At 31.9% G+C, this 121,476-nt stretch overlaps 6 protein-coding genes and 3 long non-coding RNA genes across 10 annotated transcripts; 5 read left to right on the top strand and 4 right to left on the bottom strand.

Annotated features, from left to right (window-relative positions):
- Positions 1 to 12,184: 12,184 nt before the first annotated feature.
- On the top strand, positions 12,185 to 18,859 carry LOC110993548 (UBX domain-containing protein 6). The gene is made up of 9 exons (XM_022259849.2): positions 12,185 to 12,326; positions 12,532 to 12,858; positions 13,028 to 13,158; positions 13,516 to 13,657; positions 14,065 to 14,159; positions 14,771 to 14,921; positions 16,160 to 16,317; positions 16,764 to 16,893; positions 17,197 to 18,859. Exons 2-9 carry the CDS (start codon positions 12,613 to 12,615, stop codon positions 17,470 to 17,472), a joined length of 1,329 nt encoding a protein of 442 aa, XP_022115541.2. The 5' UTR covers positions 12,185 to 12,326; positions 12,532 to 12,612; the 3' UTR covers positions 17,473 to 18,859.
- Positions 18,860 to 20,056: 1,197 nt separating this feature from the next.
- LOC110993527 (structural maintenance of chromosomes protein 4) lies at positions 20,057 to 52,122 on the bottom strand. The gene is made up of 24 exons (XM_045628814.1): positions 51,709 to 52,122; positions 51,364 to 51,555; positions 42,847 to 43,023; positions 36,582 to 36,686; positions 36,071 to 36,258; positions 35,364 to 35,504; positions 34,032 to 34,200; positions 32,901 to 33,013; positions 32,146 to 32,358; positions 31,518 to 31,640; positions 30,740 to 30,857; positions 29,680 to 29,882; positions 28,617 to 28,801; positions 28,112 to 28,241; positions 26,818 to 26,959; positions 26,288 to 26,416; positions 24,615 to 24,772; positions 23,699 to 23,837; positions 23,274 to 23,453; positions 22,527 to 22,706; positions 21,695 to 21,824; positions 21,251 to 21,368; positions 20,669 to 20,852; positions 20,057 to 20,311 (listed from the first exon to the last, which is right to left on the bottom strand). The coding sequence occupies exons 1-24, from the start codon at positions 51,982 to 51,984 to the stop codon at positions 20,144 to 20,146; spliced, it is 3,861 nt and encodes a 1,286-aa protein (XP_045484770.1). The 5' UTR covers positions 51,985 to 52,122; the 3' UTR covers positions 20,057 to 20,143.
- LOC123689327 lies at positions 39,272 to 41,188 on the top strand. Its single transcript, XR_006750327.1, has 2 exons — positions 39,272 to 39,335; positions 41,001 to 41,188. It is a non-coding gene; the product is annotated as an uncharacterized LOC123689327 (long non-coding RNA).
- LOC110993570 lies at positions 44,080 to 45,296 on the top strand. The gene is made up of 2 exons (XR_006750326.1): positions 44,080 to 44,176; positions 44,917 to 45,296. It is a non-coding gene; the product is annotated as an uncharacterized LOC110993570 (long non-coding RNA).
- LOC123689328 lies at positions 49,065 to 49,930 on the top strand. Its single transcript, XR_006750328.1, has 2 exons — positions 49,065 to 49,273; positions 49,555 to 49,930. It is a non-coding gene; the product is annotated as an uncharacterized LOC123689328 (long non-coding RNA).
- Positions 52,123 to 53,034: 912 nt separating the features above from the next.
- LOC110993557 (pre-mRNA-splicing factor 38) lies at positions 53,035 to 54,539 on the top strand. Its single transcript, XM_022259861.2, has 2 exons — positions 53,035 to 53,722; positions 54,292 to 54,539. The coding sequence occupies exons 1-2, from the start codon at positions 53,061 to 53,063 to the stop codon at positions 54,494 to 54,496; spliced, it is 867 nt and encodes a 288-aa protein (XP_022115553.1). The 5' UTR covers positions 53,035 to 53,060; the 3' UTR covers positions 54,497 to 54,539.
- A 261-nt stretch (positions 54,540 to 54,800) lies between these two features.
- On the bottom strand, positions 54,801 to 58,929 carry LOC110993601 (protein SAND). Its single transcript, XM_022259932.2, has 6 exons — positions 58,533 to 58,929; positions 58,138 to 58,295; positions 57,587 to 57,787; positions 56,730 to 57,149; positions 56,034 to 56,508; positions 54,801 to 55,776 (listed from the first exon to the last, which is right to left on the bottom strand). Exons 1-6 carry the CDS (start codon positions 58,800 to 58,802, stop codon positions 55,636 to 55,638), a joined length of 1,665 nt encoding a protein of 554 aa, XP_022115624.2. The 5' UTR covers positions 58,803 to 58,929; the 3' UTR covers positions 54,801 to 55,635.
- A 6,020-nt stretch (positions 58,930 to 64,949) lies between these two features.
- Positions 64,950 to 73,619, bottom strand: LOC110995104 (probable chitinase 2). The gene is made up of 8 exons (XM_045628986.1): positions 73,560 to 73,619; positions 72,959 to 73,141; positions 72,455 to 72,555; positions 71,566 to 71,831; positions 70,717 to 70,877; positions 69,739 to 69,893; positions 67,020 to 67,347; positions 64,950 to 65,276 (listed from the first exon to the last, which is right to left on the bottom strand). The coding sequence occupies exons 1-8, from the start codon at positions 73,609 to 73,611 to the stop codon at positions 65,062 to 65,064; spliced, it is 1,461 nt and encodes a 486-aa protein (XP_045484942.1). The 5' UTR covers positions 73,612 to 73,619; the 3' UTR covers positions 64,950 to 65,061.
- Positions 73,620 to 76,506: 2,887 nt separating this feature from the next.
- LOC110995158 (neuronal acetylcholine receptor subunit eat-2) lies at positions 76,507 to 87,819 on the bottom strand. 2 transcript variants are annotated; one of them, XM_022262180.2, is made up of 12 exons: positions 87,654 to 87,819; positions 85,437 to 85,640; positions 84,991 to 85,122; positions 84,589 to 84,747; positions 84,233 to 84,423; positions 83,824 to 83,930; positions 82,946 to 83,077; positions 81,581 to 81,686; positions 80,531 to 80,726; positions 79,781 to 79,927; positions 77,833 to 77,993; positions 76,507 to 76,775 (listed from the first exon to the last, which is right to left on the bottom strand). In XM_022262180.2, exons 1-12 carry the CDS (start codon positions 87,730 to 87,732, stop codon positions 76,581 to 76,583), a joined length of 1,809 nt encoding a protein of 602 aa, XP_022117872.2. In that variant the 5' UTR covers positions 87,733 to 87,819; the 3' UTR covers positions 76,507 to 76,580. The 2 variants fall into 2 exon arrangements, with proteins under 2 accessions (XP_022117872.2, XP_022117873.2); XM_022262181.2 differs by lacking the exon at positions 87,654 to 87,819 and adding an exon at positions 85,709 to 85,757.
- Between the last annotated feature and the right edge of the window lie 33,657 nt (positions 87,820 to 121,476).

Here is a 121,476-nt window from a genome sequence, read left to right as displayed (position 1 = left end):
AAACAACCGTTTTCATAGTTTTCCAACAATGCATAATAACTACTAATTTATTTTAAAGAAACTGAAAAAAATTATAACAAAGGATGTAGGCGGAAATTAGTATTTGAACAAAACGTTCGTTCTTTAAAAATTTCCATAAAGTAATGAACACCAACCAAATTTTAACAAAAAAATACATAAAATTTAAATCCGTTTAGTACTAATAACAATTAATAACATGTAACAATTAAGACATTTTGTAATTAAACTTGTTGCTCAAACTTCTTCCCCTATTGCGTACGGATTCTTTTCTAAATTGTGACTGGAATGTGATTCCTGGGATTTCAAGTTTCAGATAGAAATCAACCTGCATTATGGCTAAACTCCACGCGTGGTTTAAAATAGGAATTATAAGGAAATTGTGTTTATAATCGTCTTATGTGAAATTATAATTTTTCCGAACACTGAATAAGGCTATTTACTATTTCAATAATGTTTCTTTCCTTATTGATCAAACATCTGCGGGCATTCGTACCCCTGCAAGACTCTTTTTATTTGAAAGAATCTCGCCATAGCTTAGACCCACCTAGATTTCAGCTATAGGGCTAGGCACTACTGCATTATTAAAAAGGACACCAATGCGCTTGTACGTGGGTGGTTTAGCCGGTTGTAATGTGGGTAATTCACATAGGACCTACATCAAAGATCAAATGAAAAAACAGTCATTAATAATACCTGTTTTAAAGGTAGTTTATGAACGAGGAAACATCACAATGCGTATAATAAATTCCGTAAAGAAATTATTTTAGCAATTATCCTCTTGGTTTTCCTACAGATAATGATCACATGTAATAATATTATTTTAACAGAATGGTGCATTAAACAGTTAAAAGAGTAGCCAAACCCTTGTCGGCTTTTTAATCTGTACACCTAGGTTTGAGTTCGATTCCTAGATCATTTGAAGGCGCGTAAGAAAATATCTTGTTTTTTCCGTCCCATTTCTATATGAAGATGGAATATGAATAGAGAACAATCATTTTTAATTATCATACATACTAAATACTAGACAATATAACGTAAAACAATTTAAAATAAAACTTAACGATTCTACTTGTCACTTTGCACATTCAGTAAGCTATATGATAAACATTTTAAGTATATACGCAAACATTCAAATGGATGTTCTAACGACAATGACGCAGAGGTGAGTAAAGCCTTAAAATGAGGTAAAGCCAGTATGTCTTATGGGGAATAACCTGGTAGAAATTCATATAAACGGAAATTCCATTGGCCTAGATCATGGTAATATTTTGATATTGTTATATTACTATTATTGCTTTATGGCGACGAATCTTGGATGTCAACAGATACTAATGTCCAAGAACGGTAAGCGTACGTCTGTGAAATATTACACTTAAACTAACAGTTAGCTTAAAAATTCTGGGACAGACCGCATACGAAATATTGTCGTATTTTGTATGTGTTATTTTTTTTATATTTAAATTGAGCATATTTATATTTACAAATACTTGTTTTTGCTCTTGACGGTTCAGAAAAGGATACTTAAATATTTCGGACACGTGTTACGTGTGGACACGTAATATTAAAATATACGAGCTCCTTCAACTCATCATAAATGTAGGCAGACAGAAAGAGACCTGGAGCACACTGGTAGTCTCGGTTAAAGAATATTCAACAATGGTTTGGACAAAGCAACAAATTAAAGATGTAGCCAACCTTCGAAACAAGAGTCACGATAAGTTGGGTTTTTTGTCAAGATCCTTACGGAGAATTGTTATGTTTCAAGTAAGTTCCGGCGATACAGAGCGGTTGTGAGTAGCTAATCCTGCTCGTCCGTTCTCCCTTGATTTAATAACTGGCAGTAAAACTAATAACTATTTTACTATTTTTTAACGTTCTAATGGTCAAATACGTGAGCTAAATTAACCAAAGATATTCTGTAATAGTATTTAAAAGTATACTAACAATTTTTGCATTAAGGTATTTGGTAGGTATTTAAATATTGTAGATAATAGAATTACTGTGACTATTTTACTTATATTATATTCAGTATTGAACAAGATCACGTATACAGGCACAGAGTATACCCGAGGGGCACATATAAACTTAAACAATTATTGTTTTTTCTTAAATAATTTTAAAAAATTATGAATGTATAAAAGTGCAGTCCTTTTTGAGTTATGAACATAAAAAAGTCCTACCCTTTTCTTATACATAATAATTAATAACTATTCGAATATAATTAATTGAGAAATTAATTTATTCTTGTCCGAATTTTATATTAAACTAACCGCCCCCCCCAAAATTTAATTTCGCCTAAATGATTTTTTTACTTAGTGTACCTTTTTAGTTTAACTGCATACCAACATATGGAAGCAACCTCAGAGATGCTGTGCCCAATTACAGAAAACTGGGTTATAGGTTTTTCCACGTTTCACCATAAAAATCCTGACAGATTATAATCCTGAGAGAATAAAAACAAATTACTCGAATTGTTCTAGCCGTCTTCGAGTTTTGCGCATAACAACATATTTGCGATACGTTTTATTTAGTAATGAGGAGGTTTTACCGATCTTTTATTACAGCAAACAAATAAGTAACTACTAAGTGGAAAATCACAAATTATGATTAATTGTTTTATTTTTTAATACAATTTGTATATTCATTCTCTTTGAGTCATACTTCGCTTGACATTTAGTCTGCGCTTGTCTATAGTGTCATGTTTTGCTCTATACTTCGTCTATGGCTAACAATACGGTTCTATATATTTCGGTAATAATATATAATAATACTTAATATTACAAAATCTAAAATGTTTTTTTGTTAACTGCGCAACTAAGGAACTACTACAACTCCAATTTAATTTAGTATTTTTCGTGTTTTTGATGCTGACGTTATGCCTGTTTTTGTGTCTTTTTTTTTATAGAACAGGGGGCAAACGGGCAGGAGGCTCACCTGATGTTAAGTGATACCGCCGCCCATGGACACTCTCGATGCTAGAGGGCTCGCGAATGCGTTGCCTTCCTTTTAAGTGTCTGTTCTGAACTGTCTCCCGTTTATAACACGGTCTCTTTGAATCTGTTACAGTATTACAAATACAACTCCATGCTACTATAAATGAATGAATGAATGACTATAGAAACATTTTAACCTCCATTTGCGAGCATAACTTGCAATTTTATAATCTTATCTTACCAATAGATTTTACCTGTAAAACTACCATATCTTTGAGATATGCTGAGAAGGGATCTTCTTGTCAGGCTGTATCTTTAGCATGTGAAAAAGCTTATGATTTATTACTTTATTCAAACGGTTTCCGTCTTTTGACTGTCAATTAAATCATTGACAAAAAATTACGTAATTCCTCTAATATGGTGAAAGCGATATATTATATTGCTTTCACTGAAGAAAGATAATGAATGTGATTATAGTTATTGAACTATATATAATAATTGATTATAAATAATAATTACAAAGTTAAAATAAATAACTTTAAGTAAGTCCAGTGCCTGACACACGTCGTCGACTGTTTGGGTCTAAGACATGTCGGCTTCCTCACGATGTTTTCTTTCACCGTTTGAGCAAATGTTAAATGCGCACAAAGAAAGAAACTCCATTGGTGCACAGCCGGGGATCGAACCTACGACCTCAAGTATGAAAGTCGCACGCTGAAGCCACTAGGCCAACACTGCTCACACAAATAATAATTATGATATATTTTAATAACTAACTAATTTGAAACTTTATAATATACCATAGCCTAACCTAATTTGGAGTTTGATGAATGTATAAAGTACACACAAATTATAAAGTATGTGTTATACCCGGACGCAAAATGGATTTTCCGAGAGCCCTCATACATTAATCATTCGAGTTTTAGCACAATCGGTGACGTGATATGACATAAGGTTAAATGTTAGATCCTTTAGCTCTATAGATGTGAAATAGATTTTCTTTCGGTTTTGTTACTCGACTCACGGGGTGTGATAAATATTTTAAATTTATGCATCATCCGTAACACGTATTTATAATCGAATTCTGAATTGAATGACTCTTAAGATTAGATAAAAAAGTATTTTTTTATATTTTTAAATGTTTTTAATTGTGTATTAATATTTGTAATTTTATTTTTATTAATAATTGTGCAATTTACCCCTTAGTATTTCTTTGTCCTTGTCTCCTTAAAAATATTTTATCTGATTGAATATGCAACACATGTATACACTACATGTATTGTAAATGTAACAAAGTGTTAATAAATAAAATAAAAAAAAAAAATATATATATATATATATATATATATATATATATAGACAAATAGAGGAAATTGTAGGCGACACAACCCGCCAATATTTGTAAAAAACTTATTGCTTGTTAAATAACTAATACCTGTATCATTAAAATCTTCGTATTGCAAGTTGATTTTATAAGATACAATATGTCCATGTATACAATTTCTGTGTAGCTCTAATTTAAGTCAATTATTTGAATTGAAGCTGAGATTATAATCGTAATTGTACTGGCGTTGGCGGACTTTAGAAAACTAAGACTTGCGTCAAAAATATTTGTTTTTATATTTCACTTGCTTCGTCAAAGCAACAGATTAAACAAAGACACACCGGCGGCCCAATTGGTTCCGGTGAGCCTGTGTGCGTTGAAGTGTATATCTCACTTATAAAACTTATTTTATAAGTGCGATAGACACTTTTAATTACCTACCTTTATTTACCTACACAATTATTTACCTACCTTATTTAATGTTTTTATAATGTTAAAAGATATTCCACCTTCTTATTATAACATTTTTTATCCTTGTAACACCGTAACACAAATGCATAAATTACGTTCACTGTTTTAAGGCGATCTCATATCAATACAATACTCGGGAGTAGTTCCCGAATTGACTTGATTTTTTTTCCTAGGAACGCACAATAACTACAGTAGTATGAAATATAACTGACGTTTGACCATTAACCTGTATAAAGGTGGTCTCAATGGGCCACTTAGGTCCTGATTGGTGGACAATGCTCTGACGCATGATCTTGTACGGAAATATATGAGACGTTCACCAGAATTGGTTGGAATCTGGTGATTTTCATTAATTTTAAATTGTATTGAGTCTAACAAAGGTTGGCGACAGAAGAAACTTTGCCCTCACATAAAGTTTCCTACTGTGTAGGAGTAGTAAGATTTATTCTTTAATATAATTTAAGTAAAGTTTTTAAAAGAAAAAGTTATAAATAGTAGTATAAATTACGAAGGTACTCGTATTATTTTAATTCATTACATTAAAAGAAAAAAATCATGAATGATTTTTTTTTCTTTTAATACTTTGCGTTAGATTTCTGTATGTGTTTCGTGATCAGTAGCAAGTAAGTGTTTAGCTTGTGCTTGACACACGGCCTAGTTGGCGATTTTTTCCTTAACCTTATATATTATGAGCGATTATTAAAAGCGCACATAGACCATTGGTTGACAGCCGGGGATCAAACCTACGATTTGAGACAGGGAGACACCTTTTACCTTATCGAATAAAAGATATGATAATAATTTATACACCAAATAGACTCATAGTCATTTTTATTATTTGATTCACGACTTATTCCCGCAGGTGTAGTTAGAGATCACGGATCTTCACTCGCTGCGGTCATACCTCTCTTCATCCACTCTCACGACATATACCATTCACGCTCGTCGGTTATGAGCACCATTGACTTTTCATTTTCTAATACCTCCTGAATTTGGTCCAGCTATGTAGCAAATGATATGTAGTGCCTAGTATATCCGACTTAGAAGCTGCTACATGGCTAAGCTGACTTATTTTTAGTAATATGATGTATTTTTTTTAAACAAATATATTAAGTATAAAATAAGGTATAGTTTTGTACGCCTATATGTCTATTGGTTAATAAAATCCATTCGGTTCGAAGGTCAATCTAATTTTATTACCGTATGTTCACTCAATGATATTTTGGGACCATACTGCTTATTGAATTAGGGTCCAATGACATTCGGTATCTCTTTGTAAAGGTTGATTGAATTGTGCTGAAAGCCTTAATTTTGTTAAGAACTTGATCATATATGTATGATCATAATATACTTATCTATATTTTAAACCATGAATGAGGATTTTGCTGATTGGCGCTAGTGTCTATTTATTTTTAATTCTACTCAACCATAGAATTCCATTTTTAAAATATATATATTTGTCAACGTCATAAATACTAGAAACTGAACTGTGAGTGTGAGATAACTAGGTCCTCTTATGACCTCAATCACTAATATAGCATGCTAAAAACTTACATTTTAATAAGGAAATCCTTCGAATTTCACTGTTGATATGTGAGATATTTTGAAAATGCTTCGTTATATGCACGCAGCAAAATTCAAACGTGGCTGAACGCTATCGAAAAGCGAAGCTTCTTTTTGAAAATTTTCATTTTTCTTTTCACGAACGGATCCACTGTGGCCAATCTAGAAATTAAAAATCGAACAACAACCTCTTTGGATGTTGACGTGGCAAGATTGGCTTTTAAAAAGATACCTTTGTATTTCGAACACGGGCTGAGCCGAGGATACAAGGATGCTATTTTCACCGTTCCTTGCAACAGATTTATTTCTATTGAATGATTATAGTTTAATGGGCGGATTTGTGCGTAACACGAGTAGCCCACGCGATCTCGGGACATACGACTGAACGCACGTATCATCAAATATTCTCCTTAATAATTTAAAAGGCATGTGTACATAGGGCTCTGCGATGTCTCGAGTTGTATGCGACGAGATTTGTATGGAGCGGTTACGATGCAAATATTTGATTTTGTCACGTCTCTTTTGAATGTATTTCAATTAGTTTGCTATATGCAGTGCGAACTATATGGCCGAAATATGTTTAAAAAATAGGTTGTCTATAAAGTCGGTTTACTGACGATACTTGAACGTGACAACGTCATAAGAAAATACTGATGGAATGGTTGCATTTTTTAAAAGATAATTTTAATTTTATTTGTTTGATAGATATTTTGTATGGATATAGAGAAGAAGGTAAATGGAAATCACAATAATTGTGAGTTCGATTGAATTATTGAATTGATTAAGTTACATTTATTTCTACGCATAGATACAATTAGTCATTTTTTTAACTAACGAACGCTGGCGAATGCAGAGCGTTGTGTCTGTTTGTCGCTCGTTCCGCGCTCTCACTTGCACTTCAAGCCTTAAATGGATCGCCTCAGAGAGAGGTAACGCCGCATGCATTTTTCGTGCGTGCAGCCGGCTCCATCGAATCATAAGACGTTGTTACGTCATAAAATACATAAAATTACTTTATGTAATTGAATTAAATCAAAGAAAAGTAGATTTATAACAATTTATTTTTAAAATACTGACACTAAGCGATCTTTAGAATTTTTATCCTTATTCTTATAAAAGGATCCATAGTGCAGTACAGATTTTCCTTTAATTTAACTCTCAAAATTTTGATTGAGCATGACATATATTTTTCTGTTGCTTTCATTGATAATGAAAATAACTTTTTGTTGATAAATTAAATATGTATAGTATAAGGTAACATCAACCCTATATTACTTCCTACAGCGTTATATGTAATTAATTAATTAGTCCCTTTTAGTATGAATGGCTGAGTAGATTTTATCCCTTACCTTAAATTTCACTCACATCAATTAAGTATGTATTGCTTTGTCGGGGTGAAAATATTAGACACTATTCAAAGTAAATTCCAATATAGATAGATATAGTTTCACTAATTAAATATTAAAAAATCAATGCGTAGATAGCTTAACTTAAAATATTACCTTCACTGTTATAGTTAAGCAGTGTTCCCCTAGGGCTTCAACGAGGGAACTTATACCTGAGGGCGTTAGTTCGATCCCGACTTGAACAGACTTTTTAAATGCGCATTTAACACTCGTACGGTGAAGGAAAGTGTCGTGAGGATAGCGGCATCTAAGTCTGCTGCTAAGGCAGCCTTCAGTCTCTAAGACCCAACGGTGGGTGTTAGAGACTGAAGGCTGATCATGACTCAGACTTGGCTATAGAAATAACAGATGACGATGACGACGATCACGTAACATATACAGAAATCTGAGACTTAGACCTTGAAGGGTCCGTAGAGAGAATGGAAATTTTAGGACTGTGGACTTTTCCATACATGTTTACGTATTCCTTATAAATTTCGTGTAGATTAGAGTTTAAAGTATCAGTTAATAATAATAAAAATTACTTTCTTAGCATTTTAATGAGTCACTTAACAAAAAACTATAAATAAGATAAGGTTTATAGTTTAGATGTTATTTATATATGTAACTTACATTGAAATATACCAGAATTTAAAGTTATCCAGTCTAATACAATTTCGATACAAATTTGGTCACTCAACTTGACTGCAGAAAGATTTTTAAGTCCTACAAATTCTAATTAGAACTTTTGTTTAACTTTAACTGTTTCCAGTGTTAATTTATATTAACACCTTCCGCGGGTTGCAAAACCTTTACACATTTTGTATTTATCACTATAGAATATATAAAAAAATTAACACAAGTGATTTAAAAGTTTATTAGACTGGACTACAAGTTTGATTTCTGATAAGTTACTTAAATTGCGTTGTAAAATTATTGTATTATACATATGTGTAATTGTTTTGTTTTACATCATAATTATTTTTATACTTTATCTATCAGCGTGTGGGTACCAATGTTTTATTATCAGTACACTTAAGATCATCATATCTTATCTGAACCACTTGAGATATTGTTGTAATTCTATCTCATTATCAATGTTTTTAAAGTTAAATAAAAATAATGCTGTTCGCTGCTGCTATGGAGATAGATTAAAAGAACAACATTGGTACTTAACTGGTGTTAAAAAATGACGTCCGTCTATCCCAAAAAATGGGACAGTCTTAAAAATTGAAAGGAGTTTTTTACAGTTCAGTTATTTATTTCTTAATCATACTGCTAACAAAAATTATATATAATAACAATTACAACGATACTAAATTCTTAAAAAGCCGGCAACGCACTCGCGAGCCCTCTAGCATCGAGAGTGGCCATGGGCGGCGGTATCACTTAACATCAGGTGAGCCTCCTGCCCGTTTGCCCCCTGCCCCCTGTTCTATAAAAAAAACTAAAATATAAAAAATATGTGTCACAAGTCAAAAGACAAATCATTTATTCCAATTAAACCACCTAAAATGGCAATTTTGAACGTTAAATAAAATATAAAGATGATTCTAGTTGCCCTTTCCAAAAAGTAGTTTCCTGGGGAGAAGAATATTCAAGAAACTCAACACTTACTCTTTTAAAATGGGATTTGCAATATTTGTTTACATTTCTTAAACAGGCTCATGTAACGCAGCTTTAAAGGAACTACTCGAGGTTGTTTTAGTGGGTATTGCTCACCCAGTCTCTCAATAGCAGAGATTCTGGTGTGTGTCGAGTCCAACATACCCCTGCAACTATCGGGGGCGCGCACGGCGCAACTGCATTTTCACCTTAGATATAAAAACGGTGGAAGCTAGCAAATATATTTACATATGCCAAAATTTAAGTACATACCCACAGATTTAAACTAAAAGACTAAAATTGAAGAATGCAACTTTTAAACTCTTTGTTTGAAAATTCTTTAACGTATATTTTTTGAAATAAATAAACTTAAATTAAATTTAATAGGTTAAAATTAAGAAATCAATGCTCATGAGAATTAGTAAGTTCTAAAAAAATAAACATAATATAAATTAAATTATGATTACAACAGAGATCTGAACAAGTAACTTAAAATTGAATATCTTTTTCTTTATCCATTTAACAACATTAATGATGAAAATAATGCTAAAAGCTTTCTATATTCAAGAAATTTGTTCACACGTTATTAATTTACAAAATCTTGACCAACAACAAAATTAAACGCTGCGTATAGTCTGTTTATCATATATCTATCTTTTAGAAGAATAAACATGTCTTCATATTGATCTCTAAACTATTGAACGTCTAATATCATATCACGAAAGTACTTAGAGGACTCATTGTCAGAAATAACCGTAAAAACTTCACAAGTGGCCTCTCAATGCTTCTTATCTCGGGGATTATTGGTTATTCATAGTATTTGTACGAATACTTCTTGCTAATGTTAACATATTATATACAACGAGATAAATTGTGTTCTCATAAAATTATTATTAAATTAAGTACTTGAAGGCATACGGGCAGGATCGCCTGATGTTAGGTGATGCCGCCGCCTGTAGACTCTCTCAATGCCAGAGTGCTCGCGAGTGCGTTGCTGGCCTTAAAATAATTATTAATAGTAGGCTATTTTCTTGAAGAATGTCTATTATTTATGCTTCAACTAACTTAAAATTAACTTTTCACGGTATGAACAATCAAGCCGTATTTTCGATTCACTAATTCGTATTTTGAGATAATGATTTTTTATATTTAATTTGTTTTTATGTACCCATTATAATATATATAAAACTCCAAGACAGTAATAGTGGAAGTCTAAAATGTAATTTTTAAAGTGTTGGTTATATATTGTAACATGTATATAATATTTTCTACACTAAGGTTAAGTTTCACAGGAATTTTAAAACTAAAGTAGACTAAATAGTCGAAAATTCTCGAAATGTGAAACGCTACAAAACGTGACATATTTTTGTTATGTTGGGTCTAAATAATTATAGTTATAATAAATAATTACAGGTATTTATGTATAGGTACGATTGAATTCAATAAAACTTTTTCCGTAAACTTACCGAAATCAACAAAATAACAGTTTCACAGTATACGTTTTGAGTTTATTTGGTAGCAGTGGTTAGTTTAATTTCACAAAATAGACTACTGTCTTTTAATCTTAGTAATCTAATCATCATGTTATATCGACGTCTATTATAATTATTGTACTTACATAATGATAGTGTAAAAAGCTTTACTATACATTATTCACATACTTATAACCTATACAAATTTTCATGTTACCTACGTATCGTTTATATATTGTTAGATGATAAGTGCTATTGTAGAAAATCTACAACTCTTTGTTATGATAACATACCTAATATTTAAGAATCCTTAGTTAAGCAATAATGAATAATAACTTAATTTCTTTGCACACGCAATGATTTATATGAAATAAAACTGCTACAAAGCTTCTATTATACCAAAAAATTTATTAATTACAAACGCGTTCATCATAATACTTTTAATTTTAATGGCTACATTGCGTGCCCAAGCTCATTTAGTTCTAAGCCGTAATGCTCGATTCGAAAAATTTTAAATACTAGACTGGCAGTTCCTTGAATTCCTAATGGTTTTTCTTTTTATACACTTTTCACCAAGGTCATATCTATTACATTCCAACAATAGGTATGTGTACTCGGCTTTAAGACTCGGCTAAAAAGGCAGAATATCGTTAGTTCATTACTCCTACTGGACTTGTATTTTCATGGTATACCTACCTATAATAAGTACCTAGACTATTAAATACTTGAACGGAACGGTAACGATTAGCCCTTTCGTTTTATTAACATTTAAATCTGTAGCCATAGGTCAAAATATGATAAAATATGCAATTTCATTCCTTTACAGGACAAGAAAAATAAATTATTAACAACAACAGCGCTACGGATACTGTGAGAACTACATCGAAATCGCATAAAACGTTTGGATCCGTATCGCTATTGGAAGCTATATAGTACGGGCACTCGTTAACAGCCAGTATAAATGTCGTATTTTTTCATCTTAATTTTAGCTTAAGTAAATTAAATGGAATACATTTATTCTGCCTATATAGGGAATTTGGAAATTTTCGAATGACAAATATAACATTGACAAAAATAATATAATGATTAATATGTCAGTACTGAATTGTCAATTGTCAATATTTAGTATTCGTCATTCAACAGTATTTCTTTAATGTTATAGATATTTCCTTACTGTATTTTTGTTTCATTTTTATTCGAAATTAAAATGTTTTTGTAGTTTCCACGTGTGTAATGTCGTTATTCGAAAACACAGCTTTTAATTCCACGCTTTACGAGGCTCTGTATCTTCAAATAGAGGATACTTTAAGCTTTGCAAAAGATTTTTTTCAGTCCTGCGTATCATCGCTGCCGATTGATAATTTACCAAAAAGTTTCGTCAATCTTGATGATTTCACATTCTACGATAATCTAGCAAAGGTTTTTTTCTTTAACGAGTTTCAGTTACTGCTATTGAAAACATTTTTCCTTATTCTGCTGTTTACTTTGTTATTGATTTTCGTGTCCTGGCGAGTATATGGTAACCGGATATCAGAACGGTTTATGAAACCCGGTAAGTGTTATAATTTCTATTTTATTTAACTAATTAGTGCTAATTGTTTTAGCGTGTGCAGTTATTGTCATGTGCAATAACAATAAAATGGTAATATCACCAGTTTGTTACTTGAAAATGTAAACTTATTATAAAGTATCAAATTTTGATAACACAATATATATATATATATAAACTATGTTTTGTTTTTTTGTAATATTTTCAGCAACTTCAGCCACAATAGCACAATTAAAAGAGAGTGTCTCAAAACTGAAACTACCAAAAGAGCACACACCAAGAATCTAAAATGGCAGACAAGATCAAAAAATTTTTTCAAAAGAAAAAGGCTGATGCTAAATTTAAGTTAGCTGGTCCAGGCCACAGGTTAAGTGAATCTTCTATAAGTAATCAATCAGTTGTTAAGAAGGAAGCTTTTGTGGTGAAAAGAAGTGGTTTGTCTGAAGAAAGTAAAATAGCTGCTGATGCTGCCTTAGCTAGATTGCAACAAAAACGAGATAATCCAGCATTTAACACTTCATTAGCAGCTATTAAGGTTTGAAGCAAACTTGCAATTATTTACTTTTTTTAAAGCATCCATTAGAAATCATTTATCTATAATTCTATTTTGTTGGACTATGCATTTTTTTCCATTTTATGTCCTTGACAATGATTGTGACTCCTGTAAAAGGTTCTTAATAGTGATTTAATGGTTTTTCAACTAGGCTCAGGTAAAACGGGAATTAGAAAATGAAGAAAGCCATTCAAAATCTGTGCAACCAGCAGTCCCAAAAGAGAGACAAGAAATTGAGACTGAATTACCAGGAAACTTTGCTGCATCTGGAGTTTTCTTTAAGTGAGAAAGATAGTATATAGCATATTAGAAAGATGAGGTTGTAACACTTCAGAATAAACACGTTTTGCTTTTTATGAGTAATCATATCTAGGAAGGTTTTGGATAATTTAAATATTACCAATACATAAGTTTTTCAATTGCCCATATATAATTACTATTAAAGAGACAAATATTATAAAAATTTAAGCAAAATTCCCGTCAACATACTATTGTTCATTTGCTTATTTTAATCGTTATTTACAATCAGAGCAGCACTGGGAACCTGTATACACTTTACTTTATAACAAACTAAACAACAACCAATAACAACTTACAAAATTATGAATTACAATTAAGTTATACTTTATTTAATTTCAGGTGTCCCATAATAAGTAATGACATTCTACCAAGAGATGAATGGAAACAAAATATTAAAAAATTCCTCTATGAGCAATTGGAGGAAGAAAGAGGCCTCACAGCCTGTCTTATTATTCAATCTTGTAATAACAATAGAGAAAAGGTTAGTTTTTTAATAAGATTAATAAATTAAACCTTAAAACAACAAACTATATTCCAAAAGGCATCTTTTATTCACAATCTCCCCTTGAACATTCTCAACTATTTCAAAGTTCATAAGGATATGACAGCTCTTGAAAGCAGATTTAAGTTTAAGTGATATTGTACAATATGGGCCTTAGAATATAATATAACTTTGATTCAAACTAATATGTTTATCATTTGAACAACTGAACAATTTTTACCCAGTGCATATATGCATGGTAACTATTTATTATATAAATACCAATGAAAAAACTATTTATTATGTTTATTATTATTTATCTTTAATAACCACCAAAACACTGTCTGGTGTTTTATCTGCTGATTGCAACTGTGTGGAGTGAAATCATTATCGCAACACAATTTCAGATAGATACCTGTGTGGAGACATTATGCAAATATTTGGAAAACATTATCACATACCCTGAAGAGGAGAAGTATCAGAAAATTAGAATGTCTAACCGGTACTTATATCTTGTTTTTCTAGAACTGGTATTGTAAATTTATACCAAAAATTTATATTTGTATTATTGCATTTTATATTTGAGCAATATTCTCTATAGATACCATAAATTTGCATATGTGTAGCAGTATTTGTAAGGAATTATTTTAAACCTGCAGACGTAAGATAACTAAATTATGCACTAAAGTACCGTTTAAAAATATTACATATTTCTTATTACATTTTTTTAAATCTATGTGAATTATATTAAATACATAACATAGTTATGAGCTAGGGGATCGGATAGAAAATGCTGTAGTACAGTCAAGGGTTTATAATAATCTTGAACAGTGTTCGGTTTCTAAGTAGGATTGCTACTGAGTAGCCATTGCACAATTTTAAAACGACGTACTATCTATCTCTTTCTCGCACATTGCTCCGTCCTTGTCGTATGGCGTTCTAGTGTAGTAAACCTGTCTTCGTAACAATATAATATTCAGAAACAAGACTTGCTGTTAGTTTAACTGCTATACATAACAAAATTCAATAGAATTTATAATAGTTTCTGAATCACTAATCAGTAGTAATAAGTAGAATACAAGCCAGATTTTTAATGCTTAATATAAATTTCAGGGCTTTTTGTGATCGAGTCCAACCAATAGAGGGCGCCTTAGATTTATTGTTAGCCGCTGGCTTCGTTGAGCAGAAAATGGATAATAATGGTGTACAGGAAGATTATCTTGTATTCCAAAAAGATAATGTGCCTTCTATTGAGAGTTTGACGGTAAGTAATATTATCTAAGTCCTATAAGCTGACAGAATTTAACATTGTTATTTTTGTTTTCAAAGCCTAAGTCTTGCTATGATATATGCCCTATGGTCTATGGTCTTTACAAAAAACTTTCTAATCATAACCAACTTAAATATTAATTTTTTAACTGACTTGGAACATATTGCTACATAATTTTATGCAAATAATTTAATCTACACTTTTTTTGATAGCATATCTTAACTTCTATTATAAAACTGTAGGTTTTGTTTAAATTTTAGTAGGCTTACCTCAGGAATGGATGGTTATGTTTAAAAATATCTAATTTTTTATTTATTTATTTATATATACATTCTAAAACAATGAGTATGCCTAAAAAATACAATAAAATATGACATCACAAATTTAACACACACATACACATCAATCACATTAGAACTTAAGCAATATATCAAAGGAACTAAAGAAACCACCAAAACAAAAACAAAATATTAATAATAACTAAATCTAATAGATAAAAATTACAGTAATAAACAAACAAAATTAAAACTTAAACCACATTAAGATTTAAGAGCCTGCAAAACAAAGTTACGGAATGTTGGTAGACTGTTGTAAAACACATCAATATTTTCATCTATGTTTGTAATAAAGTTGTAAGAGCGAGATAGCCTATTCACTGGACAATTAAAAATAGTAGATAAGCGAGCCGAAGGTACGTATCGTAGACTTTTAGTTCGAGTTACTCTAGGATTATCAATAAAGGAAAACTTTGTTAGAAGATTAATGTGGATATTAAAGTTAAATCTTATATATAAAATTCTTGTGTCACAGTAACCGAACTCCTCCGAAACGGCTCGACCGATTCTCATGAAATTTTGTGTGCGTATTGGGTAGGTCTGAGAATCGAACAACATCTATTTTTCATCCCCCTAAATGTTAAGGGTGGTCCACCCCTAAATTTTTTTATTTATTTTTTAGACAAAACTTTTCGTTTTTATTTTTTTACGATACACCATACAAAAATACATGCAACCCTAAATTTTCACCCCTCTACAATTATCCCTTATGTTTTTTTGTTAATTATAAACTTTAACTTTTTGACACAAAAACATGGCAAAACAACGTTTGCCGGGTCAGCTAGGATTTTATATAAATAAACTGTATTGGACAGTGAATTAATTCAGGAATGCTAGAAACGCTGATAAAACTTCGGAGAATGCACAGTTTATTAATATAATTAATGTATATTTCAGACATTAATAGACGCACTCCGTTCAGCTGAGCCGATTCAGTTAGAATTGGATCGAAATTTGCAAGTGCTTCTACCCTCACAAGCGGCCAATAAAGTGCAACTACCCCCATCGTTCTATGCACTCTCTATGGAGGAAATTAAGAGGGAGCAAAAGTTGAGGTATCATATCATATAATTCTATTACTTTATATAACTAATTTTATTAAATTCTTCTTATAAGATATTTGTTTATATTACGTATTTGCGTGTTGTTCTCACGAGTATGTAAGTGCGTGCTCCTATTTCACCATGCCTCCTGCTGATAGAGGACAAATCTTTGTTTTTTATTTATTTTATTATTCTTTATTAATCAAGATGTCATATGGAACATGGTGTAGTGGTTGCAGGTCCTTAAAAAACATTGTGTAAAAAAACTTGGCGATTAAGAAGATGGCGGACAGTTTATTGCCAGTTCTTCTCTTCCGTTCTACGCCCTTGATTTGAGAACTGGCAGTAAATGTAAATTTAGAATCATTTAATGTATATGTATTTCTTTTTTTGACGTTCATAAGTGTACATTATGTTACCTATATGAATGATTTTTGATTAGAATGAATAAATTTCAGAGCTGAAGCGATCGAAAAATCGCAAATGCTTCGCACTAAAGCTATGCGGGAAAAGGACGAACTTAGGGAAATGAGGAAATACAAGTTTGCCATAATTCGGATACGGTTCCCTGATGGCATATTGTTACAGGTATTTATTAATTATCAATCTTTAAACTATTATGGGTTCAATTCCAGCGAAATAAAGTTTTGTTTCGTTTTGGACATTAGAGGTTATTCATTTTTGCTAAAAACCAATATAACAACTTAACATATTTCATTGCTTCTACGAGACAATTTTATCGACAACGACTATTGTAGTAATATTTTCAGGGATAACATGTCATTCTATATACCTTAAATTTATATATTAATTATTTTTTATAATGAATAATTAAATAGTTAAACATTTTGGTAATAAATGTAAGGCTTTTAAAATGTATGTTTTTTTCAGGGAACATTTTCAGTGTATGAAAGATATATGGAGATTCACGAATTCGTTCAAGAAAATCTCGAACATAGTGGTTTACCGTTTATCCTAAATACACCAACCGGTCAAAAGTTACTCATTGAAGAAGATGCGAATAAGACCCTTATTGACTTGAAGCTAGTGCCGGCGACCGTTCTTAATTTCGCCTGGCACTCTAATGTCATCAAAGAGATTAATAATAGCCCAAATAAAGATGTTTATTTGAAGCCAGAGGTTATGGTTTTGGTGCGTGAAATGTAACTATCAGGTTACTTGACTTGAAACTGTAATGCAAATTAAAAAAAAATACGCTTAAATTTGACGGCGCTTAACGTATACATAGTGACGTCACTTCTCTGTTATCTGTGGTACTCACGATTACACAAACAGTTATCGTGATGTAACATATATTTTTGTTTTAAGCGCTCGTTTGGTAACTAAATATGAGCATCGTATCATTCGTATATATTAGTGCTGTCAAAAACTGTAATTTTTTTGGTCCATCTGGTTGGTGAGCGGCCATGAGATCTTTTGCATTCTGTTTTATAAACCATGATCAGTTCCTTTAGTTGTCGTATTTACGTATACGAACACGTGAAGTTCGTAAAGTACCTTCTATATACCTCTAATATTCATCGTAAAGTGAAATAATAAATGAAAACTTAAATTAACATTGTATAATAATTTGTGTCAGACAGACAGTCTATTTTGAATGTTGATGCATTTACTTTTATTGCATTCCTACACTTGAATTTTTTTCACTTTAAATTTGCCATTAGATCAACGCGATCGTTTAACGCGTCTAACGCCATTTCATAAGAGTGCTGCGCGTGAGTTTATTTCCATACATTTCGATTTACATTGCTTTTTTTGTCTAGTCTAGAAATGATTTCCACTTTATGAGAGTAGTTTTTTACTGACTTTCATTTGAAATGAGTTCCTGAAAAAATTCACTTTGTTGTTGGAGTATTTACTTTTACTGAGTAACGCTTTTTTTGTTTTTAGCTTCAAATAAAATTGTTATTTCAAACCAGAATTGGTGACATGAAATCGAATTTTCATGAGGGTACTTCGAAAAATTTATATATATACTTAATTTTAGTTTGGCGATGAGGATAAAATTCGTTTAACAGTCTTGTGTTTGTATCATAATGGACATGTTTGTCTTATTATGATTTACAGCTGTATATATTTTTTAATCAGGATTGTTAAGCACTATTTATGGTTGTGTTATTTTATTCTTCTTCAGATTTTCAAATAAGTTTTTCTTGTTAATTTTCATTGTTTTTTTTAATAAACATAACTAGACATGTGACAGTTATTTTGGTACCACGATTTATAAGAAACCATTTTCAAATGTAATGTATACTGTAAAACCAATAACTATCGTAATTAAAATTTTGTTAGCAGTGCTGCTTTCGATAACATTTACTAGATGGCGTCTAATTGGGTTTGGATGATATTCAGTTGAATAAATTGTCATAATAAATATAATGATCGATTTGATCCCCTAAAATAATACTATATCCACTAAAGTAACAATGAATTAATGCACCATAATATTTCACGTGCTTATTATTGTTAACTTTTAAATTGTTGATCAAGATGTTCATACTTGTGGTAAATAAAATAAATATAATCAACGTTTTACATTTGTTTCATTTATTCCGATTTACAAAAAAGTTAAGGCAACATCTTCAGCTATATTGTACTGATCTAGTTTTGAAATTATCGGTTATTTAAGGAAAATATTAGATACGGTGACGATCCCTTTCCAAGATTATATGTGTGCTTTGACCTTTAGATTGCAAAAAAACGAGTGCACCAAAAACCATATTGCTGACCTGTGTGCAAAAAAAATTAATAAAAGCAATATTCCATTTTATTCATATAACATAATCAACAAGAATATATTATTTATAAATATTACTGAAGTATTTCCGAAACAATTCGACTTAGGGTCCTTCAAGAAAAGAGCGTACCAATTCTTAAAAGGCCGGCAACGCACTCGCGAGCCCTCTGGCCATGGGCGGCGGTATCACTTAACATCAGGTGAGCCTCCTGCCCGTTTGCCTCCTGTTCTATAAAAAGAAATTTTGTAACAGGTTTACTTAACATCCAAAATTTGCCATTACGTGAAAACCGATTTTAAAGGACATTTCTTCTTGTCGGAGATTATATTTTCTTAATAACAGGCACCACTATGCTGTTCATCAGAGCCGCACGTAGATAAAAGTGATTGATACACAATTAATAGAATATAAAGATAACTCTAGATTAATGAATATAACCTATTTGAAATGCTTTATGCTGAGGCAATCGTAACTACTTACCCCTACTAATATTCATATAAACCCTTTATTTAATAAGCGGATACTTGGAACATTGCTTCATCAGCGTGTCAGACCGACCCAGCATCGAAATGTAAAAGATGGCCTTAAAGACTGTACTTTAATATTACTAACTAACAAATAATATTTTGTACGGGGTAACGGGGTAGCTCGACTTAATAACAAGTTGACTAGTAGACCTTCAAAATTGTACAAAATTATTATTTCTTATATAAGAAGTATATTTGTAGATACATAGCAAACTAAAGTGTCTATTTTTATTTGTTTCTGATTATTTTGACACGCTTTTAGATATTCACATGTCGGCCGCATAGGTTCAAATATGGCAAATTTCCAAAACAAATATATGTGATATGACTGAATTGGTTTATTTTAGGATGTCATTTTCACTAAGGGCATTTTTTTTTAAAATAAATACTGGTAACATGCATGTATAATTTATAGACAGAATTCTATAATTAAGGTCCTACGAGACGGATTATTAAAAGAAAAAATATTTCAGTATGTATATTTATTATAGCAATTCAAAGTATTTAGTCTTATGCATAGAAAAAAGTAAAAAAAAATTTAACACGTAAGCCTTAACTATTTATTAGATTATCGAAATTATCGTCTCCGGGTACTCTATTCTCGATTGTGACAGATTTAGTGCAATCTTGAGTTTTGTAGATCCCAACAAGACGATTGCAGGCTTCAAACATATTGTAACGGAGGGAGATTATGATGAACTGGGCGTTCTTCGTTCGTTCCTAAAAAGATTTCATATTAAACTAAGCGGGAATAAATATTTTCAAGTAAATTTTTTATAAGTGTAAGACATTGTTTTGAAATAAATATATTTGTGGCAAAATTGCATTTTATATAAAAATCTAAATATTTAACTTTAGGTATTTATTTTTACCATCTTATATTATAATAATCTTCGCTGTTTATTACTAAAATATGACTTCATTAGTGAAGAATAAAAAAAATACCATATCACTATTAAACAATTTTTTAGAAGAGATGTTACGAATACTGTGAAAAATAAACAATTAAATACATTCTCAACCAATCTCTCTTCTCTACCTATCGGTTAGGGCTTTTCAAGACAGGAACACTTATACCTTAATATAATTAGCCACGATTGAGATATTCTTAAAGTCCAAGGCGGCGTCTATTTCGTCCATCACATAAAGCGGTGTTGGCTTGTAGTAATGAAGGGCGAAGACCAAAGCCAATGATGATAACGTCTTCTCACCTCCGGAGAGATTTGAAATATTCTTCCACGATTTGTTTGGCGGTCGCACACTGAAGAAAAAATCTAAATATTTGTAACATGTATCTTTGATTATTCAATAGATTTAGAATGTCTATTTGTGATTCCACGGAATTAATGGTATACATATAATTATGTGCTAACAGATTTTTATTTTATTTTTTGATGTGAAATGAATGTGTTGTGGTTTATGACATTTTCCTTTGAATTATTGTTATGTAGAGGGAGGGTAAAACTTGCTGAGTTTCTTGTCCGTTCTTCTCAGAACAAGGCCTCCTGTTAGTTTTGCGAACGGATGGCGTAGTTTTGCTCTTTCGCGAATTTTGTAAACGTTTTTGACAGTCATAAGCATGCCCTAAGACGCATCGAAATTGAATAAATGAAATTTGATTTGATTTGAATCACGGAGGCACTTTTGGGAATGTATTACCTGAAAATAATTCCTTCAGTAAAAGGATCGAGTGAGTCGACGAGTTCGAGCTCCGCATCTCCTCCCAAAGTTATCATTTGATACATTTCCTTTAACTTCGTTGTTATTGTGTTGAAACCTGAAAAAATATAAGTAACTCTAAAAGAGGAACATTCACTTTTTCTTAATATGATCAAAATATTTTTACTGAAATTTAAGGCGTGGTTTCTTTTGACAGTGCCTCGGTTTTCGAAAACGAAAAATAGCAAGTCATTGCTTAATTTAAAGGATAATCAACCTGTATCATAATCTTCAATACATCTATTTTTGTAAGGTGTTAACTGTGTTATATTATGTGTGTCTTTGTATTTTATTTAAGCTATTTGAAATACATTAACCCATCACTATTCAGAAATCATCTCTCTCTACTTTTTATTGTATAGTAAAAATATTTTTCCAGCTTACCACTCAAGAAGTCAGTAGTCCTCTTTTTACGCAATTGGTCATACAAATTCCTCATCTCATTCCTTTTAGTTGTGATCTCATCTAACTCTGCTGCTCTCTTTAAATATAATTCTTCTTTCGCTCTGAAATCCTAAAATAGAAATATTTTTTTTTTATTCACATTTCGTTGCAAAGAAACACAAATGACACAATACATAAATATTACAAGGGATGCAACGGGCGGCCTTATCGCTGACAAGCGATCTCTTCCAGGAAACCCTAGTAAGAAAAGAAAAAAATAAAATAGAAATGATGAGTGCAAGAAGTGCATAATAACTTGTTCACTTTCAAAGATAAACAGACGTGATCCCTAATTTTTTTTATGAACGAACCAAATAACCAAAAACAATATTTTAAAATCTATTCGTAAGAGGTCATGTTATCTATGGAAAACTGTTTATAACTAACATGGAATTTCGATCTACACCTAATAATGTCAGCCAAATTTAGATTCGAGCTTTAAGATGAGATCAGCTTATTAGTAACTTATTTATGTCAAAAAACGTCTGGGTTTTGACACTTTTTAAGTTGTACTTAGCAGTATATTTGGATTCTGAATCTCACTCTTAGGCCCAATATCATGCCAGTATTAAATCTAATAACATTCTTATTTTTCATTTATATAAGGGGGCTCTTCTGATGTTGAGTGATATCGGTATCGGTGATAGAGAAGCCGACGTTGAATTGGTTCGGAAATACTTCAGAAATGAAAGGAACCTCTATTCTTGTAGGCGACCAAAACCGATTTTCCTACAACGAACTAAAATAAAATCTGAAGAGAATAAATATTCACCTGAATCGCTTGTAAATTGGGTTTATTATCTCCAACTCTAGCTTTTTGTGCTGTCAGCCGGTTTCTCAATTCATCCACTGAACATTCCTCTAGCTCTTCACTCGCGTGCGTCACCAATGGAGTGGGGCGTGTTATACCCGGAATCTCTATACCTGGATCTTCTAGTTTCAGAGATTTTAACTGAAAATTATCAAATCATTAAATACACATATTGAAAACCATATTTATATAAAGAATACATACTGTTTTGACAAGAAGAACCAACTCTGTACCATAAACCCACCAAATATCTTTTGCCAACCTTTTTTTAATAATACTTTAAATTGCACAAACTTAACGTATAAGACAGACAAACATACAATACTATTGCTATTCCTTTTTCTTTGATCTTCTGATCTGATCTTTAGATTTTAAGTCACTGGACACTCGCATGCTAGAGGGCTCGCCAGTACTTTTCTTACGACGCGGGGCGGAATTAATTATTGTTAATATTATTTTTAGGTTTAATGGATGGTAATGAATGGTTTTACTATTAGGTACAAAAAAACGTTACGGCCCGTTACATAGGGGGGGGGGGGGTTTCAAGAATCTCAAAAATTTACGTGACGTAATATTTGAACGCCTTACTTAACGTACGTTTAACGTAATATTTGAGTCTTAAGATGGAAAAAGTTAGAGGGACGCTCCCTTAGTGGGCAAACAAGTCTTAAGATGGAAAAAGTTAGAGGGAACCAGTGGATATCTCACCTCTCTGTCCCACTGTGGAGTCTTACAGTTACAGTCCTGTATAGACTTCTCCATTTTACTAACTGCGTTGTTCGCTTCGAGCCTTTCGCTTTTCAGTTTATTCTCCTTTTCCTGCAACTTCACTATGTCCTTGCGTAGTCCGGCAAATTCACTTGTACCCTCCGTTATTCGCTCACCTAACTGTAAACCACGTTTGAACCATTATCACCATGGAAATATTTTAATAATCCCGTCAGTTCTATAATTTCAAGAATGATTTTTAATTCCATAGAAATTTGTATGTACAGTCTCAAATGTTCAGACTCGTATTGTAATTGATAAATGTGCCAGGCCAAAAAGGTTCGCCATCTCTCGCATGTAAAAAATGATAGCTGTCAAAATTCTGGAATTAAAAATCAGAATTTAACTATTTTTTACTCAATTACCTCTTCAAACTCCTTTTGCAGTTCTGACACGTCCAAGGTGAGTTGTTTCTTCTGATTTTTAAGACTCTCCAAATTTTCTTCTGTGTCCTTCAAATCTGTCTCCATTTGTGTTATCTTATCTTTGGATTTCTTTGCATTACTGAAAAAAAATATGTCTATGTCAGTTACGAATGAATAATGAATACTATTCAATTTAAAAATACATATTTACATGAAGCCATAATCAAAAATCTCAACAAGATTACAGAGTTTTGGTAACTAAGCGATAAGCATTGTATTTTCCTTCGATGACTACTATAATATGTGTTCTTTGATGACTAATGATTTTCCTTAACTATTTAAGAACTCATAAAGTTGCAAGATATAAAAAAAAAATACGTTTTTGTTAGCCCGTTCCAAAGCCAATTCTAAAAACATGTATTAAACGGAAATGCGTAGTGTGTTATGCGGGAAACCGTTAGGTTATTTTAGTACCTCTGTATTCGCTAGTTTCATTGAACCTAAACACAATGTATATTTCGAAATTGTGTAGAAACACACACTTTAAATAGTAATTTAAAGTTAAAAATTCATAAATTTTTAACACAAATTTAAAGTCAGGTATAAATCTTACCTCGCACTACTCGTTCTTTTTTTTTACTTTTTCTCTGACAAACAAAAATCATATAATAATCCTTTATCTATGGTCATCGATTCTATTCTATACAAGAATAAATTAATAGAATATTTAATTTAATTAATCGCTAATTGCAAGTTATATTGAAAGAACTATCCCTCAAAAAAGAACGACAATTATTTACATACATAAATACATTGTTGTAACGTATTATGTACGAAATTTTATGAAGTTTTTGTGAGAAAATAAATAAAGATTATTATTATATTATTAACTGTCAAGTTATTTGAAGAAACTGACCGTACACTAGTGTTGATTCCCACCCGTAGCTTAGCGATCTCAGCGTTAACTTTATCGATCTTCTTTCCAAGATCTTCAACTACTTTCTGCAACTCCTTCACTTTGTTCCCAGCCACCGTCGCTATCTGAGCATCTATCCCGTGTACTTCTTTTTCCACCTTTCAGAAGAAATAAATTATAATAATCAAATTTCAAGGTCCAAAATGCGATATTTTTTTAAAGTAATAATGTACATTTTATGTGTGTAACAGTGGCGAAGAGTCCATACAAGCCGATTCCCACCGGGTTACCTTTCAAAAATCAGTTCCATATTCATACAAAAGTATTTACATTCTATTTCATTAACAAAGTATTATTAATTAAATGCCTGCGCGATTTACAATAGCAATAGTAATTCTTAGCAATACCCTAAGTATCACATTTCATTTTATAGTCGTAAATTAATCAGCGCGTCAATTTTTCGTACCTAAATTACATTAAAGGTAACTCGACGAATTACAGCTTATCTCGGCCAACGTTTTACTATGAGGCGAAAAGAGACAGAGCGTGTCAAACCATCTCTTTCTAATGCTCGCTAACTGTACGTAAAATTTAAAGAAAGATAAGGCTGATCGCGACCGGCTTGCAGTTCTCTCCTCTCCTCTATTAGAAAGAGACAAAGAAATTATTGTTATTGAACCACGGCACGGGAGAAAGAAAACACGACAAAATTAAAAAGAATTAGCGTTATAATGAAATCCTTCGCAAGTCATATTCTTTTTATTTTGGCATATTTTCGCGTTCCATTTCGTTTGGTTGAAAATAGATTATTTTTAGTATGTGACATGTGTTCCTATACCACTGGTGCGTGATAATTTAGTTTGTTATATTATTTTAATATTTGTGTTATTTAAACTGTGACTGATTCTGTAAGGTAATTTAATCGCAGATTTGGTTAAATACTGTGGATTTTGTTTGTTATTATGGCTTTAATTCATATAGAGTGCTGTTCAACAGACTACCTGCTTACAAAAGAAACTTCATTTTCAAAACTAAGTTATGCATACAAGAAGCATGTTATTCAGTTAGGTCGAGCAATCCCACACATGATTATTGATTGCAAAAGGCGAGATGGATTTTTTAAACATTTTCACGCGTCGTTATATGATAAATATACATGGATGACAGGCAGTTGCAAACTGAACAAAATGTTCTGTCATCCGTGTTTGTTATTTTCTGATTCGAAATCTGTTTGGAGCAGTACGGGTTTTACGGATATTAATAATTTGTCCGACCGGCTTCCCTTTGCCAAAATTTCACCCTTCGCCACTGGTGTGTAATATGTGTGTTGTGGTTGTTAGTGGCCCTGGCTCAGCATTATGCTGTGAAGAGGAAGTGTGCAAAAAGTAAATAGGGCCATTCAAGGATATAACTAATATAACGGAACCACTATTGCAATTGATTTTCTTATGTGGTGATTACGTCAATAGTAATTGTTTACTTTTTATGTGTACATACATTGTCTATGCTTGCAAACACATGCAAAGATTCCTACAAATATAAATACGTTTAGGTACTATTGGGAGCTTAGCTTACTTTTGATTACAAGAGGGAATAAATGGCAACATTGAAATCTGCTTACGACCCCTATATACTACATGAAAAACTATATAAAATTACATAAAGCTTTTTACCTCTCCAGCATCGTTCTTAGCCTTGTTAAGTTGATCTTCAGCTTTTTGAACTTTACCTTCCAGCCTTGACTTTTGTGCTTCATCTACTTTACAAGAGTCCACCTTTCTCTCTTGTTGTTGAACTTGTTTCTAAAATAATATTCAATACTGTATCTACTGCGGGCACATTAAATATACTATTTACTATTTCATTGATTTTTTGTATATAATAATTTTCATTATTTATGACTATATTAACTATACTAACAATAGTTGAGTATTAAAATTAGGCTTAATATATTCAAATTACTTTTATAACTTTAAGCAATCACCTTGTACATTCCATGCTTGTAACTATATCATACCCAGAGTCTATACAACGGTGATAGTATTTACTAATAATTTATTTATTTAAATACAATCCTTTTGATTAATTTTAATATTTATCGTTAATCACTACTGCATTTTAGTCTTTTTTTCCATACGCCAAAGAAGTATAACATTTAACGCGAGTACGTAATTACACGTACTCTTTTTTTAAAGACAAATACCTGTAAGTTGGGCACTTGCTCCTTCAAACTATTCAACTCAATTTCAAGTTTATGCAACAACCTCTTCCCCTCTTGAACACCTCCCTGAAGTGACGAAAATTTCTCTTCCAAGGTAGCTTGTTCACTCCGGATTTCTGATAACCTAAATCATTTTTGTTAGTATAACAAGGAAACTTTCACAGAATTTTACATTTCAGAATATTTATATTTTATCTATATTAACTTATCTAATATATAAAATCCTCGTGTCACAATGTTCGTTCCCATACTCCTGCGAAACGGCTTGACCGATTCTTAATTTTTTTATGCATATTAAGTAAGTCTGAGAATCGGATACTATTTATCTTTCAAGCCCCTACATGATAAGGGGTGGCCACCCGAAATTTTTACTTTTTAGACAAAATCTTTTGTTTTGATTTTCAAAAAGACATACAACCCTTTTTATCATCTACCCTCTACGATAAACCTGTATTTGTTAGTGAAGAATTTATAACATGAACTCTGAGTTCGGTTTTTCGGAACGAAAACTTTTTCGTTCCGAACAGAACAGTCGAACAGTCTCTGAGGTAGCATAGCAAAATATTCCATGTTTAATAAGAATGCTTCAGGAATAACGAAGATGGAATACATGGGATATTAGATAATTATTTTATTTAACCCAGTGTTGACCTCGTGTCTTCGTCTTGTGACTCACATCCCTGAGGACGCAGGTTCGAACTCTGGCACTTCTGTGCACAGATGGACTTTCTGTTTATGTACGCATTTAGTAGTAATAGTATGATGAACTACTTGTTGAGAAATCAAATGATCACGAAACATAGATATCTAAAAGGTAGAAGTGCCACTCAATATTTTTATAGATTATGGAATAAATTAATCATTTTTTTTTTATTTTTACGAAGTAACTTCTGATGTTAACACGTTGAAACCGGATATATATAAACGATAATAAATTTAAACAAGAAATATAGAAAATGGGACCCAATATCAATTGTTAACTTAGCAATAATAATCTATTGGTTATATATGTGTAATTTAGTCTGTGGTCCGATATGTGTTAAAGGGGAGTAAATTGTGTCATCAATAATTCTTAGAGATTTCTTGCAAACCGAGATTTTCCTTTCAAATTCTAATACTTAAATAGTCAATGTCATTTAACTCCTAATTATTTCAATGGTCACGTGACAAAGAGTGAGCTAATGTACAAACATGTTTACATACAAATTTGTTTGTCTGAAGTATGTTTAACAAACACATTTAATTCAGTCCTTTTTATTAGTAGCTAATTTGATACCTCTGCTCAGTCCGAGATAACTTCTCCTCTGTCTGCTGAATAACTCGAGGGTCCTGTTCGCTGGTGTCTTGCTGCACTGAGCTGGACATCCTTCCCCGGGAGACGGATTTACCACCACCGGACATTGTACCTGAAAATCAATTTATCTTACAATTTGAGATACAATTCTCATAACGTCGGCAACGCACTTCTGTCAATGACGGAATCACTTAATAACACATACTTTCATCAATATTTGGATTAAGATATCTATCTCAGATGGTCAAAAATGGATTGGTTATTGGGTTTGGGCGTTAATTAATCATTTAACACTTCTTTTGTCCAGATCGGTCCATGAAGCTTTTCTTTTATAGAACAGGTGACAAACAGGTAGGAGGCTCACCTGATGTTAAGTGATACCGCCGCCCATGGACACTCAATGGCAGAGGGCTCGCGAGTGCGTTGCTGACATATAAAAAAATTACACATAAAATGACCGAGTTTTTCGAACTCAGATAAAAATTACCAGCAATCTCAATGACATCTCCATTAAGTGTTACCACTCGATATCTCGTTGCTCCATACGCGATTCGTGACGCTTGCTCTAATTCTTTTGCGACCAGCGTATCCCGTAACGCATAATAAAAGGCCGGCAACACACGCTCGTCCTTCACTTGGACTAGATCGAACAGGCGAGGAACGTTTTCTGGGCTAGAAATTAAACATGTATTTGTCCTAAAATCGATTCTCCTACATTCTACTCTCTCCTTTCTTCTCTTCCCTTTGCCATTCAAGAAGCTGTCTTGAATTGGTGGAACAAATTTATTCGGATCTATTCGATACCTTATCGCGGTTAAAGGATCTCAGGGGCCATCGATTTAAAGAAGAAGATGGAGTTACCGCGGTATACGATTTTTAAGGGAAGGTTTTATCAAAAGGAATATTTGGCTTTGAAAGAAAATTACTACACGAGGTAACAATACATAGTACGAGTAACAGTACATTTTATAATAGATATTTGCGACATTCTTATTTTCAGTTTTAATTTTTTACCTCTAGTAGGTATAAATAGAAGATATTCATAAAAATATTTTTCTCCATATTTTTTTTTTCAATGGATTGCATTATGTCTTTTTTTCGCATGGAGATATGATGATACGAAACAAAGTGTCATTCAGAGTATCTGTATAAAACATTTAACATGTTAGCGTTATTGAGTAAAATTACTTTAGTAAATAATCATTATTTACTAAAAAACAATCTTCAAACAAAGAGTTTATTTTTGTCGGAACCTGTTTGATATGGGCTTGATAGAAAAATAATATATGTGTAATTCAAGAATGATAATAAACCCATAACTTGACTTTTAATAGGTGTGGTGTCACAGGGACTGGTGCGACGCCATCTTGTCTTACGCGTTTTCGCGGGTTCTTGAAATTATAAATGTATACAGCCAATATACCACCAGAATTAAAAATAACCATCTGTGTAATTTAAATATAATCTGAAAGTGTTTCAAAAATATTGTCAAATAGTCCATAGTGTATAGATTTTTGGGAATTGGCCAAACATAGTGAGAAAATACTTACAAAGTACACCTCTTCTCGTAGTATCGTTTCAAATGTTGCTGTTTATCAAGAGCGATAAAAGTTGCTCGTCCAATATCATTTCTTTTTAAAAACTCAACACACTCCTGCGCAGTATCAACGACATCTACTACAATATTGTCCAACGCCCCGCAACACGTTGATATAGCAACATCGTATTTACTGTCTATGCCGCCGAGGTCACCCTGTTAACATAGATAATATTAAACGCGGCCATAACTTTTATTAATTATAAAAAAGATCTTTAGACCATCTTGCCCATCTTGCCATTCAGAAATGCATCTGTAGCTATAAATGTTCACAAAATATTTCAGTCTTCTGTCAGTTTTAGATAAAGTTCAAAAGTATTTCTAACTCTTTTCATCACGGTGTGAACGTAAGTTGATAGACAGAGCCGAAACTATACGTAAGTTAAAAGAGTACGAAAACTATGAAGCACAGCTGTGATTGAACGAATGAACGAATGAACGATATCAGCGCTGAGACACGCTCATGCCGTTATTAGGCATTATTGAATTCAGAACATGGATGAAATTAGTATGTATCAATAAAATTATAGGCAGAATGTGAATTAACACGTAAAAAACTTATGATTAAAAGTGTTTAAAAGTATGGTACGTCACAGATGCGACACCACCTTGACTAAAGAAGTGTTTTGGCGGATTCTTACACTTCAAGCATCACGACATAGTTATTTCTATATAAAATGAATGGTAACCATGGTAACCAATACTTGTGCCATTCAGAAGCCTAATATAAACATTTGTGTATTTGCATATATAAAATAGTTCCATTTTGCAGCTGTTTCTTTCTTTGCGTTCATACACTGTGTTGCCTAAATTAATAAATGATTGTAATTTCATTTGATTTGATTTGCAGATATATGTGAATTAACTTAAATTCTTGTTAAAACTCTAGTACCCAATGTTTTAATCACAATTTTTTGTGCAAATTCTCTCTGTTTTTTTAAGTTTCAAGGATACAAATATATCAACAAATAGGCTAACATACATAAGAAATAATTAAAAAAGAAAATATTTACCAATCTACCAAATATCCCTGGTAATCGTCCAGCGCGTTTTTCACTCATCAAAGCATCAAGCACTCGACCACGAGATCTATTGGCGCTCATCGCTTGCTTCGACTCTTCTAATTGACCCCTGTATATATAAACGAATATTTTCACTATTGATTCAAAACTTCATACATTCACTAACAAACATCAGCTTATCAACCAGTTCTATGCTGAAAATAATAACTAGTATCCTTGTGCAACAGTAAAATATATTAGTATATAGAATTTATTACGACTAACACTTAAAGTGATTAATCTGCCAAATGGAAGAGCAAGATGCACGACAAAGGAAATCCTTGTATGCACTTTCCTTTAAAAATACATTCTTTTTATTTTATGTAATAAAGGATTTTCTCATACTCACCGAAAAAACCACTGGTTTGAACAGAACAATATTTTCTATTTCCTTTTAACGATAAACACTTTTCTACTTTTAAACATTTTAAAGATGTTTTTTTTTTCTCGTATTACAAACAAAATAAATAAATATAATAAAACATAATTTACATTACATTATTATAAAACATTTGTCTGTATGTCAGAAAAAATATTTAATTCCATTAATTAGCCAAGAAGAGCCAACGTAGAGGAAACTCATCTAACGGTTGTTATGTGACAACGTCGCTTATTGGCAAGACGCCAGTGCGGGGGCGGCCTTTTAAAAATCGGTACACAGAAGAACTCCTAAGTCGTATTAAAATACCTTGAAGGATTTTATGATCCTAAGCAGCAAACAAAAAAATACCTTAAAGCTCTGGCTTCCGTAACAGTGCTTGTCTCCTCGGTCCTCAATGTAGCCAGTCGGTTCTTGATCTGGGTGAACTCCTTTTCTTGAGTTGGCACCGATTTTGATAGATTACCGCGCATACTAGAAGAAAAATATATTACATTTCCAATTCGCTAGCTTAGTACTGTATACACGAAAATGTTTACGAAATTCACATAAAAAAAACCTATCACCACTTAGTCTTGATATTATATTATACTAGCAGACTCGGCCAAGCGTTGCTTAACACCGCTCTGTTAGAATTGTATCAAATATTTTCAAAAAAAAATTTTTGCGGGTATAAATTGGGCGTAAGCTATCCTATCTTTTAATTTAGATCAAACTGAACACGGTGTGCAAATTTCATTGATATCGGTTCGGTAGTTTAGAAGTCCATAGCGGACAAACAACGTGACACGTAGTTTATATATGTATTAAGATATTTATAAATCAGTACGGATGTTATGAACTATCTATAAAAAATCCACGTCTTGGATATGAAAACGGCCCTAGTTGATATGTTTACAGACTTTTATACGTTCAGTACAGACTATTTGCACGTTCTTCCAACGTACTGCACGTATAGCACCCGTTAAGAAAATCTTACGTCTTTTTCTCTTCCAAATCAGTGACAGCTTTCTCGTAAGCTTCCCTCATTCTTTCCAATTTCTCCGTCTCTTTCAGCTCAGTGCTTAAATAAATTTTAAGCTCTGACTCTGCTAATTTAAAGTTTTTATTCGCTTCATCTACTATTTTCTTCAATTCGATTAACTTCGATTGCAATACGTCTTTCTGCTCTTGTAGGCCTTTGGTTTTTTCTCTGAAATATAAAATGCGAGTTATATTTAATTTGAAATACAATAATAATATGTTTATTTAATTACTAGAGTTCACATTCACAATGCAAAATACAACAAAACAATAAAAAATACAACAAACGGATGAAATTCGTCCAGATATCCCAGATAACCAGACGTAGAGAATCTAAACATTAAAAAAGAGTTTAAATAAATATCATTTATGTTAGCAGTATAATTAATAGATTAAAGTTGCATATACAATATTAATTGAATTATTTTCAAAAATATGAACTTAATTAATAATGTAGTGTGTACGTAAATATATTAGTTTTAACCCTAGCTAAATATTAACTTTAAAATGTGTGTTTGTCATGTATATAAGAATAATAAAAGGTCATATAAACTAAAACACATAAAAGCAGTTAAAAAAAGAAAGACTCTTTTTGTCTTTCTTTTTTATACAATTGCTATCACACATTATATAATGATAATGATCTTTGGTTAAATTTTTTGCATAAATAATTTTCTATATATATACGATGAAATTAAATAATATCTTTACCTAACACCAGCCATAGCCGTTTGGAGTTCATCTTCGGCCTGCTTCTTGCTGTTCACATGTTTGCCTAACAATTCTTCACAATCTGTTATTTCACGTTTATTTTTTTCGGGGACCTGAAATAAAGTAATGTAATTTTTATTACTTTCTTCGCTCTCTGATATTTAAGGCACAATAACTATGGTTTCTCTATTGCTAAACAAATGGAAGATTACGTGGTTAATAGCCTAATAAAAAAAAAGATTGGCCCTACAATCTCCTTAGGTCTTGGCCTCAGATTTCTGAATCTGTATCATGATCATTTTTCAAACTGAAAGGCAAGTAGGTGATCAGACTCCAGTGCCTGACACACGTCGTCGACTTTTTGGGTCTAAGACATGTCGGTTTCCTCACGATGTTTTCCTTCACCGTTCGAGCAAATGTTAAATGCGCACATAGAAAGAAAGTCCATTGGTGCACAGCTGGGGATCGAACCTACGACCTAAGGGATGAGAGTCGCACTGTCGCAGGCCAACACTGCCTAATAGACGTATAATAATAATTTTTACTCGATAAAGAACTATAAACTATAACATTGGTCGAAATGTGTGAACACAATCGAGTAACGATGCTTCATAAGGCTCCAGTTACTTTTCTAGTTTTTTAATTGAACATTCGGCTTAAGGCTCGCTTATATACGTATAATAAATTAGTTATGTAAAACATTAAATTACTGTAATTTTATATTTTTTTTTTCAAAAAATGGATTACTTGGCTTGCGATAAAATATATCGTGTTAATTTCAAAATCATGTTCTACACAAATTTTGGTCATAAAATGAATTCAAATCGTCAAAAATTGGCAATGTTTGGATTTTTTTCTATCGAGCGATCTTATTTAAATCGTGTATCGATCCTTCCAAATATACATAAATTTGTCAACTCAACCATATATTTTTCTCATTTGCCCTACTTGAAGAAACAATGACCAAAATTAGAAATAAACAATGTACTTTATTGGAGTTTGACGACCGGATAGGTCCTTAAAGTGTTAAAAGAACTGATCAAAAACAGTATTGGCCTTCACTTAGGCAATTGTTGAAACCTTGGGATTACCATTGTCGAGAACAAAAAAAATAACCAATAAATAACTCACCAGTTCCAATTCGATCAATTTCCCCTTTTCAGTCTTCAACATTTCCTCCAAATTGTTTTTCTTCTTATTCCCTTGAGTTATGTCAGCTTGGACTGTCACTTGCTTGCGTTTGGACATTTGTAATGTATCCCCAATTTCATCTTTTTTCTTTTGCATCTCATCATACTGTCTGAATGAATATATTTTATATTAGAGACAAATTTACGATATATTTTTTATTTATAGTAACTTTGTCATTATTATTAACATATATTCAAATACCCAACTACACGCAATACTCGTCGAGCCAGTTTGCTTATTTTCCCGAAGCCGCGTACAAATTATTTGAAGAAGTCTATTAGGTATGAGGATGTGCAATTATTTAATCAATCTTAATATATATATTTCTTGTGTGCGTGTGTATGTGACTGAACTCCTCCTAAACGACTGGACCGATTTAGACGAAATTTTTTGTGTGTGTTCAAGGGGATATGGGAATGGTTTAGATTCACAATTTTGTCCGCTGGACAATGTTTTTTTAATTAATTTTCAATTTATTAGTTGTTGTTGATTTTGGAATGTTTTACATTGGATCCGACAGACGGCGCTACCATCGCAGTGTCAAATTTTAAATAATATTCGAATTTTAATTTTAGTCTGTCCCGAAATTTAAAAAAAGTTTTGTTATCATTGTGTTATATCGTGTGTGACCATGTGCTGGATCGTTAGATATTGTCATAACATTTGAATAATAATTTTCATCAAAATGGCTTATTAAAAATTGAAATTTTGAAATTAAAGACGTGTAGACAGGACAACGTCTGTCGGATCCGCTAGTTACCATCTAAAATTCGCAATATTGGTGTGTTTGACAAATTCAAAAATGCATTAAATATACATGTTAGTGTGAACATAGCAGACTAAAAATGAGACGGCTAATGGCCACGTGTATCTCGCTCGTATATATACAAATTAATATTAAGTTTCTCATGAAAATAAAATATAAATTTTGTGATGAGAAATAAAGTTCTTTAAACATTATTTAACATATACTAAATAGATTATATATGTCTCTATAAACTTCGTAAAGAATCATGATTGTAAACAAAATACTCTACTATATGATACAGACATTACTCAATTAACAACAATAGAACATAAATCGTGAGAGCTTTGCTTATTTCTGTTTTTCTATTAACTTTTTATTTCTTGTATAAATTGTATTGTTATAGAAAACAATGTCTTGAAACAACTCTCCAGAAGTACCGCTCTCTCTGGTAATCTTTTAAAAATCAAATTTTATTTCAGTAACAGTGTATAGGCTAAAATAATAAGGATTAAAAATATACTCACTGTGTGCCATTCTTCAATTCGATAGTTTTATCCCTCAATTCTTGTTTCACTTCAGCCAACTGCTCATCTATTTTGCTCAAACTCTCTTTCAGTTCATCTAACTCTTTGTTCTTGCTCTCTATTATTTTGTTGGTTTCGTGTCTGAATAGAATTATAATTGGTTTGAATTTTATTTTTATAGAATGCGTTGAATAATTTTGTTCAATTATTGCAGACGCACTTCTATTTTAGCCTCATTATATTATAATTTATTTATGAATAGCCAAACTAACAAGGCCAAAACAAAAAAAGGAGTTTCACAAACTAGAATCAATATATGGCTTTGATAATAGATGCGGACGGTCTGCACAAACATAATACTTAATAAAATACGTCAACACAGAGGCGAAAACAAAACTAAAACATCTACATCTACTTATAAATTTCATTTACATTGTGTGGCCTTGAAAATATTATTATAATTTATTTATGAATAGCCAAACTAACAAGGCTACACAAAAGAAAAGATTTTCACAAACTAGAATCAATATATGGCTTTGATAATAGAAGTGGACGGTCTGCACAAACATAATACTTAATAAATTTACATAAAATACGTCAACGCGGAGGCTAAAACTTAACTACAACAACTATATCGACTTATAAACTTCATTTGTAGAATGAATGAATGTGGCCTTGAAAATACCTAATTCGGATTAAATACTTACATATACTTCTGCAACAACATATTCCTGGTCCTCAGTGCTATGTTAGTAAGCTCCATTAAATCTACGGCTTCCCTCATTGGCTGTTCCAATCTTTGTTTCTCTTGTTCCACCAATCGGACCCTGTTTAATTTGTCTTTTCGCATCTCCGTGTATTCTTCCACCCTTACGTTGAGCTTTTCTATTGGTTCCTGGAGAAATTAACAAAAACTTTAAGCTGAGAGTTCTTTTTAAAATACTACATCTTATAAGACAATTTTCAATTATTGCAGTCATCTTCTGAGAATTCATTTAAACATGCATTTCTCGAGTTCAAAATTGCATTAAGTTTAGCGTTGAACAAGATCCATAGTGTCTATTTACATAATTTCATTTTAAACAGCTACATGACCAATCGCAGAATATATTTGTTATAATTCATGTTTTTTTTTTAAATTTGATGTGTCCGAAATGAATAGAAGCCCGTACCACGCTCGACGCCATTATAATGACACCTTATGGAAGAAAACTTTACCTTATATCTCGATGTACCAATTATATCTTCTAAATACTCCAACATTCCTGATTCATGTTCGGTCTGACCTTTGGGTTTCATCATAGCAATTTGTTCCACTTCGCCCTGTAATATATTAATTACACATGAAAAATATTATAGGTTCTATGTCTTCCTTAAAAATATCCATTTTGAATTTTTTTAATAAATAATTTTAAAAAGTTTAAATTCAGCGCAAACTATAAAGACGAGGACGTATTAATCAAATCAAAATCATTTATTCCTATAGGTAATGCAATATACACTGCTTCTAATTTTATATTTACTGCCAATTCTCAAATCAAGGGCGTAGGACGGAAGAGAAGAACTGGCCATAAACTTTCCGCCACTCATTATAATCGGCAAGTTTTTTGTTTTATATCGCATTTACATTTACTTATGACGACGTATCGCGTTTACATACTCGTCCTGCCAACTTTCTTGCTCACTACTAGTGTTGCCCAAATGCAAGACCAAGACGAGACTTAGACCAGTCTTGGTATTGGTCTTGCGTCATTACACCTGGTCTTGATCTTGGTATTGGTATTGCGCTCTCAGTCTTGGTCTTGGTCTTGATCTTGCAGCAAGAGTCTCGCAAGTCTCGCAAGACTTGCAAATACCTATTAGCCTATTGCTATTTATTCGTCACTCATGTCAAATTGTAAACATTCACTCCGAAAGCAATAAGAATTTAGAGTACCTAGCTAGGTAAATGGGCGAGAATAATAAATAAGATAGACTCGAAGCGAAACTCAATTAGAAATGACTGAAATTGAAATAAAAACTCATATTTATAAGCACACAAGCCGAAGGCCGACAAAGAAAAATGCGGCATTCTTTGATAGATAGAATAAATCTTTGAAAGATTAAAAAACAGCAGTATCAGAATCAAAATCAAATAGGTTTTGTGCCTACGCAAAAATAAAGTGTAGATAATTATGCAAATAATATTGTTTATTATGTTCCTTTTTTATTGGAACTATACGTTGCCTGCTGTTTTTATGGAGGTTACTAGCTACTAGAGTAGATACGATAGAAGTTGATAAACCGACACTGCAAATCTCGATTTTTGGAAATATGTGATTTTAAAACCAAATGCGTAAAGCAATATGACGTCGCTCATATTTGGAGTTTTTCCACGTTTCAAATTTGTTTAAATCACCCACTATCGAGACAGCATGTCAAATGCTGTGATACACTTGTTGCAAACCGCGGCGTCTTTGTCGGTAAATTATCAAATATGTAGGTATATAATACACCGACCGACCAACAGTTTATTCGCAGAACGTCACATTTTCCCAATCAACCTTGAACCTTATTTCTCTAGTGATAAAGTTGAAAATTTGATAACGCCCAAATCTCAGTTTGTCCTAACTGCAAGACGCAAGAGTATTGCAGGCTTAAGTATTGTCTTGCTCAAGTCTTGCAGGCTTCAGTCTTGGTATTGGTCTTGCTACGATAAGGCGGTCTTGGTATTGGTATTGGTCTTGCAAAAATGCAAGAACAAGACCAAGACTGCAAGACCAAGACCGATTTTGGGCAACACTACTCACTATGGCTGAATGTAAATGCGGCAATACACAATGTTTATAAGGAGATGCCATTAAACTATGTTCCACGTGACATCTTAAGTGATTCATAGTTAATTTACAATAAGAAAATAAATTAAAATAAAAGATTTGTCCACTATCAGCAGAAGCCATAGTGAAATAGGAGCACGCACATACATTGTGTTGTGTGTTAGCTATTTCGCTATATATTTATTTATTTAAATCACGTTTATTTCTAAATAATATTTATATTCAATTTACAAGCTACTTTATTTTGATGATTGTACTTGATTCACGATGTAACGAAGTTATGATGATATGTTATTACTTTACTATTTAATTATGTTTATAATTAATATTTATAATTTACAGTATAGATTATTTGATGATTGTATTTGTTTAATATGTTTTCCTCGATGTAAGTTAGTTGATTGATTCGATACCGACAGTTACGAACATAATGACGGGTAGTCTTGATACTAAAATAAGTGAGGGTATTCGGACCGATCCGCTTGACCAAGACGGACGTTAAATTGTAAGCTGTGTGGTTGTTTAAGAATAAGAAGTGTTGGAAATATACTTAATTATTGTTGTAACAAAGCAGGCGTTTATTATTATACACCGAGAATCGAATAGGGAGAATTCATCTCACACGCAAGAACATAGTCGAAATAACTAACACGAATTCAAGTCTGACCAGTCACCAGTCAGTGTTTTATCTGAAATAATAGATTTTACAACAAGAATTGTAGTTAAAAAACTAGTGGAAAAAATTGGCAGGAAAAAACTCTTTAAGAGGTCCTTAAAATAATAGTTCTATCTATAATTAATTATGTAGTCGGTAATACAACAAAATTTAGAAGAATCAGTGCTACGTATTTAAAAAAAATCACTTTTTAAATAGTTTCATAGCCAAATTTCTTCACTATCCCCGTGCGTGCACGCTCTACGCCCGCATACTCCACGCCCGCATAACAACGATTTTGATCTATGAAATTTATTGTTTCGAGAATTAATGATCGATTTCAGTAATGACAGCCATGACTTTGGCATAAGCTTTAATTTCACGCTGATATAATAAATTATAATTCATATAATATACAATTCAAGATACTATATAAGCCACCATTCAATTGGTAAAATATTAATTCCCAATCCAACAACATGAAGCTGGTTATACTGTGTGGTAAGTTTTTCTCTATTTTCAAAATTGTGGCGAATCTAATTTTTTTATATATATTTATAAACTCAGTGGTATGTGGGTTCGGTGACGTGCGCTCTATAATTGTAGTCTTTCAAACATAAATGAAAGTAATGATAAAAACAAAAGTACTACATCAACTTTTGTTTTTGGACAGGATTTCTTGCTACCCGCGCCTTGTTAGCTTTTATTTATTACTGCTGGTATTCTTGCGGAACGTGGTCGGCCAGTTCTTTTTTTTCCTTAACACTGGAGACTTCATTGTACCTATCAATAGTACGGTAACCAAACCTAAGCGTTATATTCAAATTTTTGACTGAAACTTGAAAATGGTTGCCGGCGAGTGCCCACAGCGGTGCAACGCAATAACAGCTATTCGGTTTTCTTTCAATGTCCCCTGCATCGTGAAAAATGACGGGTAATTATTGTTTTGTTTTAAAACAATAGCCAAAAATTTAAAAATAGAATGCAATTCTTTTTTAAATCATGTTCGATATTTAAAATAATGTGCCAGTGACAGAACTTTGGGACCAACTTCGTACACCTAGTCCAGCCATAAGTTGTGTCACAAATGAAAATGCATTTTTTTAGTGCAGTAATTTATTGTTATAAAATTTTTTACCCGTCTAAGCAAAAAAATAATATTCGAAATGGCTTTTATACATCCCTTTAAACCCTTTAAAAATTGACCACGATTCTATGGATTTACCCACTTTTCCAAGGGAAATTTTGCCGCCATTGCTTGCTCCAAAGATTTTAAAGAGACTCATGTCGCCGTGTCGTTTTTTTTATTTGGCCTCACCATGTCCTCTTAAAACTGACCATAATTTGAAATCTAAAAGGGTTGAGGTCTAGGCCAAATGGCAGACTAGTTAATTAAGCTGTATAATAAATTATTGAAACCCTGTATTCTTATTAAACTTAGAATTATATAAAAAAATCCGCGGCATTTGTCGATAACTTAATCTCTGAACAGAATAAAACGCCGCTCTAGGGGCGCAGCCTAGTACCAATTACCCACCGATTTTTTTATTTTATTTTACATGTGTGTGTTCCTGTAGCGATATGAATCCCAACTTGTGGGCGTGCAGCAAGAAATATATATCTTTAACATATATATATATATTTCTTTAACATATATACATATATGCTCAAAATACGCTCGCTTATTACCAGTACCATTTTATCGTATTTTTTATCAATAAATTAAATAATAGTTCTTCTCGGTTATTGTTTGATTTGTTTCATTGAACGTAAAAACGAACATAACATGTTCTTCATGTAATTTAAATTGAATTTGGTTAAGCCAATTACGGCCGGTGTTAATAATAGTATTATACTTCAACAAACATACGATGCGTTTCTTTGGACGGAAACGAATGGATCTAGATAAACTATGCCCATCAATGTCCATGAAATCAAATCAAATAAAATCTACTGACTACCTACCGTAAAGTTTTGCATGTACCCAAACTTGTTTAACTAGTGTTCTTTTTATATTCATGCCTCCAGTTTTTTTTAAACGTTTGCAACATACATTTACGACCCTCATTGACTGTCTCTTTAAATACACTGAGCCACTAACAGAGTTTTCCCGAGGTTAGACCTCCAAAATATCGTAATAAAATTAAAATCTGCGTTTTTTTTCAGCTTTTCTCCTGATCGTTGGTGTCGCAGCGAGGCAGCTAGACTGCATGTGTGAACCAGACCACGACTTATGCGCAAGCAACTATGTAACATATGCGGGAGTATGTGAAATGAATTGCGACGCGCGTAGATTAGGAACCGATCTCTATGTCATATACCATTGGGCATGCAAATAAAACAGTTCAAAATAATTATCTATTTACTTATTATACTAAATTCGGAATAATGTTTTTTATTACCATCATACTTTAACAAAACGCTTTGCAATAATAACTGTACATTATTGAACAATTTTTTTATCTCTAACTTGATATTAGATAGATATATAGATAGATAATTTGATATCTCTAACTTCACTGAATCTATTAACTGAGTGATTTATAAATGGTATTAATAAATATATACGGTATCGCACTACAGAAAATATAAGAACCTGATAGAAAATAAGACAAATGTGTATAATTATTCCTATTTTTTATTGTTTTTCGTCTCTACCCGCCTTTGTCTCTATTATAATACATTAAAATCCAAGCAAGTAGCCACCACGAAACATCTTTAGAAAAACCTCCGAGTCAAAAAAATTGCAAATCATAGAACGAATTTAAATGCAAATATAAGTTTAAAAATTCAAAACACCACACCTCCGATCTAGCTTGGCGTCGTGGGGTTCGATAAGCCCTTGTCTACATTGCCTTTTAAAATACCCTCACACTTAGGTCAGATAGTCTTTTAGAATTCATGGATTATTTGTCTATAATAGGACTTGTACGAAGACAAAGATAAAAGACGGAATAACGATAATTTCATTTTTATTATATCGACATTATACCTTGAACGTATGAAATAAGTTTAATTATTAAAAAAGACATGAACTACATATAAGAAATTGTCGGTATATCAGACTGATCAGAGTCGATCGCGATCACACAACACACATATTCCGCGCCGCGCATTGGCTAGCTAGTTCGGTAGGATTCAAAGAACATAATATTATGACCATACGAACGGGACGTAAATATTATCGATAAGTTCACCTGTGTCGAAATAATCAGCATAATGGGATATGAATGATTATTCTTTAGATGTTTAGAAGTGTCCTCTGAATATCGTCTATTTCATTGTAAAATTCCTGAATGTAATTAATAGTACCCAAAACATGTCTTCAGCGAGAAAGATAAATGAATCTTGGTAACAAATACAATAGGTTCACGTTTGATTAAACTAGGCTAACTCTTTTTTGTTAACGTTATTAAACTTAATGTAAAAACCGAACGCTACGTATTAGCATGACTTGATTGTGATTCGATCGGCACCTACCGATATGAATCTGATAATAGAAATTACACAATCAATTTCAGTCACAACGATTAAGAGGTCAAATGGTAAGTAGAGCAGGACAGAAAAACGTACAACAATATGTCTCTTCTTTTCGCACAAAAACGTAACACAACACGGCAACTTTTTTTGTATAAATGGGAACTTTAAAAAAAAACAGTTACAGCTAAACTACAGCTGAGACACTCGCACTGCCAGCCTTTTAAGAATTGTTAATGCTCTTTTCTTGAAGGACCCTAAGTCGAATTGGTTCGGAAATACTTCAGCTGATAAAAATAATGATGGTACGCATCAGAAATTGCATGAATAAACGATCAGTTGTAGAACATCAGACATCAAGGTGATACAAATGTACTTTGTATACAGCCTTGACGTCCGATGATGTCAGCTGCATGTATTAGTCCGAACAACTCTGAACACTCACTCTCTATGGTAAATACGGTAAAAGATGCAGAGAGATCCCACATCTCTACGCAACGGTTAAATATTACGTTCATTAGGTATATAAAGTTACCTGTAAGATGAGAAATCTGTTGTGGTCCAAATCAATTCCATGAGACCTCAGCATTCTGGCTACTTCCTTGAATTGAACTCGTCTTCCATTTAACGTGTAAAAAGATGAATTATCCCTAAACGCTGTTCTTGACACTACGATCTCGGTGTTAGGGACTATTGTGAACTCATCGCCTTCCTGAAATGATAAATAAATGTATTCGGTCAGTTTCTCCTGCGTCCAATATTTTTTCCAGCTGATTCTTATCTGTTTTTTTAGTACCTCTTTATTTTCTAAAGAAAATACATTTTCACGTTTTATTAACGTTTATTTATTAATTAAGGCTAAATATATCTTATATCTTTAAACGAGCAATTCTTGTATATATATATCTATAATTGGAATCTCGGAATCGGCTCCAACGATTTTCATGAAATTTAGTATACAGAGGGTTTCGGGGGCGATAAATCGATTTAGGAATAATTTCTAGAAAATGTCATTTTATTTGTGTTTTATCAACTTAAACATAGAATTGCTCGTTTAAAGATGTCAGTCAAATAAAAACTTAAATATGAATATAATTTATCTTTATTCGATAATTATATTCATATTTCATAATTTTATTAGTATGTAATTCGTACCTAATTAAATAAAATTTCCAAAAATACGATTTATAAAAAAAATACCGAGCTAAGCTCGGTCATCCAGGTCCTTTTATTTATATCAATAACTTTAATGAAATTTTAAAATACTGTAACGATTTCAGAGACTGACGGAAGGTTTATTATGAGCACTTTTATGGCAATAATTTTAACTTAATGTTAAGAGAACTATGTTATAAGGCAATGATTTTAAGCAGCAAACATAAACATAGAAGGCTTCTAAATTTAAATGTATATTGACGTTCATAAGTGTACATTGTGTTACCTATATTTGAATGTATTTTGATTGAATAATACGAGTTTAGTCTATGATTAATTTATGTTACCATTCATATTAAGAAGATATATCAATTGGGATTCATTCAGTAGGTTCAAGCTTGGTAAACAAGCTACAAACTGTTTGTCAGTGTTGGAATCGGTTCAAACCGTAGGATTTATATTTGTAATAAATGTGTTCTACGCAAAATAAGGAGTTAAAGAAAAGCGATAATATTTATTAAAATGTATATTTAATGTGTATGAAAAATCAATTTAATCTATATAGGCCATAAACCTAATATAGAAATTTATGGACATTTAATTCAGCATTAAAATTACGCAAATCTTTCAACTCCTATAAAAAGCAAATCTTTTTTAAACTTGAGCCAGTAGACATATTTACTCCAAAATGAGGTTGTTTATTGCTTGTGGTGAGTGTAATAAGTGAATTTGAATTCCTATAGTTTAAATTATATCGCTTGAATTAAAATATAGGTACTAAAAAATACAACTCTGAAATGGACAAATGAAACAAAAGTTTTTCCAACAATTATCAAACATTTCAGAATTAGAAAATTTTGTTCGGAATTGGATTCAATATAAAAAAAGCTTGATTATGTGCTAAGGAAACATTCCGGTATTTTAATCTTCAGTTAAAACGATCTGTTAGTAAAAAACGTTAAAAGGCCGGCAAAGCACTCGCAAGCCCTCTGGCATTGAGAGTGTCCATGGGCGGCGGTGTCACTTAGCATCAGGTGAGCCTCCTGCCCGTTTGCCCCCTGTTCTAAGAAAAAAAAATTAAATAGTATAATAAAAGAAGTTTTATACATATACTTCAGGACATTTACAATATATTATTACCTACACTATTATGTTTAATAGTTACGGTTCTCTCTAAATTGAATTATGTTACACTTGAAAAGGAAAATCGGTAATTCATTTGTCAACGGCAGTTTTTCATTCAAATATGATTTATGTGATATAATAATCTGGCTTGAACGTAATAGAATGACCGGCATTCCCTAGACCCAAAAGGTTGACAGTGTGCGTCAGGCACAGAAGACCATCGACCAATTAGAAAAAACAAATGACTACGAAACATACAGAAAACTGCAGGAGGCGCCACTGGTTCATTGTTTTATTTTCATATGTATTTCTTAAACAATTTCAGTAACCATTCTCGGAGTGGCTAAAGCTGCCTTGGCGATAGTGCCGCTTTGCGGGTGCAAACCAACGTCGCCAGTCTGTGGGAGCGACTTGAAGACGTACAGCAGTGAATGCAGCTTGGCTTGCGATAACCATTACAGCTTGAACCCTCCAGTGCTTATATACAATGGCCCGTGTGAAGATCTATTGCCAGTTAAGCCGGACCCCATTAACCCATACCCCATTAATCCATACCCCATTAACCCATACCCCATTAACCCATACCCCATTAACCCATTTGACCCATACAATCCCAATCAACCCTGCAATCCGTTCGACATTTATAACCCATGCTTATACTTAGGTGCTCATAAAAAACCCTAAATCAAAATAAAGCATTAACATGGAATGTGTTTATTATTAAAATTTACTTTAATATTTATTTTGACCATAGTTTCAAAGTCAAAAGAGATTATATGGTCTTAAAGGTACATATTATGACCTAGCCACTCGCCATTTGGAGTTTTTTTTAATACGTCTGTAATCACTAGATAGTATAAAACAAAGTCGCTTTCTCTGTCCCTATGTCCCTTTGTATGCTTAAATCTTTGAAACTACGCAACGGATTTTAATAGATAGAGTGATGCAAGAGGAAGGTTTATATGTATAATAACATCCATTAAATAGTGGAGAAGTACTGTTATTTTTGAGGTTTCTAATGTGATGTCGTAAACAATTACATTTTTTCCGCTTACATTGCAAACGCAGGCTGAACCCTATGAGTTTTATCAAAATAATGTACATATTGAAAAGGTCTACAGAAAAGTCCATGATGGTATATGTCTATATGGTATATGTCGTGTATATTATCGGAGCTTTCCAGCGACGAAAATACCAATACATAATAAAACCTGCTTTTCATCAGCAGTGCACCCGTGCGAAGCTGGGGCGGGTCACTAGTAAAAGATAATTAAGAAAACGACATGTAAAGCGTCGTATGGGCTGGACATACTATAAGAGGAGTAGATAAATGAAGCAAAATTGTAACACTATGGCAACCAAGAGGCCATAAAACCGAGGTAGGCAATTTAAAAGGTGGGCCGACAAAAATGTGGAAATGGCTGAAAAGACCTGGACAAGATTGATATACAATAAGGAAAAATTCGAGAAAAATGGTGGAGGCCTTTGCCCGTGGGCACACAGAATCAGTTATCGTTGATTAACAAAAACAATAACTGTAATGCATATACTTAGTCTGGCCATAAATACTGATACAATTAAAAATAAACAAAATATTACATTTTAATTTGGAATCTGTTATTTTTATATGATTGTCCATTAAGTTTTCTCATTTTGGCGCCAATACTTTGTATAATATTTTGCTATATTAAAATGCAGTGGGGTGATGAAGAGAACCGAATCGCTGTGATTTCATTACCAAAGTAGGTATAAAGCTAAATGCACATTTTAAAACTCTCCATACGCTTGGTATTTGTAAAATATTTGAGTATTGAGCTATTAATAGGTACAATGAGACCTCCTCTATTTGTGACAGAAAAATATCTGGCCTTCCACGTAGTCTTCTTAAGAAAAAGGTGGTCAAAGCAGTAAGGGAAAGAATTCGAAGAAATCCTGTCCAAAAGCAAAAGATTTTATCTCGGGAGACAAAGATAGCACCTAGAACCATGTTGCGTTTTTTAAAAGATGACTTAGGACTTGTAGCCTATAAGAGACGTTCTGGTCATTTCTTAAATGATAATTTAAAAAAGAATAGGGTGATAAATCGAAAAAATTACTGAAGCGGTACGCAAAGAGTGGTCACAGAAAAATTTTGTTTACGGATGAGAATTATTTTACAATCGAGCAACATTTTAACAAACAAAATGACTGTATTTGTGCTCAAAGCTCTAAGGAAGCTTCCCAATAAGTCGCCAGTGTGCAACGTGGGAACTATCCGACTTCAGTGATGGTTTAGTGGGGTATTAGCTATGAAGGAGTGACTGAGTCATACTTTTGTGAGAAAGGTATCAAAACTTCGACACAAGTGTATCAAGATACCATCCTTGAGAAGGTAGTGAAGCCATTTAATAACACCATTTTCAATAACAAAGAATGGTCCTTCCAACAAGACTCGGCAACGGGTCATAAAGCTCGGTCTACGCAGTCTTGGTTGAAAATGAACGTTTCGGACTTCATCAGCGCTGAAGACTTGCCGTCGTCTAGTCCCGATCTTAATCCGCTAGATTATGATTTATGGTCAGTTTTAGAGAGTATGGCTTGCTCTAAACGGCATAATAATTTAGAGGCCCTAAGACAATCCGTACGATTGGCAGTGAAGATTTTTCCCATGGAAAGAGTGCGTGCTTCTATCGATAACTGGCCTCAACGTTTTAAAGACTGTATCGCACCCAATGGAGACCACTTCGAATAAGCTTTTTATATTATAAATTGTTGTTTATTTATGTATTAAACTAACACACTGTAAAAGTAATAAATGTTATTTGCAACAGAAAAAGAAATATTTTTCTTTGTTTCAGTATTTATGGCAAGACTAGGTATATTGTATTCTGATATAAGGCAATAAATAAATAAATAAAAAAGAGAGCGACATCGTCCGCCGTTACTTCATGTGCCCACAGCTAGGACTAACCTTCTGAAAAGGGCACATATGATTCGGTGTATTAATTTACTTAACGAAATACACAGGTTTTTTTATAGAATAGGGGACAAACGGGCTGGCTCACCTGATGGTAAGTTAACGGACCTTTTTGATCGTCCGTTGAATGAACTGAGAGAAGCTCCATGTGTTAGTGCCTATAGTAGTTAGTTAATTTCTTGTACATATTTTTAATTATGTAATTTCATATGTTCGTTTTTATATATGACTTATTTTAACTCTTATCAATTTAGGGTCACCTGTTAAGGCAGGAGTATTTTTATAAATAATTTATTCCACCATCGCATCGCCATGACAACACGGGACAATTAGGCTCGAAACTCAAGATTTAACTTCTGTATATTAAATCCAATACGCTTTTGCATGAGTAAGACCCTGAATCCGGAGTTTAAAAACAAATAAGGATGCCCTAAACATTTGGTTAAAAACTCGTGCTTGTGTGGTATATCGTTTGGTTTTTAAGTCACACAGGAGTTTTTCAGGTCGTACGGATATCTGTTGACAGATTCCTTAGAATATTTTGTACGAACAAACAAGTCCACACATAAAACTATAAATCTGATGTAGCCGGCTTTCAATGCCCAAGTTCAGGGTTCAGTGACTAACACGAATCAAATCTCCTTTGATTTTCTGTACGATTAATTAATTTTATTTCTCATAATTCTTTACAATTTCTTCAGCGTCATTTGGAGTATATTAATAAAAGCAACAATCTTTGCCACAAACAATACAAAAATATACAATTATTATAAAGTTGACACTCAAGGCACATACGGCGTTTTGATTGAGTTGTAAGAACGTATTAAAAACTATTATTTTTTATATTATATTGAAAGAATTATTAAAAACTTTTTAATTTTTATATTTACTTAATTAAGAATTATTTACATTTACTTACGAAAAATCAACACAGCTCCCGCTTTTATATAATATTACAACGATTTGTGTGTGTCAAACGCAATTCGTCGTTGATCCATAAAACACAAACTTACTGTACTAGCGCCCAAACCCAATAATTAATGCACAATCTCAGATGGTTTTCAGACCGTGACAGTCGATCGCTCTCCTATCTCCATCTCAATAACCAAACCCTACGTAGACAATGCATTTTTGGCGACGGACAGATTGCAAATTAATTATTTTAAAAACTGGTGTAAGATAAAATCTTAAGTTACGATATTGGCACGGTTGAACTGTCATTTTCATGCAAAGGTACTTGCTTGTGTACATTAAATTGTTTCTTATATTGCATTAAATCAAATAATCGACACGTAAAATGTAAATATAAAGGACGTGGTCGTATATAGATACTAGCATATAAGACTAATATCAAATGTTTATAGCTATGATCCTTATTCTACAAGCTAGGGTACACAAACACATATTACTATCGCGCTTTTAAAAATTATGACAATGGGTATACAAACTGGAATATTTAAAAAATAAGGTTAAACCTTAATGTTTTTAACATCCATTTTTAAATTTAAATAGCACCAATGTCGTATTAAGTATATAATTACCTGTTATTACTACTTCAATAGGGTCTCATGACAAATCGATTCTATCAATTCGCACATGTTTCAATCACACGCTTAGTAATTTAACATTAACGTATATTGTGTCGATTATATAAAAACCCAGTTAATAAACGTAAAAATATTATATGCATATAGAACAGGAAATATGAAAGTCATAATTTTGTGTGGTAAGTTACTTTTGTTTTATAATAATTTTCAATTAATATAGGATAAGTTTTTAGGAATTGTTATGATCAAGAATACAAATACTACAACTATTTTTGTTTTCTAAGTTAGATCACAAAGTAGCCAGCAGTTTACTTTGTGGTATTAACAGAACTCACGACCTTGGACACCCTATACCCTGTTAGAAGGCACAAGTGCATTGCTTTAATCGGACGATATTTCATAAAGCCAATATCAGTTCAAAAATACTTCGATCATTATTTTTTAACACAATTGATTTCAGTGGCAATTTCATCTCTGGTTTTATCAAGCGCAAATAGAAATAACTATGGATTTTTATGTTCCTGCGCACCGGGGCCACTGCTATGCGCAAGTGACTTTCAAACCTACGCCGGCGCTTGTAACATGAGATGCGCGTCCATTAATAAGGGAATAGAACTGTACATTTTACACTACGGCAGTTGTGAAGTCTACTACAATAATTTAATTTCGAAAAAATATCCTCAAGTACAACCTTTCTCTACGCCAGGCGTAAAACCATGATTGTAAAATAAAGTATCACCAAATTATTAAAGACAATAAAATGACTACGTTTGTGTTATATTCGGTCGTATTTTATTCAAAAACTTTATTGTAAAAATATATAATTATAAAATCTGTTGATGTATTTTCTTAAAAAACCCAAGCAAGCATATTCAGAGGGTGATTACTTCATTAAAAGACTGTTTATACCTAAACTTAAAAATACTATAGAATTCCATACATTTCTGTAATATTGTAACATAATCCCGGCTAAGGATTAATGTTATTTAAGAAATATTTTAATGTACGAAAGGCATATATACTCGTCACAAGACAGTTTGCCGTGATGCTTATCTGAGTTTTCTTGAAAAATCTTCCCAACTGCATCATACAAATATTGATTTGAGCCACATGTTGCATTGGTGTGATAATTTTGGATTGCTTTTGAATCATTCGAAATAAATCTCGACTTAACGGTGATACTTTCGTGCTTCCCATTTAAAATTGCATGTATAATAAAATATATTTTGTTTAATCCCAAATTGTATTTCTTCATTGAAAATAATACCTTTATAGTACACATGCAATTCAAGTGTAATATAAATATTTCATTATAAATTCATCATGGTTAATGGCGTCACACAATTTTATTAATATATTTAATATGGTTCATTGGAAATGGATGTAAAATAAAGTATAAAGTAAAATCTAATCTTCATTGTATAACAGTTGTGAAGTCACATCCACACACATTTGTATAAAATGAAGACTATTTTAGTATTTGGTAAGTTTACAATGTTAACAACAATTATCTCACTAAAAGGCAGACTCATGTTTGATGCATTGCAATTTTAATGTATTAATTATACATTTTAAATTTACAAAAAATTGTACTGAAAATAAATGACAAAGAAATTGTTATGATTGATTGACTGTTGAGGGAGAAATATTATTTATTTTCAAGTTGAAATTTAACGAAGTGTTGAATATTTAAGACATCAATACAAAATTGAGTCAGCCCAACCTCATCAGGTCCATACAAAAATATATGTAATTTTTAGGTAAATTATTATTTTTTAGTTACTTAATTATCTTAATTATTTGTTTCAGTAAGTGTATTTTTAATAGGAGTGGCAACAAAGCCATATGAATTGGATCCTAGACAATGTCCGTGCCATACAGAACCAGATATATGTGGGAGTGACTTTAAAACTTATGCAGGATTATGCAACATGTATTGTAGAGCTGCTATTGAAAATAAACAAATAAACATCTTATATAATGGACCATGTGAAGAGTTGTTTGAACATCTCTATAATCCATTCAAAATTTATCCATTTTTTTATGATCTGATTAAAAATATATATAGTCAGTAGCAACTAAAACTTTAGAACTTCTATTTCGCATAAGAAATAGTGTAATTGAAGCTGTGTATATACATATCTTTAGTTTATGTTACTATATTTTAACTAGTAAAGTAATAAATAGAATACTGATAATTATGTATGTTATGTTTAAATAATATAATAATTATTATGTAAATTAAGATAATTTAAATTTTTTTACTTACCCTATCAATGATCTGGCAAAAATGGACAGATACTGTAGCACTATTAACATTCGGAAATTTGCTTGATGAATGTAGCAGTACTGATATCTTCTTAGATCTTATCTTGCTGGCTCGATAACCAAACACAAAAAGCATTGAATCTATAACGTTGCTTTTTCCACTTCCATTTGGTCCTATGATAGCTGTGAAACTCTGTAAATTATACATTAGTAATTTTAAGAAGGAACTAAAAACTTTCATTAAACATGATGCTTGAAATCTAGGACTAGGTCTTAGTAAGACAATGAGAAGTATAATTCATTAAAATTCTTTAGGTCTTTTAAAGCTTTCTGATAATCGTATTACCTTGTGAAAAGGGCCAAGTTTTTGCACACCCGCATAACTTTTAAAGTTTTCGTTTAAAATGTGCGTTATGATAAGCCTTGGGCCGGTAGTATCAAAAGTAAGAGCAGGTCTGGGAGCCGGGGGTATGTAGATATCACCTATACGCACACCCCCTTCCTCATCATCAGATATATGATCTATTTCGTCATCGTTGTTACGGTTTTCTCTGTTTTCACGAGACGGAGCCTCATCTACATCCATAGGTTCGTCAACAGCTTTTTTCTTTGATATTTGCATTTCAGAATACTAACATACGATGCTGAAAAAAATACAGAATCATTTAATCTTTTCAGAATTCAGATTGCCGAATATATATTTAATCAAACTTAAGCCAATGCAACGGCTGAATCTGAAGTTTAAAATTTTTTACTATATTAACAATGGTGACAATCAATAATCTGCGCCTAAATTGACAATGTCATACATGTTATCCATCAAAGAGTCTATAATGATTTCGATTATCCATCGACCATCATACGTCAGTTCGATTACTCAAAATAAATTGTCTTTGCTTGTGGCGGCGTCCATGCGTAGGGTTGTCTCTCTCCCTAAAATATGGTGAGGGGGACGATGGCTGGCCAGTGGCCACGCGTCCTACTCCTGAACTGGTGCTACTCGTGGTGACTGGTCGTACTTGAATTCGTGTATGCGGTGATTGCAGTTCCTTGCTTTTAAACGTTGTGTAAAAGAAAAAAACTTGGCGATTAAAGAGTGGCGTTCTACGCCTTTGATTTGAGAACTGGCAGCAAGTGTAAAATTAGGAGCATTCAATGTATATTTCTTTTTTGACGTTCATAAGTATACATTATGTTATTTTCGAATTTGAATTAAATAATTAATAGGCTTAGAATGTCTTGTAGAAATTACTATATAACAAATGAGAATATTTAATATTCTTTGTATGAAGAAAAAATTTAATTTTTTAACTTTCAAAAAGTTATTGCATAAAGTTTAATTGATAATTGTTTGTTACTTTTCATTAAATCCTAGTATGATTGATTGGTTACTTAGAGGGTAGAAATCCCATACTTTATGAAACATTAATATAGAAACAATTATTATACAGTAATTTCAAACAAAAGTGAGTAGGTAAAAAATAAAAATTGTTGTCCAGTTCCCATACATTTCATTTCACTCAGGATATTTCTACCGGATTTTTGGGAGTTTGTGCTTTGCTAATATACTGGTAAATTAATAATTATTGTAAATGAAACATAGTGCCAATGGACTTTGTATCCGGCTAATACATAAATTAAAAAAAAAACAAGAAATGAAATATAATTGATAGATTAAGTAATTGTCAGTTGTCAAAAATGGCGAATCGAACAGTGAAAGACGCTAAATCAATTCGAGGGACAAATCCTCAATATTTAATTGAAAAGATTATTAGATCTCGAATTTACGATTCTAAATATTGGAAAGAAGAATGTTTTGCATTAACAGCCGAATTACTAGTGGACAAAGCCATGGAGTTACGATATGTCGGCGGGGTTCACGGGGGTTTTATTTATCCCACTCCTTTTTTGTGTTTAGTACTAAAAATGTTACAAATTCAGCCAGAGAAAGATATTGTCGTTGAATTTATAAAAAACGAAGAATTTAAGTACGTCCGTGCATTGGGTGCTTTTTACATGAGACTCACAGGTTCCTCGGTAGACTGCTACAAGTATCTTGAACCTTTGTATAATGATAATAGGAAATTACGGCGGCAAAATCGCCAAGGACAGTATGAAATAGTCCACATGGATGAATTTATTGACGAGTTATTACGTGAAGAACGCTTGTGTGATGTTATTTTACCTAGAATACAAAAAAGACATGTCTTAGAAGAAAATAATGAGTTAGATCCCAAGGTTTCAGCATTAGATGACGATTTAGATGAGGAAATGCCTTCAGATGAAGATATTGTAGAACCAGAAACCAAAGAGAACAGAAGAGAGAGTGAACGGAAGGACAGAGAGAGAAGAAGAGATAGGTAAGTTACATAGCCTAATACATCTTCTTAACTTAAGCAAAACCAAAGTTTGTGACAGTAACAGGGTCCGAGTGAAATTCAGTTTTATTATGCGGCCTTATTTTACAAATCTAGAGACTTGATCAGCATATATTTAATTAAATGTAAATTACATTAAATTTAGCATTAACCAACTCTACAATTACACACATACAGCTTATTGTTTTCTTGTGTGAAAGCTTGAGAATACTTTGTAGAAATTGTAATATATATAAGAAAAAAATATTTATCTTCTATTGCAAATTACTTATTTCATGATGAAACAAAGTCAAAATATTGCTGTAAGGCAACTTTAAAAAGACAGGAACCTGTTTAGCACTTTTAAAGATACAATAGATAGATAGAAAAAATATATCAAAACTAAGTTGAATATATACCAACCTGCAATTTCTTTTAATATATAAGTAAGTAATATGTATTGATTTCAAAATAGGTCCTGTTTGTTTAGTGCACAGAATAACTTCACCTGTTTGCAAGCTCTGAATGAAAGTATCTAGCAACCTTTATTTATTTGTATTTTTTTTTATTAGATCGCGCGACCGACCTAAAATAATAAATGACCGGCGCGAAAAAGATCGTAAAAGAGATCGTTCAAGAAGCAGAGATCGCGACCGAAGGCGTGAAAGAGAACGTGAACGTGAAAGGGAGAGAGAACGACCCAGAGAAAGAGAACGTGATAAAGATAGAAGAGATCGCCATGAACCTGAAAGGAGGAGAGACAGAGGCAGATATTAAAATTATCTTAGTTATTTAATGTGTAATAAAGTCTTACAAGTACCATTATTATTTTCATTATTTCTAAAGTAGGTGTCATCATTATAGTTTTGATTAAACCAAAAATGAATCAAAATAAATAAATTAAGCATATGCTATATTTAAGACCTGCATATTATATGTTTGAAATCGCATAAGTCAAAGCTTCAGTGCATAATAATATGACATCAGCCAGCTTTAAAAAAATACTAAAGGCTATAAATATACTAAAGATATTTTTCATGTAAGGACTATACAGTGCTACATAGGGGAATAAAACCAAGCATTAAAAAATACAATTTAATATCTATTTACATAATATTTTTTGATTTATTTTGCATTACAATATATACAGAAATCACAAAATTTCAAAAAAGATATCATTACAATACATAACCTTGATTGAGATGTATTTAAAGTAAAAATAAATAATTATAACTCAAAATATAAAGGCTGCCTTGTAAACAGTATTAATTGATTAAAAGCTTTCAATTGCTTGCAACCCCCACATGAGTTAACATCCTAGATAACCAAAGTCTAAATGAAATTCAAACAATAATTAAAATATGTAACATTTACAACAACTTTTGTACATATTTCCCTAAATACAAATTTCCTACTATATTCTATATGTAATATCACAAAATATAATTTTGCTTTTAGCTATAATGCTATGATCTCATTTCACATTTTTAAACAAGCCATGAATTAAATACTGGAGATCTGCAAAGCTGATGCAGCACACATCAGTTGTGATAAAAGTTTTGATTATTGTTTTTTTAATTTGTTTTATTTAGTGACTAACATCTCGTAAAATTAATAATGATATTTTTATCGGAGTATAAGAAGCTATTTTACATTATTATTTGTAAGTTCTTGTGCTCATGTTTTCAAAGAATTTTATCTGAATTAAAATCCTATTTATTAGGTATGTAATGGGAAGTAAGGGTTCAATATTTAATTTTACTAGAATACACCAATATTGATTTTGAACAATATGAAGCTCTTCAAGAGACTAACTAATCAAAATGACTAACAAACATTTTTAAGTTATAGCTTACTATAACTCTGGCAAGTCAGATTAACAGAGATACTGAGATTTCATAAAATTCTGGAAATGTCTAAAACGTAGGCGCGTTCATAATAAATATTCTTTTTTCTTCATTTTTGATCCATCTCAATAGCCTGTCCACAGCTCGAATAGCTAGATCTTTTTCCATAAGTGGATCAAATGTTACATACAGCTCGAAACCATTTGTTATCTGAAAATAATATTTTGTAATTTAATGTATTTCTTTTATTAACCAACCTTAACAAATTCTAATTTATATTTTATTTAAATAAACTGTCATAATCTTGTAAATTTTAATAAAAAATAATTTTTCAAAGTACTAATTATCTCCATATAAATATTTATCTTAGCTGGTTAAAATTTTAAATATAGACAAGGTTGAAAATAATAAAGATTGAGTTGATCTATAACTTTCTACACTTTGTTGAAGAACCACTAAGGACTCACCCAAGCCAAGATGGTGTCTTCAGAATTAGACCTGAAAATCAACTTTGCTGGTGATCGTGCACAATGTATCTTACTACAAAATTCCCTATAATTCCTCACATAATCCATGTCTGATAATTTCTCCACCTTTTTCTGAACAACATCACCCCCTTCTTTGTGTCTTTGTCTATAATCTTGTAGCCGATCCAAACTTATGGGGTCAGAGGTGAATAACTGAGCTGTAGATTTGCATTTATACATAAAGTGTCTTATTTCTGGAATCCCTATATGTTTAAGAGGGTTGGTGGTTGTGAGATCTTTATTCCTGTTCAGAGCATCATTGATCGCTGTAAGGCAGTTTGATCGTCTCAGTTTGTCTGATATAGTGTGCTTGGCTTGTGACAGTGGGTAAAAGGCATCACGTTGTACTGTAAGTAGTAATAGACAGGCTTGACAGTCTTCAGATATGTACGATACATGGCCATGAAGAAAGCCCCTGAAAAGTAGATTTATCTATGTTAGTCACCCTCCTTAATTTCAATATTGAAAAAAAATTGTTGCTCTATATTAGTGAAAAGGCTGTATGAAGTTGAACACTGTGTGATTTTAGCAGATTGAAATGATATAGAAGTCTTATTAAAAAAGAACTGTTGTTACTAATAAAAAATATTTTTGCTTGCTTCAGCCAAAAAGTTGTAATAAAAGTAAAAATCTTACGTTGCATCAAACTTTGGCAAACAAATTGGCGTCCAACTTTCAGCAGTTTTGAAGGACTCAGAACTCCGTACCAAATTGAACAGTAAATGTATATCTGATGGATGTAATGTATACTTTTTCATTCTAACTAATGTTATTAATTGATTTCCAGCTATAAGTATAGCAAATACTAAATCTCTTATTTTGTGGCATGTGGAAATTATAGCATTAGTGATATTTTCTCTAACTTTCTCTGGCAATGGTAAGCACCGGACAGCTCCAAGTAAAAATGCTGGGTCTTTCTCCATGAAAATGAGTAAATTGTCTATAAGACGCTCAGCACCGGACAGTAATCGCCGTAAATCGTAATTTCTACGCTGCTCGAATATTCGGTTTAATTGTGTTAGTGTCAATACTGAGACAATTTGGTTGAAGGCATACCTGAAATTAATAAATCATGAAGAAATTAAGATTTATGATAATACATTTCTGAGAAGATATTTTGGTAGACTGATTGCATGGTGTCTGTGATGTAAAATGCCGAACCTAAAACATAAATTAAAACTATCTTCATGCTGTTCCATGTATAAAGCAATTCATGGAACACCATTTAAATGTTTTTTGACACCCAGAAGCAATGAATGGCATATATAGTGACTCCCAAAAGCCACTCAGTTTTTGGATTACTTTATATACATTTTTCTAATGAGTATGGGACATTGCATTCTAATTGTGGTAGAAATTTGAAATACATGAACACCAACAAACATGTCATACTGTAATTTTCCAATAATTTGCAGAACATGTTAAAAATAGACAATTTTTCTGTAGATTAATTAATGTACTGATTATTTTATAGACAATTTATGTTCACTTACGTTAACTGTAAAACTAATTGAGTTTCACTCTCATTAGATTTTGACATGCCTACTAATATAAGTGGTCCTTTAACTAAAAACACCGCCTTGCAATCTTTCGTGATGATAGACCTTAAAATATCTCGATTTTGTTCTTCAACAACACTAACTAACGCTTGGATAACTCCACATAAGCCGGCTAGTTTATCTTCATTGCCATATCTGAAATTAACAGATACATAGTTGCTTTAACTATAAACTTAAATGTAACTTTATCACATGATTCTAACTATTAACAAATACCCCTAAATAGTAAAATTATTAATATTGGTTAAATCAGATAAGTAGGTTCACACTTATTTTGTGTGATATCTCTTAAAAATGACTATCTCAGAATTACAAATGGAGACTTAGCAATTAATTGATTTCTATCAGTTTATTCATGTAACAATCTGGAAAAATATTAATTATTTAATTGAGACTATATAATATTATAATTGAACATGTGAGGTTGATAACTTAATCATGCAGTGGCCGCTACTCTTATGTGCAAATTAAAGTTTATTGAAGACCTTGTATAAATGGGCTTTCCAGCAGAGCTAAGTATAAAAACATGTTTTTCTTTATTAACTAGCTCTGGTGATTTTAAATAGTCATCCACTTCACTTTCTGTCTCATCACCATTCTGTTCTTGTAAGTTTGAATTGCTCACTGAAGAGGATATGGCTTCCTGGAATTATCAAATTAACAAATAAATAAAAATAACTTAGAATCTTCTGTATTTATAATTATTTTTGTCTATTAATTGTTGTCTAAAGTGTGCAAACATTTTTAAAACCGCCCACTTAATAACATTGTAGTATATATTTTTCTATCTTTTTGTGATAGTTGTTTCAGGACTATTAAGTAAATTATAATATTTTAAACGCAAAATAAACGATATTGTTGCAGTATTCTTAAAACTTACATCTTTATTTTGCAAATTTTCACTAGAAGTAGTTTCTTTTAGTTCCTTTGAGCATTCACCGATTTCACTTTGAATCTCACTGATTGTACTGGATTTTTTTGTAACATCTGTAGATCTGCCCTCAAGACTTGTGTTCATCTCAGTAGCAAACTCCTCAAAAGAATCCGTAGGGTTCAAAATGCTGTCGTGAGATGCACCTGGTTCTAGGTCTTTTTCAGGATTATTATGACTACAGGAGTTTTGCACCTTATCTTTAGATGTGGACGCCATTACCACAAAATATTTTCAGTGAAATTACCAATCAATTTAATAAGGCTAAAATAAATCTTTGATTCCATTAATATGTTTCTATTTCCATTTACCAAATAAAAAGCATAAACATCAAAATCAAGTGAGAGACAACTTGTTCATGTGTAATAGCAGCCGTCATGATCAATAACAATGACACTGACAGTGACACCCTATTTGCTACTACTATCTACGTGAAAGGGATGATATTAATTAAATACATTTGAATTTTTCGCGCTTATTTCAAAACTCAGCCCATTTTGATAGTTAAGCTATTAAGTTAGGTTTTTATTTTCAGGTATATTTGCATAAAAAACAAAACGGCTTCTTGACTTCATCTGTAGTTTTTTTTATAAACTATAATAATTAATATAGTCTAAATACTTTAAAAAAATAATAAATTTATCAAATATGTAAAATCTAAAACTTTACAATAGTCTATTAATTAATAAAAATAGCAAGTGAGATGAACTAGAAACACTCTGTCGAGAGAATGGGTCACTATTGGATTTAGGATCATCGGCAATACGTCACAGAACCGACAGGATGGAAACTGAAGATAATTCCTTGTGCAACTTCTAGCCAATCGATATCTTCTCAACTAACAAGGAAACTGTCTTGGCTTAAAGGGGAGCAAAGACGCCGTTTTATTTGTTTGAACGATTAATAACAGTTAATAGAATATAATATATATTCTATTATTATAGTAGCTTAGTTATTATTATGCTAAGTCTGTAAATATGATATTTCTTGTTAATATAATCAGCGGCCGACCCTGTACAACGTAAATAATAATAATAAATATAATAAAGGGGTTTAATCACTAACAATATTAACGACGATAATAATATGTACCAACACTAAATCTCCACATGGTATAAATACTTTTAAAATAATCTTCTTCCTACTTGGATCACTTGGATTGCAAATTGGTGAAACTCGCAATAAGCTCTGTTGCGTAGTCTAAGATCGGGAACTTTTTAGCGACGAGACTTAGCATGAACTTTGACTTCCGAATAACAAAATTAAATACGTTTACTATGAAACTTACATTTAGCGCTAATAGTATAAGATCCCACTGCTCGATTTTGCAGTAATCTAGTTTTTTTTGATGAAATTCATTTTAAATACATGTTGAATATTAAAAAAGGTAACGACGTTTACACTTGCCAACCGTAATCGTTACGGTAAACAAAAAAATAATAATTACAGGTATTTGCGGCTTATTGTTTATAACCTACCGATAATGCATTATATAAATCCTCAACAGCGCTGCTGGAGTAAAGTACAGATTAAAACCTCGATGCAAAAGCAATCGAAAGAGGTATTCCGACAGATTCTGATCCCAGGACCCATCTGAGGAGTTTGACTTCACCAGGATTTCAAATTTTTCCGGTGGCTTCGCACCACGATGCCGGGGTCCACTAAACTGTGAACCTGTGTAGTGAGTGAGTGGTATTATAGCTTTATATATTTAGGAGAGACCTTAGTAAATTATTAATAAATTTTACATAATGCGGTAGATTATTGTAATCCTAATTCCCAAGTCGCCGACAAATAATTTCCTTCATTTTGATACTCTGATTATCCTTATCAACCTTAAGGCAGAGACGTACTTTGACGCTTGTAAATAAAATATAATAATTAGAAACATGACGGGACTTACAGTTGACCTACTATGACCGATGAAATTCAGACTTCAGTATAGATATAGTAGAATAATAGTTTAGTAAAAGTTTTCGAAGAAACTTTGATTCTAAATTTTCATTTACTACTGTTTTATTTTACTTCAAAGTTTGCGGTGTTTAGATACCTGGTACTTCCTTAACTCTTTACTTACAATTAAAACTTATATTAACTAATACAACGACAAGCTAATAAGTGAGAATCTAGAATTTGATACTCCAACTTTATTTCCGGAAATACAAAACAGTGATGAAAACTGATACGAGTTATGTAAAAAAAATTAAATAACTCCGTCCCTGTCGAGTTTCACGTCTAGCTCTACGTAGTATGCGTAAACGTCTCAAGTCCACCCCGATCTTATCCTTATCAAATATTATTTTACATTCAAGCTATCCGATCCTTTACCCTTCAGATCCTTTATAAAGATTTATTCATATATGAAATCAGCTTTTGTCTTTATATTTTAGACTATATTCCGAAAAGAAACAATGACACTATATATGATCGCCATATTTGAATTCTTCTTCGCCGTTAGCAAATGTAACTGCCGGATAATTTGCGATAATTTGTAAACAATGATCTGGTGGGAATAATTTTCCTCCACCAATTTCGGCCATGCCCTTCTTTTAAAACAGTGTATATTTTGAGGACTTGATCAGTCCATCTCGTTGGCGAACGATTACGTGGTCTTTTGCCTTTGGTGTAGCCAATCACTATGAGCATCTACTGGCGCTTACGCAAATGTGACAAAAGTACGAAAAAGTTTCCAGAAAAATCGAGTAACCGATATTACTTTTAACATCTCATTTATAATCGAAATCGGCGTTTTGGTACACTTTTGTACAATACACTTTACACTAACTTGTACAATATGAACCTTCAGTTTAATTACGAGTAAAATAACAGTGTGGTCCCTTGAACTAATAATTGACCGCCAGTTTTATTTTATTACTAGTGTGAACCAAAGACTAAATTATAATACTCCCTTGTATATTTATACAGGTTGTACCAAAATTAAACGTCAAGGTAATACCGGCTGATAGGGTAGGCAGTGGTTTACCATACAAAATTTATTTATTCAGAAGATTCATAGCACAATACAGAAATAGATGTACATATTTATATATAACACTGTGGGCCAATTACAAATCTTCACAAATAGTTTTTTTTTTATAACAAGAACGTAAACATTCCAAACATTTTTAGCATTTCATTCATCATGAAATCATTTTGTAAAAAAATCCACAATTTTATTTATATATTAATCCAATATTCTATAGCACGTATTTTAAAAGATATTGCCATTCTAAAAGTAAATATATTTTATACACTGTGTGATGTTATATTATTACATCCGACTGGAATTTCAAATGTACTATGCAATGTTACCAGTGACATAAAAAGGTTGCGGATTTAGTCCGAATTCCGAAGTGTAAATAAAATAGTAAAAAAGTTTTTATTCAATAAATATTCAGGGCTAGCAACTACCGGCCCTAACATCCGACTTTTGCTTTACGTTGATTTATGGGACAACCTGTTTTAGGATAATAATAATATAAATTATTCGTTAATTGAAGTTTAAGTAGGCAACAGTTTCTTTATGGGGCGTATAAAATCTCTATAGCATAAAGAGAGTCAATCAAAAACATCACTATCAAAGAGAAAAAGGATTTATGAATGCATATCACAAGAGGGCAGAGATCGTGCCCTCATCATGGCGAGTCTAAGAGTTGACTAGGAATATTTATCAATTATTATATCAACCGAAAATGGACTTAATTTTGAGATAAGACATAGATATTGTAGGTGATCAGCCTTCCCTGAAAATTCCTGGTTATCAATAACGATTGTCATAATGCAGTGTAAAAACGTATAAGTACATAAAACGTGTACTTTGTTAAGTTGTTCGGGTACTCTAGTATAGCTACAACTCTTAATTAAAAACAATTTGTGTTCACGGATACAAGTCAAGTTACTTATTTCCACACGAGTAGCATCCTATACCAAAGTGCGACCCATCTTCCAAGGAAACAACAACATCCTTCCGGCTGCTTGTCGTTGTCGTTTGTAGGTTAAGAAAATTGTATATACTGTATATTTGATTGTTACATATTTAATGTAACAAGTAAGCTAATTTTAGTTAGAGTATAATATATTTTTTTTTATTTCATTTGGATACCACATATCTATTTTAGTTGTTATTGTCAGTAAAACAGATGCAATAATAGTGTCTCACATTTACGTCTCTTAGACTACAAAGTTCTTACATAATGCAAAAGCATCACGTAAAACAAATTTGTCTCTCTGCGCGTTTTTAGGCGTTCCAGTGAAGAAGTGATGGCAATAAAACAGTTATTTGCAAAGTGTTCGCGACATCTGTGCCACCTTATAGATTTTTTAAGCAAAATTGCTTTTAAGATTTCTCAATAATGGCTCGGTTCAAGCGATTACATAAAGCGCTGCTATATTTTATGGGTTCACAGAGGGTCCATTTCGGTTTTTTTATATATGGGCGCAAATTAATATTCTTCTTATGCGGTACACTCTTGACAGAGCGATCGTGATAGCTATGTAGTAGAGGTAATAGAAGGGGCAGATGTGATGCCCTTCACGACCTTCCGCCATCGTTGCCTATTAGACGTCATCATGCTGCACTGATTCAGTGATTCTACGGCAGACTTAATCTGATCAGTCCAACGCGTAGGTGACATGCCACCGCTTTAATATATAATGATTATATTGTTATAAAAATATTAATAATATTTAAGATAGATATTTAAATAACTATCACAAAACTGAGAACTTCAATAGTCAAAAACTATTAGACACTGTATTAACTGCTTAACTGTTTAAAAACATTGGATATTTAATTTTGGTGAGGCGAGCATCATATAATAAAAGTTTCTAGGCTAGGCAGTAGAAAGGAAAAATAAACTTCTTAAAGTCTTAAATATTACTTATATTAAAATAAGCACAGAATAGCAAAGTTATAAACGAAACCAGATGAAATCAAATAAGAAAAGAGAAAGCGTAAATATGTATAAGTAAAGATTAACAATAAATTAATTATAAGAAGTAAGGGGTAAATCGCACACATAAGTATCACGTTCGATAGTCTCCATAATAATACTCCATATCGCAATGTCCGCTGGTCGCGTTGCCAGACTTGCTACTAGCTGCAAGGTCTACTGAGAAGACATGAATGGTATTATTGTTCGCCACAATATAACTTCAGAAACTTTCAAAGTAAAATAAATTAGAATTAAACAACATTATTCTGACACAAATTTTTATGTGAGTAATAAATACATTGTAAAGTGGCGTTTCGTTATTAAATTTGTAATTTGTTTAAAATAAATCATTTTGAGTTATGTAAAATTCAAATAAATTATCGTATTAATATATGAATTATATTTCATAATTAATGGTGCAATTCAAACGCAATATGTTAAACGATAACTTGAATGACGGTTGGTTTATATAATATAGATTGAACTTTTAGTTATGTTCTAGAAATCGTATTATAAATAACCAAGCGATATTCTGTGTGTGTTTTTATTATAATGTAGTCTTTACACGATAATTATGGCGTATCGCCGACACATATGTAGGATTGCTGTGCCATATGCTTTCGATTTGGGACATAACATTTTACAAGCGATATTGATCAAATGGTAGTTCATTATCTCGGGATCCTAAGGATCTATTAAGGTGGATAAATGTTTAATGTTTTTTGTCGAATTTTTATATATCAAAATGGAATTGCCAGATAACCTACAAGTAAGAAATACGCGTCTAAATGATCATACTTTGATAACAATTCCCAACTTCAAAGTCAAGTGACAAGATTAACTATGTTAGCATCTGTGACAGACATCATTTATTATAATAATACGTGAATATAGCTGTGAAGTAGGTACAACAAGAATTTACTATATAAAGTTTTCACAGTCTTGATTTAAGTTTTGCACTTTCAGAGTTTATATTACTACATTTCAAACCAACAGTAATGGTACTACTGATAATTTTAATAGATGTTTCTCGCAATATTTTTATTTCTATGAAAATCAAAAAAGGATTTCTCTAATTCTATTAGAGAAAAATTTATAGATTCTTCGTCTATTAATAACTACTGGGTAACACATAAAACCCGAAAAACATATCATATTCACGACAAAGTTTAATTAATGTTAAATTACTAAAATTCGGATGAAGGATGATACCTGAGATGTTCCTGCCCAGATATCATCCTTCACGTTTCTGCCCAATCGTAACTTTTGTAATTCATTTATTTTCTTATTCTTTTGTATTGCATTGTATGTAATTTCAAGATTACCGTTTGGTTTCATTAATTGTTTATTTTTATTTTATTTAATATTTACTTTTTTTCTTTCTTCTTTCTTTTAAAGTGTACTAACTTTGATAAATAAAATCATGTTATACTTTCATAATTTATTGATGCATAATGATAAAAATTACTGGTTGTTTACATACATAAATAGGTCTAAACTTTCAGAATATGTTTGATACACAGATATGAAAGTAAAATGTATTTTTAGGAAACAGGGCCACTACATTTTACATTGCTTGCATAATTACATGCCAATAATGACTGGTCCCAATATAGATTACTGGGGCACAGAAAGTAGTGGGGCTTATATGAGCCATCCCCTATTGAGGTACACACATAGTACGATCTGCAACTCTTTGGGTCAGCAAACCAACCGAACCCTTTGCAGGTGAACTCAGGATCGGTCGTTGTTAGGGGAACTGAAAAATGAAATATGTAACGATTTTAACACATAATAAGGTAACTCTATCATATCATCGGTAGCTCATATTTGAGTCATGGTCAGAAAGGAGCGGACAATCGGTTTCTGTCCAGCACGCAGTGGCGTAGCTAGGGGGACAAGGGCCCTGGTTCATAGGGAAAGAATCGGGCCCTCCTCCTCCCCTCTTTCCGTGCAGTTTGAACTAATATTGGCCTTCAAAATTATTGATAAGAATAAGAATAGAAAACAGTAAGTGAACTTATCCCTAGTAGGCTAAATCCATACGTCGTCTCTATTAGAATATCCATGTGTTTAATAGAAGAAAAAGGGAATAAATAAACAACGACGCACATGACAATATAGAATATTTATTATACAAATGAGATTAATTAATGGAAAAAACGATTTTTAACAGAATTCCCCGCCCAATTCACAATCTCTTGCTTGTTTATTTGCGAAGCAAACAACCAACACGGTTGGCAGTAGGCAGCATCCAGAATTTTCGAATAGCATATCCAAAAACGATCCACTGGACCGTATTGTGACGTAGAAACGTAATACGTTTCTGTAAAGCTCCTGTTATCTTGGTGGGGGTCTTTCGGAAAAGGTCCCGGAGGTTTCCAAGGTCCTAGCAAATCAGTAGTTTTTCGTTATCGTTCAATTTCTTGTTCGTGTACTTTCCCAAGTCATTTGAAATTTCAAGAGCTTTTGAAGATGAAGAAATGGATGATTCTTCTAATGTAGGTTGCACGGAAGCGTCGCGGTAGTCATTTACAGCAGTGGTATTGTCGGTTGTTATTGAATCCTGATTTTCCTGATCTACTCGAGACACTTTATTACTTAACACAGCTGTGTCCACGTTATCAATAAATAATTGAACACTCGTCACTTTTGACCGATATTCCAGCTGTTGAAGGAACTGTAGCAGAAAGCGGTTTCGTAAAAAAGCTGTCTAGCTTGGTCAAACTGTAAACAATCCAGTGTAACTGTTAAAATCTCAGTTTGGACAGGACAATTCTCTGTTCCACTGTAAAATGAAGTGGGTACCCCGTTGTTTAAGCAGTTTACACTGCGATATTTACTGTTTCTTTTTTTCCGTGTAGTAGCTCAGTGTTTTCAAAGCTGAGGTTTGAGGGCCCCCTGAGCTCCGGGGCCCTGGTGCACTGCACCACCTGGCCATATGATAGCTACGCCACTGCCAGCACGTCTTTTATTACAATGTACAGTTTTGAGGACGATGAGTCTTTCATTATATCAGTTCATCTGGTTGGTGAACGGCCATGTGATCATCGCATCTGCGCACTGTATGGCCGAAATATGATATGATTCGTTGTCTGCAATCGGCATAGTACATATACTCTGTATGCGGAGTTGTGTGTCGTTACACACCCACACGGCACACCCTACAATCTCTATGTAATATTAGTGTTTATTCTGTTAATCTTTTGACTGTCGTTTAGATTTAAAAAAAATTAATATTTTAAGTACCTAAGCTGTAAAGTTTTTTAAACACCTAAATAAATACACGAAATTAATTAGAAAGAAAGAAATTCTAAAACAGATAATATTGGTTAAAGAGAATCTTCCTATCGATATAACATCGCCAAATTTAAAAGGAGCACTGATTTAAAAAGTTCCAGGTAAAAAGGTTTGTGACAAATATGATTCAATATAATTCCCTAATCAACTTTACGACGTATGGTAACGACAGCCAATTTATTGAAACAGGAATATATAATACCTGTCGTTGTAGTTGCATTTGGAGTGGGTCGTAAAGTGGTTGGGGTGATTGTAGTAGTAGTTCCAGGGTTCGACGAATTAGATAGAGCTCGATTTATCGCTCTAAGTAGCGGAAAGTCCTCTCCATGACATGAACCATGAAAGTCATCAGTCTCGATACTCCATACCATAACCCCAGCAAGGTTTTGCTTCAAGGCATATAAAGTTTTGGATGCTAATGATGCACCATCATCGTAAGATACCCAATTTCTGTTTTGTACCGCGTATGGCACTTTGGCTAAATTGTCGAATTTTGTGGTCCATGATTGTGTGCGGAGTAGATCACAAAACTGTAAAGATGGGATTAGAAGTTGATTATTATTTAAGTGAATACCTTAAGTAATGGGAAATGAAAAGTAATGAAAAATTAATAAGTTATTATTAAAATATATTATCTATTCAAATTCGGTTTTGTAGAGTTTTTAAGTTGAGAACCGCTGGACCGATTCGGTTTTTGATTTGATGTTGATTTTTGATTTGTCTTTATTTCAAATAGAATAACTAGAACGTTGAATTGATAATGAAAGTAAATAAAAATCCAATACAAAATGTTCAAGGGTTACATAACTGTGAAAAATTTAATGTTAATCCCGTCGATACGGAACCCTCAAATAAAAGGATGTATTTAATAATGGTCGAATGGAAAAGACATATCCATAAAACTAGGATAACAGCGTATTTTAGATTTAAAAAAATGTAGAATAATATCAGGAATTAAAAAGGTGTGACATATGTATTGATTGTCTAATACGTGCGACGCTTATTTGTTGCTCTTGGGTTAATTGTAATAACATTATCTCTTCTTGTGGTAATTGGTTAAAAAGTAGTGAACTTAGTTTAAGTACAATTTTAGCTGAACTAATTTTAACGTTCATTGAATGAAAAAGAAAGAATTGAATGATAAGTAGCACTACGTTTTTAGGCCTGGGCCTCAGATTTCTGCATCTGTTATGATTTGCCAATCTAATAGGTAACTAGGTGATTAGTGCTCGATACACGCTGCCACCTTTTTGGGTCTGAGGCAAGCCCATTTCCTCACAATGATTGCCGTTACTCTACGACTGAATGTTAAATGCACACATAGAAAGAAATTCTATTGGTGCGCTGCCAGGGATCGAACCTGCAACCTGCAAGAATCGCACGTTACAGCCACTTCACTCATATTTGTATAATCTGTAATACGATATTCCTCGACTCAGCCAGTCTATCCAGCTATATTGATAATATTATACAGTGTAGCGATACGCTAACATCTTAATATTAATAATCTTTAGGCGAGTTTTCCAATTTTAAAAATTAATGGCGTCGTGTGACGAATGGTGAGTGGCGAAGAGAGGGATTTTAAGGACGCAGCATATTTTCATAAACATCACTAAAGCGACATTTCTCGTTAAACTGAATTTAAGACGCATTTAATTAAAGTGAAGTTCTTATCAAAGGTCTTAATTTGTAAATGAATTAACTCAAAAACTTCATTACAAGACTGCCGTTGATAGTTAACTAGCGAAACTTTCATCTTAGAAATAACGAATTAACTCAACAGTTAAGTGAAATAAAACTTTCAGGCGCGTGGCAGCTTACCAGAGCAATGCCCTAACCGAGACACGTTCTTTGTTTAATTAGTTCAAGTGCTTGTAATATACTAGTACGTATGTTGATAATTTAAAATGATGTTATATGTAAATAAAGAGGTCGCGGATAAACCGCCAGTTGCAGGAGTGTTTTAGCACCGATTCTTTTGCAACGAAGTGTTATAACACTTCGTTCTTGGGCTATAGCCCAAGAACCCATGACGGCTCGACCTTCGTTATTTTATAAAAGCTGGAAGTTTCTCTGTGTATGTATATCTCCAACTCGGGTAAGAGCGACCAGCGACAATAGTTTGGATTGTGCTTACTTCGAAATGTAACAGGTAATAAAGATGCGTAAAACAGTATTATTAATTCCTTTAAGTATAAATTTTCTTCAGGATAACTTTAGAAATCACGTTATCATATTTATAACATATATAAAATTCCGATTTTTTACTATTACGAAAGTATTATAATAATTTATTAAAGTTTAGGTTAGGTGCTTGGCAGGTTGCAACTGTAAAAAGTAAAAATTTCTTAAGTTATCCTATAGACAATATAAAAAAAAATATCTGCCCAAGTAACTAAGCCAAACTCTATAGTCTTTGATCGTTCTTAGCTGTGTTGGAGACAAACATAATTAATCTTTAAGCTTTTATAAAATAATGAAAGTTTAGCCGTCGTGAGATCTTTCTCTATTATATTTTTTCGTGTTACAAAATCTTATAAAAGTTTTTTTGTAAAAAGACAAAACAATAGTATCATCTTATCATACTGTTGATTCTATATAATATTTTATAGCAGTTTATAATTAAAAGTATAATTTATGCAATTATATTAAATACTGGCCCTACGAACTTCATTTCGCCTTAGTGTAATTTTTTACCTACCTACCTTTTTAATATCTACAACTCGATGCCTCATAGAGACTATCCAAATTTAGAATATAAAGGAGTATTTTAGTTTTTTCCAATTTTTTATAAAAAAAAACCTTACTCAGATTTGGAGGAAAAAAATATTTGAAATGGTCTAGCCTCTCGAGTTTTGCGGTTTGGATATTTTGGGATTCATTTTTATATTCAGATTTTAGATATATATGGAGTTTCTTACCTCATTATAGCCAATATTACCATTGGTACCGGTATACGGGCCTGCAATACCCGCACCATAAGATGGTGCTCTAACCGAGTTTTGTTTTGGATTAACTAGATTAAACGTATGGGCATAAAATGGGAGACCGATGACCAGCTTCTCTGGTGGACAACCTAAAAATAAAACATTTCAAATCAATCAGACTTTAGAACTCTGTTATGTCTTGTTCTCATTCATGTGCGTGCTTGCTGATGTTAAGCGTTTGTTATTTGTGAGTGGTGTTATTAGGTGATTAAGAGTGGTGGAGAGTTTCTTGCCAGTTCTTCTAGTTTGCTCAATCTATTTGATTGGGAAAATATAGATTTCTATTGTTAAGACCCTCTGCCGCGATTTTAATGATTATTAAGTTATTGTGTGTAAAATATTTGTTTGAAAAATTAATGTAATAAAAAATATCTGTAATACATATGAAGATAATATTCGTTCATTTGGTCAAATCCCGAGTCTCGTCTAACAGAACCTGCCAATAGGCCACAGACAGACACATTCTGCGTCCATGAGTAAAATAAAAAAAATCCTGCAAGGAATCTAAGAAGTTCTCATACATGTTGGAGGCGGTCACTTTCTTAATCTTAAATTTTTCCACTTTATGAATTATATTTGTTTTATTAATAATCATTCAAATCATCACCAGCTTGCTGGCGAAAAGGCTGAATAGCCCTTAAATGGGTTGGACTGCATGTGTTCTTATTGAATATACTTTAAAGCTAATTCACTGATATAATATTTAGGACAATATTGTAACCAACCCAATAATTACAATATGTACATTGTCTGTTTGAATAAATAAATAATTATTGTTATGTTACTGTTTACTTCAACTCAGGATTGAATGAATTGATCCTGATACACACGGGCCTAAGCCAAATGAACAAAGTTTTTTATGAGTCTTTTTTTCTTTCTTATAGAAACGTATTAATTATAAATTAATATAACCTTGTGACAGCCAATACTCCACAGCAACGTCGAGTGTATTCAAGGATTCTCTAGGCGAATTCCCATCTCCTTCGCCTTTGTATAGCGGCGCATTATGGCCTGTGACTGCGTCCCATGGCCCATACATATCGTATGTCATAATTCCGACTATATCCAAATATCTAATATAAGAAAAGACCTTTGAATTAGGAGGTAAATCATAGGTCAAATGGAAATAAATACGAGGCCAATAAAAACATTTGCCTCATATTACATAAAATAAACAATGTTTGCTTTTGTTTCATTACTTACAATATGACTTTTTGAAATATATTATACATTTCTATGTAATTGAAATATATATTATATTTATTTACATATAGCTGGCAGCTACCTCGCACAAAGAATTAGTCTAGCTATTCAAAGGGGTAACGCTGCTAGTATCTTCGGAACCTTGCCTAAAGGGACTCCTTTTAATAATATTTTTTAATAATTAAATTTTAAGGTTAGTTATTAGATATATTTTTATGTATTATGTTAAATTACATGAATTTTAAAATTGAAATATATTTATTGATATATTGGTGGCTCATAATCAGAGAGAAAACCAGACGAAAAATCAAGTAATTTAATAATTGCTGAATTCAAATAGATAAGGCAAAAGATCGCACGACCGTTGAAGAATGTAGAAGAATGGATCGCTCGACGCTCTCGCAAAATAATCGTCGCAATCAAAACTATAAGAATCGTAGACCCGTGATAACAAATCATTTGACTATTCATCGCTCATACTGATGCCTAGCTAGTCGTAGTTCAGTAATGTATTTTCATTACCATATAAACAATATAATAAGAAGAAATAAAGCTTACTGTGCTATCGAAGGTATATCGTAGGACAACGACGCGGTAGCTTTTGTAGACGCCACAGCAGCAGACAGCAGCAAACCATACTCGTCAAATTCCGTTCTTAGTTCTTTAAGAAGCTTTGTAAAGTTGTCTAAATCGGCTTTTCCATTGACAGTGTCTCTACGATTTGGGTATTCCCAATCTAAATCTAATCCATCAAAATCGTACGTTATTATCATATGGATAGCGCTCGATATAAAGTTTTTGCGGAGGTTAGCGTTCGCTGCCATCTAAAATAACATCAAGATAACAAATTTGTATGATTATTAAGAAGAAATAGCGTTAGACTCTCATTCCTTATGTCGTATATTCAATCCCCGGCTATGCACTATTAGACTTTCTTTCCAAGTATAACCTTCGCTCAAATGGTAAAGGAAAAAATTCGTCGACGGCGTATGTCAAGCCCAGGAAGCTGATCACCAAATTGAAACAGATGCAAAAATCTGAGGCCTAGACCTAAAAAGGTTCTACCGCCACTGTTTTATTTAAAGCTATTAACCTAATAGCAAAATATGCTATTAACTTAACAGTAAGGGAAAATGATCTAAATAATATGGAAAAAATCAACTTTTTGGGTACTTATAATGCGGGACGATTAAAAGCTATTAGGTAAGCCACAGTCATTCGTGGATCAATTCTTTCGAGTATAAAAATAAGTGTTTTTTTACAAGATTTTAGACAAACGATATTTACTTAGGTTGATATTCTAACATTTAAAGAATTTATTAACAATACGGGTAAGAAACATTTTGTTCACCTTAATACAATGCAGCACCAGTGCCTGATAGGAGTTTACAGAAATAGCAACTAAACTTTCAGCGTTTAACCATTCGTAAACAAAACAGTAACTTACAATCGAATACTTTGCGGAGCCCTCATTCCAACCGCCAACAGCCAAAATAGTTTTCAACTTGCTGTTCTTTTGTTTCAATGCGTTGAATTTGCGAAAATTATCTGGAATATTTTGATGGATTAAATGCTTATTTGTAAAGTTTGGCTTGGATTGCAAAAGTGGTTTGAATTTGACCGAATCGAAAGTACTTCGTAACAAAACAACGGCGAGCGAGATCTTATGTTTCTCTATCTCTGTTGACCGACTGTTTTTGATCACTATCTTCGTTCTTAAATGAACACTAGTGAATGAAATTATTATCAAAACATACTTTAGTTTGTTTTGATAATAATTTGATACAATCGTAAGTGTCCAAATGGACCACGTCATATGTTTGGTTCACATAATGGTTATAGTTTTTGAACTATCGGAAATTGGCAAAAGGGTATATTGTTAAGACATATTCTTCTAATAGTCGCCATCTGATCTCGAAGATTTGAATATATTTTCTAAACTTTAACTTACCACGTCCCCAATTATCAGGTAGGTCCAAGTACGGGTCCAGTGATATAACAGATCCTTGCGAGTTGATACCAGCGAATGCATATACCAAGTGTGTACAAAGGTTTGTGTTGATGTTGGTTACGTCAAATTTACCCAAACCGTTTCTATAAGTCGCCCATGTTCCATAATAGCAAATTACATTCTCTAAAAAATACAGGGAAATAACATGAAAGCTATAAAACAATGGAACAAATGCTGAGGTGAAATTCCTTTGTTTCACGCTTAACTTGATATCCTTTGACGAATCTACCCGAACGGAGAACACACACAAGCAAGTAATTGGAATATTCAGAATTTAAATGTAATTATATTTGCATCCAAATCCACAGACTATTTTCATATTGCATATCAACAAACCCAAACTCAAACTAAATCTAAACCTTGATCAGTGTTTTTTTACAAGTAGTACCTGACACACACCGTGAAATTTTTGGTCTGTCTAGCTCATTGAACGTTCCATACCTAATAAACAAGCATGTATTTGCACGTAGACACAAAATTACATATGCCTCGTGATGCAACAGTAAGGCTCTAAAAAATTAATGAATTCATAAATACTTACTTTCTGCTAAGCCACCACACATCAAACACAATACTATTAACTTAAAAAACATCTTCAATCCTGAATCCACAGCAATCAATCAACTATTTAAATGATCTTTATCAGTATTGCTGTAAGCTTGTGATGTACTTGAGATTGTAATCAAATCGGTTTTGATTGAAATTTATTGATGTTATTGATAAAGATCCATTCTTAATCCTTACCCATTGATAACGTTTGAGTGTTTTAAGCTATTGCTACTACCAATGAAACATTTACTTTATATAGACTTTGTTTTAATGTATCATCTAATTAACGTGATAAACTTATTAGCATAATATTAACTAATTGTTATCCCTTAATCCTTTCATTAGTATATGGGTTCAATTAGTTATCTGTTCTCGATGCTCTTCTTAGAATTTGTGGTTTAACGTCAATTAATAGCAATATTGTATTTTGAGTCTGAGTAAATACAATATTGTTAAAATAAAATATTAAAGAGAGGTAAATTGAGATAATAGTGAGATATAATGTTTACCTCTCTTTAATATAAATAGAAAGCTTATTATTGAGACGTTTATTAGAGATTTTGTAGATATTAGCTTTGAAAAGGCTCGAATTAAAACGTTTCTAACGTACGCTGCCTTGACGATGAGAGATATACAGGTGTCCCAAAAGTCGATGTCAAGTCGAAATTTTCTCATAGGTAATGCCACACCAGTTATCAGAAAAATAAAAAAATAAAAATAAGTCATATATTTTTGAAGTTATGGAAATTTTCCTTTTATTCCAGAAAATGTACACCATGTGACAGTTTTTTTCATTCCTGTTGTTACAAATATTTACTTTTTAGTAGTAGGACATTTTTTTTTCAGGACGATCAGTTGAACTAGTGCGAAAAATTAATTTTGAAAACTTGGTACGGTATAAAATGACATTTTCCTACAAGTTGGAGTGATCGGCACAGGGTTTAGGATCATAGGTTACATAAAGCACTATTCGGGATGACGTAAGAGAAAAAAAAATGGCAAAAAGTAAATATTTGTAACAACAGGAATGAAAAAACTGTCACATGGTGTACATTTTCTGGAATAAAAGGAAAATTTCCATAACTTCAAAAATACATGAATTAATTTTTTTTTGAATTTTTCTGATAACTGGTGTGGCATTACCTATGAGAAAATTTCGACTTGACGTCGACTTTTGGGACACCCTGTATATAGATGAGACTTCTAGTGAAAAGTTGTAGACTTTGTTAATGTCTACAATAGTCATCGACTGAATGTCTAACTATTGTCATATAAAACAAGTCAGTATAGATTTTTTAAAGGTTCACCGCTTGTGAACGTATAGTACTAGTTGCGGATGAACTAGTGTTTTCAAAGAATACACAAATATAATAATAATACATAGTTAGGCGAAAACTAAAAAATAAAAACTTCTGTATACGTATTCATTCTAATTATAAATATCTGTCTTTTAAGGGATAAACTAGTCTTTGTAAGATTGTCTACAGATGCAAAATAGTGATCAATTCATGAAATTGATACAGTGTGTGTTTTATGAATTCGATTTTTACAATTTCGAGTGACTCCTGACAGCTGAACCAATCAGCTTAGTCTCACAATTTTAAAGTTACACGTGTTGGAACGTCAAAAGGACTTTCTGTACTGCGGAATCCATTTAGCCATCACCATACAAATAGGTAAAAAACTCTCGACGCATTTGGTAGAGACATTTTTTCGACTTTCATTCGAGCGGCCGTCCAGCCTTGTAAATTATTACCGCAATGTTTCCCTTAAAATAAAACTAGAGCGCGCCACATAAAAGCTTCTGTGGGCTTTAAAAATTCAATTTTCGTCTGAATATGTTAGGATTTTGATGTTTGGAAACAATATGACGAATGGATTAAGTGTGCATTATATTAATTTGTTTTATTTTTTGAAAAAAACAGAAAACAGATTAATCAGATACATGCAGTTACACATTAAACAACATTTGAAAATCTGAAATACAGTTACATCTGTACACAGCATTTTACACTAAATATCAACCACACAACATACACATATTAAACCTCATGACAAAAAAAAAAATTAAATAAGTAATTCAGGTTGCAAGTCTTCACCCTGAATAATTTTAAATTCACAACTACTATTGTAAAAAAATATGAACATCAGAACACACAGAATTATAATATTTTCACATTCTGGCGAGCGGACCATTCTGGGTACATTGTTGATACTTGTAGATATTTTACATAAAATTTGTATTTTAATAAGCAAGAATTAGGGGAGGTTAGCAAAAAATAAGGTTTTGGTTATATGACATCGTTGCTTCGATAGTAGGTAAAATAATAATTACCTATATTATTTTTTGTGTAGTACGTAAACCTTCATTTCCTTTTTGGAATAGGTTCACCGGCTTTATGATACCTACACAATAGGACGTTCACCTCAACAAACTAGAATAAACAACGCGAAATATAGATAGAATTTAATTTTATTTTGCAATAATTATTAATTAGTTAGCAAAAAGGTATTTTTGGACAATCTTTGCTGTGCTGAATGATGTTTAAAAAATCTTTTTCTATTCGTTTAATCTTTTTGCATCGATTGTATTATTTCTCTGAATTCTTTTGTTTCTAAGTAAAGCAATTTGTACAGTAGAGCAGTTCTTAAGAACCTAACAATAAAACCACCAGCAAAACTGCCTAGTGTTTTTTTGTGTTTTTGTTAATAATAATACAAAAGGTAAATTGTTTCAGACAATATTAAGAAACATATTTTAATATTGAGTAATGATTGGTCACGTATCCTGCAATAAATCAATGAACTAAAGGACACTTAACTTAAACCCTTTATCTTATCAAAAAATAGTAATGATTATGATACTTACTACTTTCTTTATAAAGCGCCGATTGAATGACGCATAGGATCGGCCCGGTGTTATAAATAAATTATATATAAACATATTTTACAACTTTATTTACCGCCATTTAAGGTTCGCATAAGGGAAGTAAAGAATAAAAAATCATTTTATTTAAAAATGTAAACTTAACATAACACTAAGTGACACAGAGTAGATAAAGAACAATGTCTTATCGGTTATTTCAGCCAGCTCCCTTACTTCGCTGTACTGGACGTTGTCAGTCTGCATCTGCTCTAGATTTCTAGGCGTTGGCACCTCATCTTCTTGTTGTAAATCCTCGTTTATCGTTTCGTAAATGCGACAATCCTGAAAAAGGGTTAAATTGTAAGTACTATACACAATAGCGCACTTAGAATTCCCGTTAGGGAGTGTCTTTTTCATGAATAAAATATCATATACACAAGTTTAAGTGTTTATACTTACATCGATTTGGATTTGTATAATTAAAAAAAAAGAATTCCTAATTACAAAAAATTTATTTTTATTTACATAAGAAACTTAATATATACGAACGAGATACACGTCGCCATCAGCTGTTCTAATTTTAGTCTACTAGGTTCATTCTGATATGTATCTTTTGAATTGGTAAAACACGCAAAAATTACGAATTTTAGACTATAATATAATCTATTAATAGAGAAGAATGAATATATATTTTATATTTTCTATGTATTTCTTTCACTCGCTGGATAGAAAACATTGTGAGGCATACTTCAACCCTAAAAATCGACGGCGTGTGTTAAGCCCAGAAAGCTGATCGGAGGCTATTAGAAAAACTCCAGATAACAGGTAGAGGGCCTAAGAGGTTATACTAGCACTGGTCGGTTATTATTATTATTTAATTATTTACTAATGAATCTTGTTTTATACTAGTTCCAATAATTATGATACAACGGCTGACCAAGCACCAAGAGGGGGATGTATCCCCCATGACACACCCTTTTCCCCCCTATACATACTAAATAGCAAGATTCTACAATTCTTACATTTTATGTTAGATATTGTTAAATAATACCTATCCTAAAAGGGTTATTTAATCTCATTAGATGTTGTATGTGACTAGGTCACGGCTCAATTATAAAATCATTTAGATTATTATGCATTTAATTTTGTAGTTACACCGTTTTTAAAATAAATAATAAGCCCACGAAATAAATGACTTTTAATTGATAACCGTAATTTTCAATGTTATATAGAATAATATCATTATTCTATCTAAATTTAAATTTTCACACAATTTCAATTAAGCCGATTTCACCCTACGCTATACAGACTACAGCATTTGTTAATTTCATCCTCGAGACGGTATTACGCTATTTATAATTGTTTGAAAGGCCAAAGAGTTTAATTTAATAAAGCTTACCTTCAAAGCCGGCAAACAGAACAGAGAACGAAACCATTGGGCCGTTAAAACGTTTTGCATAACAATGGTCCGGGCTAGCCGTTCCGCCAGTGACGTCATTAGTGCCACTTGTATTAGCAATGCCAGGAGGGTACCCCCCAAAACTGCTGTGTATAGAATCACTGGAAAGGTGGTGGGAAAACTCTTCAGGTTATTAGGTAAATTAGTACGTAACTTTTTATTCATTTGTTTTAATACTGCTTAGGTATACAATGATTATTACAAATAGTAATTAGACCTTTAAAAACTATGGAAGGAAGGTCAACTACAAACCATCAATTATATTACCATAACCAAAGTAAAACAGAAAACAAAAAGGTCCATATTCTCATTCGTATATCAAGTCACAATCTTGTTAGGACCGCTGTCAAATGATGTTATAAATATTGATTTTTGATGTATGAATAGAGGTTCGTTCATGAAGGTCAGTTTCCCGGTGAAACTATTTAGAGTGGACCACCTTATACATATAGCCTTTGTTTTTGGGTTTTAAGCTCAAAGCTAAGCTTCCGGAGGGGTTGGATATTCTTACCGGTGAAATTCCAGTTATTTTTTAGTTTTCTATTTACTAATCAAACATAATTGTCTTTTAAGGTAATCAGGTCAACGATGCTATGGGCTATTTGACAAGATTTTTAGTTTATACAATTACAAAGTTAGTACAATTTTAGTTTATTCATTAGTGATGTTGATATCAATGTATATGTATGTATAATTTTTTTTAAAGATTAGTTTAAAAACCAGTAATCACATAATATGTTTATCTATAGTTTATAATTAATATTTTTTTAAATTTTATATATAGAGAGAGATAGATAGATATAAGACATGAAATACATATATTCATAGATTTATTATTATTTTTATTTATTTATATATATATATATATATATATATATATATATATATATATATATATATATATATATATATATATATATATATATATAAATCTAAAATGAAATTTACAAAAATACATTATTATTAAATCGTTAAATTTGCAATTGTTACAAACTAATACACCGAAATGAATGAGACCTATGCCCATAGGTTGCATTTGGTAAACTAATCTATCGATATTTGGATTAATTCCACTGATACAAAGACTTTTAAGAAGAAACTTATTTAACCAAAATCAACGAAGATAAACGAAAATACCCAAAGATAAACGGAAATTAACAAAATTACCCGAAGATAAACGGAAATTAACGAAAATACCCAAAGATGAACGGAAATCAACGATGATAAACGAAAATACACGAAGATAAACGGAAAAAAACGAAAATAATAAAAATACCCGAAGATAAACGGAAATTAACGAAAATACACGAAAATAAATGAAAATAAATGAAAATGAACGAAGATAAACGAAAATACCCGAAGATAAACGGAAATCACCGAAAATAAACGGAAACACACGAAGATAAACGAAAATACACGAAAATAAACGGAAATAAACGAAAATACCCGAAGATAAACGGAAATCACCGAGAATAAACGGAAATAAACGAAAATACATGAAGATAAACGAAAATAAACGGAAATAAACGAAGATAAACGAAAATACCCGAAGATAAACGGAAATCAACGATGATAATAGAAAATAAACGAAAATACACGAAAATAAATGAAAATGAACACATCGGTAGCTCAAATAGAAGTAGGTAGCTCGAATAATCTCGAATAAACTAGTTTAGAATAATTGATAAGCAATAAATCTTTTGATGTGTCGCCTGTGAGTATAAGTATCTAATGTAAAAAAAATAATTTGGGTTTTTTTTAATATCTCGCGAGCCGGATCATGGGCCGGTGGTTGCGCATATATGCTCTATAATGTTAAGGTTATTAATATAAAATTTAAATTAACATTTTGGGTGTATGAATGTGTAGTGTGTATTAATATACTTACATATAGTCGGAACTGTGTGGCATGGCACTAAAAAGTCGATGTAGCAAAGTCCCATACAAATAATAATAGAGCAGCCCGTATAGAACCATACTCTTGTCAAACATAGGGTCTCCGTCCAGAATGACAATAGCAGGAATGTTACTAATACTAAAAAAATATGCAGTAAGTAAAAATATTTTTTATATTTATTAGTCTTGATAATATTAAGTAGGTATTAAGATCATAGAAATGTGAGGATTCTTTTTATACAGAACTGGATAGCAATTTGGCCACAGTCCCACCCGATGTTAAATGAGATTTGCCTATTGCCCAAAGATACATTTTTTACCGCCGCTAATAAACCCACATTATACTATATAGGGAAGATGGAAATACACGCCCCCTGCAACGAAATACTTCGCGGTTTTTACATGAAACCAACCAAATCGTAGTGCGGCAAAACTTAACGAAGGTGTGAAACTCCACCGTGCTTCTGCGTGAGGGTTATTAAAAATAAACCAGCAAATAAAAAGCGAGTAATGCTCTCGCAAGTTTTGGATTTTATCCCAAAAATTAGTCTTGTTACAAAATCGTTTCTGGAAAATCATTCGATAGTTTATTTAAGCTTGAACGTGTCGAATTGATAACTTCCACTTTTGGTATTTTTATAATTAGACATTTTATTGTGACGCGCGCGCCTCGTAAAATTTACTCTCAATTTTACTAAACGCTCCAAAAGAAGTATAACTTCAAAAATATTAAAAACCTTACCCAACAATGGTGTATAAAACACGATATTATAAGCAGTTGCTCGTCGCTTAAGACCCATTTTGATTGCAAGTCTATCACTACGGTGTGTTGTATTATCATCGGATGTGTACATTCGATTCCAAGACGCCGAGCTCACAATATGCTGACTGGACGACACTTCCCATATATTTAAAATGACATCGTCTAATTCGCTAAACTGAAAAAAAAGTACTGAAGAACTTTGTGCAAAATGTGAAATAATTTTTTTTTTTTTTGTAATGTGATTCAGAACGTTTAAGTATAAAAGGCCCGCAACGCACTCGCGAGCCCTCTGGCATTGAGAGTGTTCATGGGTGGCGGTATCAGTTAACATCAGGTGAGCCTCCTACCCGTTTGCCGCCTGTTCTATAAAAAAAAAAGTAAAAAAATTGACTGACGTCAGTATACGCTGCTATAACATGATTCTTAGTGAAATATTAGAAATGCATTTCAACAGATTCAAAACACATATTAAAAAACATCAATGTTTTATACATTACTTACTTTTGATTACTACACAGTTCATGACTACCTATAAGATAAAAACGCTTGGCAATAGTTATAATTATATTGTTATAATTTGTTTTCTTATCTTGGAAGTGCTGTGAATATGTGTGTAATGGTGAATGTGGTAAATCACAGAACAGATTTTTATTTTATTTTTTACCTAAGTAACTTTAATGACGTTGTGGTTTATGATACTGATGGATACGGTCAGACTTAATTAATAAAACCTCTTTGCTACATATCCGAATCATTTGTCATCTATACTATCCAGATCAGTCCACGAACGGAGGTAATCTTCTTCAGTTAATAAATGACTGACAATGTTCCTTAAATTTGTAGTGCCTATAGATCTTAGGGCCTCAGGATTCTTCAAGATAAGATCATACCAATTTGTAAAAGGCTGGCAACGCAATTACGCACCCTTTGTGCGCGTGTCAGAGCGGTGGTGTTACCTAACAGGTGGTGAGCCTCTAGCCAGCCCCTGACAAAAAGAAAATATCAGATTTTTTAAAATTTTATACTTACAACTTTCATGGCTGCATTGTTCTGGTCCAGTTGTTTCAGAAGAATTTTCTCGTGAGCCTGCCATGGTTCTAATACGATAGCACAAGTGTATTCATCGTGCGGCCACCTGAAATAGAATGTCTTAATAAGGTCTTTCTTGAGACCAAGAAACATATTTGTTTATTTATTTATACGAATCTTAGGGCAATAGCGCACTGGCGGCCAAGCGGCCAAAACCGAAATGGATTATAAAGGGATTATTTCATACATATTTCTACAACCTTAAGCGATATGATGTCAAGTTTTTTAATTATTTGTGGATGACAAAGTCTTCGTTTGAAGAACTGTTAAGAAAATACGTCACGGCGTACACTGGTGTTTATCTACGGTTAAATTTGATCTCAGTGGCCGCAGCGGTCAGCGACCAACAAAGATGCGTCGCTTCGATCTCGTTGGCAGCCGCGTTGTGCGGCCAGGTGCGCGTGGTTCATGGTGATTTCATAATAATGTATCCATCTCACTGGCTGCTGCGGCCTGGCCGCTAGTGCGCTCTTGGGCTAAGGCTTACAACTAACATACATATTATAAAACAAAACACATCGACAACATACAAAGCCAAAACAGATTACATAGATAAAGAGTAGATGAAACAGAAAACATAAGTAAAGTACATTGATATTAAAATATAAAACTTAAATTTATTATACAAACGATATTTAATACTTTATATTTCAATAATAAACTAAATTGTTACTGCCAAACTAAGCCAAAGTCTTCTCGCCTCTACGAATGCTTACTCAAATTCTCTTTAGTGAGGTGGAAAATATCAACATCCTAATAATTAGTATCATAGTTAGCTTGTATCTATGTCTATACCAATCTATACTAGCATGATTTGTATGTAAGTATGTTAGTAACGGTTGGGCTCAAAAAGTACCTACTGAACTGATAAATATAGGCTATTTTAATTGCAAGAAAAAATAAGGATCCCAACTAAAATTACAATAATGCTGTCCCAGGTGTGAAAAAAAATGCTTATACAATATCTTTCAGCGCTGCGTAAACGATTGATGATAGAACAAAAAATGTTCCACGGTATAAAAGAACATATCAATACCTACAAAAATGTTTAAAAATAAATGTCCACCCTTGCGAAGCCGGGACTAGCCGCTAGTTGATTCATAGATAAAAGATTTATAAGAATAAGTTTTTCATATAAAAAATATTAAGGTTTTATGTTCCAAAAATACTTGAATACGTCGTCGAACAATGACCTGGCTGTAATATGAAAATAAATCTTAGAAAAGAACTCAAAATTATTCTTCATAATGTCATCCATAAATGTTCTACTTAGTTGTATGGATGATAATTTTCGATTGACCGTACCTGGTCCTAATGGTGGTATAGTCAAAGCACCAGGTGCTAACAGTCGTCTGCATATGATAAGTTGCTTCACCAGTGTTCACCATTGTTATCAACTCAGGGTTCTTTGCGTCTAGCATACTTACTGTGTCGGAGCTGAAAATATCAAGAAAAAAAAATTCATAGGAAATTTGTAATATATACATATGTATAGGTATATTGTGTGCTTTCTTAAACATATTTCGCTGATTGATGATTAATTTTAAATTGACGATTATATTATAAACTTCAGTAGCCTTGCTCATTACTACTATGTGGATTTTCACTGCATTTTTACGGGTTTATGGTCATTCTGAATACATAATGTAATATAAAAGCTACCTCAATATATTATTTGGTTTTTATGTTGAACATGGTGTTATGGTTGCAGCTCCTTACAAACGTTATGTAAAACAAAACAAAACTTTACGATTAAAGAATGGCGGAGAGTTTATATCCAGTTCTTCTCTTCGTTCTACGCCCTTGATTGAAATGTAAAATTAGAAGCATTTAATGTATACTTAATTTTTGACGTTCATAAGTGTACATTGTGTTACCTATATGAATAAATGATTTTTGACTCTGAGTTTGAGTATTATAAAAGTTTCAGAAAATCATGTAAGGAATGATAAGTAATAAAGAAAAAAGCTGCCAATGCAGACAAAGAGTCTGCGCGAGATGGATATCTAGTTTCTACCACTACCAGCTCAGTTAAAGTCTGATCACGGAGAGTTCAATCCAATTAAATTTTGATCTCAAAAATCAAGAGTTTGGTGGACACTAGACTAGTCATGCACTAGTCCTTTTAACAAGCGTGTAAGTCAAACTGAATAATCAAAGAAAAGTTTTCATAGATTACTTACTTGAACGTGTGGAATGATGGACTCCATATTTGTCCTTGACGAAATTTTAGGGATGTTACATTGTTGAATTTGGCGAGGTCCCACGCCATACTTTGATCAGTCCAAGTCTAAAGAATACTTTAGTTTTTACGCCCTTAATTAAGAATTCAATGGAAGAAATGAAGATTAAGAAGATGAAGATTCGGTTGACCGTTGAGTTTGTCTACCTTTTTTAACACTTAGATTTTAGATTACGAGGCCGAAAATCCATCCCTAAGTTGTATGTTTGGTACATTCGGATTTCCATTTAGACACCACGAAGTTAAGTAATTTTCATAACACACCAATCAGGTTAATTGATATACTTTAAAAGATTACAAGCCCGAAATTGTGTCTGCAATTGAAGGATTAGTATTATTAAACATCTTACCATAACCATTGAAAGACCAGTTGATAACTTCGACTCAAATGCGTCGTACGAAACACTGTTGATCCTAATACCAAGATTTACTACCACTTCAGAGCTTGGAGGTATCATTGGATCTCTATCAAGCAACAATACCCTTTTCAGTTTATCCGAATTTGATAGTTTTGGATCTAATGCCTGGGAATTTGGAGTTACTGTAATAAAAGTGATAACATGACTTTTGGCTTTGATTTCTCGTTAATTTTAATAGCATTAATCACTGTATTTTTAAATTGATATCAATCAGTAGCGTATAGATGAACCAGCACACAAAATATAGATCAAAATTACGTAGGTACTATTAAAGACATTTTGTTTACCTTCGCTTGCGTCGCCTGGTATAGGACAGTCATACAAAAATTTAGCCTCCACGCCGTTCCATGCAGCAAAACTGAAGTATTTTACTGGTATTGGGTCCATATCCATATAAGTTAGGAGGGGAAGTGAATCACCTTCTTTACCAAATTCAATGAGACCATCTAAAAAAAAACGCGGTTCAATAAAATTTAAGTAATTAGGGAATTTAAAATAAACAGAAAACTAGGACGTTAAATTAATTAATTATTTAACAACGTACAACAATGTCCTCTACCGAAGTGGTAAACAATATAAGATACATATTGATGTTGTGTATTGCCATGGTAATTGCAAAAGAAAATATTTAATTCCAATAAGATTGATCTAAAAAAATGTTCTTAAATTTGAATAAAAGTTTAATTTACCTTCTGATATTTTAATGTAGAAAGCCCGAAACTCTACAGGAGAAAGAACACCAACTGTCTTGGCTGATGCCTTTGCATTTCTTCGTAAATTGCGTCGGAGTTCCGTAAATTTATTGGCGCCACCACCTATGACTGTAAAACATTGAAATGAAAAATAAGTTCACATTACATAAATTTCAAACAAAATTTTCAAATTGATTTTCTTTTTTTTAATTTGCCTCATATTTGAGTTAATATGACGTTACATTAGTAAGAAAAGTCTTAGCTAAAATATTATTATTTAGCACAAAAGTGTTGTCAAAGTATATTTGTATATTAATAAGAATATTCATATCTACACGACACTGGCGAAGTACTTTGTGCCCAATTGGTACAAATTAAAGCCATACAAAAAAGAATATTAAAAAATTATTAAAACTGGTAATTGGAAGGTAGTTATTAGTTACCTATTTCATAAACTGGTTCGGTAGTAGGTGCCGCTACAGATGACAGCAAAATATGTCCATTACTGGCTGCCAATATCGCGAGGTGCATCTCGAACACAATGCCAGAATCTGACTTCACTTGCTTACGATCGTATGCGTCCGTAAAGAAATAGTTTTTGTAACTGTAGCCATGTTGACATAGATATTCCTTGCATCGTAGCGCCACTAGAATAAAATATTAATTTCAAAAAATATACAAACGAATTATATAACGTAAATTAAATTCCACCAACCAAAATCTTAATTGGAAATTATTAAATGTTAATGCAATCGACAAGCGAATTTTAAGTTGACGTATTGGCGTATTTGTGATAATTATTTATATCGCAATAGTCACAGAGCAAAAGATTGTACTGATTTGACATTTTATCAAATAATTGTGTTATATATATTTTTGCTATATCAGATTTAAGTTAATAGAAATAATTTAATCTGCGATTTCAGCGCGCGTGAAAAAATATCGGGACATGACCGAACGTTAACCAAACGATTGCTGAAACCATTATCTTTTAAAGCTTCTTGAAATTAACGATTATTGTTTTATTATTATCTCTGTCTAGATCAAAGCGCGGGAAATGCGCTAATCAAATTAAACATGTCAGTTGTCAACATGTTTAAGTCAATTTTACTTTTTATAATCTTTGTCTATAATATTTCCGTTCATTGAAATGTTTTAGCGACATTCGTATTGGCCATTCTAGATCTGCATGAAAGCAAGCGGAAAAGTTACTCAAATGACGCCTAAGATATTTTTCGTTGTTGTCAGCGCATATAGAATCTTCAGATTTTTAAAAGCTTTTACAATTAATATGATATTATATGCAATTAATCTTTATGTGCAATCCTCTAACCCTGTAGGCACGTAGCAACATTACAGAATATATATTGTAAATACAGTGAAATCATAATCAGAAAGAAATGAAAATTAGGTTGAAATATAGAACATAAATTTAATAAGCAAAAACAAAGTGTCGTCTTTAATTAAGATAGCTTTTACACTTTAAGTATTAAGCTATGTAACTTATAATTATTTAACATAATTATGAATTTTTTCGCCGTGTCGCGTGCTTTATTATTGGATGAACACCTGGGTTGTTTGATAATTTTAGGTCTTCTCTATTGAATGTATTACTGTTTAAAGTTGCGTTGCGTTTTCTATGTATATGTATTCAATCAATCAATCAATAAAAATTTATTTATTCAGTTTAGATGCGACTTAAGGCATGCTTATGAATGTCAAAAACGTTTACAAAATTCGCGAAAGAGCAAAACTACGCCATCCGTTCGCAAGACTACCAGAAGGTCTTGTTCTGAGAAGAACGGGCAAGAAACTCAGCAAGTTTTATCCTCCCTTTACATACAATAATAATATTATTTGGTATCTGTTATAATATATGTTAATAGTTACCTCCTCATCGAGTAATTAGAAGGTCATGGTAGATTGGATTATTAGAAATAAAATATTTTGTAAAATAATGTAGTTTGTATGTAAATATATGTAGTTCGAAGTCACGTTCAATCTTACTACCAGGAAAAATCAAATGAAGCGTCTAGTACTGCAACAATGCGCCTGTGTGGTAACATCATATATATACAGTATTGTATAAATTACTTATTAAAGACTTGCTCATTTCGCAAAAATGTATAACAATTCAGAACAAGTGTCTATTAAAGAATTCAGAAGGAAAGTTGAGAAAGTTCTAGAAACTCGCGTCAAAGTTGGAGTGGAATTGAGCGGTTAACATTTAAGATCGTTCCGGGATCGTCTCAATTATTTAAATTAAGGCATGGATTAGTTTTATCGAAGCTTCATTTGGCGAGTAATACTTTATTAAAAAACTGTGCGATATCTATTACATCTCCTAGAATTTTTATATTGTTTTGTTTTAAATAAGATTGATTAGCTGTTAACTAGTATGTTTCAGTTTACTCAACACTTTTTTTAATTAATAAATAATTACTAATACATCCCAAAACTACCAGTGTTTTACGGAAATATTTCTCAACTGTATTATTTACGACAAAATGATTTCCTACTAGGCAAAATTCACCCATATTCATTAAAAACAATGTTAATATAATACCTATATGTCTCAATAACATTAACAAAACTTTAATAAAATATATGGTCTCTAAAGGATACAAAATGAATAAAACTAATTTTTTTAAGATACTCACTGTTATATGTAAAAGTGAAATTATTTGAAAGTACATCTCCAAATAAAAAACACACATAAATATATAACAAACACTTCATTGTTTAAAAGTTAAAACGTATCACCGATCACCTACTGAGTTTTAGTACTGAAGAATCGCTGTGCGCGTCAAACAGGGCTTATTATTATTATGGAATTTTATTCGTAAACTTAAATAACTATTGCATGTTGTGTCCTTATCACTCTTGTATCGCTTTGAAAACAAATGACAGTGACAAAACATGATGACCAAGCTTTTTCTATACGCGATTGCCTGCCTATGCTCGGTATATTTTGATAATAGTAAAAACCCTATATTACTCAGAGCAAGTAGCAGAATGGAATTCTAATGCAGAGTATGTGTAGTTATCTAATGGTTTAGTTTATGCGTTAAGTAAAAAAATACTAAACATCCCTTCATAACATTAGTTATTAATGAATTATAAACGTGAAGTCTGATCAGCCTTGGTTTTGTCTTACCTGAACTAAGTCAGGACGTACTAGAGAAGGGACCAGTCAAACGTACCCATACCATGCATAGTGGACCTAAAACAGGATGAAGCGAAAGGGGTATGTATATATGGAGCAACGTATGACGTAGCAAGTGAAGGTCTGTAGTCTTTGACTATCCGTTTTAAAAGAAAAAGAATATATGTATATAAGTATAAATAAATAAAAACCAATTATTATAACTTAGTTTAGTAGTAACTGGTGCATTTTTTCGTCTCTTTTTGTCAAATTGTGTTCACGCTCCGATGAAATGAGACAGATTTTTAATCGAGCTTTAAAAAGGTGTTTTTCAGAAAGCTTCTTAAACAAGGGCTTAAGAAGCTATTAACCGTAAAACAGTTGTAGTTCCGTTACTACAACTGTTTTACGTTTAATATAGATTACTATCAAACTTAAATAATAAATATTGTATTTAGACATCTTTCAGTAACAACAATTCTTAAAAACCACTCGTATTTACATTAACTAATTGCCACTAAAGTCGTTTATGAATAAGATCTCTTTCAATTGTTATTGTCTATTTATTAATCTGACAATTCACATCCCTAGAGGAAACGCAGTTATCAGAACGGACGAGATAAACACGGGTTTGTTATATTGTAACTAAAAATGTTTAATTTATTATAACTATAGATCCCGCGTCGGCAATTTTTCATATTAAACAACGATATTGCATGCGTATTCCTAGAGGACTTTATTATTATTAATACATTGAAATATGTACTCTAACTACACGGGGTAATAACTAGCATTATAAATGGGTAAATTATCTATTATGCGACAATTTATGAAATCGTTGCTTAATGAAAGGGAACATGATAGTGTTTTTTTATGGTAAGTATTAAACCTACTGTATAGTTTTATACTACTGTAATTAAGATAATTGGGTTATAGGCTAATGCATCGTTTCTCAAGAGGGGGGGGGGGGGCATCACCCTTGGTCAAGGCCTTGGTGTAGGTCAAGTTTGTTTTAAATCACAAGTTTGTTTTGGGGGTCGCAAACAAAAAAAAAAAATACAAACTACATATAGACACTAAAATTTCGTTTTAAATAGCGAGAAATGTATTAGTATAATTTAACAGTGTGAATTAAATGTAACGTAGTAAAAAAAAACATCATTGGCGAAATGGCTACGGATTGCTATAGATTTGAACGATATTTTAATACAAGTAACAAAATTAAAATTAATACGGTATTCACCTATACACCTATATACCCATATTTTAAAGTTACTATATAATTTTATGACCAAACAAATATACAAAATAATGTTCAGTTGTGTGTGAAACCATATTAATTAAAGTGATTGACAGTTCGTTTAAAGAAAAAACAATTTTTGTATTCCTTTTTTTGTAAATCTAGTATGGATAAGAATGCAGTGGAGTGATGACATTATCTACATATTTATTATTAACGTTATTCAAATATGCTTATAGTATTTACCTATTAAACGCGATAACTTGGTTTCAATGATTATGGTTAATTACAAGATATTATTATTATTTTGAAGAGTTTCTAATATACAGACTAGGTGATTGCCCGCTCTACGCCCTTGACTTGCGAACTGGTATTAAATGTAAATTTACAATAATTTAATTTTTTTAACGTTCATAAGTGTACTTATTTACCTAGAATCTAGATGAATAAAGATTGTTGATTCGTTTTGCAGTACTTTTCTTGAAGACTGAATTCGTTGCCTGTCGTGTTAATACGATAAATGTGCTATTAAAATGGATATATTGCGCATATACAATTCTTTAGGGAAATTTTGGTTTCTCAGTTCATAACTATATAGTTGACTGGATTATGTAATACTTTAGCAATATACACCTCCAGCAATTTAAAGGTATGTTTTGTTAAAATGAATAGGGGATTCTTCCTAATTAAACTCGTTCGTATCATTATCATAATTATTATTCCAGAAGTCACACTTTTAGGCCTGCTTCGTTTTTATATTTTCTAAATAATATAAGGCGATCAATGATCAGTGGAGTAATGAGCTATACAATACTGAATAGGGGCTGATTTATTAAAATTTATTGGTGATCTAAAATCTCACAGATCCTCAAACAAAATACTAAAAAAGTAAGTCTAGATTGTGTTTCTGCGTATTAGTTTTAAAACTCGCTCATACTGTGAAACATCGTGAGGAAACCGGCACGCCTTAGACCCAAAGATGCGGGCGTGGGTCAGGTCAGGTTAGGTAAGTACCTATTATACAATGAAACGAAACAGTTAAAGAGAGGGAGGAGGGGGGGTTTATGAATTTATTAGGAGAAAGTGTACATTACTTGCTTCTAGGTAAGGTTGCTCAGGGCAGGTATTTTTAGGTTCTGTAGATTCTGTGCTCTCCTGTGACGACCTCTTGTGCAGTTTCAGCCTGTATTGATCGCCCTGTATTAAACTCAATTATAAGTATATGTCTTGGCATCGAAATCGGAGTTAAAGGGAACCTTATATGACCTGTGCTGAACAATGATATAATATGTAAATATGATTAGAAATATTTCAAAATTTGTTGTACAACATATCTCCTTTAAGCAGCACTTTCAATTCATAAAAGGTATACACGTGTATTCGTACAGTGCCCTTTGCCCTCTGTTCTATATAAAAGCTTAGTATTTATTGGCATAATTAATTTTTATATTGAAACGCCGAAAAATCTTCTTATTTAGAATAAATAATACGGAAATTGTTTTACCTTTCATAAAGGCACTCATGTTTATACAATGGCCTTTGTTTGCAAATGAAAGTACATTTGCCCAGGGCAATGATACGTTTCTAATTAAAATACGATGAAAGCTTATGTTTAGAGGAAAGGATTTAATTAGGTCGGACTCGATGACAAAGAGTTTTATGTGACTTTGTAGGCCTAATTGTAACACTGTTTATACTGTCTATAAACATTATTTGTACAATGTAATCTATACTTAATTTAATTACTGGATTTATATGTAGATAGCGAAGTACCAATAAAGTGTACTTTTTAATATTTTTATTTATTTCGTAATTATTCGTGTTGACATAAGGAACATGTAAAAAATCACGATTACGAGTCTGCTAGGCAGGAAGAAAAAGCAATTTTTAAAAGTTAGCCATTAATTTTATTTAAGATGATGTCATATAGTGGCAATAAATCGTATTGTTTTCGTCGAGAGGCAAAAGTACCAATTTTAAATCTTTGTATAGTACCTAAAGAACAACTTTCATACATTTGTCATGAAAATGTCTACGTCTTACATAACCAAGCTTATAGGCTATGTAATTGCCATGTCAATATGGTTATTAATGGTCAATACTCAATAAAAACATATATTTATGATGGTAGTAAGTTTAGCTTGTAGGTTTGCGATTAAAAAGTGATATAGAGTTTCTCGTCCGTTTTAATAAACTATATTTTGATTTGATGTTATAAGGTTACTACAATAGTGTAAAAAAAGTTATTAAGATCAATTATTTTATTTAAGAATGCACACAAAGATCAACCCTATAAAATGTATGTATTAAACTTTTACATATCTATCAATCTAAATCACAGTTAAAATTGGAGTAGACTTCAAATATAGACTCTCGAATGATCGTTGGGACAAAACAATTTCAATGAAATCCCTTACTATGAAATTGCGACAATTTTCCAAATTCTTTACTTTTTTAGTCACGAAAGCGTTTTAAATCTGGAAATACCAATGGGTTATATGATTAAATTTCAGAAATTAGTTCAGAATCTTTATTGGTGACTACACAAATTTAAATAAAATTCAAATTGAACATTCATAACCCGCCAACACGTTTGTTTAATCAAGATGGCGTCGGTCCCTAGGATCTTATATTATATAAATAAGCAAAAAATGTTCGATCAAAATCAGAATTGAAACTCCATTCTATTGATACCATGTTACGCATGGTACGCTAGCATTGTTGCAATAATCTGTGACCGTTTTCAAGGCTTTTTTAAGCTACAAATGGCCGATAAGGAAGGTGCTGCGCAAAATTGTCGAAGGTGGCTTTTTCTTGTTTCGGCCAAGGCTCTTATTGGGTCATATATGATATATATTACGAAGACGGAAGCCTTTGCAATACAAAATCGTGTGTGTATGTTGTTTGGCTACATTAAACATTAAAGTCATTTATTAAAAATATTGTATGTTTCATTTGATTTGCTTCGCTTTGATAAAACGCGAATGAAAATCTGTGAATTTAAAACTGTCAAAACAAACGGTGACTCTTTGGGATCCAAAAAACAAACTTATATCATTCGAATTAATAATTTTAAATATTTCGAAAATCGAACATAATAGTAGTAGCTGCTTTATTAAGTCCGATTGTAGAGCTAGGTTGAAATATTCCGCTATTTTTCACAGTGACAGTTACAGCTGTAATTTCATACTCTTTCAAATGCACGGTATTCATTCTCTGTGCGAATATGAGATAAGTATTAGAATCCTGGGTTCATTCGCCTTGTCTCTTTGTACCAACGATTATAGGATTGAAATGATCAAAACGGGGAAAATTTAAGTTGAATAGGAAAATATTTAAAAGCCAGAAAGGTCATTCGTTAAAACAGTTACAGAAACCATAGATAATAACTAGGTGAACTGAAGCTAGAATTTTAAAATGGGTTTTATATTACGGTTGCATTTTGATAGTGGGGCATGTACAAATATACTGATTATTAAGATACACCACTGCCCCATGGTGCTAATACTTGTTAATATGATACCTGTTACTAAGATTATAGATACATAATTATATCTATTAAAATAAAAATTGCCTTTTTTTTCTCAATAATGATGTAGTAAAACATTTTTGACGTTAACTTTTTATTTATATTTTCGATTTTATTAATTATTTCTAGTGCTGTATAGCAGTAGTGAGAGCAGTACTGCCCTAGTGGCTTCATCATCCCCGAGGTTGTCGTTCTGTCAATGTGCGAAGGTAACACTCGCTCGGTGAAGGATAACGACGGCATACTGAAGAACCAAACAGGAAACAAAAAATGCTGATTACCTACTTGTTTATTAAAAAAAACAAATGAAGACGAAACAGATACAAACCTGAGGCTCAAAATTAAAAGATTTTTGCAACACTGTTTCGTTTAAAGCAGTGACATATAATATGTTTTTGTGTATACCCGCTAATGATGTTTATCTTTAAACACAATGTTAAAAACAAGATGATCGTTATTATTTATAGTTTTTATGTCAAGTAACACCGACTGAATATGCAACAAAGATGAGTTGCCGGGTAAATTAACATGTTATTATAGGGCATCCCCATTTACATTAGCATCAAATGGAAATAAACCCTGGAACAATTCCAAGGATGCGATGATTTCGATTTCTCGACGTTTCAAAATGATCTCAGCGAAATGCAAATTACGCGGTCCTAACGTACCTTGCCTTGTTACTTGAGACGCAGTTTATAGCTTACGATTCTTTTGTCTTTTAACAAATAATTTATATATACACATAAAAATAATAAATTTGAATTAAAGTGGTAATAAAATAAATAAAGTTTTCTTTTTAATACATACTAATACAATTGAATCGAATGCAAATAGTATTTTTTTATTTCATCCTTGAACTTTGAGGACAATTTTAATGGAGAATATTTTAAAGGAAAAATCGGAAAACCAGTTATTTCCGGAACAGTACATACTCATGGAAAAGCAAAAATTAAAAATAGTGTTTCTAAATATTGTATTAATTGTAAAATTAAAAACAAAACAAGACACAGTTCTTTACCATTGCAAAGGCACATTGAGTCCATTGCAAAGCTATGCGCCGAAAATATAATATAGGCTAATTAAAAAATTATATTATCATCATAGGCGAAACATAGTTCGCAGCTAGTATAAAATATAACTTAATCCTAGTCAATCCTCAGTTGCAGACCTTTGTCTAACTGTACATATATGAAATGAACATAAACATGTACAACTGATTTTAATGGAGCAGTTAGCTTACAGACGTGGTGCAAGCTCGTGCTATCATAATTCATATATATGTATAGATTTTTATATCTATTTATAAAAAAACATCATCTACACATCTAAGTAAATTATGGCAAACCCGAAAATGGTTTCCGAATTTTTTAGAAACTTATACATATTATTACACAATCGTAGCCCTCTTTTTTCAGTTCAACTTTGCTTCAATATCAGTTCAATTAAAATACTTCAAGTGTGCTTTTTCAAGTTGAAATAATATCCGGATAACCGCCGTTCTCTGACTTCCAGTAATTGTAATATAAACTAAAGACTACTACCATACATAAAAGATACATTTTACGAATTTACCAATACAAGGAAGAAATAGGTACCATCACAAAACTCGACCGCTTTTTCTCGGATAGATATCGTAAAGAAAATAATAGCGAATCGTATGTAATAAAATTCCCTTCGAAGTGCAATTTGAGATTCAATCAGCTTCTTCTGAACATTGTCTTCTCCGATTGATAAAAACTGTGTAAATTCATCGGCTTTGTATAAATAAGATTTTTCTTCGCCACGACTTCAATAAAGGTCCCTGGATTAATTGTCTTTTAATATTTCTTTGTCTTTGAAGAAACATATTTTGACTTTCTGTAACATAGTACTTTGTACGGTAATTTTTCAAATAACCATAGATAATGTCACTATGATTAGTATCTTCTATTGACATGACATAAATGAGAGATCTTGTACTCCTCCTTACATAAACCATAGTCTAACTGGCTATCTTTGGAGGAGGCCTTCACCTATAGATGTGTTTTTACAGAAGAATAATAGTTTTAAAGTAGGAAAAACTAACACAACAAAATTTAGTATACATATTCAATTACTAACAAAACTAACACTAGTATGTAAGTAAACTTAATTATTACAACTTCTTGTTCTGCTGTAAGAATTAAAAGGCTATTTTATTTAATTTATTTATATAACACAATAAAAAAGGGGTTAATAATAATAACAATGTTAATAATCACCGCCGAATGGTACTCTCTAATCTTAAGTTTATTGGATCGGAAATAACTCGACGGGTAGCTAATCACACATAGCAGCGCAGCGAAGAGCAGAATTTCGCACTGTCTAAGTTTTTGCAACCCATTGTTTCGCCGGCAATCGAAGTAAGTTCGCGTTATACTAAATTGGTATAACGCGAATTAATGTTTATTATTATAGTAGATAGTAAAGTAATATAATTACTTTATTATTACTAATTGGATAGTCTAATATTAAGTCAGTACTGTAATGACTAAATAAAAGACTATACGTAACATACAATTTTGTATCAACCCGTTTCAAATTTTATATAAATACGTGAAGTTTACTATTAGATAAATTACACTTTATAGGATGAAACACAAAGCCCTTTTAGCTGGGTTGTATCTATTTTAACAGACCATTAATTATAGTATGAAACGACGTCAACGCCGCACTGACACGTCACCACGATTAAATACCGATTTTCCATACATTTATCATATTCATAGTAAATAATTGTTTACGGGAACTGCAGTATGAAATGTTCAAAAACTTCACTGGTAGACATTTTCTGGGGCATATTTTATAACTATTTAGTTTTGATGTACCACTTTTAAGGCAAATTGTTTAGAGGACATAACTATTATGTTTATATTTTATTTTTTATCGAAGTATCTACTAGATTTATAGAGTTGACGAAACTCATTTATAGTAAAGCTTAGTCTGTTGAGTAATAAGCTGATTTAATTGAAATTAAATTAAATAACCGCCGTTGACTTAAGTACGCGTAAACGAAAGTCATTTGTAAGGGTGCGTCTACATCTGGCGAATATGCTGCGAATGCGCAGCTCGCGAACAGTTTGCAATTTTGTTCGTTAAGATATAAGCAAAAAAATAGGGATTTAGAAATAACATTTAAACCTACACACACACATATACATATAAACGAATGGAACACGTAAAATCGTGGAGTTAGAAAAAACCGGATTCCGCTATGTTTCATAAAAAAATCACACGTTCGCTTATGTATTCCGCTGTGTTATTGTTCCTCGCCATATTTACGACTCTGAAACAATGAATAAATAATACCATCTTGTTACTCGAGTTATAAAAAAGTAAAACCAATTACCTTTCCAGCGTCTTTGCAGTAAGTTAATGAAAATAATATTTTGCATTGCGAAGAGAGATATTAAATTATCTTGGTTGCTTTTATTTTTTAAGCGATAAACTGAATGTTATAAGGAATAGGGTTTACGCAGTTCTGGAATACATTTTAAGTTTTAGCTAGGACAGAACTATATGTTTTCATGAATCATTGGAATTCGTAATAATTGAAAGTACCTACATATTGATAATAAGCATTGCCGTACAGAAAGGAATTGCTGGTTTTGTATGTACAGGACCTTTGGGGCATCAGCGGCCTTATAGGAAGAGAACAAGGCTGCTTCCGGGGCTTCGCTCTTGTAGGTGGTTCGCGCAACAACTCAAGCAATTAAAAAATATATCGAGTTCTTAACTTTTTTTTTATTTAAAATTTTTGCTTTTTTTTCCTTAATTACTTATTAAGGTAACATAACGGTAAATTAAAATAAAATCAGTTTACTAAATCTCTCAAAATAATTGAAAAATTTATTAAGTAGTACGTATAATAAATATTTAAGCCAAACAACCACATATAAGTACACACATATAAACACATAAAAGTATGTGTACTTTCGTATCACATACTTTTCACAAAAAAACAAAAAAATAATTTATTCATGTAGGTAACATAATGTACACTTATGAACGTCAAAAAAGAAATATACGTTGAATGCTTCTAATTTTACAGTTACTACTCAAATCATGGGCGTAGAACGGAAGAGTAGAACTGGCAATAAACTCTCCACCACTCTTTTTTCAATAGGGGTAAAGACCAAAGACCTGACCTCGCAATGGTGAGGCTGCCTCTGCAGTTAGGAGACCATATTTTAATTGAGTTTTCTATTTATATATTAATAATTAAAATCATAGTATTTTTACATGGACGATAAACATTCAAAATGTGAATTGGTGATCTTTCTTTCTCAGACGTTAAAGCTATTTTAAAGAACACTATTCGTGTATTGCTCTCATATTCTGAAGATTTAAATCTTTAAAACTTTTATAGAACTTGGAGAAGTTATCAATTATTGAATAGTTTAACAATTCTAAAATTCTAATATTTGAACAAGACTGTTTTTCAAGTGAGTTGAAACTCTTATCTAGTTAGGTTTTGAAGATGACTGAAGTATTTTAGATCTAAGAATTTAAGCTAAGTATTTCATAGTTAATGAAGAGATATTGATTAGAATTTCGTAGTTAAGTTACCGAATTATTTAATAGAAACTATAAACGTTTTTGGCTAAAAGTAGCGGTGCAAGATTAATACATCGCCAAAGATATCATATTATTTGGTAAAAAATACTTATGAGTTAACTGATTTGTAAAATGGTAAGTAAAAAGGTTTAAGAATTGCTTGTAAAGATTAACATCAGTAAGATTTGGAAATTATTTCAGGTCATAAATTATTAATTGGTGTATTTCAAAGAAAATACACTCGATATCGAAGAACTTGTTATATAAATAAATCAGTTATGCGTATGTCCATTCGAAAAAAGAAAGTGTATATATATTTAAATACTATAAAAAATACACTTATGACTTATATTAATTTTTGGTTTCTTCATATCTTTGTAGGCAGTGTCTACAGTAGTTCTTTTGCGTTTTCAAAACTGATATACTGCAAATCTAAATAATTTGACACCTCCAGCACATAGGTATAAAATATAATACACGTCTATCGCAACCCTTGTTTCGGTCTTTTGACGTCGACGATTATGAATAAGTATGCTTATGTTTTCTATGATCAAGTGTCTGTCTTCTTCTGTTTTTGTGGGAATGGACTTTGCAAATTTAGTGATTAGAAACGCCGTGAGCATTAGCAACGAAGAAAATCATTTGATCAGCAGTACTATAGGTAAATTCGAATCCTGAGATTACATAAAGCAACTCACCTACGTTTAGCGTGAGCAGCACGTCTGAGTGCGCTAAATAACTTAGTAACTTAGTGGCATATGGCGTTTAACTTTGCCCAGAGTTCTGTTCCATCACTATTTCAGGTTTGTAGTGAAGTGATAAAACACCTTTTAAAAATGGAACAAAATGCGTGGGTATTCGCTATTGGAGGGAGTTCGGACAATGGCCATTGTTAGTTTATTCAATTGAATATAGATGATATTTTTAACATAATATATAGGTAACTATTTTTGTCACCAACCCTTTAATTTGCATTGATATTTTCCATTTACCTTTGCCCTAGGGACGGAGAATAATATTCACACTTTAATATTACCTATTTACATATTTTCTATGAAGTTTTTGTTCGGGACAAGGCACAAATACATTTCTGAAAATCCTCAATTTGTTTGACATAGATATCTATGTTTTAGCAATTGTACTTTAATCTGGGTCTCATTAATAATTAATGTGAACATTATTAGTAGGACATTAGGTTATTACACTGTGTGTTGTACTATCTGTGCATGTCACACTAAATAACTAAGAAAATCGGCAGTTTCTTCATGATGTTTTCCTTCCGTACAATTAAGCGTTGTTTTTGCACTTAGAAATAATCGTCTATTTTAAAAGCGTATCAAACTATCTAACTGATTATACTACATATAACCAGCTATCAACATTTAATTACGAAACGAATTTGAATGTGTTTAATTGGCCCTGGTTTTAAATTACAAATCAAACAACAGAGCTATTTGTCACAACTGTTTGGGATACGACATCAAATTAAAACCGTTCCATTTGACGTTAAAATTTGGTTTTGGTATTGACATTGGTGAGTACGATAAAATAATAATGTAACTGTCACAATGGGGTTACGTTACGCAACTGTCATTATACGTCCTAGAACTTATAAATTATAATATATCTTAATATATATATTTCTTGTGTGCGTGTGTATGTGACTGAACTCCTCCTAAACGACTGGACCGATTTAGACGAATTTTTTTGTGTGTGTTCAAGGGGATCTGGGAATGGTTTAGATTCACAATTTTGTCCGCTGGACAATGTTTTTTTAATTAATTTTCAATTTATTAGTTGTTGTTGATTTTGGAATGTTTTACATTGGATCCGACAGACGGTGCTACCATCGCAGTGTCAAATTTTAAATAATATTCGAATTTTAATTTTAGTCTGTCCCGAAATTTAAAAAAAGGTTTGTTATCATTGTGTTATATCGTGTGTGACCATGTGCTGGATCGTTAGATATTGTCATAACATTTGAATCATAATTTTCATCAAAATGGCTTATTAAAAATTGAAATTTTGAAATTAAAGACGTGTAGACAGGACAACGTCTGTCGGATCCGCTAGTATATTATAAATTCTTTGCCTTTCCCACTACTGATAAATTAATATCATCATTATAAATTAACGTCAAAGACAAGTCAGTTTAATTCCGTTAATAAACAACTAGGATTTATTTAATGGCCGTATTGCTGAGTAAAAATGATTCCATAGTCAATATTATTAATATAAATTTATTAGCAGTTTAAACCTTAAAAAAATCAATACTAAATTTACTTTAATAAATAACGAGTCATTAAGATTTCGAAGAAGATTTGATGCAAATTGGGGTACATATCTTTCAAAATTCGTTTATTCAATTTAGATGCGTCTTAGGGCATGCTTATGAATATCAAAATCAATTACAAAATTCGCGAAAGAGCAAAACTACGCTATCCGTTAGCAAAACTACCAGGAGGCCTTGTTCTGAGAAGAACGGGCAAGAAACAAAGTATTATCCTCCTTCTACATTACAATTATTCATAGAAGAATATCATAAACCACAACGTTCTCTGAATTTGTTAATCTTATTTATTTTTATTTATTTTATTTATTTAATAATAAGTAATCAACAGCTGCTTAACACATATTATTATACAAAACACAAATACAATACACAAAGCCAAAACAGATTACACAGATTAAATAAAAAACAGTAAACAAGCATTAAAAGACAAAGTGTCATTTAAAAGAAAAACAAAAGAATAAAATTAAAAACTGCAAAATTAAAAAAAAAAGCAACAAATTAAACTAAGAATTTATTAATATCTACTTCTTAAAAAAAAAACAGCTACTTAAAAAAAATCGGAGTCTTCCCGCTTCTCCAGGCACTTCTTCACATCTCTCTTATTGGGGTAGAAGATATCAATCTTATTTTGTTAATAAAAGTAATTAATATACGGGATCACTGAATTTGTTAATTTTATTTTCTTAATAAAAGTAATTAATATACGGAACGTTCAAATTTTAATAATTAGCCTTGCGATCGTGGGTCCTTCACAGTCTTACAGGACCTTGAAAAAACCCGTCATAATCAAGTATAAATAGAATATAAATGTTGTCTATACTGTGAAATAATCTGGGCCCATTACATTAGTATCAAGTAGGTCACAACACCTCGGAGTTAAAAGAAAGCATTAGTAAAGCGATGTTTCCTTTGTCCCCTTCCGGTTGACCCGTTTGCTCACTGCACTGCTATTTCAGCTTTCAATTAATATTGACACCTGGGACTTAGTTATTTTTAGTTTTCATTTTAATTAACATTGTCGTATAGATTTCATGGTACATAATAAAAAAATTGAAATGAATAAACACAAGAAAATATTTTCTGAAGTAGGTACTACAAGAAATTTGGCCAGGCAAAGTAAGTAAAGGCATGTAATGTAATCAGGTGAAGCGGGTTTAGATAAAAACGTTTCTACTTAAGTATCATAAAAAAATAAATGCCGTTAATTGGGTTATTATGAAACTGGAACATAGGATGGTAACAGTATTATTATTCCACGTTAATTAGTACGTAAGAGTCTTTTGAAGTATTAAACGGATCGCAAAGGTAATTCAAAAAATATGAATGAGAACTGCTACAAGAAAAGACCATTATTGCTTTCTTAATAATAGAACAGAATCTTTGTTCGTATTAAGTAGCCCATAGACCATTATGATAGTGCGATCAAACATTGTTAAGCATTTCCGTCAACAAGGATGTTTGATCTCTCACTAGTGATCGTTTATAAGGCTGAGCCATTGGGAATGGATTAGAAATATGCACTAGACTATGTTCAGAAAAATTAATTATTTTAATGAAACAAACATCAAGACAATCGAATCAAGATTAACGATTTCATTCAATTATATTAAGTATATAATAAGTGTTGTATTTAATATATATCTCTCAGTCTAATATAATAAAAGTAACTTCGAACATATTTACCCAGGTACACATTATTACTAAAGAAAAGGACCTGAAAGATTCGCAGATCGACATTTCTTTCGGGATGTCAATACAATTAGGAAATGTCTGTTTTTTCATTGCTATAGGCCGGTAGTTCTCGAGCCATTTGTCAACGTGCCTTTTTTATTGGGCTTGTTATAGGTTTTCCTTATTTTTTCACTTTCCGCTGACTCGATGTCGATTGAAGAAACAAAAATGAATGACTTCCGAAGTTTCCTCATTGCGGTGGGTCTTTGTGTTAGATTTACGATACATTGATGTTGCTTGGTTCTAAATAGTTTGTTAGGTATGTTGTGCTATTCAGAATAACAAGATGGTTTGGAAAGTGGGAAAAGTCGATAATCAAAGTTAAGCAACGCCTCTCACGGTTCGAATCTAGATGGGTACTAAAACACCAACGTTCGATGATCAATGTTAAACCAGGTTTGTCATGTCTAATTAGATGATTATTCATAACTAATACACAAACGGTATAACCTAACCTACGTTTTGGAAGACTTTATTGTCTATTGGTCGAATCGAATCGAAGCTTTAGAACAAATAATAATACAACTTACTAGCAAAATTAAGAGAATTTAGTGTTGGTTCTATGAAAAACCTTAAAGGACAAGACATATTTCAAGATTGAGGCAATCCCCTAGGAGTCCGGTTAAATAAAACTGACCAAGCGAATAATGTCACATTACAATGCATTGGCTGTCGGTGGAGGATTACTAGAATGTGTGTAATGGCCCGAAGACGAGAAATATATATGTGGACATGCCGTACTAAAAACAAATTTCAAGGTATTGAATAGAAAATTAAAAAAGATAGCGAATATATTAAAAAAACAAACTAAGCATGATGTATCTGTCACAGACAACTAGCTAAATCAGCTGTTAAATAAACCGTATATTAATAATGTGAATTTGACTCAAGCAATTTAATTTTAAACGAAATATTATTCAATTCATATGTTCCATCTGTTTTATTTCCGCCCAATAATGATTCTATCGTTTGGCCTAAGCATTAGACAAGCAGTTTATTAAATGTTGTAACAAAAGCTACGGCTGAATATCTTTTAGGCTGTTCAAACGGCTCCGTTTAGTTAAAATGATAGGCTGTTAATTGAACGGCATAGTTGGGTACGACATACATACTCGTATTAAAACTATAACGCTCGGCTCGGTCCTATAAAATTAAATCTATGATGAGATAATAAATACTTCTAGGATTTATTATCGTAGTTAATAAATTGGTCTAACTAATATACATTACATACATAACATTTTTTACGACTGTTAATACAATACAATAATCAAACAGATTCCAGCTATTCGGTAGTGGTAGCGGTTCAGTATTGGTTGTCGTCATTTAACAGAATAGATTTCTTACATTAAGATGTCATATTAATCTTTCGTATTAAACTGTAATTTAATTATTAGATTTACTGTTGAATGGCTTTAGATGAATATCGCCTATAATAAGATAGGGGATTTATTGACAATTTGTGAGAGTACACGCTAATAAAATTCTCATATCATGGTGTTTGTAATTAAACTCCTCCGAAATGGCTCGACCGATTTTCGTGAAATTTTGTGTGGACATCCATTAGGTCTACAATTCGGAAATAATTTCTCATCCTCCTAAATTTTAAGAGTGGTTTTAGTAGTAAAATTATACAAAAATACAAACAACCCTTAATATTTGTTAATTGAAACTTATCACTTGATCTCTGAGATTTATATAGAGGCAAAAATACGACATACAAACGTAACGTAACAAAACAGAAAAACGTAAAAATAAAATCTTCTCAGTCTCTTGGGTAGTATAACAAAATTTGTACCTTTTTAGGAAATACTAACATGGAGCATGTTAGTATGTCCTAAAAAGGTAAGCTAAGTAAAATCACACAACAAAGTTCGCGGGGGCAGCTAGTTATATATAATTTTCAAGTTATTTAAATAACCTGAAAATGTAAAGTGACTTCACGAGAAATACAGTGGTGGAATAATTGAACTAAGTTGCTCCTTTGACAAAGTATCATCTGAAGAATGCTTCAACGAGAATAATTAATTATTCATGATATATAATAAAGCGAATATAACGAGGAATGTTTCATTGGAATGAAAAAAATACAATTTTTATTAGAGTTTATTATATATAGGATTTTGGAACATTGTTAGAGTTGCGGTTTAGCGAGCCACTCTCAACTATTAGGTCGAGCGAATAAACCTCTGTTATTCACAAATGGATATTTATTTCCAAGAGCGCATTAACATTTTTTTGGTTGACCATTTATATGCCTATAAAGATTTATAATCAATGCCGACATTTGAACACATACAATCTTTTGTGTAGACAAAAATTACGGGAAACGAGTAAAAAAATAAAATATTTGTTTACTAATGGTTTTAACCTTAAATAACAATTGAACGTTCTCACTCTAGTATGTCAATGTCAATTGAGTCATGGTGTTATAGAATTGTCAGTATTATGTTAGAGGTCCTAATAAGAATATTATTTTTATATGAAGCTTTTTCTTTATTAATTTATGGTGAATATTTAACTTAACGGAATTGATTATGTAACCGTTAATTTGAAATAAACGGATCTAATACTTGTCTAAGCAAATGAATATCGGAGTATCCTGTATGTCTAGCGTAGAAATCTCAATCGATCGGCCAATCACAAGGGATCTAATTGGATGAATAGCATATGAGGTTTTAATGTGACTCGTTGTTTTACTTTCCGTATATAACGAGATTTGACAATTTTGCGTTTTAATAATGTTTTATTAATGTTTAACGTATTTTTAGAACTCTCTTAATGAACGGGGGCGATTTTTAAGACCATCACTCGTATATGATTGATCATTTGACGTAAGTATATGTTATAATGAAAACAAAAAATATTTTTGATCCATCAATATAATTTCAATAGTTGACTCTAATTGAAATCACAATATAAAATAAATTCCTCGTTAAAAAATCACAAAGTCACTTCTCACTTTTGTTTAATTTCATTTTTCATTATTAAATAATGGCGAGTATTATGTCATCAAAAAATAATTGAATAACATCACATTAGCTTGGCCGAAATCAGCTATTAGCTGTATTTTATGAAATATTGTATGCGTTACGAGATATTTATATAAAAAGCATTTGTTGTTGGTACGTCTCATTTCCCAAGAACTTCGAGCATGTGTTTCAAAAGTCGACAAGGAAACTACGCTTGTTAGCGCTAGCAGTGAGTATAATATTAATTGTTATAATTACCAAGAGTAAAGTAAAAACCATTCCCAAAAATTAAATTTAACACTTTAAACTACGTCATAATTCATAAAAAAGTTATGAAAATTTAAATCTAACGTAGTTTAGCAACTAAAATGATGCTATGTTATGATTTTATTGAAAATGATGCCTATATAATTTTTTTACAGCTGTTTGGTGTGAATTAATAGATAAAACAAATCAACGAATACTAACAATGGTTAATAATAAAACCACAATAATTACCATCAATTATTAAGCTCTTTATATATTTGTAGATAACCATGAAGCTTACAGTAAAGTTATTATTATTATTATTAGTCATATTGAGCGGTCAGCGGGCAATCCTCAAACTTAAGTTCGTGTGTGAACCAGCTATAATATTTTATAATCGAAAGATCTAAAGTACGACATTATAAGCATGCCGACGAATATCGACAGATATCAACGATGTATACATGTATAAAAACGAATAAAATTATTACTCGCGAGCTTTAATTTTTTTCTTTCAGCCCTTTAGTGAAAAAGTACGTTCTTGAAAGTCCTACCTAATTATATAGTTTGTTACAGAATATAGAATTCAACTATACCTGAAAATAAATCCTATACAAGTTAGGCCATAAGACAAAAGTTACTCCGAGCGCGAAGTTGTCTGAATAACTCAACAAATCTACGTTATGAAACTTTCTGAAATTTATGTTTAAAATTTTTAATTTATAACATCCTGTGTCAACATTAAAATATATCACAAACGTATTTTATATTTTTAATATTCTTATGGTTATTATCACCACAGACTTCATAGCAAAGTAATAATTGATTTTAATATCAGGTTTTCTACAAGGTTATTTCAATTTTTTCGGGATTCAATAGATTCTGATTGATTGTAATAAGGTACAGGCAAATATAAAATGTCTGGGAATGGTTATACCTAATATTCAACACAATACAAAATTCCCACATTATTTGCCGTACTATGATTTATCTATCCAAAAATGTAACACACCAAATTCCAACTCAATGTGAATTATATTAACTACCTACCTACACACTTTATATACTATAACATCATTTGGATAGCGACGTATTTTTTCGATTATATATTTTATTAAATCATAAATATACAGATAATTTCCAGCGAAAACTTTTATTCAGCGATTATGCGATGTTATTCCTCACTCAACGAATAAGTAGCAATACAGCGAGGAAATGTCAGACATACATTGGTATATGATTTAATAATAATTTTTACCATCGAGGTTAAGACTACTCTGCATTTGTGTGTTATGAATTAAACAATAAAAATAGATATTCAAATGTGTAGTTCCCTATATCAATTCCGTAAATTCATACACCACGTACATATCCCTATGAGACGAATAATAAGCATCGCGAAGATATTTACAGGGAAATAAAAATGTTTTTGACGCTATTTTTATTGTACTCCTTTGTGGTGTGAATATAAAGCCTTGAAGCCTACGTGTTTTCAGCATTTCTTTTCGCCAAATTGAAATTTTACGACGCGCCAAATGAAATGGGATTATTTGGTTTACCACTGTCATATTTAGAAAGTGATTTGTTTTTTTTCTCGAAAGGGATATATAATTAAGTATGTTCTTCATAAAATGGTAGAACAGAAGAACAAATTAATATAATATGATCTTTCACACGTTCGTCGCGTCCAAGCACCTGAGTGAAGAAGAAAGCAGGATAGGTAGTCAGTACGCTAGATCACGTTGAGTCAACATGACATCAGGCGGTGTACTATTCACGCCTATGTCCCTTCTCCTAAAAATTACATCAGGTCACCATTCAAAATTCCACTAACACGACGTGTCTTGTCACGAATTGTCATTAATCAGAAATTGTAAAATCTTTTTTAACTCTTAAAGATTCTTCTTTGTAGTCATCATTAAAGGGTCGTGCCCTAACCGATACGTTGACTTGCAAACTCCAGACTACCGTATCTTCCGCTTGAATCAGGGATTACTATATGTTGTGTGGACTGAATTTTCGCACTTTGACTGACTCAAACATTTGGTCCATTTGCATAAAGTCCTTTTTTTGAATTACTGAACACTGTAATTACCATCCTTGGCCTCGGCCTAGAACATATTGCTATTTTCTAAACCTACACAGTATCAGTACAACCCTACCAAAGGACGAGAATAAATTTAAAACTTATTCTCGAACCGGGAATTGAATCCATTACCCCTCACCATAGCAGCCACATACAAAGACCGCTAGGCTATGAGGCCCTTGTGCACTCGGTCCTCTCCTAACAATATGGCCATAGTAGTTAAGTACCCGTTTTTAATTGATAGTCTTGTGTTGTGGTGATCTTTAGTTGGTTCAGAATGGTTGGTTCTTTTAGCAGTAATGGTATTTGCAACATTAATTAATTCTAGCTAAGGATAATATTATACTAATTTATTGGTTAAGCCAAACCAACAAATTTTGCCATAAGCACACACATTTCACAGGAAAAAGGCACTGATCACACACTACTGATATTTGCGGTCATTTGTATAAAACTAATCATTTATTTAATATCATTAATTCGATAGCTTTCAGTGATTTATTTTAAAATTAAAATGTTAAATACAAACCGATCACGGAATAATTTGCAATAACAAACTAAGCCCTAACGCTGGATTTGAATCATTAAGCAGGGCCATTAGCGAATTAATCGTAATCACTGAGGTAATTATAAATTCAAATAATAATATTTCACGCGCGCCATACCTCGCTTGAGTTACAATTTATGAAGTGATCAGCTGTGCTAGTGGCTCTCAACATTTACGGGCCCAATGATTATAAAAAAAATTAAACTGTCAAAATTACTTAAGCACTAAGCAGCTAATATACATATACTAACACAATCATATATTACGTAATAATAACTTTAACAATAACAATATTTTAAATATATTAATATACAATTACAAACTTAAAATATATCTAATAACTAACCTTAAAATTTAATTATTAAAAAATTAAATTATTAGCAGCTAATTATATTACGTATATAAAGCTGTACACTTGAGCAGTGTGCGCTAGCTTAGCGTGTAATTAAACTTAATTTCAAGAAGTCGACAGCTTTTGTCAAAGATAATCCAGACTATTACAAAAACAAATAATCACAAATCAGATACTGAGTTAAGTTTTACCAGTTTAGTCCAACTAAGAATTTTTATAGTGAAACTTAAATATATTTGTTAAATCATTTTTCGAATTATTATTAAACACACATCATCAGGAGATTAATATAAAATTTCTTTAGAGGGAGGAAAATTGTCATACGCACTTAATTCTCCAGTAAATATTGAGTACAATAAAACTATGTATATAGTTAATGTGGTACAGAATACCAAAGTTGAGAAATGTGACATATCAAATGTACTCAAAGATCGAAAATAGGTGTTCTTGGAGATCCCTAATTTCTTCGTCAAGCTAGCCGTGGTAATCAATAATTTTTATTAATGAATTTTTATACCTTGTTAAAAAAATTAAACGAGAAATCAATGCATCTACAGATATACAATTAAGATAGCCCAGGATATACCCGATACCATAAATTTAAACAAGAAAGGTTTGATAATTCCTGTCTATCCGTAGCGGAAAGTTAAGGCCACAACTAACTCTAAAATATGGCTCTAATCTCCTCCCAATTAATACGTCGAATCCTTGCATACTCAACTAAGGTTGTGATCGGTTTAAATATTTAATCTAATGATATATTCCAACTACCACCAGTATGTGGAACCAGTTGAAGTATTTCCGAACCTAACATTAATATTTTCAATGGCTTGCAACGCATTCCCGAGCCATGGGCTGTCATCGCTTCATCACATTAGACTCCTGCTAGTTTACCTTTGTTTAATAAAAATAAATAATAATGTTTGCATTAGATAATATTGCTACCTAAAATCTTACAGCGTCCAGAGGTTATTAAATTAACTTTTCTCATATAAATATTATACAAGTTGTATCAAACTTAGTAATACCATGAATGAACTACCTAGGATTTATATTTATAGGATTTAGATTCAGATTTTTACCCTTATTATTAACCTTGAAGCTTAAACATCTTGCTAGCCATGAGATCTAAACTTTTAAGTGCATTATAGACATTGCATAGTCAAATAAAGTATGGAGTTTCCTAAGAAACACTTGATTAGCCTATCTTGCGTTGGCAAGTACACTACGCGGGACCCGTACCACATACAGATCATTACCTTATCCATTATATTGTTTAAGACTACTATAAAGTATGTAAAGAAAACCACCATTATTGATATTGCTTTTCTTAATTAATTTAATTCTTATTCTAATTCTCTATTTTGAATTTGGCGCCATATAATTAAACAGATGTCTCTAAGTCTAAGTCTTATTTTACTAGAAACCCGAATATTATTATAAGTATACATTAATTTTTTTCAGGAAAAATTGAATTTCTTTAATATTATATTTGTATTTAATTATTGTTGGTGTAAGGGTATGGAATGGATTCGGAAATAGCAAAATTAACTTTATTTAGACATATATTATATTCATAACGTATTATAAATATCTACCACATAACGAAGAAGTACGACGATACAAAGAAACTTGTAAGACTGGCGAAAACTTTGGCTTGAAATTCGCTAGTACTGGTAGTAGGGCCTGCATTGTATCAGGATAACAAACACATCATACCATTTGCATTATAATCTCTGAACAAAGCGCCAAGATATTTGTACGAACAAATCGGAGATACAGTGCGCCAAAGGTGATTTGCATATATTACATGAATTTGAACTGTTACAGCAAAACAGTATATTGTCGAGATAGCGAAAAGCAAACAAATTCGGCATAAGTTTTTATTTCTATTTTTATCACTTTTGGGGTTACATCTATTTTGGATTGTGTGGTTTGAAAATGTGCTAGTCAACAATACTTTAAATTGCCGCTGTAAAGTGAAAACGGTAATTTATTTTATCTTAAATACACGACAGTTATTTTATAATAGTGTAAGTGTAGGTAGTTTAATAGTAGAAGAAAGTATAAATAGTATTTTTTTAGAAAATACCCTTCCTTGTTTGTTTCATAATTGACCGTTATAAAGGATTGACACTAAAAAAACAGCGAAAGAAAAATATTAGAATGTATTTTTTAATGTAATTTGAGGCAAACGGGCTCAAGGATGTTAAGCGATACCGCCGCAAAAGCGAAACTCACATTGAAGGCCAACCAGTGCGTTGCCGGCGTTTTAAAAATTTGTACACTCTTTTCTTAAATTACACTGGTTCGGAAATAATTCAGTATGCGTAGTTTGTTTATATTTCTGGTACTAAAATAGTTCTTTAAAAAGTTAGTACATTGTTTTTTTTAAATAATATAAGGTATAGAATACATACTGAAAATACTACTAGTACTATTTAAAGGTACCATCTACCCGCCAATGGACTAAAGCTGAAACTGAAAGTATATATAAACACGTTTTAGAAGCAAAAGAGATATCCTAAAAAGGCTAATTATATTATTACATGAATCAGAAAATGCACGTAACTTTCAAGATAAAAACCATCTTGAGGTGGAAATCAAATCAATCAGCCCGACAGGCAAACATTTTCTAATATTTTCTCGGAAAATATTCCGATAGAATCGTCCCGTCGCTTCCCAGATTATTTAAGTAGGACAGGAGTAGTTGAATTATTTGAACGCTCCACTTGAAATTTTTAAAGGAAAATAAGAATTTGATTTATGAATCTCTTTAGACTTGCCTATATTCCGTCAAAGGTCGGAATTGCTTTTCCATTTTTCGTTTTTGCAACTGATGTTATTAGTTGTGAACTTGGATGGGACTAGTTAAGTGTAGATGATTGGAAAATACATACATTTGACACTTGTCATGTGTTATCTATATCCCATGTTTTTTATATCCTATAAAATATTTAAACTCATTATTTAAACAATATACAAAACGACTGTAGGTCTATTGTGTGTGTCTATGTGACGTAGTAAAAATTTGCATAAAAAACGTTAGCTATCGGCTAAACATTATTTAAAAACGTTCAATTCATCTTTCATAAAAAATTCCAATCCTCACAATCTATATTTTTACACAGAATAATAAGCACATGCGTTACATTTTTCGCGGCTTATTTTATGTCATCGGTATTTATTATCTATGATATTGAAATATGGCGCGGGGTTAAAATACAGTGGAGAAGATTTAAGAACTGAAATGGAACGTTAGACTAACATATGAATTAGTGATAGAAAATGAGACTGGCTTGGGTCTCGTGACCAGGCAATATAATTATTTAAAAAAATGGCGTGGGGTTTGTTCATAGATGCAAAACGTTTTATTTTAATATTATAACTTCACTGTCGAAACAAAAATAAAAAAGCGCGTATTGGCCGCACCTGTATTACGTCATCGAGTGTTAGGTTTATTTTCGTTACGAAATTTCTTGATTTGGTCGCCGCACTCAATGCCCACATAAAATCTATGCAATAGTTTAACAATTTTACTTCAAAAAAATATTATTCAAACATATTGAATAACATGTGAATGCTTTGTGCCCAATGACTTGATTACAGTTATATTACTTACTATAAATGTTAATTTATCTTAGTATAAATAAATTTTTGATTAGGTTGGTAGATTTCCATATAGAATTACATAATTTAAGTAGAGAGTCAAAATTTGTATATCCCTAATATTGCTTATCTGTTGCAATTAGATAATGTTTGAAATTAAATTCAAAGCTGGCATTAGCGTAGCGGTGCTTAATGATTAACTGTCATCCTATTACCAGTTGAAATTCGATAGACAGCGTGTTTCTATTATGTATTCATTCATAATAATGCTATTATGAGGCACCGAAAGCGATAAACGAATGTCTTATTTTACTTCCGATACTAAATTCTTGGTATACAAAACAGATATTTAGCGCCATCTATGTACTGTGACTGAATAATTTAAACTTAAAAACTGTGCTCCTGCTTACGGTGGTCTTGAATCTGTTTCGGATTGAATGCTTGATTTAAATTTACGTACGTATAATATGTTAAGAAGTTTATTCATAAATACTTTCACAGAATAATCCTTTACTGTTATGGCTTTTCGATTGTTTTTACATAATAATGTCAAAAAAGTCAAATGACACAACGTTTTCTAATTATTAGTTTTTATACATACAAAGACGGTCAAAATTAGTTAAATAATCAACGTTTCCTATGTCCTTTATACACATTTGTTTTTTTTTATTTTAGTATATATCTTGCTTTACCTAAAACTACGCTTCCTCTCATAACTTGATATAGGTTAACGACACTGTAATTGAGTTGCTCTCAAGATAGGCTCCTTTCACTGTGATACATATTAATTTGCTTTGTTGGTAATTACCGATACGATTTTCGCTGAATTGACGCTGTAGGTTGTATACATAAACAAAAGGATAAATATGATATACTGACACGAGTTACACTATTACCGATCATTCGAAAATGTCATAAAAGATGTTAAGTTAATGACATAACGTGTGAACTCAAGCGAAATGATATTAATCATTGTAAACGTTCGTTAACGTGCAAGTTCGATATCTGAATTCCTACTTTGAATATCAAAAAATATAAAATAGAATTCCAACATAAAACATATTTTGTTTCATAAAATTTTATTTTTCCGAATTAACATTGTAACCGCCACATTCGATATTTGAATACCTACTTTGAAGTATTAAAACTAGAATTTGAATAAAAGAACTCAAGTATGTAATATCTGTTTTATAAAATTTCTGTTCAATCGTATAATTATATTTTACATTTTTTTTTACTATTTTTTCTTGGTGTACGAATTACTTGTAATTCAAAGGAGATTGTTGTCTAAAAATGCATGAACGTCATGCGAGGAATGCTCATAAAAGGTGTTCTTGGAATACAGGTGGTTTTCAAGAATATGTACAGGGACTTACAGTTAAAATTTGTATGACCGAACATTAGACTAGTCCATGACAATGCGCGCATAGGTTGATGAATATGAAATCAATACATATTACTATGATATTTTTTTTTAATTCCCTAATATTATTTGTTACAAAGAGTCAAATTTAGTTTGTATGTTGCTGCATACCACCACTATTTGGAGCCAGCTGCCCGCTTATGTATTTCCACACCAAGAAAAGAGCGAACGTGCCAATTTTTATAAGGCAGGCAACGCACTTGCATCCCTCTGGCAAAACGTATGTCTGCTTGACACCAGGTAAGCGCTCCGTTAAATAAAACTCTTTAAAACAATAAACTCTCTATCAAGAGTGATGAAGAGATTGGATTGAAGAGATTTATTGCCTGTTCTTCTAGTACCTCGCCCCTGATTTGGGTTCAGGCAGTTAATGTAAATTTAGTTGCATCAATTATTTTGTGACGTCATGTATATTAAGTTACCTAAAATATATTTTGATTTTAGTTATTTTATGAAATATAATTAATAATTTCCTTGGTGTAGTATGTAACTTGACACATATCGGCGTCGACTATTCTACCTTAGAACAATAAAAGGAGATATTGAATTCTACCAATTGCTAACTTATTGAGAACTGTAGAGCGGCTGTAGCCTGGTGTCCTCTAAACATGAGTTCACCCCTGTACTCATGTGATAGACAATTCAAGATATATGAAGACCTTACTAAAGTATTCTATTTTCGTTCGCAAGGTACTGAATTATTAGACGCTCTTGTGGTTGGTGGAATATTAATGGTTTTGTTTGATGGTTTTTTACGGCGAATACGTGAAGGGAAGAATCCCTTTTATGGCACATCAGCTAATAAATATATGCACTGTATTTTTCATTGTTTGCAGTCTTTCTCTTTTACCAATAGGATTCATATCATAAGTTTCGTCAATGAATCAATCAATCAAAATTTATTTATTCAGTTTAGATGCGACTTAAGGCATGCTTATGAATGTCAAAAACGTTTACAAAATTCGCGAAAGTTAATATAATATGTTGAATTCGCATTTATGTAAAAGGAAGTTTCAATTTATGTATGCAATACTAGCATACAATACTATACCTGAAAATCGCATAGGTTTGAAAAGTATTATGTACAATTTGGAGTGTAATTGCTTCGTTCAATAAATTTAAGTTAGAACTACTATACATGTAACACATGTATAGTATATTTTTTTTCTGTTTGATTATTCTGTTGTTTTTTTAACTACTTAGTAAGCTTTTGGTGTTTATATTAATAGTAAAAAAACACCCTACTTATGAATTACAAATTCTTTCAATTACTTAAATGATTCAGACTGTACATAACACGTTGATTTAATTTCTAAAACTTTTTTTGCATATTATGAATGCATCTGGATTATCTTAAATTATACAAATTTAAGATTCTTCGATTATTCATGATTATGACATGTACAACTATAATATTGTTTATTATCCAGTAACTGTTTAAATAAATGTCTGCGGTTTGAAAAAATATGTCGTAAAAATGTTTGAATATTTCACTTAACAACCAGTGAAAATGCTATATTATGTGACCAATTACTTCCGTTAATTGATAAGTTCGGCTCACTATTTACAAGCCACAGCTGTAGAACATAGAACTATAGTATATTTTAGTAGGGTTCACACAAAAAATAATTGATCATATAGTTAAAATAGCTTAAAACCTATTAAATCTTATTAAATAACACGTGTGGGTGTGAAATGAGTCGATGGCTTTCTTTAGGCTTTAAATCTGCGTACCTCCTCTTACTAGTCTGCAATACAATACAAAAAAGTAACAATATCATGTGTTGATTGAAGCAATAATTTTCTCATCGAATTTAAGACTGCAAATGTTACGTCTTTACAGTGAATTTAATGTAGGTGAGGTTGTTAATTGCAAATTTAATACAGTAAAACAATACAATTTTTAAATAAAATCATATCTATTATGAGTATTTTACAAGAAGATATTGTCTTAGGTTTACGGGAATACTAAAAAATAAAATGAAAATTGTTAAACGATAAATTGCGATGTGGCTAAACGCGCAATTTATTATCTAGCATGTCCCAAACCGTGCATCTGTTAAGAAGAAGAAGCACAGAAGCCTGAAAAGTGCCAGATAAGAAGAGTTCTAAATCTTTAGCTAAACCAATAGTAGTAGAGCCACTGTAAATAAATTATTTAAATATATGAATGTCAAGAGAAACACTTTTGCTTGTCAGTTATAACACCGCATCAGTATTGAAATCTGGCAACCCTAACCACGATTCAACCGCATGCCCCGTGATCCGTCCGCGCCCCGACCAATTAGGCGACGGCATTAATGCATCCGATTTATTTGTCAACCATTCAATACCGATTTATGCAGATTTAATTGGTAGCGAACGTATAGGTCACTGGTTTCATTATTTTTTTGGACTAATTGTTGACTTTCAATAGAGGTTTGTTATTTATTGTATAACCTGTAAACGATTAAAAAAACACCCTTGGTCGCTACTTTTCAATTCTTCAAGACACTTTTCTTAAAGCTACAGCGGAATCGGAATTCTCAGATTGACATATCGAACGACGTTCGGTTTCGCAGTCATTTGGAGGGAAAGGCTAATTTAGTCTCCAAAAAGCTTTGTGTGCTCAGCAAGGCAAGACGGTAGGTACTTCAATCCAGGCTACCGTTTGCAGCTGTGTAATGTGGAAATTCACATGGAATATACTGTTCTCACGTGAACTGTGTCTAAGTTATTATCTTAAAAAGGTTCCTCCCGCGTAATTAATATATTTACGTTACATGATCGTTAGAGGTGCTATTTAAAAACGTCATGACATTTCTTGAATCTTGTGCTCCTTACCATGCTTTTTTGCATTATTACAAGCCTTTATGGTTTTAAGGTTTTTCACTAAAATTATTGGATTCTCCTAATTACGTACTTAAGTAATTATCAGAATTCAAAAACGAATTACGTGCAATCTTTTTCTCATTTTAATAACAGCGAAAATATAAAAATACCACGTAGGTATAATACAGTATGCCCGTCCTTTAAAACTAAGTTAAATTTAATAATATTTATGACCTAATACGTAGCCATAGTTCGTTCATCCGCGAAACCTAAGCCCGAATACATCTTAAAGCCATTGAAGTTACCCACATGCAATGTTCATTCCTCCTTACATGTAATAAGGATTATTTTAGCGTGGCATATCGTGATTTATTGAAGATAGGATGGTGTTCACTGTACATGTGAAATAGTCATCGTTCACACATAAGAGGCTATTTATCAAATTGATTTAGGTGAGAATATCTATGTACGTAACTATTGACTTCAGTGCTCAGATGTATTGTTTTAAACTAAGAGCTATATATGTGAGACTTAGTTAATTATGCATGTATATTTATATTATCAGAATAAAATGAGGCGGTGCTAAAATATTTTAAGGCGTTCAGATATGTATTTGTTTCTTGAGCATTTGTTGAGCATTAGGCTTTCTGTGCCTGATACAAAGCGTCTAACTGGAATATTTTGACCCACTTCTAAGTAATTTTTGGGTGAGACAACCGCTTTTCTCATCGTAAGAGTGTGTTTTAATGTCACACATCGAAAATCTCTTTGTTCACACGAGGGAACCTATAACAAAAAAAAAATACGTTTATTTTGGAACATAAGATCATCAAAGTATCACTTATTCCACGTCACTAAACCTGTAGGCATCCCTACTCATTAGCAAAGAAAACAGAGGGTGTAGGCCGAGAGAAAAAGCAAAAAAAAACCCTCGGTACTGTATATACATATAACATAAAACACTGATTCGATACTAATATTCAATATCTAGAGTACATTAATCTCAACTTCTGATTTGATTAACGAACCAACCGGACAGAACTTATTTTGGTATAACCCTAGTATATTAGGTATTTTATTATAAAAACGAAATTTCAAATTATAATAAGTTTTCAGTTTGTTTATTGCAGTGTATTGTAAAGTTTAAATAAGAGCAAACAATTTCTATAGCAATAGCCAGGTTCAAATAAACTTGTGTACGACATGAAAACTCTTACGAGACCCGCTCTATTGGACGAAGGTGCAATGCAAGGCACAATAATTAGAACATTTAATTCTTAATTTAATAATGATTTAATTTATTTATTGCGTTTGTGCGCCAATGGACTTTCTGTTTGTCTGTGACCCAACAAGTCAACAGCATGTGTCAGCTACATGCGGCTGATTTTCTTCGTATTAGATTGATATACGATCACGAAACAGATGCAGAAATCTGACGGCCAGAGAGAAGTTTTTTTTTAACTTCGGATCTTATTTTATTTTTGATAATTTACTTTTTTATGTTACAGGAGGCAAAGAGGAAGGAGGCTCATTGGATGTTAAGCGATATCGCCGCCCATGGACACTCAAACTGCCAAAAGCCTCAAATGCGTTGGCTGGCTTAGAGTGCCATTTAGATAAGAGACATATGTGTGAACAGTGACGTCAGATCGTCTCTTGTTTTTGAGTCTAATCCTTACACTAAAAAACACGGAACAAAGGAGTAAATTCCCTTTAATAGGAATAATAGCTTCTAAGGGGATTTTGTAGGCGTAGCTACTACGCAGCTTGCATTATATATATATTTTATATGATTCATTTCGTTCTCTAAAATGGGTCCCGCATTGCATGCCTTATATAAAGTATTGTACACAAGTAGTAATGGTCAGAGCTGATGTTTTCTTTCATAAAACGAACTTTTCCTCTAAAGACCTCGAAAACCTTTTGATAAAGACTTCTGTACTATTCACACATTAAATGCAGGTAAAAGTCTTTTAGGAAATACCTCTTATTTGAATGTATGAGATTTTAAAGTTTTCTTTATAATATTAAAACTGCAATGGTTTTTAAATTTCTTAATTTAAAAAATTCTTTATAACTTAATATAACTATATTAGATTATAAATAATTTGTAACTACGGTCAATTTATAATTATTTATCAAACCACGGGTTAACAGAGATGCTGTTGCAAACATTGAATTCATCAGCTTAAAACCAAATGGCATATATATCAAATCATTTATGCCTCGTAGATTGAGTGTTGGCGGCGATAAGACGGGGACACTAAAATAACATTAAATGATTTATTGTAATGCTCTGGACTACTAGGTTAAACAAATTGGAAGGAAGTTATATGTTCCATTACTTGAATTTAAAAGTTATAGTAAGTGTAATATTTAAACAACAAAATAACACTGTAGTATTTATATTACATTTCACCTCTCTGTGTTCTTAAGATGTACTCAAAGACCGTGGACGTGATACATAATTAGTAAATATAAGAACATAAAAATAATATATAATATATGAAAGTAAGCTGTTGTACAATGTTATACACCGATCACAATACGTAGTAATAATGAAACTATGGTGAAGGCTGTATTTTTAATGTAATCTGGTGAATGTGACTAATCCTACAAAATACTTTGAGCATTCTTTGTCTACGGTCGTGGAAATACTTTATTCACGCCCTACGGGCTATTGTAGTCTGTATTAACTATTGTATTTTTAATTTTAATATTAATGAATATAGCTATTTAAAATTCGAACAAGTGAATCAAAACATAGTCTAAATAAATAATAAATCATCAAGTGATAAATAGCTTTCACTGTATATATTTTACAACTAACTAGACAGTTGGCAAAAGTAATGAGTGGATGCAAATATTATTGCGTTACAAACCAGCACTAGCAGTTAATGAAATAGATAGCTACGCTGTGTTCAACTGGCAACGACACTCAAATGTTATCATCGTAGGGCTGTCTCTATGGAATTGAAATAAAACCTTCACGGACTAAAGTGTTTTAGTTATATAGTCTTTGGTTTATTAGTGATGTCAAATAATAATAATAATCTTTATTTCTCCTCTCACATATACATACAAGGTTATAATGATTAAAATTAAGATGATAACATTTGAAAGTGTATGTGAGAGACTGGTCTCTGTAACAGGAGACCTGAGTGACAGATAGCCAGCCTCTCCACCACCGGACCGGAACACGTACAATCAGGTCATTGTCATTAGATACAATAGAAGAAAGTAAGTAAATGCTAAAAGAAAGCATTGCAAACAGGGATGTAAAATTAATTTAATTTATGTATATTATTAATTTATCAGTAGTTTAGTAATTCCAGAAACGAGAGGTTTTAAGTGATTTTTTTTTGTGCACCAACGCTATGTGGAACCATCTGCGTGGAAGTAATTCGGTACCAATTCGACTTAGGGTTATTCAAGAAAAGAGTGTTACAATTCCTCAAAGGCCGTGAATACACTCTCGAGCTCTCTGGCATTGAGAGAGTCCATGTGCATTATCACTTATCATCAAGTGAGCATCCTGGCCATTTGCCCCCTGGTCTAAAAAATATATCTACGATATCATATACCTTATGTTCTTAAAACCTTAACATATATATATTTCTCTTTGTTTTGTTCGAGGCAAACGTTTTGTGACGACTGTTGGCGACGACGTAAAAATTAATATCTATAATTTATCTGAAGTGGCAACCCTAGGGCCTCCCTTATTTATGGGCTGTTTCAAGAATGGCCCAATGTTTTAACGCTATTATGTGCAGTTATAGTTTTTGAGATGTGAGTTGTGGCCTTAGAATGAAGCCAAATGGCAAATATGCACTTATAACTTGTTTATTTGGAACCTGAGTTATGAATTTCTCTTTGAGAGAATATAATTGCACGAGCAGTTTACAAGAAATATACATTATTATTTAAAGCTGCCATTAGTTATAGTATTAAATCATAATAAGTTTATTTGCCTGTGCAAAATTTTTCATTTTATAGGATTCTAGGTATTGACTATATTTGTGACAGGCTGGTGCCTATGATACGATTATGGAAGTCCAGTAACATCATCAGCCTTCGCGAAAAGTAAATTCAGAAATTTATTAAATTAAACAAAAGGGAATTATAATATTTTTCTGTGAGATTTATAAAATCATAATAAAATACTTCGAATTCGAAATACATAATTTTAATTTAATAAAATTTGATGATCTCAAAATATTTTTCCTCTGATCCTATTTTTTTGGTTAGTCATTATTGAGATTTACTCGGGTTACGTTAAATGCATTTTTATTTTGATATGTACACTTTGTTAATTATATTTGTTAATAGTTATGTCCTCAATTTAGAACTTTATATTGAGTGTTTTGTGAACTATTGTAAGGCAAGGTATAAGGCTAAACTCTCTTTGTTAATAGAATTTCTCCAAATCCTTACGGCTTTCAATATTGTGTGTCTTTCTTCTTGGTATGGAGACATTGTAACGAAGTACTCAGGAATTATTATTCTAGTGTAAGATTGTGTATCGGCCATCGAATCGTTCTTTGTGGTATTTTCTTTTGTACCACATTTGTTTTAGGTACCTTGCCTAATTTATTCAATAATTTGGAACAGTCGACTTTAAATCAGCAATTATTCTTTATACTTTTAATGGTAATGAATTTATGTAATATTTCATAATGATGCGTTTATTTAGAGTCTATTGTTACTCGCAAATCCTATTAAGAGTGTACAATGTGCGACCAAATTGGGTATTATGAATTAATTAAATTGAACTAAACATTATTTTGTTATATACAGTGTAATTTTGAATTAATTATACATTAACACTTTACACACTATTGCTAGAGTAATTGAATAATATTAAGATTTATCTGTTTCAATATATGTAATTCAATTATAGTGGTGTTGGGAGTGGTGCGATGTTCTATCGCATCAAGCACTTGCTCTTACGGCGTAGGTAAAGATCGTAAGGAAACATGTTTAAAAAAAAAAATAAAATCAAAAAGCGACGACATGTGTCAGACAGAAGGCTCAAAACGGGCAGGAGGCTCACCTGAGGGCTCGCGAGTGCTTTGCCGGCCTTTTAAGAATTGGTACGCTCTTTTCTTGAAGGACCTTAAGTCGAATTAGTTCGAAATACTTCAGTGGGCCCACAAAGTACTAAAGAGTAAAGGCCCTCTGAACCATGAATTTTCAAACAGTATTATCTTTTTTATATATTGTAAATAAATATATTGAGTGTAAATCTTTAACCACACATTACTTAAGTCCAATAGAATCCCGTCGTTTTTCTCTTATTAATTAATAGAATTCTCTCCACGTTTACTTTAAACCTCGCGAGCGCTGACAGGTGTAGTTGCAGAAAATAAAATAAACCATAGCTATTTCCTGAGCTTTGCGGACTGAAAATATACAGACTCGTAGTTTGTACACCTTTTCAAGAAGCGTGTTTAATTAAGTGACAATTTTTTATTGAATAAGGACGTCTCTAAATAATAAGGCGATAGTTGATTTGAGCTCATACAAACTAATGGGGTTATTATAAATATAATTTATTGATATATGATAAAAAATTATATATTAAGAACATCAATTACTGAAACTCTTCCTCACTCTCAATAGTAACTAGGTTTTTTAAAATCAGTGTAAACCGCGAGAATTGTTATTTAAATATTACTTTTACAAAAAAATATGTTGGCTATAGCTTTATCAGAGCTCTCGTGAGATTGTTTTACATGGAAAACTACTTCTGAGCATCTAATACTGGTCCACGTAACTGCCAGTAACTTTGAAGGAAAAATACAAATTATATCATTACTATGACATAATTGCAAATATTCTTACCTTATATACTTAATAAAATGTTATAAATAGCAATTATTGTAATCATTATAGTGTTAAAGAACGTGATAGTGAGAGATTTT

This window comes from Pieris rapae, chromosome 7 (genome assembly GCF_905147795.1).
Source record: "Pieris rapae chromosome 7, ilPieRapa1.1, whole genome shotgun sequence".
In the NCBI taxonomy this organism is placed as follows: Eukaryota; Metazoa; Arthropoda; class Insecta; order Lepidoptera; family Pieridae; genus Pieris; species Pieris rapae.
The sequence above is the reverse complement of the archived record's forward strand: the minus strand, read 5'-3'. Positions and strand labels throughout refer to the sequence as shown.

Excerpts from the sequence above, each read along its gene's own strand:
- LOC110993548 (XM_022259849.2), top strand. The coding sequence starts at position 12,613 with ATGGCAGACAAGATCAAAAAATTTTTTCAAAAGAAAAAGGCTGATGCT. Across the intron at positions 14,922-16,159 it reads CTTCTATTGAGAGTTTGACG|ACATTAATAGACGCACTCCG; the intron begins GTAAGTAATATT and ends TGTATATTTCAG. Across the intron at positions 16,894-17,196 it reads CTGATGGCATATTGTTACAG|GGAACATTTTCAGTGTATGA; the intron begins GTATTTATTAAT and ends TGTTTTTTTCAG.
- LOC110993557 (XM_022259861.2), top strand. The coding sequence starts at position 53,061 with ATGGCGAATCGAACAGTGAAAGACGCTAAATCAATTCGAGGGACAAAT. Across the intron at positions 53,723-54,291 it reads AGAGAGAGAAGAAGAGATAG|ATCGCGCGACCGACCTAAAA; the intron begins GTAAGTTACATA and ends TTTTTTTATTAG.
- LOC110995158 (XM_022262180.2), bottom strand. The coding sequence starts at position 87,732 with ATGAAGTGTTTGTTATATATTTATGTGTGTTTTTTATTTGGAGATGTA. Across the intron at positions 85,123-85,436 it reads CGAACCAGTTTATGAAATAG|TCATAGGTGGTGGCGCCAAT; the intron begins GTAACTAATAAC and ends AATGTTTTACAG. Across the intron at positions 80,727-81,580 it reads ACAATGCAGCCATGAAAGTT|TTTAGCGAATTAGACGATGT; the intron begins GTAAGTATAAAA and ends CTTTTTTTTCAG.
- LOC110995104 (XM_045628986.1), bottom strand. The coding sequence starts at position 73,611 with ATGTTTTTTAAGTTAATAGTATTGTGTTTGATGTGTGGTGGCTTAGCA. Across the intron at positions 67,348-69,738 it reads GTAATATTGGCTATAATGAG|TTTTGTGATCTACTCCGCAC; the intron begins GTAAGAAACTCC and ends CCATCTTTACAG. Across the intron at positions 65,277-67,019 it reads AAATGCAACTACAACGACAG|TTCCCCTAACAACGACCGAT; the intron begins GTATTATATATT and ends TTCATTTTTCAG.
- LOC110993527 (XM_045628814.1), bottom strand. The coding sequence starts at position 51,984 with ATGCAAATATCAAAGAAAAAAGCTGTTGACGAACCTATGGATGTAGAT. Across the intron at positions 28,242-28,616 it reads AGATGTCATTGAGATTGCTG|GTACAATGTCCGGTGGTGGT; the intron begins GTAATTTTTATC and ends ATTGATTTTCAG. Across the intron at positions 20,853-21,250 it reads ACTGAAGGAATTATTTTCAG|TGTGCGACCGCCAAACAAAT; the intron begins GTAATACATTCC and ends TTTTTTCTTCAG.
- LOC110993601 (XM_022259932.2), bottom strand. The coding sequence starts at position 58,802 with ATGGCGTCCACATCTAAAGATAAGGTGCAAAACTCCTGTAGTCATAAT. Across the intron at positions 57,150-57,586 it reads CAATTAGTTTTACAGTTAAC|GTATGCCTTCAACCAAATTG; the intron begins GTAAGTGAACAT and ends TATTAATTTCAG. Across the intron at positions 56,509-56,729 it reads TTGCCAAAGTTTGATGCAAC|GGGCTTTCTTCATGGCCATG; the intron begins GTAAGATTTTTA and ends TCTACTTTTCAG.